Consider the following 121,896-nt stretch of genomic DNA (forward strand, 5'->3'; position numbering starts at 1 on the left):
CCTCTTTTGGAGCTTCAGGTGGCCTTGCATGCCCGTTGCTTTCAAGGCTGAAGCTGAAAATATCTTCCTTTGTGCTCTTGCACAGAGGATTGTTGCCCCCTGTAAACATTTACACAGTGCTTGCCTGAGGTTAACTTTAAATACACATTTCTCTGCCAGATGCTGATGAGACAAAGCAGAAACTGAGAGGGGTTGTTGAAGCAGATCTGCCAAATCACAGTAATGTTTTGCTCTTTCACTGAAAGCACTTTTGCTGGCCACTTGAAGTGCTGCTCATCCTCAGTAGCCTGCTCACTAGAGAAGCCCCCAGTCAACAAATTTTACTGCTTTATGCCTCTGAAAGTGCAAGTCAGGGAGCAGGAGACAAAAGCAAAGCTATCAGCTTTACTGGAAGAGATATCACAAGTATGGTAAAAAGAGAGTGAGGACACAATAATTCATTTTGGTCATGGTATAAAATTAATTTCTTTGATCCCAGTTAACTTTGAGTTCATCTTAAGCTAGGAAAAAAAAAAACAGTTTTCTATAATTTAATCAGTAGCTTGCTCTAAAAACCACAGTGCAGGTCACCACTTTTTCACTTTGCAATGAATTAATTTCTTAATCCAAACAGACAGTGAAAATTACCCTTTGAGCATATTTTACTGTGTCAGTGGTTTGCATTCACATGATCTCTTCCTTCAAATCCCTTTTGCTCATTTCAGAAGGAACTTCTGGACTTGTGAGCTAGAGCTGAAATCTTCCTTAGCACAGAAAGTGCAAGACATACAGACTTGGGAAATTTATTTTTTTTTTTTTACTATTTCTGACACTAATAGTATTTCCATTATTGTTCACATGATCCGTGAGTATGAGGCATTGCATATGGAAAATAAAAGTTTCCAGTCCAAGTTTAAGGCATGGCTCTGGTGCCTTTGAGCTGCCACTTTTCCAGCTGGCTTGGTGTGCCTCCCACCCTGAGGGGACCCCCTGAGAATGAGCCTGCAGTGGAATTGAGAGAGTTCTGGCCTTGTATGGAGCAGATTTTACCTGTGGCACCCATTGTGGAAGTGCTTGTAGAAGGTTGGGTAGGGACTGAAATCCCACCTGGAGCAATTCAATGATGAGCACAAGAACTGTTCTGTCAAAGGTGTTTGCAGCAAACCCTGCAAAATGCACACCAACTCTAAAACAGTTCTTTAAATGTCTTTTACTAAACATTGAAAGCTCACTTGATCAACTCTACATATGATATTTTTAATCAAGGGGATAACCCTCTACATTCTCCATTGTGATTTTATGTGGAAAGGATAATGTATATGCTATGAAAAACTTGCAGGTAATGAATAAGTTAAATATATTGTTTCTCCTATTATTAGCTGAAATGTTACCTTTTGACCTTCCTTTTGAGGTTTTTTGGAACATTTGATGCTTCTGATAATAGTTTAATATTACTTTCTTCACATTGATTAAATACACTTCATACATCACTGAACAATGAGTAACATTCAAATAAGGCTGTCCATTGAACTGCCTGCAAAAATGATAAAGTAAAAAATTAATCTCCAAAGTAAAGTCAAGCCTGAAATTGAAATCTTTGATGCATACATTTCATAATTAGTTCATTCTGCTATATCTAAAATGCAAATACAGTGCTCTTAAAATAATTCAGGTCTTCCTGCCTGGAGCATTAATGAATTGTTCTAGCTGCTTGCACCTCTGACTTGGAAGGATTCTTGAGTCATTTGGCTTTTTTGGCATTTTCTTTGTTAAGTTGCTGAATTTTCCTTTTTTATAAAGAGACTTAAAATAGCCCTCCTTGTCTCTTGTGTTCCTTTAATTCTTATTTCAGGCACAGGATCCACATTCACATCAAGGGAAAAAGAAGTTCCCAGAATGTGAGCAGGATCAAAGCTTAAGGACAGAGCTGAGGTCACTCCCCCATTGCTCTGCCATCACCAATTCCTGACCATTTTTTCACCGTCCAGCTGCTGTAGAATATTCTTTAAACTACAACAGTGACGTTTTCCTGTCGTGGGAGATTTGCTGGCTTGTGGATTTTTTGCCTGTGTGTGCATGGTTTTCATTTTGTTTTGTATTTACATATTTTAGGTTGGGTTTTTTTCCCTTCATGACCTCCTTGAGGACCTCGGCAGCATTAAGCCAGCAGAAGGAAGGGTTTGAGGATGGCCAAAAATGTTTTTGCCGCACCATGTCTGACCTGGAATCCTCTGTCAAGGAAAAACTCTGTTTCCTCCATGCAGCAACCATGGTGAGTGATAATGGAAAAACCAGATCATAATTGTTGTCTTTTGACTTTTCTAAGCTTAATTGCAATTTAAGTCCCTCAATCTGACTTAACCAAGTATCTGTATCATCCTCTGTGTGGCTGAGTTCCTCATTTTTGGTGATATTACTGACTGGTTACTGGACTAAAACCTTGCAAGATGTGAGAACTGAAAGGTTAAGTCATGAACAGCACTTGTATTGAATTAATAAGTCAATAGTAATATTCTTTGTGTCTCACTTCTAAGACAATAAATCATTGCATTCAAGGGTGAAAAAACTTTAAATAAATGATGCAACTTTGCTGATGAGTGAAGAAAGTTAAATCTTATACTTTGGCCCAAAGAACATGGCCTTCTTCACTGTAGAAAAATAAATCCTCTTATGTAAATGTTAAAATTCAGCTTATTAATAAGGAAAGTCATCATTTCATAACATCCAAGCAAGAAAAATAATTACAACAAGGAATTTTTAATGCTTATGAAACATCAGCACTCTCATATATTCTAAGAATACCTATTTATAATCTGATAAAAGCAGAAAGCAAAAATACTGACTCCTACTCAGCTATGGTACAAATTATAGAATCATAGAATGGCCTGGATTGGAAGGAATCTCAAAGATGGTCTAGTTCCAACTCCCTTGCCATGGGCAGGGGCTCATTCTGCTATCCCAGGCTGCTCAGAGCTCCATCCAACCTGGCTTTAGACACTTCCAGGGATGGGGCAGCCACAGCTTCTCTGGGCAGCCTGTGCCAGGGCCTCCCCACTCACACAGCAAGGAATCTCCCCCTAAATCTGATATAAAGCTGCTCTTTTTCATTGCAAAGCTCCCCCTTGTTCTGTCACTGCATGCCCTTGTAAAGCCCCTCTCCACTGCTCTGGCAGGCTCCTTGCAGGCGCTGGAGGGCCACAGCTGGGTGACCCCAAAGCCTTCTCCTCTCCAGCTGAGCAACCCCAATTCCCTCAGCCTGTCCTGCTGCGAGAGGTGCTCCATCCCTGTAATCCTGTGCTGTGCTCTGGGCTCCCTGCAGCAGCTCCCTGTCCTGCTGTGCTGGTGCAGAGCTCCAGCTGGGATACCCTGAGCAGAGCAGAGGGGCAGGATCCCCTCTAACCCTGGTGGGCTCCCTGCAGCAGCTCCCTGTCCTGCTGTGCTGGTGCAGAGCTCCAGCTGGGATACCCTGAGCAGAGCAGAGGGGCAGGATCCCCTCTAACCCTGGTGGGCTCCCTGCAGCAGCTCCCTGTCCTGCTGTGCTGGTGCAGAGCTCCAGCTGGGATACCCTGAGCAGAGCAGAGGGGCAGGATCCCCTCTAACCCTGGTGGGCTCCCTGCAGCAGCTCCCTGTCCTGCTGTGCTGGTGCAGAGCTCCAGCTGGGATACCCTGAGCAGAGCAGAGGGGCAGGATCCCCTCTAACCCTGGTGGGCGCCCTGCAGCAGCTCCCTGTCCTGCTGTGCTGGTGCAGAGCTCCAGCTGGGATACCCTGAGCAGAGCAGAGGGGCAGGATCCCCTCTAACCCTGGTGGGCTCCCTGCAGCAGCTCCCTGTCCTGCTGTGCTGGTGCAGAGCTCCAGCTGGGATACCCTGAGCAGAGCAGAGGGGCAGGATCCCCTCTAACCCTGGTGGGCTCCCTGCAGCAGCTCCCTGTCCTGCTGTGCTGGTGCAGAGCTCCAGCTGGGATACCCTGAGCAGAGCAGAGGGGCAGGATCCCCTCCCCAGCTGCTCTCAGGCTGCTCTGGGTGCAGCCCAGGCTGGCAGTGGCTTTCTGGGCTCCAGCTGCACACTGCTGGACCCTGTCCAGCCTCTCACCCACCTGCACCCCAAGTCCTTCTCCCCAGGGCTGCTCTGGATCTGCTCATCCCCAGCCTGGACTGATACCAGGGGCTGCCCTGGCCCAGGTGCAGCACCAGCCCTGGCCTTGTTAAACCACAGGAGATTTCCATGGGCCACCTCTGAGCTTGCCCAGGTCCCTCTGGATGGCAGCCTGTCCTTCAGGAGGGTCACCTGCACCACTCACCTCCTGCCACCAAGTATCTCTAGCCCTCTGTACAAGATGTAATACTTGTGGATGACTTTTATTTGTCAATCAAGAATGCTTGACCTGAGCAATTAGAAGTGTTCAAGATAATAGAAAGAAATTGGGAATAGAGCAAAAGCCTGTAGGCGCCGTAAATCTTGTTTGGAGTTGGAGAACTTTTGTTCTGTGTGGAATTTTTCACTTTAGTGGGCTTTTTGTTCAGTTTTTTTGGGCCATCACAAGATTAAATTGTAATCCTAGAGTATCTGTGTGAAGAAAAAGAAAAATCAAACTGTAAAAATATAAAAGTCAATGAGTTACTGTTACTATTTGTGTTGTAGTGTGTTGTGGTTTTTTTGGAGTTTTTTGGTAGGGGTAGAGGTTTTTTATCTACATTTATTTTGGAATGATTCTGATGTGTAAAGTGGGGGGTTTTTTGGTATTTTGGGTAATGATTTGATGGTTTTGTATTTTTTGTAGACTTTGGGTAATATTTTTAATGTGTTTACATTTTCTCCATTTGAAATATGGTTTTTTGGTGAGTTTTGTTGTTATTATTTTTGTGGAATTATTTCGTTGAGCAGTTACATGGAGAATTTTGGTTTTGTTTTGTTTTTTTCTAGTTTTTGATTTGTTGTTTTAAAAAGTTTTTTGATTTTTTTTTCCCCTAAGGTGTTTGGTTGGATTATTGTTATATGTTGAGGAGTGCTTGTCTTGTTGCAAGTTTTATTATTTGTGGTAAGGTTGGTTGTGGACTAAATAAGGTATTAAGTATGTGTGTGTATTCTGTGGGTTTAGATTCTGCCTTAGATTGTACACATTAGAAGCTTAGAGGGAGCACATGTTGGAACAAGACTGGAATAGGACTTTTTCCATGTTTTTCCTCTATTAAAAATTCTAAACAGTTTCCACAACACACACCTCAGGCCATGGCATCAAGGTAAGAGCCAAGGATTTCTAAGTAGCAGTGACAGCACTAAAAGCACTGTTGTTTCTCTCAGCACTAAATGCACTGTTATTTTTCTCAGCAGCCACCTCAAGACTGAACCTCTAAAAATGTAAGAAATCTCCCTATACTTAATGACATCATTCCCATTAATCTTTAACCAACCCAAGCACTGCAAAATAAGAGCATTATGCTTGTTTCAACATTTTACAAGGCAAGTTCATTGAAATTAAGTTTTCTAGTGTGAAACAGAAGTTGATGCCTTATGCAGGCTGCCCTAGAGCAGAGGCTGGGCAGAGCTACAGAATGAAGCAGGGATTGATTCAAAGCATCTCCTCCATGGATCCACCTTGGGCAGCACCAGAGCCAAGCCAGGGCTGCACCCAAGATGACCCAAAATGGCCCCAAAATGCACGAGCGCTGCCGGGCTCTCTCCCTGGGATCAGTTCTGCTCCATTTGCACCTTGCAGTTCATTGTCCCATTGCAGCTTTAGCCCAGGCACTCCCAGCCTGCTTGTTTTTCTCTCTGCAGCCCACGGGGTTTGTGCTCTGGGGCTGAGATTGGGATCATTTGTCCTTGGTGCCCAGCTGGAGCAGGAATTGTTTTGTCTCCCTGCTCTGTGCACAGAGCTCACCATCCCTGAATGTGGAGCCCAGACCCACACACTAAAGCAGCACAGAATGGGAAAAATAGAAAAGCTAAAACCTGAAGCACCAAAGTAGCCCAGCTTTTCTGAAAACAATTGAGTTGTAACAACAGAAGTATGCAGAGAGCAATGAAAATCAAGGAGGATCTGGAGGAAGGAGCTGCACTTCCTGCATGGAGCAAGAGATGGCAATATTTTCTTATGTGTTGGGAGAGTTAGATAGGGTATCTCACTCTAAAAAAGTTATAAATCATGCATTGACTCTTCTTGGAACCCAGCATAAAGATTGGTTCTCAGAAACTCAGTGCGGATATCACCTATGGATAAATGTTATTTTTAAGAGCAGACTGCCATGTGAAAACGCCTTTTTTACATATCCAGAACTTGAATACAAAAACATCCCAGAGTCTTCCCCTGCTCAGGTCACTCTTTGGGTTTAATTACAGCGTGGCCTTTCAGCCCAGAAGATGATATGATGTGAAAGAGTAGCAGGGCCAAGGCGCTCCCTGAGGATCGCTGTTAATAGAAGAGATTTTACCTGTTTAGAAAAGATGCAGTACACAGGTCTGCGAGAGGTGAAGAGGCTAATTTAGCTACTTGCTGAAAAAGACTCCATAAATTCCCTGTGCAGAGCTGCACATGTACTTGGCCTTTGCATGTGAGCATGAAGAGCAAAACGAAAGGGCTGCCAAGCCCTGGGAATGTGCAGAAAACACGCGGCAAGCCAGGAGACTGTGACTCCCTCCAGCATCCCCTGGGAGATGCCCAAGGGAGTTGCCACAATTTCTGCTGCCTTGTCCATAAAGCAGAGCAGCTGGGAGATCAATTCACAGCCAGTGTTCCTCTAGTATTTCAAATGAATAAAAAGTGAGCTTCTCCTGTCTCTGACATGGAGGGCAGTAAATCACACATGGGACTGCTCCACAGCCAGCTTCCAGCACATCAGAAAGTATCCTGGGCTCTGGGTCCTAAAAAATAATACTCTTGTTTTAACATAGTAATACTGGAGGAAAAAAATATATTTATTTATAAATTTATATAATTTGTAAATTATATATATATATATATATATATATATATATATATATATATATATAAATATAAATTAATTCTTAGATCAAGGACACCGAATGTGTTCACTGCAGAACATATTTTGCACAAAATACGGTTTCATCTTTTCTGTTTTATTTTCTCAAGCAACTCACACGCCAAATCAAAACATGAAGCGAATTCTTGCTTTTTAATGCACAAATACTCCTGGCAAGAAAACACTGGTGAAATTGATCATAGGATGGATTTCCAAAAGACAAGAATGAAGAATTGTTGGAGATTATGAACCGGTAAGAATCACAAGAGAGCACTGGCCTTATACTTTCTTTGAAATATTTTCCTGTGCACTTTCTCTTCCTTGGTTTTTCTGTTTTTCTTTTTAAATTCAAACTTCAAATTCTATCTCTCTGTCCACAAGATTGCATCAAACTTGCTCTTCTAACATAGTTTAAGAAAGTTTCACTAAAACCATAAACTATGAATACTAAAGTTTGTATAAAGCTATCAATATTTCAGGTTCACAGAATGTTTTATCAGCATGAAATTAAGCTGTTTATTCAGATCTCAAAGGTCTTTGTCTTTTTAAAAGTGCAACCCGGTGCTTTGGGTTCAGAGAACGGCACAACCCCTGCCTTCCCAGGCTTTGTTTTTGGGAGCAGGGAATTCTGCCCTGGGTGTTAGCACTGAGGTTCTGTCTTTGGTTGCAAGATGTGGCTGGGGGTGTGTGTTTTATTTCCATCTGTCAGGGGTGGGGCAGATTTCTTCTGTTCATGGGGCAGTTTTCTTTATCTCTCCCACAGCCAATCCTCCCTGCAGGAGATCTCTGCTGTTCATGGGCTATTCATTATTAATTATCTTCTGTCCATGGCCACTGAGTGTCCCTGCATGGCTGAGCCAATTCCACCATCCCATGGGGAGCTGCTCCGCCCAGGGGAGGAGCCAAGCATTTCTACCTGGATCCAATCTGAGGTTTGGGACATTCCTACCTGGATACAGTCTGAGGTTTGGGACATTCCTACCTGGATCCAATCTGAGGTTTGGGACATTCCTACCTGGATACAGTCTGAGGTTTGGGACATTCCTACCTGGATCCAATCTGAGGTTTGGGACATTCCTGCCTGGATCCAATCTGAGCTTTGGGACACCCCAGCAGCCTTTGCCCCCTGCATTGCCAGAGGAGCAGCTTTCTGCTGCCCTGCACGGCCAGAGGGAGCCCAGGCCCATCTCCAGCAGCCCTGGAGCTGCAGAGGAAAACTCCCCCGTTGTGCAGGATCCCTGCTGCAGCAGAGCCACAGCTGGCACTGCAGGAGGGCTGAGCCCCCATGGCATGGGGCTGGGACACCTCCCTGACACACAGGGGGCAGGGACTGCTCTCACTCTGGCACGGTTGTTTCATACTGCTGCATTTTTATTTTATTTTTATTTTTCCCGAATAAGAACTGTTATTCCTACTGCCATGTCTTTAGCTCAGAGTCCCTTAATTTCAAAATTATAATAATTCAGAGGGAGAGGGAGTTTACATTTTCCATTTCAAGGGAGGCTCCTGCCTTCCTTAGCAGACACCTGTCCTTTCAGACCCAGACAGGTCACAGCAGTGGCAGAATGTCCAGGCTGCAGCAGCCACACTTCTGTGCCAAGACAAGGACAATTCAAAGTGTTGCAGTGGCCCGTGTGTTAAAGCCCCACAAACTCTTCCCTATTTCTTAGAAAATTAATGCAACATTACAGGTGGTTGTCTGCCTGGCCTTTATTGTGTTTGGGAAAGAATTAGGTTTAATGCTTTAATAGGTCTCCAATATTCCCCTGTCATTTCCTTACTTTATTAGGCACTATTTCCTGCAAAGAGTCTCACAAATGAATTTGAGGAAAGCTAATGTGCTGCTCTAATGACAGATTGCTTTCAGGGCTGATCTCAAGGAACTTTTTTCCCATCTCACTAATGAATCACAGTCATTCAATAGTGGCCTGTTGGATAGATATGGGAAGTGCTCTCTGCTTTAAAGCTTTCCCAACGTGAGGAATGATCTTAGGGCCACACTATCATCAAACAAAAATAGGATATTGTCACAGAGGCTCCGATTAGTATTATTAAAATGAAGCCAGGCATTATGTCCTTCAAAAAACAGAGAGAAAACATCAGCATGTATGCACTATTTGCCTTTAATCAGAGACACACTGACAATGCTCCAAATGCCTATAGTTTTATAGATTGCTGTGCAGTTTAATACTTTTTTCTCTGCCTTTTTTTTCCCCTTAAGAGATGAAATCCACAGCAGCAGCATGACAGAAGAGATACTAAACCAGTCAGTGAGGCCATGAAGAGAAAAACTCTGTCTTTCAGCAGTAACAACAGAAATTTAAAGTAGGTTTCATGAACAGAGAAAAGTGTCTGATTCCAGCAGCAGCATTGTCTCTGCATCTCCTGTAATCAAAACTAATCCATAATATTGAGGATTTATATGCCCTGGACTATATTTTCAAGTTCTTCTACACATTGTTATACACAGTGCTATACACAAAGCTGATAAACCAATTTTTCATTATTAAGCTAAACCAAGTTTTTTAACAATTTTGCAAAAACTAGAATTAAAAGAAAACTCATCAGAGTTCACTTATTTAATACTTACTGATTAATTAAAATGCTTTTACTCTCCTAACCCCCTTTTGATTCTTATTCTCAAAATAAAAAAAACACATGCTCTTATAATTTTCTTCTGTAGGATTCAACATATTTTTTTAATGTCAAATCTTTTGTTTTCCAGAGACAACACTCTATGGCTGTTATTATTAAAAACACTTAATTTTGAGCTGGCCACAACAGTGTGTGTTGTATGAACTGTATCACTGCAGAATTGCTGCTGCAATTTTTGTGTGTTTAACCAGACAAGCTTCCACCGTGTTATAGGGTCATGGAATCATTTCTGTTGAAAAAGACCATCAGGTCCAGTCCTTATACTCACAATTATTCTGGTGGCCTCTTTTTGAGAAAATAACTATGTTCAGATTGCTCTTACAGGTAATGGAAACAAAAGGAAAGGTTGACAGAAATCCTGGAATATATGAATGGCATTAATAAAAATGTGAAAATGTTTTCTTGATCGCATCAGGCAGAAGCAGCTTTAATTGGTGTAAGGATAGAAAAACCAACTTAATAAAAAGCGTTTTCCTCATGTTAATTTGGGAAACAATGCCACCTTCTGCAGCTGCAGCTGACACGGGCTGGGCATGGGGAGAGATGGCTTTTGCATCATTTGATTTTGTGCTTTTTGGGGATTTTTTGGCACTTAGTAGCGTCTTTATCTCAGTTCATGAGGTTTTCCTCACTTTTGTCCGTGCTGTACTCTCCCCCACCCCTCTGGAGGGGTGTGAACTGCTGGCTGGGGTCAGCGTATTCCAACATGTTTCAGGTCTGGTACAGCACAGGAGTAAGAACCACTCCAACTTAAAATCCCTTCAGACTCACTGGATTTTCTTCTGAATTTGACCTAGTGATTTTTATTTTATTTTATTCTATTTTACTCTTTTAGTCCTAAAGCAGCAGGCTGTACTTTGCAAAGTCCTAAATTCTATGTGATTACCTGTCCATATTTCATATAACAAGCTGCCAGGCAAAATGAAGGTGGTGTTCAAATGACTTTTTTTCCCCCTGAGGGTCTGAAGTTATTTTGAAATGTGAACTATGTAATTCTGTATACCAGTATTTTCTTTAATTTCTGTCACTGTATGGCACCTAAAGGATAATTTCCATGGTGGAGGCAGACTCTTCTAGTGCAGTATAAAATATTGTGCTTTTAAAAATAACAACTGGGAATACCAAGGAAAAGTAGCAAGGGGCAGTGGCGTTTTTTTGCTGTAGTAATATGATATTTTTGCAGAGCAGGGTTCACATGTATCTAAATGATATAGGGAACAGAGTTAATGACAAATATTTCCTTCTCTCCTAGTCTGGAAGTATAGCCACTATGTGGTAATTGTGAAAATCCCAGACACTGAAAACCTGTGACCTCCTGGGGAAAACTCAAACAAGAAATTTCTTAGGACTGTCTTTTCAAGTTTGCTCATTCCATCAAAAAAAAGATATCTCCTTCCAGTTCTTTAACACACTGATATTTTTATATTTTTCTCTCATGAACAGAATTTTTTACTGTGGGAAATAGCAGGAATGGTTATTCATTTGAGGATGAACTGGGAAAATTCAGAGGTATTCCAGAGCTGCATTTGAGAAATTTCCTTGCCCACTGAAATAGGAAATAACCACTCCTATCATTGCACAGTTCTGAGTGAGATCAAAACCAGCAAATAATCATTTTACACCCCAAGAACAGACTTTTACCTACATTAATTTACCCTCTAAAGGACAGAAGAAAGGAGACTTTTTTGGGGGCCATCCCCTGTTGCTGAAGCACTCAAAGAGAATTCCACATTACCATTTATTTCTGCCCCTGAGATTGTCCTGCAGTGAGGATCAAAACCTGGGGACAGAGGATTCAGAAATGCAGAACCCAGAATGAGGTTTTTGCCTAAAAAAAATCAGCTGAACAAGTGGGATCTTCTTTAGCTGAGTTAGTGTCACTTTGTGCTGCACAAATTTGCTGTTGACCTCTTTGGTGTCACAGGCTGTGAAAGGACAACAGCCACATTCAGGACACAAGTGTGAAGGGAAAACTAAAATTGTGGTGCTGGTGAAGAAGTGACTGCAGTGACATTGCAGGTAAAAAAGAAAACCTCAAAGTTTCAGTTAACTCTACTTTTTGTCTGTGAAGTTGCATATGGATGGTTTTTCCTATCTATAGTGTTTTGTTATGGAGCCAAAAGAAGATTCTTTCCAAATAAGTGCTTAAAGCTATCTGTGGAAACCCCTTACCTTGATATCTTATTTTCTTAAAAAAAATTAAACTCTATTAGAAAAAAAGTAACTCTATTAGAAAATATGTTAACATTGGATAAACACGCTGTTTATTTTTTTATTTTAATAGGATCTCTTTGGACTAAGAATAAGTTTCACTATGTACAGATGATACTTGGAAATGTTTGTGAAAAGTTGAAGGGAATACACTTATAAGGGCAGAATTCCACATCATCCAGAGCAATGATGTGCCTAATTTGAAAGCATAATTAATGTCACTGTATGTACAAATTGTACTGGTTGCTGCCTAACTGGCCATTACTTTTACAAATTTTTAATCTACGTACACAACTGCAGTCATTGCACAGGTTAATTAAATGCTATTGAAAATCAGATTTGGTGTAAAGGTTAGTTGTATTAAATAAATATCAGGCTACTTAGGAATTATTAATTGATCAGTATTGAATGCAAGATGATATACATTTCAGAACAGGCTTCTGATGAATTTTTATGATGCTACTGTTAATCATTTTTATTGCATACTTGATAGAACTGGGAGTATGTAAAGATTGATTGCTCTTAATGCCTTTGAAATAATTGGAAGGAGAAGAAGGCTCCCCAGGCAAGGCTGAGCTCAGGAAAAACTTGGGCAATTCCTGGACTCCAACTCAGCATCTTCTGGGTTTCCATAAAAGGGTTCATGGATCCATTTTATATTCTGGTCGTTGGAATCTGAAATGCAGGGAACTCTCAGAACTTTGGGCTTGTAAGGCAAAGCTTAAAATTAAACCCAGGATTTGATCTGAGACCTTGGAAAAGGCTCCCAAACTCAGGTGCTGGAAGTGAGATTGTGGATTTATACTTTAAAGCAGAGACATGTTAAGATAAGTAAAGTTCAGAGTTTTAGAGTTTAAGATATAGAAAAAATTGAAATAGTTGCAGAGGTAAACAAAGAGTTTAGAATGCAGCACCGTAGGTTTGTGTGCCATAACATGATTGCTAAGAAAGCTTACACTGTAACATGGTCCCATAAGAAGAAATATTTAAGGATTGGGTCAAACCCATAAATATCCTTGTTGGCAGTGTTTTATTGGTCAATAACTCCTTAAAAGATCTTGTAACTGAGGGTCTTGTGGCCTTCTGAGCCATGCAGTGAAGGTGTGAGCTGAACTCACCCTTCCTGCCTATGCAGAAGAAAAATAAATTCCATCATAAAAAACAACTCAGAGATCTCATCTCTAACTCTTTCAAAACTCCTTCAAGAATCCCCATAGCTGGTCCATTGAAATGGAGTAATAAAATGGAAACAAATACCTGAGGATAGCTAAAAGATTAGCGACAAATACAAAAATATAAAGGAATTTGATGTTAAATTCACAGTTATGTTTTTAGATCATTAGTTGTTAGATGGGTGGCAGTCCAGGAAATTCAGATTATTTAATTACATTTACATTATGTTACATATTTAATTTTTAATGACAACCATCCCCAAATATCATAGCAGTTATTGAAAGTTTTAAAGTTGAAGTCAATGCCAGGACTTAGATACCGCAGAGGCGATTGCTCAGAAGTCAGCAGCTTGTTCCATACCGTACCACTGAATTAATTATTTTGGACAGACAATAATGGAGAGGAAAGACCAGAAACGAACTTTCTCTGTCTTTGTTAAATAGAATAATAGAGAATAATAGTTCTTTTAGTTTTTTTTCTCTCTGTCCTCATTTGTTTAAATGTATAATAACCCATTTCATGGAGTGAGGAGATTTCTGACCAGCCCTGCTGTATTTTGTACTTTAACAGGCTCCTGAGAGTGGGACAGCAGTAATCAGGCCCTGTGACTTCTTCTGAGACTGCTTTAGCCATTAAAGTCTGCCACAGAAACAGGGCATGGACAGCACCTGCCCTGTGTTAAACCAAGGACCTGAGGAGTCAGGTACTCTTCAGTGAACTGTGTAACACCTGGTTTTCAGTGCCTTCCATCTTCAATCCCTTTTTTTTATGCACCAAAACAAGTACCTTGCTATTTCTGTTGAAGTGCAGTGAGTGCTGCACTTCCTCCTGTACCTTTGAAAATCTCCACCGGAAGTTATATTTTAACCCTCCAAGCTATTTCTGCTTCACAGTGATTAGATCCACGCCTACTCAATTGATAATTGTTTTTTTCTTTTTCCTCATTTTTTCTTCCAGTTCCTAAGCAATGTTCACTCCTACTTTGCCCATCCCTAGGCTGCTGCTGCTGTGTTGAAGCTCTGAAAACCAACATTTACCTCGCTGGTAAAAATGATGAAGTTCAATAAGAGGTGATAATAAAAGGATGATTGTGAGGTAGTTATCACTCTGTAGGTATAACCAGTAACAGCAGGGATTCCTGCCATATCAGCCTTGCTTCAAAAACTGCCAATGTCACTTCTTTTTTTATGCTTTTCCCAGCAAAACTGAATCGATGGGCTAAGAATGTATACACTGACTTTAATGAGTGCCATGCTGCCTGGAGAATTAATAGATGGGGAAGAATTTAAACAAACACATCTTTTGCAAAGCTGTGATGTTGTGAAGGACTGTGATTTGGTGTATCAAAAATAATTTCCAAAGAGAGGGAAATCTGGAAAGAGAAAGCCAACCACCCCTACCTGCCCCCCCCCAAAAAAATAAAACCCAAAAAACCACAACCAACCAAAAAAAACCAAACCAAAAAGAACCAAAAACCACCAAGAGGAAAATAAACACTTTAAAAACCAGGGAGAAATATCTCTCTTTAATTTTACCATGTTGAAAATTTTGCCTGGCATTGATGCGCTATAGAATATGAATGCAAACCCTGTTTGGGACTACTCACTTCAAACAAAAACAATATTGCAATTTTCAAACTCCACATTTAATTTTTTGTGTGCAGGGAGTGGTGTTCTGTGTGTGGAGGGCAGACTGACACTGCAGATAACAAAATTACCTGTGCAGTGGATTATTTCACCCATTTGGTAGCAGAGAAGATGTTTTTTGCATTTTGGCAGATTTTTTCCCTCCCCCAAAAGAACTTTGGAGAGTTCTACTTAATACTGTGCAGTGTTCAATTTTGAATACTAGGTAATTCTAAAATAAATTAGACACAAATCCCTGTGCTGGTGTTGTTCTCAACTTCAGATTAAAGTCAGATTTTTGGCATTAACAGTGTGAGACTTGGCTACTTGAAAGACCCTCTGTTCTTTGTAAATCTTGTTACAACATAAGGAAGGAAAGTTTAAGATTATCTAGGCTTAGATTATTAGGCGTTATCATTGACTTACCTGGGACTTTCTCCTAAAACACATACCTAAGTTATGGTTTAAAAATACAAATTCCAGAATTGAGAAAATCTTGCAGTTTGTATGCTAAAAAAAAGATGCAAAGTTTTTAATTCTCCTGTATGTAATGCAAACTTGGATGATTATGGTGGTTACCTGTTTGAATTTACCAATTTGTGTAGCTAAATATTTTTTTATTTTTCTTTTTTGATAAGCATTATAGGAAAAAAAGCAGACTTAGGAAATTAATTCCTAATCCCTGCATTGTGTCTAAAATCTTCTTGTATGACATTATCAGTGTATGAATTTTAAAATTACTATGATTCAGTACAAACTACTGTCAAAGTACAGAGAAATTACATCTTTTAATCTGCTTTTGTGCTGGTTTTAAACTTTTATTAACATATTGAAATGTAAATATTGTTCATTTTGCATTTGACATATCATTCCGTGTCATACAGTTTTAGCCATGAATTAACTCAGAATTCTAGTGGCTAAAACATTTTTAGATTTAAAAGCTGTTATCTTTGTACTATAGATAAGTGACTGCTGTCACTGAAAGCGCTAGATAAGTAAATCTGAGTTTTCTAACCTCCCTGTTGTAAAAACCAAGGTTTTAAAACAATGATAACCTGGCACTGATATTTTTAGCAGAACATTTGATACTAGAATATCAAATGTGCTGCTAAAACAAAATAAGATCAGCTGGGAATTGCCACAGTTTATGTTCTTTAAGCCCTTCAGACATATGAAGACCAAAATGGCTTCAAAATGGAGAGTACAAAAGAAAAGGTAACTTTTTTCCTTTGTTAAAGATCCTCTCACCTGTCCCTTCCTCAGCAGTTTCCTGGGCAGGTTTAATAATTTCTGGGGTTTCCTAGTCCTTCTCACAGTAATTTCTGATTCGTCAAAGATCATCTTCATCTGAAAAACTAAGATTCATGACCTAAACAAAATCCCTTCTTGAGGCACCTCAGTTGTTTCAGAAAACATTACTGAAGGCATATATCAAAAGGCAGTTTCTGTTCTGGTCCTGATCTTTACTTTTTTTTCTTCCTACTATAAAGTTTTTTTCTATACAAAGAATTGCAGTAATTTTTTCTTTCCTGTAATTAACCCAAAAATTATAAAAATGTAGCAAGAAAATGAGGTTTTCACTATATTGGATACAAAAATCCATTTTTCTGGATCTGAGTTTACTATAAATGGGTTTCAGCAAAAACCTCACAAAGGGCTTTGGCCAGCGAGTTCACATTGAAAAAACTCAGGAAAGAGAATCATAAAGGGAGAGACACTCCCACGAATCTAACAGAGCTAAAGCTGGAATTGCACGAGTCTTTATCAATCCATTTGGGGTGCCTTCAGCTGCAGAGAGCAGGGCAATTACAGCTGTAGCAGCAAAGGGACATCTAAGCCCTTATAATTCACTCGTTCTCGAGTTTCAGTGCAAGATGACCCACAGAGGCATTTTGGTTGGTGATAACCACCACAGTGGCTTCTGGAATTCCAGGCACTTGTCAAGGGCTGAGCAAGGCATGAACTTGGTTTGTACAACTGTCAGAGAATGACTCCCTCAGTCACTGCCAGCTTGCAGCAGGCTCTAAGTGGTGACACATTGCTGTCACCAACCAAGCAGGCCATGCCCATGCTGTGATCACTCACTACTGGCACATTGTCCCAATAGTGAACCCTCTGGGAAAAGGAAAATTTTGCTTCTGGCTAACGTCTGTGAAGGAAGATAATGCTGATCCTGATTTTGAGGAATAATTCTTGAGCATAAAATGGTAAAAAAAAAAAAAAAGACCAAATAAAGGTTTGTCTTTGCAGTGCCGTGGCTGTGGTGCGGGCTCATCTGCCCACTTCACACACAAAACCTTGAAATCACAAACATGTGTGCGCATTCCAAAACCACTTTACATCTGCAACTCCTAAAGCATTTTATAAAGGCCTGGGAGAGTTAGAAAAAAAATTAACAAAATACTGACAGCTTATACAGAACTGAACAAGATTATTGAGAGAACAAGTCGAGTTACCAGTGAAAATTCAGGATTGTCTAATGAAGAGTGGATCCTGAAAACTGCCACCAGGAACCTGGCAAGGTGAGTTTTGTTTCCCAGGGAAATGGGCCGAGGTTGGTATTTGGGGGCAGGTGGCCGGGAGTGGCCAGCCCCTTCCATAAAATCCACAATACACAGGATGCTTCCCAGACCCAAGCTGGCACCAGTGGCAACTCAGGCTGGTTTCACAGTGCAAAGTGGCTCCTGCAATCTGCCATCAGGAGTCGTGGCTGGTGAGTTTTGTTTCCAGGGGAAAAGAGCTGAGGTTAGAGTTCGGAAGCCTGTGGGCCTGAGTGGCCAGCTGGCTTCTGAAATTCCGCAATATGCAGGATGCTGCCCAGACCCAAGTTGATGCCAGTGCCAAGTCGGGCTGGTTTGACAATGCCAAGTGTCTCCTGCAATCTGCCGTCAAGAACTGGGGCTGCTGAGTTTTGATTGCAAAGGAAAAGGGCCAGCGTTTCTGCTCAGGAGCCTTTGGACCGGAGTGGCTGGCTCCCTCCTGAAATTCCGCAATACACAGGATGCTTCCCAGCTGGGAGTGACCAGCTGGCTCCTGAAATTCCTCATTGTGCAAGATGCTTCCATGACCCGAAGTGGCCCCACTGGCAACTCGGGCTGGTTTGATAGTGCCAAGAGGCTCCTGCAATCTGTCATCCAGAACCGGCACACGTGAGTTTTTGTGCGAGGGAAAAGGGCCAAGGTTTGTGTTCAGGTGCCTGTGGCTGGGAGTGGCCGACTGGCTCCTGAAATTCCGCAGTATGTGGGATGGTTCCCAGACCCGAGTCGCCACCGGTGCCAAGTTGGGCTGGTTTGATAGTACCAAGTGGCTCCTGCAATCTGCCATCCAGAAGCGGGATGGGTGAGTTTTGTTTCCCAGGGAAAAGAGTTGGCAATCCAATTTGGTGGCCTGTGGCTGGGAGTGGCAAGCTGGCTCCTGAAATTTCACCATATGCAGAATGGTTCCCAGACCCAAGCTGACACCAGTGCCCAGTCGAGCTGGTTTAAGAGTTCCAAGTGGCTCCTGCAATCTGCCATCAAGAGCTGGGGTATGTGAGTTTTGTTTGCCAGGGAAAAGGGTCGAGGTTTGTGTTCGGGCGCCTGTGGCCAGGAGTGGCCAGCTGGCTCCTGAAATTCCGCATTGCGCAGGATGCTTCCCAGACCCAAGTTGCCACCACATGCAACTGGGGCTGGCTTGACAGTGCCAAGAGGCTCCTGCAATCTGCCATCCAGAACCGGTGCAGGTGAGTTTTTTGTGCAAGGGGAAAGGGTCGAGGTTTGTGTTTGGGGGCTTGTGGCCGGGATAGGCTGGCTGGCTCCTGAAATTCTGCAGTATGCGGGATGGTTCCCAGACCCAAGCTGGCACCAGTGCCAAGTTGGGCTGGAATGCCAGTGCCAAGTGGCTCCTGCAATCTGCCATCAGGAACCGAGTCTGGTGAGGTTTTTTTGCTAGGGAAAAGGGCAGACATTGCTGTTTAGGTGTTTCTGGCCCGGAGTGGCCAGTTGGCTCCTAAAACTCTGCGATACACAGGATGGTTCCCAGACCCAAGCTGGCACCACTTTCAACTTGGGCTGGTTTGACAGTGCCAAGTGTCTCCTGCATTCTGCCATATGGAACCGAGGCAGGTGAGTTTTATTTCCCAGGTAAAAGGGCTCAGGTTTGTGTTTGGGGTCCTGTGGCCGGGAGTGGCTGTCTGGCTCCTGAAATTCCACATTACGCAGGATGGTTCCCAGATCCAAGCTGGCACCCTTGCAACTCGGGCTGGTTTGACGGTGCCAAGTAGCTCCTGCAATCTGCCGTATGGAGCTGAGACTGCTGAGTTTTGTTTCCCAGGGAAAAGGATTGGCAATCCAATTTGGTGGCCTGTGGCTGGGAGTGGCAAGCTGTCTCCTTAAATTCTGCAATACGCAGAATGGTTCCCAGACCCAAGCTGGCACCAGTGCCTGGTCGAGCTGGTTTGAGAGTGCCAAGTGGCTCCTGCAATCTGCCATCAAGAACTGGGAAAGGTGAGTTTTGCTTGCTAGGGAAAAGGGCACAGGCTTTTGTTCGGGGGCCTGCTGCAGGGAGTGGCCTGCTCGCTCCTGATATTCCGCAATACACAGGACGGTTCCCAGACCCTAGGTGGCACCAGTGCCAAGTCAGGCTGGTTTGACAGTGGAATGTGGCTCCTGCAATCTGCCATAGATACCCAGGGTGGTGAGTTTTGTTTTCCAGGGAAATGGGCCGATGTTGGTGTTCCAACATCGGGAGTGGCTGACTAGCTCCTGAAATTCCGCAACATGCAGGATGCTTCCCATACCCAAGCTGGCACCAGTTCCAAGTTAGTCTGGTTTGACAGTGACAGGAAGCTCCTGCAATCTTCCATCAGGAACTGAGGCTGGTGAGTTTTGTTTGCCTGGGAAATGTGCCAAGGTTTGTGTTCAGGGGCCGGAGGCCGGGAGTAGCTGGCAGGCTCCTGAAATTCGGCATTATGCAGGATGGTTCCAAGACCCAAGCTGGCACCAGTGGCAAATTGGGCTGGTGTGATAGTGCCAAGTGTCTCCTGCAGTCTACCATCAGGAACCAGGACTGGTGAGTTTTGTTTCCCAGGAAAAAGGCTGATGTTGGTCTTTGGGGTCCTGTGGCCTGGAGTGGCCGGCTGGGGGCTGAAATTCTGCAATATGCAGGATGCCTCCCAGACCCAAGCTGGCACCAGTGGCAGCTCAGGCTGGTTTGACAGTGCCAAGTGGTTCCTGCAATCTGTAATCAGGAACTGGGGCTGCTGAGTTGTATTTGCCCGGGAAAAGTTTCACCATTGCTCTTCAGGGGCCTGTGGGCCTGAGTGGCCAGCTGGCTCCTGATGTTCCACATGACACAGGATGCTTCCCAGACCCAAGCTGGCACACCTGGGTAGTCAGTTTGGTTTGATTTTGCCAAGGGGCTCCTGTGCGCTGCCATCTGGAGCCTGAGATTTTGAGTTTTGTTTTCCAGTTTAAACTGCCTAAATATTCTCCTTTAACCCTATAAGATATCAGTGTGAGCCTCCCTTTTCTTCAAGGAAGATTGGTTCTGATTTTGCAATAACTCATCTGCAACTCAGTTTGAGTACAAAGATTTCTGTTTTAGATCATCCACGGAGAGACTGGCCTTTTACTAACCTCACTGTTTTTTCATCATGGGCCATTCATGATGTCATGTCAGGAATGTGACATACTACTCCTGTGATATTAATGGTGGGTGTGGTTATTATTTTTTCTAATAAATAATATTTATTAGGTTTACCTTCCTGGCCATCTTCTCCGTCTGTGACATAACTGTTTTATCTCAACCTTTAAATAATTTTTGATGTATTCATATTGAGTACCAGAACAACTGAATGAAACAGTGTTGGTTGCTTAAATTATACTTGTTGTAAATTACACTTGAATAATTTCTTTCTCCTTGCATGTTAGAATCTTTGACTTGTTTTCATTTTTAAGGGTAAGAGCTTTGAGCAGTGGGTGCATGTTAGAAAGGTGGGATAAAACCATCCTCAGTGCCTGATGGAACTGTGTAATACTGGAAAAGTAAATGTCAAAAAAGCATTTGAAATACATAGAATTTTTTTTTCACTTGGAAATATTTTTATTAATCCACCTGATTTCTGGAACTTCTTCAGGGCACTCAGTTATTTTTCACTCTCCTCTGTTTTCAGAGGTATTTTCCATTACAGCTCTGATTATATTGATTACTACAAATCCATATGGGATCTATTAATGGGACCATTATATGAACTATAGGTGTACTGTATGTACACCTATAATGTATTATTATGTATTATTATGTATTTATAATTATTTATAATGTATTATTATGTATTATTTTCTAAATAAGTGTTTTTGACAAATGTGGGGAAAAAAGGTGATGATACTTATTTAGAAAATAATAGATTTTTTTACTGACCTAGATGCCAAAAATCTCAGATGGAGAAAGCCACAAGTTGATGCCATAAAGCATCCTGCAAGGCACTGTTTTGAGTGTAATTAGGAGTTTTTCTTGGAAGGTTTTATGAGCTGTAAGTATTTTTGCCATTCCAGACTTGTTCACGCAATTTAGCACTTATATCTTTTGATCTAGAAAAGCCTTTTGTCTGTACAGATTTTTTGGCAAAAGGGATCTCTTATGGGGCATTGGAAAAATAGTATTGTCTGTTTTGAGAACAAAAACTATTAGATGCAGTTTCACAGAAGGGGTGGAATGTTCAGGTTTCCTAAAAACAAAAGAGTAGAATCCACTGTAGTTTTTAGAAATCCATAAACATCACTTAAGGCAAGTGGAAACAACTTAATATTATATTAAAGTATAGTAGATAAATCTCAGTGTGGAAAACACCATCAGTTTAAAAAATAGGGTTAAATGTAGCAGTGTTTATTGCTCAACATAAAGTAAATTTGGGTTATTTTCAAGCAATCCCTTATGCCAAAATATGTCTTTGAATAGTGGGAAAAGGCTTGTTAAACACAAGTTAAACACAATATGGAAAGAAAATGACACAGACTGTTTTTGCTTTAACATCTAATGAATTATTTGTACATATGAAGCCTTAGACTAATTCAAATACAAATCAGATTAACAGATCATTTGTTCCTTTGACTTGTTCTGAAGAGAACAGTACGTAGGCATTTGCTAGAGATCTGTGTTCCTGAATACTTATTTTTATTTTTGCCTCACTTTTTTCAGTATTTCAGGCTCAATAACTTGAGGTACATTATTTTTATCTTAGGGAGGTAAATATTAGCCTTTAAAGCAGCTACACTGGCTGAGACAAGGAGGCCTCTCCAGTGGTAGTGAAATCCCACAGCAGATGGACTAAAGAACTCAGGAATTATTCAAATTCAATGCAAATATACAGTATGCAGGGGTATTTCAACACACTTTATATCCTAGATTAACACAGTATTTTTCATTCATTTTCAAGAGCTTTATCAAAGACTGATTTTTAAGACCCCAGTGAGATCCTGATCAGATTAATTACACTCTATTAGGCCTTAACAAGATGCTTGAATATACACGTGATTTATGTGTAAATGTACTTTGACTGATTAGAAGACAAGAACTATGATCTTTGCAGAGACTAAAACAATAGTCATGTGGATATGTGCATGAAAATTTACATAAAGGACAGTAAAACTCGATTCAGTGCTAATAACTCCTTAGGGGGACTCTCAAAACAGCCAGGAGTGAAAAGCACGAGGAGTGAAAATACTGCTTGCTTTCAGAATTTAAAAGCTCCTTTTCATTCCTATGGATGAGCAGTCAATATTTCAGCACCTGGTCATGCAGAGGATAGGTGGTCAGATTTTAGGTTATGTGCTGTAGAACTGGAGAGGATCTTTTAATTTTGCCCTTGGAAACATTTTCCTCCAAGCTGTATTGAAATTGCATGGACTGTAAAACACAAAGCAGCAACTGGTGCAAGTAACCTAAATACTGTGTAGCTTGCTGATGCATGATGCAGTTTTTTGAGGGTGTTGGCATCATGAAATAAGGCCCAACAGAAGATAACAAGTAAAAAAATCAAAAAATTCAGAATCAGACTGGAGAGATTAACCAAGCATATGTTGTACAGTATAATCTTTGGGCAAAACACATTTCTATTCTGAACATGGAATGGACAGGGAAAAACTGCAATTTGAAAATCGAGCATTAGGGCAGAAATACCTGTTTTCTTCAGTATAAGGTGTGTAAAGATACAGCCATGAAATAGAAATGAAAACTGAACTATCTTACTTACAATTTAAGTAATATCTGGACCATCTGTTGGCCATAATCAACTCCAGAACCAAACTTCACTCAGGAAGACACTGTTGGCTAAGCCCAAGTACCTTGATTAAAAAAAAAAATAATCATTTTTTTAAAAAAATCTAGTACCTTGATTTTTTTTTAAGGACTCACTGAAGTATTTAAAAGGAATTGGTTGTTTTCTTGTTTTATTTACCTAACCTAAAATGCTGAGAGAAATTTGTAGTAATACCATTACCTGAATATTTTGCTGCACTGACATATTGCTCATTGTTACAACTCAAAAGGAATTTTTCATTCTTATTTAAATGTCTGCCATCACCCAAACAGATATTTGTTGGTATGATCAACCAGCTGCAAAAAAATTGTGCTTATCTGAATGCTTATAAACCCAAGAAGGGAACCGATGCCTCAGGAAAAATAATTGCAGAGGTAGAGGTGCTAAAAAAGAGATCTGACTTTCAAAAGATGTGCATTGTATGACTGAGAGGCAAAAACTCACTGCAAAAGACATGGAGATCCAAGCATTGATTTTTTTATTAGGATTGATTTCTTTATTAGATTATTTCCACAGATCCCTGAAGCACAATCAAGCTGTTGAGAATTTAACTACAGTTTCAAACTGAATTTTTTATAAAGAGCTACTCTATATAGGGTCTATAAAATATATTCATGTGTATATTTTTAAAAATCTATTTTATTGTACATGTGTTTATCATAAAATTAATGAAGAAATGGTCAAAAATTATTTTCTCTGATTCAGCTGATTGGTGTCTACTCTTCTTGGGTTCATCTGATATGTCTTTGATGTGTACAACCTATCACTGACCCAAAAAGAAAAAATATGTCATTACTAAAACATTGGAAAAAACAAAATCTCTTCAGTAGCACAGTGTGTTGTTGGGGACTGAAGTAGAATTCTTTTTCCCTTTGTATAGGGCTGTGTTTTGGATTTTTGGTGGAAATAGTGTTTGAGTAGGGGTGTTTTTGTTATTGCTGAGTGTGAGGATTTGAAGGAATTAGAGATGGGATCTCTGAGTTGTTTTTGATGGTGAGATTTATTTTTCTAATAGGCAGGAAGGGTGAGTTCATCTCACATCTTCACTGCATGGCTCAGAAGGCCACAAGACCCTCAGTAACAAGATATTTTAAGGAGTTATTGACCAATAAAACACTGCCAACAAGGATATTTATGGTTTTGACCCAATCCTTAAATATTTCATCTTATGGGCCCACGTTACAGTGTAAGCTTTCTTAGCAATCATGTTATGGCACACAAACCTACAGTGCTGCATTCTAAACTCCTTGTTTACCTCTGTAACTACTTTATTTTTTCTATATCTTAAAGTGTAAAACTCTGAACTTTACTTAGCTTAATGTGTCTTTGCTTTAAACTATAAATTCACATTCTAGTTTCTAGCACCTGGGTTTGGGAGCCTTTTCCAAGGCCTCAGATCAAATCCTGGGTTTAATTCCAAGCTTTGGGTTACAAACCCCAAGTTCTGGGAGTTCCCTGTGATCCCGCAGGTTTCAGCTTTTCTATTTTTCACCATTCTGTGCTGCTTTAGTGTGTGCGTCTGGGCTTCACATTCAGGGATGGTGAGCTCTGTGCACAGAGCAGGGAGACAAAACAATTCCTGCTCCAGCTGGGCACCAAGGACAAATGATGCCAATCTCAGCCCCAGAGCACAAACCCCGTGGGCTGCAGAGAGAAAAACAAGCAGGCTGGGAGTGCCTGGGCTAAAGCTGCAATGGGACAATGAACTGCAAGGTGCAAATGGAGCAGAACTGATCCCAGGGAGAGAGCCCGGCAGCGCTCGTGCATTTTGGGGCCATTTTGGGTCATCTTGGGTGCAGCCCTGGCTGGGCTCTGGTGCTGCCCAAGGTGGATCCATGGAGGAGATGCTTTGAATCAATCCCTGCTGTATTCTGTAGCTCTGTCCAGCCCCTGCTCTAGGGCAGCCTGCTCAAGGCATCATCTGCATTTTGGATTCTGGCAGCTGAGCAGCATTCACACAGAGCCAGGGCCTTTCCTGCCTCCCAGCCCAGCAGGGAGAGACTGGGAGAGGACCCAGCTGAGCCCAGCCAGCCCCAGGGGTGTCCCAGACCCTCTGGCTCATACTCAGTGCCTGGAGCTGGGGGAAGGAGGAGGAAAAGGGGATATTTGGAGTGGGGTGTTTGTCCTACCAAGTCCCTGCTCCTCTGGGGATAGAGCCCTGGGATGGAGTCCTGCTCCCCTGGGCATGGCTGAGCTCCATCAGGAAGGGGGAATGAATTCCTTGCTGTGCTTGTGTGAATTGCTTTGGCTTTGTCTGCTGAGTTGTCTTTATCTCAGTCCATGGCTCTCCTCACTTTTACCCTTCCAAGTCTCTCCCCCACCCCAGTGTGGTGGGAATGAGGGAGTGGAGGCCTCAGCGCTGCCAGCCGGGGTTAAACCTCCACACATGGAAAGACCTGGAGTGTTTGTGCTGCTCTTCAAACCCCTCCAGTTCATGTGGATTACCAACTTCCAGCACTCTGCTCTAAGTTTTAACTCAACCCAGGCATGTCCTGGCAGCTGCAAGAAGTAAAATCTGCTTCAACAACTGCACAGAAATGACTTTAAAAACTTTTGCTGGAGAGATTAACTATTCAATGCAGAAAGAGAATGAAGAGTAATGCACTCTATGTATGAAATGCCACGTATGTAGACGTTGCAATAAATCTATTTTTTTTCCCTAGATATGCAGTCCTGTTCCCTGGAATCCACACTACAGAGTCTGCACTACCCAGACTTTGAGGCACAATAGATTAGGAAGTCCGGTTTGGTTAAAGAATATTCCAAAACTCCCTCGCCAATGTACTTTTTCCAGGGTTGCTCTATTTGCATCACTGTGTCTAATACTACACTGCTGCTTTCTTGGTCTGTTTTACTTTCTGTTCTCCCTTATCCTTTCATTAAGATATCTCCACCAAGATTTCTCCCCATAGCTATAATTTTTCTATTTGCAAAGATATGATTTTTAGGACAATTTTCCTTCCTTAGGACATCTGATTGTACAAAGGATAATAATGTTTTTATATAAAATATAAATATATTTATATAAATATATATAGTATAAATACATTATAGAAATATATATATTAGTATGTAATATAAATATATGTAAATATAACATTTATATATTTAAATATACTAAATATGAGTGTATATATAATATATGAAATTATATAATATATATTTTCTCATTATATTTTATACATTTGTATATAATTTATATAAATATATAAGAAATATATTTATATAGTAGTTTATAATATATAAATACATATTTTATACATAAATATATATTTATATATAAGAAATATATTTATATATAAATATATTCAATATAAAAGTATTGTATACCAGGGCTTGTACCTTTCCATCCTGTTTCAGAGAGTTTTCAGTCAAACTGTAATAGTATATTCATATTTGTTCTTATTGTTTTAAAACACCATTTTTAACATATTTTCTGTATTAAAAGTTAAAGGAGACTCTTGAGTACCGAGATAATATTTTAAGTTGTCAGAAAATTTTAAAAAATTCTGATTTTTTTTATATTATAGGTTGGGTTCATCCACATGATGCATAAAACAAGGATGTGATCAATTGAAGCTGCTTGCTACAAGTAAATAAAATTAAAAAACCCCAGTTGAATTCTTCTTCCACCTGGCAGGTGAGATGCAGCTGCAGTTCTGCAGTGCTGGTGAGCTCCCACAGCTGTGGTAGAAAGGGAGCGCGCCTGGGCAGGCTGCGGCTGCAGGATGGGTCTGTGCAATCCAGATAAACAGACGCAGGTAAATCCGCGCCAGCAGATTGAGCCGTGCCCAATGAAGTGGAACAGGTGTTTGTAGCTCCAGCCTCCATTGTAAATCAAGGGAGTTCACAGATTTATCTTTTCTGGAATTTTGACAGCCTCTATCTTTCACGTGGCCTTATTGCTAAACTTAATCTACCTGGTTTTGGGTTGGTTTTTTTTTTTTTTTTTTTTTTTTTTTTTGAGAATTTTGAAGGAAAACCTCCCTCCCTCTTTGCGGCATTTGTGAGCTTTTCAAAATGTACCAAAAGTGCAGCTCAATAGTTTGTGTGAGCATCAGAATGAGGCAGCAGGTTTGATTTTGGATGAGTTATTAGTGCACTTAATGCACAGATCTGAATCCTGGGGCATGGGATCACTCAAGTGGTCAGGAGTCACAAGTAGCTGCTCTTGAAATCACTGCTCTGCTCCGTTCTACCACTATTCTATTTATTTATTTATTTAATTTATAGTATTTATATATCAAAGTTATAGTATTCTTTCAATTTATAGTATTTATTTCTAGTATTCTTTTAATTTATAGTATTTATTTAATGTATTCTTTTTAATTGATAATATTTATTTAAAGCATTCTATTTAATTTGTACTATTTTTATTTATACTATTATTAAATTTACTATAATAGTTTTATAGTAGAATTATATTATGTATTGTGTTATATATATTTTAAGTGAGAAATATATTTTATATTATACTAATATACTAATATAGTATTTATATTATAATATATTATATATATTATACTAATATTATTATACTCATAGTATTATTATACTAATAATATAGTATAATAATACCATTATACTATATAATTTATAGTAGTATTATAGTATAATAGTATTATTAGTAGTATAATTATCTCATTTTATTAATTTATAGTCTTTAATTTATAATATTTTAATTTATAGTATTATTAATTTCAGTATAATGGCAGTACAGTAGAATTGTTTTATGTTATATGTATTTTAAGTGATAAAATACATATATCGTTATATTACTATTTTACAAATAGTATTATTGTACTAATAGTATAGTATAATAATACTGTTACACTATATAATATATATTAGTTTTCTAGTATAATAGTATCATTATTAGTATAATTATGTAGTTTTATTAATTTATAGTATTTTATTTAATTTGTAGTGTTTTAATTTATGATATTATTAACTTTTATAACATAGAGATTTTTAGTTAAGGCCCTATTTTAAACTGCTGTGGCAGAACCCACAATGATGAACTTGCTAAGTTCTTTATTTTATCTGCTGCAGAAGTGCCCCTTTCATCCCAGGGTGCAGGAGCCTGCTGAGCTCACCAGGATGAACTTCCCAAGCCCTGGGACCAGCTCAGGTCCCTGGTAATTAATTGAAAGTTAATTAATCAGAAGTACTCCACACAAACAGGTTGCCAACCCTTGCCAGATGCCCCATGCCTGTTATTGAAGAAGAATGGTTGTAGCTGTATACTGAGGGTAAAATCCAAATTCTGAAGCCAAGACTTCAGCTAAATTTAAAATATCAGTAAGAATTTCATATAAAATTCTCTTCTTTTAACAAACTCAGTTTTAAATGATAATTTGTCTTATGTCAATGAACTCTCTGGATTTAATTTGAATTTTCGGTTCTTAATTTGAATTTTCTGTTCTCTTTTAAAGCTTATATCTGAGATTATTGACATTTGCATGATAAAATATCCTTACTGTAGGCAATTTATCCATTTGGTTGTTGGTTTCTGAACTCCTACATTTATGTTGTCTTCAACTGAATTGAGCATGATAGGACTGAGATTATAGATGAGGGAAGCTGCTTATTCTATGGCTCTTTAGCTTTTAAAAGCTAAAGCAATACCATCTTTCATCAATTTGGATATTCTTGAATTACATTGTAATTTGACTTAATGGAGAAATAATGAGAAAGTGAGTGGGAGCAGAGGATGCATGCTCACCCTCTGAAATAAAAAATAAACAGTGTAGGAATTAAATAGCAAGGGACACAAAAATTACAGCAGATTCCATTGATGTCTTTTCCTCTAATAAAATGAAATATATTCTGTTCAGCCAATATGCCTGTGGTAATTGGCATCACCAATCATATTTCAAAGGAGCACTATGAATGAGATTTGCCAGCAAAGAACAGTGAATTAAATGACTGCATGTGAGGAGCACAGACAGACTTTCCCCCTCATTTATTCAAGATTGAACGTAATAACCAAGGAAAACTGATATAACTAACCACTTCTGACTCCTGTAAATTGATATGGGATGGAGCTGTCAGCTTCTAATCAGATTAAGTCCTTTCTTAGGCCATTTTTAATCTGAGTTCCACCATGAGGTTTTGCTTTAGGGGAAAATAAACTGCTTGGTGTTCAGATAGGAAACATTATTGATTTAATAAGATGACCAAAAGATATTCCACTGGTAACCAAACCTTTTAGTTGTAGTGTGTTTACTCTGAGTGCCTTTTCACTTGTCCTTTACAGTATTTTGGATATTGTGAGAAAAATGGGAGTTGGTGTATTAGATTGCCTTAAAACTTTAAATTTAATATTATAGCATGTTTGTTCTCTTGAGTAACTGTGGTACAGGAAAGCATTTAATGTAGTCATTAACATAAAAAGTCATGCACATAGGCAGAAATGTAATTTTTATGAGGCACATTATAATGCCTCTGATTGCATACAAAACCAAAAGAATACCAGAAACACAGGCAAAACAGTAGCAACAAATAGAAACAGGTAAGGAAATAGACCAACCTTTACTGTAGCTAAAAGTTCCACATAGCTCCAAAATTAAAAATCAAAAAGGAAAAAAATTAGAAATTTTCAGACACCCAAAATGATCAGTGAGAGCTCTCAATTATCATTTCTGTTACAATGAAGTAATTTACATTCTGATGCATTACAGATGTCAGCATTTTTCTGGGTTTACTGCTCCATACTGCAGCTGGAGGCTTACAGTTTTCCATCTCCTTGGTTTCTCAACCTCTATAGCTTATGCTATTACAATCCCCCTTATGCTAACTTAAATCTACCTAATATCCCAATAATGCTTGAATTCTAAAACCTGATTATCCTTTCCACTTCTGCAAGGGATGAAATGATGATCCTCTTTTGAGAGGTGATGAAGGAGCAATACCAATAATCCTGGCTTTCTTTGGATTCCACTGGAGCTCTGTGCCATCAGAGGTCCCCAAGATTTTGGGGAAAAAAAAATTAGAATAAAATAAGTGAAAGGGATTTTATGCAGCCTCAAGTTTTTGAACAGCAAATGAAGCATTTTATTTTCTATGTGGATCTCCTTTTGTTACTGTTGTGCAGGAATGATTTAGGCTTTGGAATGGTGTGGGTGATGCTTTAGGAAAGAGAAGCTCCACTGAGTGGTTAGGGTGGGGCAAACACCACTGAATGCCTTCCCTCCTAAACTGGGGCTACTTTCTAAGGATATTTGGGAGCAAGAGCCATATTTCCTTTCCCTCCCTTTCCAGGAACCTTACATGTGAAAATACAACAACCTAGAAATTCCAAAAGCCAATCTAAACTGGTTTTGTAATCTTTTCTACTGTGATTTATTTCTCCTTACCTAATAGCTTCTTTCTGGTTGTGGGCAGCTGTCAAAAAATATAAAAATTTTTGATAGTAAATTGACCAACAGACACAGTATAACTCTGAGATTCTGATTTATTCCCTCTAGGTTCTACAGCAGATTTTAGTCTTCAATCTGTGGGTTAAAGCCAGATTGTGATAATATCTTGGTATTTTCCTTCATCTGGTTATACTTTTAATATTTGTTAATTATATTTATTTATTAGTTATTTTTATTTAGTTAGTTATTTGCCTAGTTTTCTGGATAGAATACAAACTAACTCCATATAATAAATGTAACTCTGTACATTTCTATTTATGTGCTAACTTTAATTGCTATTTAGCATCCAAAAGAAGCAAGATTCAGCTGCCACAGATACTGCTCTTTCTCCTCCAGAGAAATGTAAGAGTCAGGTTTTGATAGAGGTGTTTTGCATGCAATCTAGAAAAGGTATGTGGTTACTAATTTCTTTTATTCAATTAGAAATTACTAATTCCATCACAGTGTAGGTTTACAATGTTCTTTGCTATACCTTCTGACTTCAAAGAATTGATTCCTACATGAATTCAGAAGCAGGAATTTAACATATTTGAAATTCTCACTGAAGCAAACACATTCTCCTGATAATCAAAGATTTTTTATTTGACTTTATTAAAAATATGTTTTCCATTTCATAAGAGCCACAGATGTCTTAAAAATGGTAAATGCATGATAACATCCATTAATTCTTTCAACAGATAAAAGTTAATCTAAAAGAAATTTCTGTGACACTATTTTGGAATCAAATTAATTTTTCCATGCCTTAGGAAGCTTTGTCATCAAATTCATGGCTGTAGCTTCCAGGGGCTGTTGTCACTTGTAATATTTTCTTTTTAGTGTGGCATAGGCTGCTTTCTCTTCAGTAGAAAACAAGCAATAAACTGTCAAAACAAATAGAACACAAAACCCAAAGAAGTTCTTCAAGTAAGTGAGTTAAGAGGTCTGTTTCAGAAAGTTAAAATGCATGAGAAACTTGCTTTTACTGTTCCATTCCACTTTAAAAACATGCAAACAAGAAGTGATATTGAGTTTGGATTAATAATCAAAACCTGATTGTTACTAATTCATTACTCTTCCATCTCATCATTTTTCCATCTCATCTGCAAGCAGATTGCAGGCCTGATGAAAAGGGCTCATTTTGCCAGAACACTCACTTAAAATCTCACCTACTTTCCTTAGAGAAAATTTTCCATAATGCTATTTTCCAGTGTGGGTGAGCTAGCCTAACATTTTGAGTGGAAATGAGATCCCCAGATTCTCTCTTGTTCCCCACTGGCAATTCCTCCAGAATGGCATCTCTCATTTGTAAATCTCTCATTTCTAAAGGTACAAAAAGTCATCCAGCTATAGGAAATCTTCCTTTTGTCCTAGCATGGGGAGAAAGAAATCCCAGCTTGCAAGGAAATATCTATTAGTTCTCCTCACTGAGTTTCTCCAATTTGAGTTTCATTTAGTTTCCTATTTATACGTTGAAATGAACAAAAAAAAAAGAAGTACAAATCTTTGTTGTGTCCAGTTCTACAGTAACCCAATGGTTAAGGGAAAGGTAAGTGCCTAAACTTACAGTACATTATCAGTTACTCATAAAAACAAATGTTATCATAGTTCAGTATTTAACTAAAAAGGTGTTTTAAATTGTCTGAATAATGAGATTTCTGTAACAAAATAAACAAAGTTGAAGGCACTTTTGTCTTCAGTCTTAAGTGGAAATTTGTCAAGTAAATTACATATCTTTCCCTCAAAAATACTTCAACTTCTGAAGAAATATTCCCTATGGTTAAATCTTAAATAGATTGTTTGGTTAAGCCATGACTTGTGGATCTGGTTGCCACGTACCACAATTTTTAACAAACCCAGTCATTCCTGAAAGGCATTTATAAATTTACATCAGGTATTTGAAAGCCACAAATCAGAATGCAGTATGTTTTTAGATGAATGAGAAGCCATGCTGTTATTAAAGTGGGAAGATACAAAGAGCTCAGAGGCTGACAGCATCCCATGGAAGGTGCATTTCCTGCTGCTCCAGGATCAGGAGGGAGATCCAGAGGTAAATCAGCAGTGACAGGTCAGTGACCACAGTGCACACTCAGCAGCCTCAAGAGAACTCTGTTTGCCTGCACATCTCAGGCTTTTCTTGTCTAAAGGGCTTTCCTGTCCATAATTAACAGGAGGATTCCAGAGCCATCAAGCATTTACTTGCAAGGTGTTCTCAAGCAAAATAAGGAATAACTCACGCTGTGACTGAATAGCTCCCTTTCTGAGAGTGGGCTGTGGGTTTGGGCAGAGTGGCACATAAATTGAAGTCTCTGACACTTTAATGCTGCTACAGCAGCTTCAAATCAATTATAGAAGAAGCAGAGATATACACTGCAAGATTGCAAAATATGCAAATCCAGCTCGGGAGTTTGTTGTTTCTCTTATCTCTCTAGAATTTATATGCTTATGGTTTTGCTGACAGAATAACCTTAGATTTACACATATTATACATTATGGATAGCCTCATTCCATGGCCTTCTTTCTCTGGGTTGTTTTATGAACAAAATTTGATTTCTTATGTGTGGACAGAAGCTGTTCAGTTTCCTTAATAGACCATTAATGTTTTTCTAAAAATAAAATGTTAGCATTTAAATGTAGGCTGAAAGAAGTTTAGAAAACAATGTTGTTTCCAGACTGCTCACTTCTTAAACAATGACTAATTTAAGAACAATGAAAAAGTCAATATTATGATGCAGTTACGATTATTGTAATTTTCTTTCATGCCAAAAATCTTGGTTTACCCCTAAGCCTTACTAACAGTGCCCATCTCTGCTTGAAGAACAGACTGCTCAGCATGTCATTAGCCAAAAAATCAATTTTACTGTCACTTTACCCAGTTTAGGATCAGGTTGGAAGCTGTATTTCTGGGAGAAGTTTGGCCAGAAACAGAAATGCTGTGATTGTCACATATTTATCAGCTATGACACTGTCCACAGCAACATGAAAGATCCTCTATTCTCAAGGGCTTGGTTCTCAGAAAATTGTCAAAGAGGACTCTCTCTGTGCACAGGAAGCAAGTTCAAATTTGAGGAGAAGTTCCTCATGCTCAGTGCCTTATCTAGCAAAGTTATGTATGGGAAGTTCACCACAGGGAAGTCAAGCTCATACACTTGGCTAAGATGAAGCCTAAGCCCAAACCAGCATCTCAGCAAGGAGAAAAACACAGAAATATGCGTTGTAAACAAAGAATGGCAGAAAAAATGGCAACCATCATGGATCTTTTTACACCCAGGAAAAAGGGAAAATACTAAAATTTGTACTCTTAAGCAGCTGTAGAGAAAAAAGAGCTTTGTATACAGTTTACAGAACTGATCTTTGGAGAAATGCTGCTCTCCATATAAAATATCCCAGAACTGCCCATAATTCCACAGGACTTCCTCAGAAAATATTTTCCATTGAGGGGTGTGTAAGTCTTTAACTTTTTGGGGTTTTTTGTGTTGATGAGAAGGCACCTGTACACCAGCACAGGATCAAAATGTTGTTACAATGGAAGAAAAAGTGGCAAGCAGTGTGACTACCACAGAAATGCAGAATCTTCCACAATTTCTGTTTTCTAGATAAAACAATTTGCCATGCTCAGTGTCAGAGGGTGATGCAGCCATTTAGAGCAGCTGTATCTTTAGGCAAATTTAAATGCCAGCTGTCTTCACTGGGACTCTTTTCTGCTTAAAATTAAGGACATCTTCAAATCTTGGAGAATACAAAACTGACCTTAAGTGCTTCTTTTTCAGTACCACAATGGTTAAGCCAGTCGCAGTTGTTCATGTTGTTAGCATTTGCTCAAAGACAGATCACTGAGGCTTGATAATTCAGTTAGAAACTCACCTTATCAAATGAGATACTGCCTATCAGAGGTGGAGTTTTATATCACCAGCTCAGTCCCCACTGGAACATTACCTTGGCATTTCTGGACTCATGGAAAACTACATTTTGAGAATTTTATTCTTTTTCCAAGGCACATTGCTGTAGAAAATCAACAAACATATTACTAATATTCAAGCAGGCTTAGTTTGAGTGTCACATTTCATTGAAATTCCAAACCCTAGCAACATATTCTTTTGTAAAGGAAACACTGATTCCAAGGAACATTCTATTTCCACAAGTCAGGAAGGAAAAAAGAAAACTTGATGTTATTCCCTTTAAGGATTCATCTTGCTTTTATTCATTATTATTGGATCCTGAAAAAAAGTAAAAGGTACTACATTTAGGTGACTTTAGAGGACCTAAAATACGTCAGTAGTATTTTCTTCAAAGGTGAGATTGGAAAAGTTACCATGATGATACCCACAAGAAGAAATGCTTTAACACTAAGAAGTTACCAGTTAGAATTTTTACTTGTCTTTCTTCCTTTGATGTAAAAAAAAAAACAACCCACCTTTTGAAATATGAATGTAGACTTAAAACCAGCAAAACTGCTTAAAAAATATAGTGGAAGACTTAACCTTTTGACTTCTGGCAAATGTCCCCAAACTTACTGAACCTTTTCAAGGTGACTCAGTGAAATGAGTTCAAAGAAATTGTCTCATTGGCAGCTAAGAGTTGAAGCAGGCCTTTAATTTGAAAGGTTTTCTCTGCCTTTCCATCCTCCTCTTTCATCCTGTGATGTTCCCTTCTTTTTCCCAAACTTGGTTATTTCTCCCATCTTTGCCACCTTCCCATGGGGCAGTTCCTGTCAGGTCACTCCTTTCATTCCCAGCTGAGTCAACCCTTCCTCAGCTGAAAGTGCCAGCAGTGAGCAGGGAAATTCTGCCTGCAGAAATGCTGTGTCAGCAGAGCCTGAGCCTGCTGCTGGAACCTTGGAAATCATGAAAGGATACATGAAAAAGATGAAAGTAAATCACTGTCAACACCTCACACAAAAATTTTTATATCAATTTATATTTTTGTAAAAATACAACTTAAGAATATTTTTGTGTTTTTAAAATTCGTATCAATTTTATTGATACAAATAAATTTTATTTATTTATATCATTTTTGTATCTGTAAACTGTATACAAACCTTTTTCTCTACAGCTGCTTGAGAGTACAAATTTTAATATTTTTCCTTTTTCCTGGGTGGCTACTCATTTGCATATTCAATATTCAAACTGTGCAAAAATGAAACACTGAGAAATTCTTAGAAGATTTTGGAAGTGATTTTTGATCAAGAATCTGTCATTTGGGAAAAAAAAAGTAGGCAGCTCTACCAGACACTGGGCCTTACATTTGCTTAACAGTAATAAACTTATTTAGGCTATCACAGTCACAAGTGGTATCATAGAAATCTGTTCAAACCTTAAAAAATAATATAAAGGGAAATTTAACTGTCATCTGTGTCCATTCTAATAATTTAAGTATCACAGTAATTGAATGGAGAGTGTTTGGTGATGTTGTTTCACCTAAAATTGTACAGTAACTAACACTCCCTGGTGTTAGTTACTATATATCCCGGGTTTTCCGCTTGAAGAAGATAGAACAAAAAACCAAAAAACAAACCCAAACAAAAAAACCACTAGCCAAAGCAAAAAAAAAAAACAAAACAAAACAAAATAACCCCAAAAAAACTACAACAAAAAACACAACACATTTGTCCCACCACAGGGTATAAGAGCTTTTTACAGTGAATTCAGTAGCTGGAATATGCTAAGGAAATAGAGCCCAAAAGGCAATAGAGTACAGAATTTATGAATATTAGGTGAAGAAACCATTAAGATTAAAAAGGAGGTTATTTAACAATAATCAAACACTAATAGCAGGGTTGGTGATATTTCTTACCCTCTCAGCTACAAATGCGTTGAATCAGGTATCATAAGCTCTAAAATACATGAATATATCCAACTACAATTGCTCAAGTTACCATTACTACAGCTTTCATTTGGAGGTGCTTCAAGCTGGTCAGCTCCAGAAAAAAGTGTTCTGGTATAGGGGCCTGAGTAAATACAAATACATGTATTGCAGTAAAAGATCTTTGTATTGTATAGACAGCCGAGAGCTGTGGCAGCCTGAAAGCTGGGACTCTAGAAATATGATATACAACAATATGAATTACAACATCTGGTGACCCCAATGTGATGGAGATATGTAGCCTGAGAGCTGTGGAGGAATATGCAGCCTGGAGAGCTGAGGAAGAGCTGCAGCCATAAGAAAACACAGAGAAGGTATGAGACCCTAGAAGTATGAAATACAACAATATGAATTACAACATTCTGGCATATAACCAATCCCTCTGGCCTTTGCTGGCATGGGCACAAGAGACTTTAACTCTACCACCACCAGTAATGAAGGGCTGGGACTATTTTTGGGCCAAGAATGATTTATTGCTCAGATGAACATCAGTCCCAGAGGCTGGGAGGTTTTAGAGGAGCAAGAACTGGGCCATAGCTCAGAGCAGTCACAGGTTCTTTGTTACAAGGCAATACAGAACTTTCTAACCCAACAAACAGCTGCCACAGGGTTTATTTTGCTTTTCTAACATATCACCTTTAATTCTGCTGCACAGTCAATGCTTTTGTCCAATGGGCTTTTAACTCACATGCCCACGTGAGCTTCTATTAAAACTTCTAAACTCTGAGCTGCTCCATACAACTACACCCCTACATTATAAACCCTTCACCATCTTACCCATACAGTTTCTCACTTAAGGCATATTTTTTCTTACAACTATAGAAGCATAAGTTTATAATTTTTCTGCTTAATGTCTGTGTGTTGTATTTTTACATCAATCCAAGCTTCTTCCAACGCTGCAGACCAAACCTTTCAGTGTCTGTGGCAGTTTCTGTTTTTCTGATTCCCACAAACCCCACCAGCAAAATAATGAAATAATAAAAGATCTGAAGGAAAATATTTTAGAGGACACAGAATAAGGAAAATCAAAACTTCTGAAAGTAGAATGAACCGACTTTGTGGTTTAGGTGAGTCCAGACCTGTTCTGCATTTCCCCATCTGTGGAACATATCATGAAGGCCCTTCCAGAAATGCAGAGATGTGTAGAAATTCCAGAGATGTGTAGGAAACATCTGCAGAGAGCAGGGCATCCCTGGAAACACAGCCACAGTTCTCTGCTGTGCACTCACTGCAAAGAGTTCATCAAGGCAGTGCCAGCAGGCTTCTGGCTGGTTAAGCCTCCAATTTTAATTGAAGTGCCTTCAGCTGGTGATAAAATCTGTCTTTTTAAACAGGCAAACTGCACAGCTCCTGTAGCAAGTTAAATTCAAGTTGGAGTTGCATTCAGGATAATTACATGGAGTTGGATCTAATTGATTTAGTTGAAACGTGGATTTTATTCACCAAAGTGCTGCAAAATGTAATTATGTTTTTTTTTTCCATTTCCTATTTCTCTCCTCTTTTTTTTTTCCCCCATCATGTTGTTCCTTTCAGAATAATTAATTTCTAAGGAATAAGGCATGAGAAGAATTTTCTGGTTGAAAATTGAGGTTCTTCAGAGTTTCCATATATATATAAAATTAGTCTAAAGGCTAAACTTAATTCACATTATCAATTTTGTACTGCCAAAACCATTCAGGACTATGGGAAATTTTGAGAAATATATTACAGTAATTTATAAAACAGTAATACCAGTGATCATTAGAGTGATCACTGTGGAGAATCAAAGATTCTCCATCTTTGTATGCAATTAAAGAAGGAATGAGATGAAGTAGATTTTTCAAAGATATTCACCAACTGAAACATGGTTTTAAAACAAGAAAATCGTGACAAACTTTAGAAGTATGAAATAGTCTCATTACAATACACATAGCAGTCATGTATAAATAGAAATAAAGGACAATTTTTGTGGGAGAGTGAAAATAGACTCTAGGCATTCTATAAATCTCCTAATATGAAAGAAATCACAATTAATAAAGCAATAACATTCTTAATTAAAGAGGTAGAATGAGGATACCTTTTAACAGTTCCAGGCTGTTTTAAATACTTCCTTGGTGTGACTGGGACAATATGACAATATGGTGAGAAAGCAATTATTGATCTGCAGTTGCAAAAGTGATATTCAGGGTGAAAAAAGGAATTTGAGATGTTCAGCAACAAAAGCTAACAAATGCAGCAAAAAATTGTTCTTTGAAGTGCGCATGTTATTCCAAACAAGTATTCTCTAAGGTGTGTATGCTATTAAAAACATTTTAAAATCAAATTTTTCTACCCAAAATAAACATCAGTTGAAACATGACCAATGCTCCATCTTCCAGCAGTGTATCGTAAAACTTCTTCTCTTGACACTTAGTGACAAAGGAATGCAATATTATTACTTGGCCAGATAGCTCAGGTTTCTGTTCACTCTTAGTAAAAACCTTTTTTTTATAACATTTATAAAACTTTATTACAGAGTTATGAGAATAAAATTGGATTTCATAACTCACACAAGATCTTGAGGGACCGGCATCTATAAGCTTTTAAATCAGTATTAAACTTATTGCATTTATTCTACTAAAATGTGTTTTTCTTCCAATTTCTCTGAAAACTTTAACCATATTATTTCATTCCTTGGACAGGTTAGATTGTCTTTGGCAACCATTTAAAAAGTTATTTCATTTTTTAAAAATCCTATAATTAGTTGATAAGTTAATTGGAATTTACAGACATTTTTTTGTGCACAAATCAGATTTGCAAGTAGGTATCTAAATCTAGGTGGTACAAATATCTTCTCACAAGGAATTTCTGGAGAGTGTTCTTGCATATCCTGTCTCTAAATGAAGTTTAATTCACTAAAAGGCAGGCTTATTGTAGTTCTAGATTTGAAAAGTGGAAGCAAATTAGCATGAATGATGTAACTTACCTGAGACTAAAAAGCTTCACTGGTTAAACACAGCCTTGTTTGAAAAGTCAAGAAATGTTACAAGATCATCTGCATCATATCCAAAATTATTTTTATTTTCTTATTTTATATTATTTTTTATTTTATTAGGGATACTAGGCAAGTTCCTCACAGAGGTAAATTAGAAATGCTCCAATTAAGTCCATCTCACTGTGACTTTAAACCCTGTAATTGAAAACAAATCTGTTTCTTTTTGGGGCTGCTTTTTTCTGAAATGGGATTTCTGTATCATACAGATGCTAGGATCCAGTAACTGCATGATTCTGAAAATTCCTTCTCTTCAGTTCATCTCTGTTAAGTAAGGCTGCACAAAACTGGTTATCCAGAAGGGAATATCTAGATTTTATTTCTTGAATCCATACCTGAAATAACTTGCTCCCTTGTTTTAAGGAAAAATTTAAAATTCAGAGTCATGACTAGACCAGGCTCATCCATTTCAGGTTTCATGAAGAAAACACAGAAAGAGCAAAAAAATTCTGGGTAGAGATTATTCAGATAAAAAAAAAAATTAAGGAAGAAAAAATAGGTTTTAAAAAGACAAAATAAGGGATGACAAAGAATATTCTCTAACTCTTTTCCCTACTGTGTGAAAATATAGAGTGAAGGGGAATATATGCAAAAGCTTGACTGAACACAAGAATGTGTGTTTTTATCCTGTTATTGTTATCTTATTTCTAGAGTCCCATACCTTCTCGGTGATATTTCTTGGGGGCAGTTCTTCACAGCACAGACTTCTTCTGCTGCTTGTCGCTGCTTCTTAGGACTCCTTCCAGGCTCTCCCTAACTGGCCAAGCCCACCCCCTTTTATCCCAGTTATCTTCACTAGCTGCAGCTGCAGCCCATCAAGAACAACTGGGGTTTATCAGGGCAAGGCCTATATACAGATATTCAAATACAATACAGATATTCAAATACAATACAGATATTCAAATACAATACAGATATTCAAATACAATACAGATATTTTACTAGGACTCCTATTATATTTCCCCCTTCTCTTTTTCTTACAGGTTTTATATATTCTACTTACATCTGTAAAATACATATATTTTCCCAGCCCTCAACTGTACAATACAATACAACTAGGACTCCTACTATATTGTCCCCCTTTTTACAGAAACATATTTAGAGGGACACAATACACTACATATATTCTACCACAGCTCTTGGCTGCACAACACATATATTTACCATGACTCAAAGTCAATGTTTCCCCACAGCTCCTTGATTCAAAGGCCATAATCTAACACAGCTCCTTGATTCAATAGCCATACTTCTCCACAGCTCTAAGCAGTCCCACAGCTCTTGGCTGTCTTTTCTTCTGCAACTCTCAGGCTGCCTAATCTCTTCGACAGCTCTTGGCTGCCGCAGCTCTCAGCTGCCTATCTTCTATCACGTCAGGGTCACCACTTGTTCTTATCCTATTATCGCTATCTTATTTCTAGACTCCTGTGCCTTCTTGGGGGCAGTTCTTCACAGAACAGACTTCTTCTGCTTGTTGCTGCTTCTTAGTCAGGACTCCTTCCAGGCTCTTCCTAACTGGCCAAGCCCACCCCCTTTTATCCCAGTTATCTTCACTAGCTGCAGCTGCAGCCCATCAAGAACAACCGGGGCTTATCAGGGCAAGGCCTATATACAGATATTCAAATACAATACAGATATTCAAATACAATACAGATATTCAAATACAATACAGATATTTTACTAGGACTCCTACAAGAAATGTGGAACCCCAAGACACACGTTTCTTATGGCTGTGGATGTCTGGGTACACCTGCCTGGAGCTGGCTCCAGGTTAACAGCCCATTTCCCAGCTGCACTTCAGCAGGCTTCACTCATTTCATATTTTTAGCACAATTGCCTAGTCTTGTATTTCCTTCTTGCATTGAGAGTTTTGTCAAATTCATCCATTATCATGAGAAAACAATTTCCAACCCGTGACACGATACATCCTTACACTAAAGACTGAAGATCCAGGACATGCTCAGATGGCAGATTTCCCCACTGGGGATAACACACAGATATCCAAGCCATGACTGAAAATGGCAAGGTTACAGATGAAATGGTGCCATGCACATTAGGAAGAAAACTTTCATGTAGTTTAATGCAGTTTTTAACTTGATAAAGCTTTTCGAAATACTCAAAAGACCTGGCTGGAAGCTATGGTTCTCCAGCTTATATTGTTTAGTACGATTGAAGGAGGTATAACTCAATAGTCTAGACATGTATTTTAATTTAAATAGTTTTGATCTCATTATTTGAGATTCTGGTTAAAGTTTTTAGGGTATATTAGGAAGAAAAAATTATCAAAAAGGAACAAATAGGATGTTCTTAAAAGTCACTTTGATTCTATGTTAGATCTCATTATTAAAAGTATAAAAGAGAAATCATTTTCCACAGAAAAAAGCTAAATCTGATGCCCACAGTGTTCTATTACAGAGAAAGCAGCAAGTGTACAATGATAAGTCTCTGATCTTCATATTATTTTAAGATAATTGAAGTTGATGGGGTTATTCTAATGTAACTGAGAGTGAGGCCCAGGCTTTTGAAATATCTACTTAAAAATCATGAGAGTAGTTTTAAGAACAGGACCCTCTATAATGACACATAATTTTGATTATTCCAGAATTGCAACCCCCTGACAGCCAAGAGGTTTATTGACATTTGTGAGGAATTTTGTAGTAATTTGGGATGAGACCTCTGAATTGTTTTTGATGATGCAGTTTATTTTTCTTATGTTTTATAGAAGCGAGAAGAGTGAGTTCAGCTCACATCTTTAAAAAGTCACAAACACCCTTGTTACAAGACTTTTAAAGAATCTATTAATCAATAAAATACTGCTAACAAAGATATTTATATTTTTAACTTAATCCTTAAATATTTTGTCCTATGAACTTATACTACAGTGTAAACTTTCTTAGCTAATCATATTATGACACACAAACTTCCAGTAATACATTCTAAACTCCTGGTTAATGGCAAAGAACAATGAAACCTATCCTTTGTAGATGTTCTTCACAGATTTTACTTCTCTTTCTAGAAGTAGATATATTTAAATCAAGAGATGCACTAGTGCACCTTCTCCTATGAGCAAGGCTTTCAAGGATAAAACAATTAGTAATAGCAACATGCTTTTTGGATTTGGAAATAATTTATTACCTTGAAATATGCTATTTTTGTATGTTTACCATCTGACACCTAGAATTACTGCAGAATCTCTAAATAGTAAGTTCTTGTTTTTAAAAATGTTCAACAAGAAAGACTACATGTGGGTGGTGTCTTTGGCACCAAATTCAATTCTCTTAGTCTCTGTCTCTCATAATTTACATGATTATTAATTCCAGTAACAGTCTGGCATGGATGTAGCATGTATTTCTATACTATTGCTGGTTTGTGCATTCTTTACTATAAAAACTTCTTTGTTTGGCAGAATCTCCACTGGAGTTTTGTTTGGAGTTCTTGACTCCTTTGGATACACTGTGTTCCTCCCCCATCTCAAATGGGAAGAAACAACCCATGGCATAAGATGCCAAGGATTTTTCTCTCACTTAAATCATACAAATGATTCATTTACCAGGTTTAAGCAGAAATAGACCTTTTATTCATAGTTCCAGCTACTCTAATATAGTGTCTGATCCCATACACCTTTAGTATATTTAGTAAATCCATACATACCAGATTCTAAGTGTTCTTTGGTTCATGCAGCACCTTTTATTAAACTATATCTTTTTAACAGTTTCATTAAAGTAGAACAATTGCTTTAAAGTTAATATTAAAACTTGTTTCTGATAATAAATGTAGGAAGAAGGGAATGCTCTCAGTTCTAGGTGCCAACAAGAGGCAGGGGAATTGCAGCAATTCCTACTGAGATTTTTGTTACTTCTCTTATGGTAATGATGCACAAATAAACAGAGATCATTTCCTATCCCTTCCATTGCAATCTTCAGAGATTCTGTCAGGAATGGGCTCAGGAGGAAGAACCCAAGATATGAAAGGTTAATAAATTCTCTTTTTTTTTTTTTTTATAAAAAAGGACTGATACTATTGGTATTTTGAGGTTGAGATTGAAGGTACTCGAGACAGTAGTTTGTGTTTGGACTTGGGTGTTAATTATTTCTTATTAGTAAAACAATCTTACAACTATGAAGTTGGCAGCTTTTCATTACTAAGGCACAAAATGGCTAACTATTTCTTCTAAACTATTTCTTTCTTGTTACAAGGTCTTTTAAGACTAAACTATTTAATTAAGAAAAGACAGATCATTTTCCCTTTTAATTTAATAACTGATCTCTCAAAGCTTGCAAGGCAGACTTTTCTCTCTAATTACAAAACCTCGCCCAACTCATGAAGAAGAAGGTAAAGAAGGACAACTTGCCTTCACCTCAAAACCTCTGTCTTGCTTCATATTTATTTCTGTGTTCTAAGTGTTGTACCTTGTGATATTACACACTTCTAACCAACTTACACACATGTAATCTCAATACTATCAATTAATTTTAAGCCTGTTCCATGACCTCAATGTTATCTTGTGGGTCTGTGGCTTTAAGCACAGAAAGTTTCAAATTCTCAGCATCCAAGATTCCAACATGGTAGGATTCAAGTAGCTTTTATATTGATCATAACACTTGCAGGATTTGCTATAGTATATTAAAAGCTACAACTGTTATTGGGAAGACAGGAAATGCACTATTGCATTTCTGAAATACATATTGAAGGAAAGTACAACAGAATACAAGCATATGTTCATATTCTAAAATATAATTGTTGGGAAATAGTACGTGCTACTCTGATATCTCACCTCTCTAACAACATGCACAAAACACCAAGAATGCTTAGGGCCCCCAAGCCCAACAATATGACTTTTTTTGTTCAGTCCTTAAAATACAGAATAATGACCATTACAGATTTCTGCCTTATCCTGACATCTAAAACCCTCATGGAAAACACACCAAAGCAGCTAATAATGATAGCACAGAGCATGGACACTTTTAAAACCCAAAAAGAAGGCAGAATTAGGAGGCAACACATTATTGTTATATTTTTTTAATTGCCATGTGGTGAATAGGGAGGCTGCGCCACGTATTTCTGCATCCTCCGCAAGGTTGATGCAGGACTGAAAAACCCCTTCAGATTTAGTTATTAATTTTTTTTTTACTATTGCAGTGAGCGTGTTCCAGCTGGTATCACAGCCCAGGAGTGCTGGGACACACAAAGCACAACTCTGCGGAGCAGTTCTTCGGAGTGCAGAAGTTTTGTGGGTGCTGTGGGGCTGCTGAAGGAGGGGATCGCGTTAATTATGGTTTGTAACCCCTGTACTCGCGTTAATTATGGTTTGTAACCCCTGTACTGTCCCTGTCCTTGTCCCTGGTCCCTTCTCTCTCTCTCTGCCCCATTCCAGAGCTGCATCCTCTCGCACCCGCGGCTTTCCGCGGCTCCCGTGCTGCTGAGCCGGGCACTTCAGCCCTTTCTCCTCTTTAAATCGTGTTTTGATTGCCACACCTCTCGCTTTGCTGTCGGTCTATAAGCAGCCAGAGCGCTCGGGCGGATGCGGGGTCACTTCTAGCAAAGTGACAGTCTGTCATCCCCCGCCAAATCTGCTGGCGCACGGTGTTCTGTCGGACCGCCTGGCTACGGGATGACCCCATTAATTCAGAGCATGACTCAACAATCTCAGACCCCCTTCTGGCCTTTCCCCGTCCCTCGGGAAGGCCCGGACACGCTCTGCGGTGCTCGGGACCCCCATTTGTCGCCCGCTTTATCCATCGCTGTCACCGGGCACGGATCGCCCCAGCGCCGCCAGGTGGCGCGTGGGGGCCGGGCCCGTGCGCGCTGGGCGGGGCGACCCCGCGGGCCGGGTCTGACTGAGGGGTGGGGGACCGGGCCGAGGGACAGGGGATGGGGCTGAGGGTCGGGGGACAGGGCTGAGGAACAGTGCTGAGGGACAGTGCTGAGGGATGGCGGACAGGGCTGAGGGACGGGGGACAGGGCTGAGGAACAGTGCTGAGGGACAGTGCTGAGGGACAGGGGACAGGGCTGAGGGACGGGGGACAGGGCTGAGGAACAGTGCTGAGGAACAGTGCTGAGGGACAGTGCTGAGGGATGGCGGACAGGGCTGAGGGACAGGGGATCGGGCTGAGGGACGGGGGACAGGGCTGAGAGATCGGGCTGAGGGACGGGGGACAAGGCTGAGAGACAATGCTGAGGGACGGCGGACAGGGCTGAGAGACGGGGATCAGTGCTGAAGGGCAGTACTGAGGGACGGGGGACAGGGCTGAGGGACAGTGCTGAAGGACAAGGGACAGGGCTGAGAGACTGGGCTGAGGGATGGGAGACAGGGGACCTGGCTGAGGGACCGGACAACGCTGAGGGGCCGGGCTGAGGGACGTGGCTGTGGGATGGGACCGGGCTGAGGGGCCGGACAGGGCTGAGGGACTGGACAGGGCTGAGGGGCATCGCTACCCAACGGCGGGAAGTGAGCACTGCAGGCTTTTCTGGCAGAGTTTGTTTCCAGTTTATGTCCAGGGCCACTCACTTTACTTTTTCCAAACTCCTATGAGTTTCGATGGGTCGTGGTAAAGATGAACTAGGGGATGGGGATTTGCTGCATTTGTCTGTAGACAGGCTTTGCCTTTAGGTGCCGGTGAACATCTCCACAATCTTGTCCTTAATATGTTCCAGTCTCGAGTTCATATTTTTCAGTAGCCTCTTCCTGCCTTGTTAGTTGTGTTTTGAAGGTCTCCGCCAGACCTAGCTGAGTTGTTCCCAAGTGCACAAACACAGCTCGTCTCCTAGGTGGGCACGCATTTAAAATAATCTATATTCTTTGGCAGGAGCCGGCCCCGGTGAGCTGTTTCATTCCCTCGGGAGCTGAGGGAGCGCTTCCCTGGGCTGTGGAAGTGCAGGGAGCGCCATGGACACGGGCAGGCACGCAGCAGCTCTGCTGGCCGGGCAGTAAAGGTTTTATGGTTTAATGTCTCCTGCGTTGAAGTCTTCTTGGACAGAGAACAATATACTCGTATCTTAATATACGGCTGCACTAAAGCTTCAATGACTGGTTTATTTCAAATGTGAGTTCATTAGCCCGTTTGTATACAGTGAAATAGACAGCAACTGCGTTTGTTTCTCAGGCGTTGCTTTTGGGGGTAGCAAGGCTGCAGGGCACAGATGGGCTGAGACACTGGTTGTGGGCTGGAATATTTGTGCATCAAATATTACTGAAATACTACTGTTCAGAGGGAGAGGACTCCAAAGTGACTGTGCCTTTTGTGTGTGTGTGTGTGATTTTTTTTTTAATTTTTGTTTTTTCCCCAAACACCACCCCCTTCCCTCCCACACCCCTACATTTGATGTGAGCCTTTTCTTAAAATGATTTTTAGGGTAGGGTATGGCGCTGTCACAGTCAGCACATACAGCACGAGTTTATGCCTTTGGGGCTTAAAGACTGATTGCAAGATAGGTTGATCAGGCAGACATTGTCTATTTACGAGATACTCAAGGACTCCATTTTCTTAATGTGTTTTCTCTCTTCTCAGCCTGTTACAGGAAGCAGTCTGCAATTTGTGTCCTGTGAGTGCTCTCCATTGAGCCAGGCATGATCTGGGCTTTGACATAGAGTTTCTAGTGAACTGAACATATGTGAATATATATTTGGCTAAATTGTTTTGCCTTGCTGAAGGTGACAGTAGGTATTCTGAAATTGCTCCTTATTTGGTGTAATGAGACCTTTCTGGTCTCTCTTTGCCTCTCAGGCACACCAGAGTTATTAACCAGGGGGAAATTATATCACCACCATGTGATTTCTTTAAAAATCATCCAGCTAAGGAAGTCACTCTTCTTATGGTAACAAGAAATGAGTACATCATCTGATGTTCTTTTCCTAAGCCTAATTTAACTGCTTGAGGGGAGATAGGCTGCTTTGAAAACAACTACTTTAATTAGCATTAAATGGTTGGAATTTAAGTGTTTTGGGGGGAGAACTTTGTTGGTAATGAGGTAAATTTTAGATTGACCATATAAACACACCTTGCATGTGTTTAAGCTTTCTGTTTCTCATGTGTTTAGTCAGTTTTGACATACACAAACTCTGGGTCAGATGAGCTACTGAAGCAGAGCACAGCTGTGCTGACAAGAAAAGAGCTGTGCCCACGTGTGCCAGCTGAACACGTGTCCCCTCTGTGGTCACACTTCCATATGATTTATTTTGAAGTAGAGAATGGGGTGGCTTCTCAGTCAGATACAGGACTTATGTCAGAAATGAAAGTTTTTATTTCTGCCCTGGTCTTGGCTTCTTGTGCAACCCGGAGCAAGCACATAATTCCCTTACTCTTTGTCTATAAATGGAGTATTATTAAGTTTAAATCAGTGATGCACAGAATGGGATAAATACTTAGATTAGTTGGCCTGCAGTGTCAGTCAGAGTGTGAAAATAAATACCTTCTAAAGCTGTGAGCCAGCTCCTCAGCCAGGTTCAGCTGAAATGGTTTCCCTAAACCCCTGGAGGTATCAGGGTAGGTTCATATGATCTCAAGGCCTGATCCATGTGCCTCTTGGGGGGTCTTCTGGAGTTCAGCCCTTGCAAAAATACCAAGTTTTGCATATTGGAGATGCTGTAAAGGCTGGAAGGAATGTGTAAATGTTACTTACTAATGGTCTCTATTATTAGAAGGAAAAAGGCTCATGTTAAATTTTTCAAATTGGCAGTGCATTTAAAGCTGAAGCAAATTTGATTCTGCTGGCTGCACAGAAGTGAAATAGGTCACCATCACTACTATGGTGGGCTTTTTTCCTTCTTTGCTTTGACAACACTTTACAAAGCTTGAGGAGAAAAATTATACACAGCTGTAGTATACTTACTTTAATTAAAGAAAAAGCTATGTCTGTATAATCTAAGGGAAGGAAATAATAAAGCTGAGGAAACACAAAAATATCTGCAGGCTACTTGGCTTTGGTAAAATGACTTTGTATTGAAAATATATACTGTACTTTCTCAATAGAATGTAAAATATTATTTATTTACTCTGTGATGAGGGCTGACCCTCTTATTTCTGTCCCATATTAAAGGGTGAGGGGCATGAACACTATCTCCAGGTTAATATTTCACTGTTCTCCAAGTCTTTTTGTCCTTGTCAAATATTCCACAGCTTTTGTGTATGGCTGAGCTTTTCTTGCTAGATGTGGTTAGGAGAGAAAATTAGTTTTGGTCCACGCCATGTAGACCTCCAAAAGAAAAGGCCTGAGGGGGAGATTTTATTTAGTAACCCTTCACGCCCTGCACAGCAGCCAAGTGCCTCAGCAGAGCCCCAGATGCCTTTGTGCAGCTGTGGGAGGCGCCGTGTGCAGAGGGCAGCTCAGCTCCACGGTGCCCTCAGCAGCACATCCCTCCAGCCCTGGGCTGGCAGCACTTCTGTGGGGTTTGGGGTTTGGGAGGGTCCCCAGGACCAGGTGGGAGGTGAGAATCTGACTCCAAGTTCTCAGCAGGCTGATTGATTATTTTATTACATATATTATATTAAAGAATGCTATACTAAAACTATACTAAAAGAGAAAGGATACATTGGAAGGCTTGGCAAGAATGAGAATGAAAGCTCATGACTGACTCCACAGAGTCCAACACAGCTGATGGTGATTGGTCATTAATTAAAAACCATTCACATGGAGCCATTCCAAAGCACAGGAGAAGCAATCCGATAATCATTGTTTTCATTCCTCTCTGAGGCTTCCCAGCTTCCCAGGAGAAAATCCTGGGCAAAGAGGATTTTTCAGAAAATGCCACGGTGGCACTTCTGCTCTGGGGCTGTGCTCTAATCACACCCTGCAGTGTCTGCACAGCCCTCTGGGCTTTGGGTGTCCCCCCCGTGCCCAGCTCAGGGTAACCAGCTGCTGGTTTATAATCCATAAACAAATGGCTGGGGGTACAGTATGGATGCCAAGCCGCAGAGCACTCCATGCCCAGCTCCAAGCTCTGGATCTGCACAGAATATCTGTCTTCTACTTCCTAGGCTACTGACATCCTCTGCCAATTCTTTATATGGCATGGGTCCATTTCTTTTCAGTCCCTGTGACCAGCAAAGGGTGTCTGGGTGACAGAGTAGTGGAGTTCAGTTGTTTCACAGAAATGTGTTGCCTCTTACCAGCACAGGCTCCTGATGCTGTGACCACCAGGATGTTAAGGGTGAATAATAAAAGAGGATGGATGCACTCCATTTTCATGCAGACTGGTAGGTGGGCAGTCCTCAGCTTTAGGACATCAGTGTTGGGATACACATGGGAAGATGTTGTTCCCAGACATCTTGTGTCTAGGCAGATATCCACATTAAATAAGGAAAGACCAGGAGGGAGAATAAGCTGGGAACTGCAAGTCTGTGCCAGGCAATAAAAGCATGTAAACTATGCTATTTGACGCTTGGAGAGAATCCAATTTGGTTTTCCCCCCTTGTACTGAAGGTGATGAGAAATGCTGAGCCTGGTTCTGTTCCCTCACTGCAAAGTTTAAGATAAATATCTCCACGCAGCTCGACTCCAGGGGCAGGTTTTCTGTCCCTACTTTGTTCTCTATGTTTAGGCTATTTGCAACTCTCTGACATTTTGCTAGAACTTCTATGGCTTTTCTTTCATCAGTATATATTTTTAAATTACAGTGTTCTCCTTTTCCTCTTCTACATCCACCAGAGACATGAGCATTTGTGTTTTGCTAGAGCTTTTGCAATATGTCGGTTCCCTTCCGTCACAGGAGAATGTTGGGTGAAAAGAATACTACTGCTTTGTCCCTGTGCTTTCTCCTCTGTTGTGTCACTTTGTTCTGCTAGACAAACTATCTTTGATTTAGTGGGCTTGAAGTATGAGTGCGTAATGGATTATCTGTCACTGGACCAAATCCATCATGGTTAACAGTGTATTGACAGGGCATATGGCAACTATCCTTGACCTGAGGTTTAAAGTACCTGTTGTCAACATCATGAGGTTCTTGCTCCTGCTTGGCATGAAATTTGATGCAGAATATTCTTTATCAGCTCTTTTATTATAATATATGTACTAGTTTTGTCTCTGACCCTTTTTTTGTCTTTTTAACTAGTATAGGCCTCCCTTTTCATTTGTGTAGCAGAGAAGAACCCAGCCAGACAGCGCTCAGAGTTTTAGAAATAAAGAGAGAGAACTTCTTTTGATTTCAATAGAAGCCAGCCTTTGAACACTGAGATAACTCTGAGATGTTCATTGTAGTTAGGCTGCCATTTAATTTCCCAGGCCAGGATGTTTTACATATTTATCTGTGGTGCCTGTTTTTGGAAGGCAAGTATGGAATTATTTCTGTCTGTTATGGCAGTTCCTTTGCTCCTTTACTCACTTTAGGCTTTGTGCTTCAGCATTTGTTTCCCACAGCATCATTGGATGTCATAGCCAACGTTCCTGCTGTTTGCTGTGTAGCAGCAGAGCTGCAGTAGTTTCTGTGGGAGAAGGAGTCCTTTTCCTCCCCAGGGAGGGTGTTTTGGTGTCTGCCCCATGCTCCTGATGATGGGGCCTGACAGAATCACTCCTCTGGGCTGTGATGGACCGATGAGGTAGTGCTCTTGTTCCCAGTGCTAATGGTGCTTGTCTGAATTCAGAGATCCCAAGGCTGATTTAAGCATGTGAACATCCCTGCTGGACTTACTGGTACCTAAGTTCAGTATGTGTTTAAGTGCTGTGCTGAAGTAGGAGCTTATTTTGGGTCTCCATGCATCTTTACAAAGATGAAATAGTGATGTGGAGTAAGTAAAGTAATTACTGCCAAGTGAAAAGTAAAAGACTTGGAGGAATATTATTGATGTACTTTCAGGAGAAATGTATTTGGTCAGCTTCCAGGCAAGCAGTGTCTTTGCTGTAGCTTGGCTTGTGGTTTGTGGACAAATGAAAATAAATTTTACCTACAAACAGTGGTACTAAACCTTCATCTTACTTATTGGAACATCCATATATTCACACAAGAATGACCCAGCTTCTACCAGAATTGATTTTTCCTCATTGTTCCTTGTTTTGTGGAAATGGGGGGTGTTTAGCCTGGGGAAAAGGAGGCTGAGAGGACACCTTATCATTCTCTACGCCTCCCTGAAAGGATGTTGGGAGGATGTGGGTGTTGGTCTCTTCTCACAGGTAACAAGTGATATAATGAGAGGAGATGGCCTCAAGTTGTACCTGGGGAGGTTTAGATTGGGCATAGGAAAAATTTCTTCGCAGAAAGGGATGTAGAATATTGGAATATGCTTCCCAGGGAAGTGGAGGAGTCACTATCCCTGGAGGTGTTAAAAAATCATGTAGATATGGCACCCGAGGTCATGGTTTAATGGTGAACAGGGTGGTGGTACTGGGTTGATGGTTTCTCTTGATGATCTTAAAGGTCTTTTCCAACATGAGGGATTCTGTGATTCTATCCAAATGCTTTCTTGCATTGTCTCCTAATCCAGACACCTGAATGCCTTCTGCTTGCATAATTAATGATATGTTAATATCTTTTCTGCTCCTTATCTCCCAAAGAGGTATTTTGATGAGGAAGGAGAAATGTTTTCCTCTGTGGACCAGCCTGGAAATACATACTGTTGGCAAGGAGGAGGTGACAGTTTGCTTCCTGTTTGGGTCAGAAGTGAGGGGGTTTATGGTGAACCTTAGCTCCTGCTCTTCTGTACCTGTTCCTTTGTCCTGTTTGGTCCGTGTAAGAAGTTCATAGTGGGATCATGGTGCTCACTGCAAGCTGCCTGTGAGAAAACAAAATTGTGATCCTAAGTGGCTAATCAGCTTAATCCTTACAGCAGAGGCACAGGAGGGTTGATCTCCACCATTTCTGCTGCTCCTGTTGGCAGCCACGCTGCTGCTCCATGCCCTGGCAGAAGGTGACACCATGCCACTGTGCCCTGGGGGACACTGTCCTGGGGGTGGGGGAGTGCCTGGCCGTGAGTGACCACACCATGGTGTACATCTGGAGCCCCACAGGATGTTTGAGATGGCCGGGGCCCAGCCTCCTACTGCTGTGCAAACAGGTGGAAACTCTGAGCTTTTGTCACAGCTTGAAAACGTGGAGATGTGAAATACATTTTGTACCCACAGGTATTGCTGATTTACTGGTTTTTGTGGGAATTCTTGCAGGCATGCAAAAGGGTAATTATGTGAGTCATATTCCTAGAAAAGCTTCAGACATAATTCTTAGGGGAAACAATATCAGGCACTATCAGTTGATTTGTATGTAGACATCTAAGCAATAGATCATGCTTTAAGAGGATCATGTATTGCAAAACCACAGGGTTCCAGCAAATTTATTTCTTGGGACAAAGCTGTGGAATTAAGTAATTCTGTGTCCTCCTGTGTTTTTCATTATATAAGTGCTTAGCTTCTGCAGACAAAACTTTAAGGAACTTTGAGCATCATCATACAAAGACTTCAGACTACCCTTTTGCCAAAAACTCCTAGTGAATGAACAAATTCAAAAGAAAATATCATTCATCAAGATAACCTGTAGTCGAGCACAGAGGAGTTGAACTGAAAACACAGGCAGACAAACTGCATCTTACACACTTTATATTCTTCTCACGGTGAGAATTTGAAGATACCCATCTGTTTGATTCTTTTTTCCCCTTAGCTAGATTGTAATATCCATATATTCCTCATGTCCAGTCCAGCTGAACTGAAATATAGACCTGGCTCTGTGTGAGAGCTGTGATGGATTTTATAACTATGTTCCAAAGTTTCACATTTCTAAGTGCCAGACCAGGGAACTGCATCTCCATTTCAGAAAAAAAATGAGCTCACAGTGTGCCTGCTGTGTGATTTGTGTGCCAGTCACACCTCTCGTCGCTGTGTTCAGCACACAGGCAATGCACTCCTGTGGTTTGCTTGGCTCAAGCCTGTGGAAAGCCAGGTTATGAGAAAGTGTTTAAAGTTTTTATTAAGGCATTTATTGTGGTGCAGTGTTGGATTGTCACCTGCAGGAGCCCAAATGTGAAAGCAGTTTTGTGACATGCACGTAGTACAGCAACAGCATAGGGATGGAGCTCAAAAGGAGATCATTGTTTATAGTAAATATGAAACAAACAGCTATTGGAGGACAAATAAGTGATATTGTCAGGAATGGTACTGACCTTTGTTTTGTTTTGGACAAAATAATGAAGTCCTTATTTCGTTACATCTGTATAAAACAAAGACAGAATAGATATAAAATACACAGCTCTGACCTCACTACTTCTTTACAGTGACATAACCTGGTACTTTTTATCCTCTGTTCCTTTAGCTAAGGTGGGTATGGTACAAGTAAACTACTGTAAAAACAGATACTGATGCAGATGAAAACCTGTTAAAAGATTCCTTTTCTGTACCCAAGGAACTGTTCACAATAATCATTATTCTTCTTTGCATGATACCCGACTGTGTGAGGCATTACTGTTGTTACATGTTTATTACTGGTTTTTGTTGTTTATTATTAATATTATTAGATGTTTATCTACTATTAGACATTTACTGATAGATATTTACTGTTATCAGACATTTATCCAGATGTTTATTGACTATTAGATATTTATCAGTTCTTAGATGTTTATTATTAGATGTTTATATTGATAGTTTTTTACTATTGTTAGATACTTATCTGTTATTAAATACCTATAATTAGTAAATATTTAGAATAAAGACTCAACAAGGTAAAGCCTTGTCGAGCCTCTAAAGGGAGGAAAAGATGCCTCAGGTTTCAGCTTTTATATTTTTCCCATTCTGTGCTGCTTTAGTGTGAGGGTCTGGGCTTCACATTCAGGGATGGTGAGCTCTGTGCACAGAGCAGGGAGACAAAACAATTCCTGCTCCAGCTGGGCACCAAGGACAAATGATGCCAATCTCAGCCCCAGAGCACAAACCCCGTGGGCTGCAGAGAGAAAAACAAGCAGGCTGGGAGTGCCTGGGCTAAAGCTGCAATGGGACAATGAACTGCAAGGTGCAAATGGAGCAGAACTGATCCCAGGCAGAGAGCCCGGCAGCGCTCGTGCATTTTGGGGCCATTTTGGGTCATCTTGGGTGCAGCCCTGGCTGGGCTCTGGTGCTGCCCAAGGTGGATCCATGGAGGAGATGCTTTGAATCAATCCCTGCTTTATTCTGTAGCTCTGTCCAGCCCCTGCTCCAGGGCAGCCTTCACAAGGCATCAAGGTAGATACAGGATGTTTTAAATTTTCAGAGAAAATTTTTGTAATGTTACCTTTTAATGTAACAGTCAAACAGCTGCTTCTTCTCATTGCTATGAAGGTAAATGAGATCCTGGTCAAGGTTTCAAGAGAGAGAAATAAGTGGATGCTTTGTATAAGTAATGCCATTGGCTGGGGGGGAAGACAGAGAAAATAAAAAATAATCTTTTGCTCATGCCCTTCTGTAACTCTCTGTGGAAGTGCACACAGAGGGCATTGCAGAAGGGCATGAGCAAAAGACAAAAAGCAAGTGTTTCCAGAAATCACAATTTTTTGTTACAGGATTTTTTTTAGATGCTGTCAGAAGTTTTGGCACCAGTTGTTGTTGTAAAGAGGATGGTGTGTTAAGTCTCAGATTTAACCCATAATTCACCTATTTCTTTTAATACTGGAGATAAACAAGAACTGAAGTATAGGCTGTTTTTTTAAATTTATTTGCATTTCATCATTTCCTTGTCATGTGTCACTGATGACCTGTTCTACTGTTGGTTCCCTTGTTGTCCATTCACTAATAATCTCACAGGAGAGCTCAACCTCGTTTTCTAAGTGAATTCCTTGATTGCTGAACTTCATCTATGAATGAAATACTAATGCATCTCCTTCCCTTCACTCCAACCCCTTGGACATTTCCTCGTTCCTTCAATGACATTCATTGTCACACCGCCTCTTCCACCCACCAGCACAAGAATTCAGAGCACTCTCACCAGCTCCTGTCTCAGGACTTGGGTGTGACCATGTGCTCCTTTCCCAGTGGCTTCCCTGCAGGCTTGTGTTTCCATGCAGTCCCTTTTGGCCATTCCAGATCTTTGATAATGGTACCATTGCTGAAATAAAGCGTCCAGCAGCATCAGAGTTAGTTAAACTTTGCTCAATTGAAGTGCTTGTTGAGCACAAAAGAACTGACATTGCCAAAGACGTGAACAAATACTCATCCTTCTCAGATTTAGGGAACTACTGAAATGCTGCTCCTTTATCAGCCTTGGGGTTTGGGGGGAGAGGTTTGGATTGTTGGGGGATTTGGGGCTTTGCGGATATTATTGTATTTGCAGGGTGCCCCGTGACAGGAAGAAATGATGAATGTGACTCCATGTTCTCAGAAGGCTAATTTATTATTTTATGATACTATATTATATTAAAGAATACTAAACTGAAGAATATGCATAAGAAGAATACTGTATTACTAAAGAATACAGAAAGGATACTTAGAAAAGGCTAAAAAGATAATAATGAAAACTTGTGAATTTTTCCAGAACCCCGGCACAGCTTGGCACTGTTTGGCCAAAGAGTCAAAACAATTCACATGAAACCAATGAAACAATCACACTCCAAACACATTCCAAAGGAGCAAAACACAGGGAAGTAAATCAGATAATTATTGTTTTCCTTTTTCTCTGAGGCTTTTCAGCTTCCCAGGAGAAAAATCTTGGGCAAAGAAAATATGAATGTGACAGGGGTATGGTGATATTCTGCTAGTCCTGAAGGAGCAACCAGCTGATGTCCCCAGGTTTTCTTTCTGGTTTCTGACCCAGAAAGGCAACTCCTTTATTGAGCAGATGTGCATGGGACAGGGAGAACTGCAGTGAACGTGGTGAGCAGAAGGAACTGAACACTCTAAGTGAAGAGTCAGAGGAGCTGATCTGGGGGACCTCGCTGTACATCTGTGAGTGCATGGCCTCACTGGGAGGCCAGGAAAGCTCGTGGGACACCCTCAGTGCTCAGTTTGTCCCATTGTTTCAGGGACCTGTGGTGGGCTTGGGGGTTTTGGTTTGTGATACTTAATGCTGCTGTTCTTTGTAATTAATATTCTTTGTGATTAACACCTGCTCAAGTTTCCCCAGCGTAGTGGTTTTCCAAGCTGGTTACATAGAAGCAATCTGGGCTTCTGCACTTCCTGGCATAAGGTCTTCTAGTGGAGAGATGTGAGAAGATGAGAAAAGGCTTTGGGGTCTTTCCTTTTCCTCTGGTGGTTAAATGCCAGGGCTTTCAATAACTTCAGTTCCAGCTGGGTTGTTGGGATTCTGAACTATGTACTTCAGCATAGCTTATGGATTTTAAACTTGTCACATTGTACTTTTATTATAGATATGGTCTTGCACTTGCAAGCTGTTTTCTTGGTCTTTTGCCAGCAAGGCTTTTGTAGCAGTCCTTGGAAGATGCCCCGTAGCAGGTCCCTTTTATAATATCTATCATTAACACCTCTTTGGCATCTCGAAGCATTTCTTCTTTGCTGGAGATTGGAGCAGTTGATTAGGCAGCCTTTTGCTGTCCTCAGGCAATTTCTCAGTTTTCCACCTTGTTTCAAATCTACTTTTCTACCAGAGGTCCTGAAAAAAGGTTGTGGCAGGGCAACTGCAGCCCTTACCTTCATGGTAATAATAAACTGTTTGAAAAATTTCAATCAGGCCAAAGCAGAGAGACAGCTTTAATGAGGATTTGTAGTGACCTTCTGTTTCATAGTAGGTGGATTCTGGCACATTGTCAATTTTAATTCTTACTGATCTTCCTGTGGCTTTTGATAGCAGAGATCATAAGTTTCTCTTAAAATACCTGTAGAAGCTCCTGAGCCCTGTGGGCTCTGATCTGACATTGCTTCATTAGTATTTGCCTCAGTGGTGCCAGTTTGTCACTGTAAATATCTCATCTTCTGATATTGCCCCTGTGAACTGCCAGGTTCCCCAGGGCTATGAATTGGGCGGGTCCCTGGGATTCCTCTATGTATATGTGAGCTACAGCTTGCATTCTCAAAACTTGTACACATGATAATGACCTGCAGAGAGGGCTCACGTGTGTTTATTTCTTACAACTATTTCTGTGGATGTGACAACAGATCTTGCCTGCCAAAGTGCAGACTGTAATACGTTACAAAAGTAAATGCAAACAAAAATGAGCTTCTGGTTGTCTGTTATTTCATTTTGATTGAATCACATTGTTTTGGTTTTGATTGGTTTTCTAAAATTACAGTAGTAGGCTAGGGATGGGGATGAGGTTTAGTTTCTGGTTAGTCTTGTAGTGTTGGGGAGGTGTTTCTGGGTGCCAATAGGCAGCAGGGGCTGGCTGCTGTTACTGGTTTGGGTAATGATAAGACTTGCTGATGGAAAATCAGCAACTTACTACTAAATCACCACTTTTTCTTGTCTAGCAGAACTTTACTTAAGGACCATGTGTTAGAGGTGTCTGCCCAATCCTTTAGAAAAATTAAAAATTGAAGATGTGACACCTTTATTTCATGTATAGAGGGAACATTTTTTTATAGCTAATCTGATGTTCTTATTCTTTTTTTTTTTTTTCTTGACTCCTAGTTATTTTTCTAGTGACTTGAGGTAGAGTTAATCTCATATCAAATGTATCTCTAGATAAACAGCTACCACTGGGCTAGATATCTGGAGTTATATCAGTGGAGAGACAGAATATACCTGTGACATGATTAATTTTACCCTAAGAAGGCTTCTACAGATTTAACTATAATTTGGAGGGTGCAAGTCCACACAAGGTTATGGTCTAAAGAGACTTGGGAAGGAAAAGCACAAAAAAGCAAAATGTCAAGGGAGCCACAGCCTGTGTAGGCAATGCTCAGTGTCACAGACCTTTGAGCAGCACTGCTGGTGATCATCTTGTGCACCCAGAGAGTGTGGGCACAGAGTTTGTGGTGGTTGGGAGTGGGGCTGTGGCTGATCCCCAGTTGTCTCCAGCTGTGCAGGACAGGTGAATGGTGTTGAAGGTGAGGAGCCATGGGGTGCCCAGGGGTGCTGAGCAATCACACAGAGGGCACACAGGGGCAGGGCATCAATGGCAAGATTCCCCTGGAATTCCCTTTCCTGGAGCCAGGATCTCAAGGTCTGAAGGACTGGGGTGGATAGAGCAGTTCTGTCCTGTAGTTTGTGTAATCCTGCATGAAAACCGAGTCACTTCATCCCCTCTGGGCCAGGTTTTATTGCTCAGGAGTTCTTGGGATGGAAACTGTGGGCACAGAGTGTGTGGTGATTGGAGTGGGGCCCAGTGCAGGACAGGTGAATGCTGTTGAAGGTGAGGAGCCATGGGGTGCCCAGGGGTGCTGAGCAATCACACAGAGGGCACACAGGGGCAGGGCATCAAAAGCAGGGCATAAAAGGCTGGGCTGAGAGACAAGAGGAGTAGATGCTCACAGCCTTCTGATGGGATGTGGTGTTGTTCTGTATGGGTAGGTGCATGAAGCCTTCTGATGGGGTAAGGTGTTGCTGTGTTTGGTGGATGTTTAAAGCTTTCTGAAATTGTGTGGTGACACTCTGTATTTTGTATTGTGGCCATCTTGGCTGCCATGTATGCTGTGACATATGCTGCAACAAGAGAGTGTAGCGCTTCTGTGGGAGGCTCCTTTTGAGGTCTGGGTTGATAAAGTAGCTGGACTCACTTCCTTTGGGGTGATACTTTTGAGGGTGAGGGAAGAGGTATGGGGGAATTGGTTCCCTGAAGAGCTGCAGTGTCCAGAATGTGAGAGGAGCTCTGCAGTGATTTCTTTTTGCCTGCGCCACACGCGCAGTGCTTTCATAACAGGGTGTGTCTGAGCTCCTGGTTCATAGTATCTGTTCAACTAAAGCAACCCTTTTAGGAGCAGAGCTTGTTAGTAATTTACCTTCTGACTCAGTGCCTGTATCCTCAAACTGTGCTCTCTTGTTTGGATCATACCTCACTTTGAAATGATTTCTAAGTTCTCTTGTACACAACCACTGTGGGTTTAGCTGTGGGAGCTAAATCTGACAGGGATTATGCATTGGAGTCCATCACCACCACAGTTCACAGTCCAGGGTATTAAAGTGACCTGAAATCAATAGTGGTTTACATTATAATGTGCCTGCCTCTGAACTGGAAACTGAAGAATGGACACGTCACCTGCATGTGCCCCTGCAGCTTTCAGCAGAGGGTGAGACGGCAAAAAACTAGAAAGTTGAACTTGGCTTAATAGGGTTTGGAACATCTCACAGGGAAATGCTCTTTTTTAAGAGCTTGCATGATTGTTTTCTATTCTGTGTGCTTTGATTTATGTTTGATGCACATTAAGTTTGCCTGTATTTCTAATTTACGTAGTTTCTTCAAATTTTGTAATTTTGTGTGGTTTTGCCACTTATCTCAAATTGCTATCAGGTGTAATTATCACACTGTTTTCCTAAGTACAAATGAAAATGCAAGCTAAAACCAAGACAACAACCCTGCTATTCCACATGAGGCAATTTCTGTATTTAATACCCTGTTTCTAGTCAGTTATTATACAGCTCTTATCTGTGTAATTCACTGTTCTGTCTCCACAAGTGGTCAGAAAGTACAAGGCAGCAGCTTACTTAAATACACATCTAGAAATTGTTTAATGATTTTGAATTACTTTGTTTCTAGTTTTATCTAGCTGGCTGTTAATTCCTTATTACCTAAGTAAACCATAAGAAATGGTAGTAGTATCTGATGCTTTTGTTAAAAAAGTTATATTTGCCAGTAGAACATTATCAGATAAAAATAATGGATTAGTAATTTCATTAGATTTGGAATAGACTCTGTAAACCAGTGATGCTTTTTCAGAGTTCCCTTAAAGGGTGAATGTCGTAAATATTGTCCATAACATAAATTATTAGGAATGTGCCAGAGTTTCTACTTCTGCCAAACAACGCTGTGCATGTTTGGTTTGGGTTTTTTTTTAGTTTCTCAGCCTCCCCCAGCTGGCTGAGTTTCCAAAAGCCTGTGAGTGCTGTGACAGGTGGCAGGGAATTCCCTCTCAGCCCTGCGGTGTGGCTGCCTGAACCAACAGGTATGCTTTGTTTTCCAGGGCTGCCTTGCTGCTCCTTTCTGTCGTTGTTTTTGATGAATCTGAGGCTCTGTGACCATCAGATAGCATTGTTGAGCCGTAATGTTTAGGTCCTGTTTGTTTCCACGAAGCAGAACGACAGCGTCAAACCTTATCACCTAACTTACATATTCCCAGCACAGCTCCCCTCCCCCAGGGGCTGCGCTGCCTTTGTGTTAAATAGCATATTGATTACAAGATTACAGCATTTTGTACCTAGAAAGTGAACGGTCATGGGCTTTTACATTTCAATTGCCTGTTTATCTCTGTGGAAAATTGTACACGTTCGCAGAGGAGCTGCTTGGGGTGGTTCAGCACAGCGTGGGGGGAATGGCTGGGACAAAGAAGCAGATCCTTGCTCTTTGGGTCCTTGTACCTCCGTGTATGAACATCAGTAACTGAAAAGAGGTGTCAAGGCTTTGCCTGTGTTGTCACCCTTGCAAATCTTATTTCATATTTAACTATTAGTTAACCCAGAAAGATCTGATATTTATTTTGGTGTTTTAAATCCCCATCTTACACATTTCAAACATGTGGGGTTAGATTTGTAATGATACCATAATTATTTGATGCTTTTTATCAAGCACATTGTTTTGTGGCATTGTACAATTTATTTTCCTTTGTGGCATTGTAGCATTTTATTATCCTTTTTAACTGTTGTTGGGCTTTTTTTGCCCTCTGATCATATTGTTTTAGACTTACTCTGAATATGCACCCAAGCAGTGCATAGCACTGTTGAATCTGTTACGTTCTCCTGATTTCCTGCGTGTGTGGTGGGTGTCTGCTCAGGATCGCTGCAGAGCCCTCCAAACTGCAGTATCAAAGTAGGAAAGGGAAATTACTGCTCAGATGGTATCTGTTGTGTTAGTGACTTCAAAATGAAATTTAGGAGTCCAACTATGTGTGTAATTAGTCTGCGGAATTGATTTCTAGTGTTTGATATCCTGGTATCAACACCAGGGATTGTTAAAAAACAATTGCTGGTCTTTGATGCAGCTCTGGAGTTTTATTTGCATTATAGCAGCAGTAGCTCTCTAGAGAAAGGCAGCAAAGTCACTAGCTATTGACATACTAGAAAGAAAAGCTTCATTAAGGTATTTTGTGAGTGAGAGAAATTCAAAGAATGTCCCAATATCATCCATCTCACCATTGCTGCTTTGCCACAGCTAGATATCTGGAGAATGTAGAATTAATTGAGTCTGAGCTAGGACTTTGGGCAAAGTCAAAAAGAGAATTGGGCAAGTTAAAATCCTGATGCTGACCTTACTTAGGAACTCAACCTGCTCAGTTCACACTGCCTCGGCACTGAGAAGCTGAGCTTCTTGATTATGCAAAATTTGTTTTAATTCTCCTCAAATTTTGCATACACAGTGATTATATAGAGCAAAACAATAAGTGTATCTCCTAGATAATGCTCAAAATAAAAATTTCTATTTATAGTGTTTTGAAATACCTGAAATTCATAACAGTGCATCTCTTCAGACATCATCTGCTGATTTACAGAGCAATATTAGTAACAGAATATTTTTAAATATCTCAGATTACCAGTTCAAGTCAGACCAAATGTGAAGCAGGTACTTGACAATATTATATCAAGAATCAGCTGTGAAGTTATCAAAGAAGGAAACTTGAATTTCCTTGACAGATGCTGTACTATAATCTTGATTGGTTTTCATGCACATAATGCCCCCCAAAAAAGGGCTGGTTAAAAAAACAAAATAGCTGGAATTTATACCATTATTGGGGTTTTACATCCATAACCCATGCCATCAGGTAACTTGTGCAAAAATCAAGGCAGAGGCAAAGGAAGTTTTACAGAGCCATTAAGGGAAAGAGCTGTGCTCTGATTGCACTGAATTCCCTGGATGGCAGCAGGTAAGGACTTGGGGTGTTTTTAAATCCAGTGTGTTAAACCAGATGGAATCCTTTTTCTGCTGCAAGGCGGCTAAGGGTATTTTCTTTTGGATGGACTCCACAGAGTAATTATTACCCAGTTCTGTAACTGTTCTAGAATGTAGGAAACTCAGAGAAAATAATAATTAAAATTTTAAATGTGTGGGTTTTGGGAGGGTTATTTTTCTTCCCTCTGAGAAAATGCAGTTGTTCAAATGTTGCTAATTAGACTAGGGATGGTCTATATTAGATTACCTTCTCCCCCTTTCTGATGTATTTGGAGAGTATGTTTCAAATTATTTACAGTCTTGAATTGGTGAGATATTCCCAAATGTTTCTCTGACTTTTTTTTTCCTGCTGTTGCCTCAGATTTAATATAATTAGTTCTCTCATTTTCATTAGGTCACTCAGGCTGATGTATATACCCTGAATGAAATCTTATTTTATATTTAACTATTAGTTAACCCAGCAAGATCTGATATTTATTTTGGTGTTTTAAATCCTTATGCATTTCATACACGTGGGGTTAGATTTGTAATGATACCTTAATTATTTGGTGTTCTTTTTATCACATACATTGTTTTGTGGCATTGTGCAGCATTTTGTTCTCCTTTTTAGCTGTTGTTGGGCTTTTTTTGCCATCTGATCATATTGTTTTAGACTTACTCTGAGTATGCACCCAAGCAGTGCATAGCACTGTTGAATCTGTTCTGTTCTCCTGATTCTGGATTTGTGGGGTTTTTTTTCCCCTGAGGATTCCCTCTCCTCCTCTGTCCTTTGTCATTCTGGTCCCTCTCACACCTTATGGGGAGTAGGAAATAATCCTACCATTAAGATGAGGATATGCAATCTATTCTTTTTCCACCCATGATCACAGCAGTCTCCCTTAGTAACTAAATGTTTTGTCCTGTCAAGTCTTTTGCAGATCAGGTTATTAAGGAGTAGAATATTGATTATTTAGGATGAGATTTTTAAAGCTTGCCTAGAGGGTTGCGATGTCCAATTAGAAATTAATGACTTAGAGGCAGCTTTGAAAAATCCCACCTGTAGAGCTGCAGCTTTCAAATGAGTCTGAAGTTAAGGGCCATAATGAGTGCACAAATGGTGTGATATTTCCCTGTGACTGGAAGAAGTGTTAAACAGCAGCTCTCTCTCTTTGTGTCAAACAATTAGGGAAGTTAACAGAAGTAGACTTCTGATGAGTAAACTGCTCCTGTTTTCCTTGGAGCAGGCTAACAGGCTGTTATTTAAAAACACTAAGGCACAGTGCAGCCCTGGTAATGACAAGTTTTGTCTAGAAAGTCATGTTATATTTGTTTGCTAAAATGGTTAATCACAAACTTTGACATAAGCCTAGAGCAAGAATAGAAGCAGAGAACATAGATGTTGATGGAGAAAGCGAAAAAATAATTTTAAGTTATTTTTAGGATGTAAAAGTAATAGTACATCAGCCATAAGAATAGAACTAAAGGTTCTGTGTGCCAAAGACTTTTTTTTTCTTTTTTTAATGATTCTGAGGGTATGGCAGGTGAATCCATTTAGCTGGTCTAATGACTGGAAAGTGGAATGTTTTTCAAATAGCATGGATGAAACGATCTGTAGCCCATCAGCCTACAGCTGGAATGATGTCATACATGGTTATGCTTTAATTCTTCCTGCATTGCTGAAGGGGGAATGGGGTCTGTAATATCCCCTGACTGCCTTGTTGAATGCAAATCCTTGAGCTGGAAATGGAGAGTGTTCTCTTTCTCCACATGACTAATGTTAATTTCTTTAGCAGAAAAAAATTTAATATGTCTCTCTAATGGTAAATTACCATTTATTGTAAATGTGCCACATAAAGGAAGTAATAAGTCATTATTATTGACCTATTACTGGTATTTCTGTTTTACCCCTAATTAAATAAAAATGTGCACTTTGAGTTAATATGCTTTTTGTTTGAATATCCTTTTTTCAGTCCAGAACTGGTAATGATATTCCAGCACACTGTAGTAATCACAGCTTCCTCTTAGATTTTGCTTAAGCTGGGGATGAAGTTTTCTCCTTAGCTGCTCTTTAATTGCATCCCCTCCACCACATTTCTCTCTTTTGGAGACTTCTACTCCCAATATTTTATTGGACTCTTCTAATCAATTGTTGCTCCTCAAGCACAAATGTGAAGGAGATAATGCCCTACTGAGATTCCAACTTCAAACTGATAGCTTCAAGTGTGTTAGTGTTGGAAAGAATGGGTTAGAATGTAGCAAACTGAGAGGAATTCTGAAGGAAAGCCAGAAATGTGCAGGGTGTGAGTGAATGTTCTGGTGTGACAGCTGAATGATTGAGGTGGCGGAGCAGGGTGAGAAAGGAGCCTCAGTTCCCTGGGTTTGGCACACCTGCGCATGTACAGAGAACTGCCAGAAGGGTAGGAGTTATCCCAGAATAGGCTCAGGGGCTGACATCAACATCTGGGAAGCCAGAGGCAAAGTATTCTCAAGAAGTCATTAAAGCCAGCTATGATTCTTCCTCGTGTTTGGGTTGGTTTGGCTTTTTTCCCCTCTGAGGTCAGAATTTCTTTCTGCATGACAGGACAGGGCCAGCAGGAAGAATCACAGGAAGTGCTGTGTCATTTGATACACAGCCTGGGGGAAAGGAGCCAGAAAAACTGGACTCGAACCTTGTTAGGTGAGGGTAGCATTGAATGTGACCTCTTCCACCCTCAGCAAAGGTGTGAGAGCTGTGGTTGAAGGTGAGCAGTGCAATCACCACATCAGTCATGTTTAGCAAACCCTGTGTCAGACCACATTAGCCTGCCTGAGGAAGGAGGTGCAGAACTGTGTGCCAGAACTTGTCTGCAGCTCTGAGCAAATGTTTTCAGTCCAGCATTTAAGGTGCTCTCTCTGTGTGCTCAGGTTTTTCCCTGGACTTCAAGTGCATTACTTGTTTTGAATCCCACTGTGAAAAGTCCAGCTCCTCCATGCACTGCAGGCACCAGAACTCTGAATTCCCTCCTTGGGGTCAGAAGCCTAGGAGTTAAATGTCATTGCCTGTTCTTTCTAGAGCCCTGTGCCTTTCATTGGCCATCCCTGATCCCAAGTGAGCAGTCAGAGTGCAAAGGCAATGTGTTGCTCGTGTCTCCTCAGTGATCCTGCTGCAGTAATTGTCACTAGGGACGCTCCAGGGTCACCCTTGTTGAACCAAACAACACTGTCATGAAAGTGAGAGCAAATCTTTGCTTTGTAGCTCTGCTAACTGCAGTTTGAATATGCTGGTGTGAAATAGCTGTGCCAAATTTATTGTAGTATGTACCCACTGAAAATTGATCTTCAGCTGATTATAATGAATATGTTAATAGGCGTTGATACTTTTTAAGTAAAAATTTAAAAGTGAGGCCAGTCTTTGTTCTTCAATGGACATGACTAACTCCACTAAACTTGCCTCAGTAGTAGCTCTCTAGTTCATTGGACTTTTTTTAAGAATAGATATTAAGTTGAGGAAGTCAAAAACCACTGCTCTTCTTGAAAGAGCATTGCTAAAGGGTGTTGCTGCCCGAGGCCTGAAACTCCTCCCAGGCTGTTGTGATCCAGGCAGGGATGGCAGGCTGGGGATGTTGCTGAAGGAGTAACCAAACCTGTTGAGCCACCTGTCATTAGGGATTTCTCCTGGCATGCAGATATTCTTCTGAGCTAACAAGTGTCATGAAGTGCAGAACTCGTTTAAATTTTGTTTCCAGACACCTCTGACCTTGACCTCCTTTCCCAGAGTTCAGCTGCTTCTTTCCACCAGTCCTCTGGTGCCCTTTATTCTGTGCTTCTGTTCTTAGCTCCCTTCACTTTACCTGGACTTCATGTGAGGAACACAGCTAGCTGAGGCCAGATGGTCATGGAATAATGCAATTTAGCTAATTGCCTCTGTCCAAAAGGAAAAAAAAAAAAAAACAAACAAAAAAACCCTATCCATTCTGGCAGGAGTGGCATTGCCCCATAGTAGGAATTCTTAGAAGATAAGGAAAATTTCCTCGACTTCCTAAATGGCTGATCTATTTAGCTCAAACTTGTGGTGACTTTAGCTCAAATCCCTGGTGACTCTATTGCTAGTCTTCAACAATGGTCCGTAATAAGATGGAGGAAAAAATAGGAAGTCTAATTTGTCTTTTAATGCTCTCTGTAGAAGAGTTCTGATGTAGAAAATCAATACTTCTATTCAAAGGAAAGCTATTGAAACAAATAATATTACTGGTTGGCAGGCTCAGCAGGCTTTTTGCTTTGATTACATTCTTGCTGACAGTACTGCACTGGTGTTTAGAAAATCCAAAAACCACCCCAACTTTTAAGTTCTTTTGCTATGAAACAATTTAAGCAGTTTAGTGTTTGAGACAATTGCAATAAACTTCAAGAGCAAAGGAAAATACTTATTTGTGCTAAAAAATATTTGTATTAATGAGCAAATAGATTCTGTATGTCAACTCAAGGACAACTGCAGTCCCACATTTTGGGACCCCTTGTTTTAGTTGTTCATGTTTGGAATTTTTTTTGATGTTTGTACTTCACTGGATTCTTAAGATAAAAATGTAATACTTGGATTTTTTTAAAGTTACCTTTTAGCCCGTACTTAATCAGAGGCACTTTCCTTGTTATATCTGGAACACAGATTACTCAACAGTCTTTCTTTGTCTGTGCCAGCTCATATAATTCACATTTTTATTACCCTGATCAATTGAAACATTTTATTAAAGGTCAAAAGAAAAGAAAAATTGTAAAATTAGATATGGAAATGGATTTGATTAATGGTTGAAAGGAAATATGGGAGCAAATGATCCAATTTATTACCTTTTTCTATTTGATAAGCGTCTTTGATTCTAGCTCTGTGTTTTACTCCAGCTGCTTTGACTATACAACTATCTGTTCCTTTTTTCCCCAGCCTTGTAAAAACAAGGGAGGAACTCAAGCTGTGGGTGGGTAAAATGAGTGGTAACAGGGGCATATGTCACAGTATTAAACATGGGCAAGTAAACTCTGCCTGCAGGAGCTTTTTCCCTGAGACTCTGATTAAGGCCAGGAATTGGCCTTGATCATCCTGATGGGTCCCTTGTAACTCAGCATATCCTATGAGTATAGGAGAATATATATATATTTTCTCTCCTATGACAATATCCTATTATCTGAAGGCAAAAAAGTTATTCAGGTGATTTTTAGGATTTTTAGTTGAGGAGGTTGTGCACCTTCTAGATCAGCTTACCTACCAACATGTCCTTCATGTGATGCCCTCCTGGTCTCTTGCAAACAAAGCTTTTTTCCCAGCAGCCAGAGTGGGTGTTCCTTTAGCTAGAGCTCATTTCCCACCCCCAAAGGACTCCACCACATACAGTGAATGGGTGAGCAAGAGACATGTTTGTCACCATCATATTTTCTGAAAAATCCTCTTTGCCCAGGATTTCTCTCCTGGGAAGCTGAGAAAAAGGAAAACAGTATTATCTCATTTGCTTCTCCTGTGTTTTGGAATGTGGTTGGATATTGTTTATCCAATGTGTGAATTGTTTTGACTTAATGACCAATCAGTGCCGAGCTGTGTCAGGCTCTGAGGAGAGAGTCATGGGTTTTTCATTAGTATCTGGTTAACCCTTCTGTAAGTATCCTTTCAGTATTCTTTAGTATAGTATTCTTTAATATAATATCATAAAATAATGAATTAGCCTTCTAAGAGCATGGAGTCACATTCATCATTTCCTTCCTGCCACGGGGGACCCCCAGAAAATGCCACACTTGTTAAAACATCACTGCAGTCTGTTTTATACACATTGCATCGTTCCACGCAAGGGAGTGAACGGAATTGCATGGTCAGCCCTGGTTTGAGAAATCTCAGGTTTGGAATTGTGGATTTTTGCGAACTCCATTGTAACAGATTGGAACACAAGGAGGGGTTTTTTTTTTTGTGTGCAATTATACAATACTCCAAACATGTTAACATGCAGTGCTTGAGAAGATGGATGGATTCTAAATATATCAGCAGGGAATTATTGAGGGTGTCTCAAGGGGTAATTTTAAAGACAAACAAGACAGCTATTTTGAGCAACAGTCATATGTCCTTTACATGGACAACTCTTCAAGACATGTCTGATTCACTGATAATTAAAATTATAAATGACTCTTGTTTGGCCTGAGTGATTAAGTTCATGCTCCAGTGGCCATGGCCTCTAAGTACTAAGGCATAAAATTAGACCCTTCTTTGACCTTTCAGTATCATGTTGACCATATCTAGGCTCTAACAGATCCACAGCCCAGGAAGTTGTTCAGGGCCAGATGGTGTTTTCATGCAAAATTAGTGCAGGAGTTTGCTTCCAAGCTCCTTGCTCCATGCCCAGCAGAAGAATAGATGATTGAAGCAGGGGCTCTGGTGGGATATGATGAACTGTAACTGAGCTCACTGAGGGCAGGATCCTCCTGTGCATCATCCTCCTCCCTGTCCAGCATGCTCCATGCCATTCTAGGTGCTTTCACTTGGAATTTCTGTAGCATTTTCCACTCAGTTCAGCAGCAAGATGAAGGTAATCTGACACTAGGAATAATGAATATAATTTACCAGTAACAAATTTTATTGTATTTAGCTAAGTAAGACAACTCTGCTTATGACAATTTGCATGAAGCATCTATGTACTTCATACACAGAAAGCATTACCTTCCCAAACAACAAGAAGGACAGAAGTTTTTCATTCACATGCAATTGTATGGTGTGGGAGAGTTTCATATACAAAATCCAATTAATAATTCCTCTTCCTGAAATTTTAGTTTGACTGTTTCCACTTTAAGTGTTTTAAATGTTGATGATTTTTGTAGTATTAAGGGTCACACTAAGGGAAATGACAAAAGACAGATGACAAGAATTCTGTCGGAAACTGATGAGAATTTCGCCAAGTTTGAAGAAGTCAGTCAAGATAAACATTCCCTTGAAACATCCTGATGAGCCTGAACTTTCAGAAAGTCATAAATGTTCAGTGTATGAGCATAGCATTTCTTTCAGGTGTCCATGAATGCAAATACTCATTATGTGAATTACAATAATTATGTAAATTATATAATCATTATGGAAAAAAAATGAATAAATAGAATCTAGGGAAAAATTCCTATCAGCTCCACATTTTGACTGCAGCTGTTACTTAACCTTGCCTACTTAGTAATTAATCAAGAAATAATTAAAGAATCTCTAGTATTCCATGCAGTCTTTAAATCTGTGCGTAGGAAGGGATGAGACACAAAAGTTCTGTACATTCATTGATTCCATGCTAGCAAGTTGACAAGACACTGGGCCAAACTGTACCCTAGTGTACCTTTAGTACTGCTTTACAGAGAATTGCTATTGCCTGGGGCTTTCCCCAAAGTCAGCTGTGACGATTTCTCTGCATTTCCCTTTTAATGCACTCAGGCAGACTTTGGGAATGAAGTCCCGCAGTAACATTTTCTGACAGTGCCTCCATTTTCCACAGGTTGATTTAAATGATTTACATCATCTTCTGCCCTGAGCCCAGACAAAGTCTGCATTCTGCTGCTGCAGGTAACAGGCCCAAGATGTATTTGGAAGGAGGAGGAATTATTGAATTTACATACTTTGTGCATGAGGAATGCAAAAGTCATGTAAAATAATGAACTGATGTCAACAACATAAAGGAGTATAATACGTTCCTATTATTGATTTTTTTTTAACTAGTCTTTTGGTAAACATGTTTCCTTCTGAAGTTGCTGACTTTTAACTGTGAAAGGAATTGATGTGGATTTTAGTTTGGGCTTTTTGCCTTTCTAGTTGGTTTAAATTGGGCTGCTGCATATGATGTGGATTTTATTTGGGTTTTTTGTCTTTCTAGTTGGTTCAAACCAGACAGCTGCATATGATGTTACATGGTGGCAAATGAAAGGTTTTATCTGTCCTTTTTTTGTTGATTTTACATATAAGTGGGAGAAAGCCACTATATAGATTTGTAATAGCTTTGTGTGGTTTGCTTTGCTCTGCCAGAGAAGTACTTGGAGGCTAAGGAAGTGCATAGAAGGGCTGAATATACTGTAAATCTTAATTTCTGAGGTTTCAGGTACTGGAAAGTATGATCTGATTTAGAATCCTATTTTAATTACTAAGGAAGATTTCTCCCTGTTGTTTCCTAATGACACCTTTCATTCCAGGCCAATAACAGGTTGTGTCACCCACTGCTGAAATGAATTTAATGCTTGTGTTTAAACTGTGTTAGCAGCATGAAAAGGAAGTTGGTAGGAGAGTGTTAAGTCCTTTATTGACCTAGATATGGGGTAACTGAGAGTTGTTTTAAAAACTTTTATTCTGTTTTCAGTCTCATGAGAAGGGTGAGACAATACAGATGTTACAATTCACACCATCACAATCAGAAGCCAACTATTTCCTAATTACAAAACACTATAAGTGTTCCTTGGCCTATCAGCTTTAGCCACACCATGCTGTAAATGCCTTAAAGCCAATCATCTAAAATTACCCCTCATGGGTCCCATTACAATGCATCTTTCTTAGCTCTATTTCTCCAAAGTATCCAGTCTTATTTGTAAGGTCATCCTTTAAAACTTGTTCCTAGCTCCATTTCCCTCTCAGCCATGTCTGTCCTATTCCATGGCGTTTCTAAATCACCATCTCTTATCTCAGAGTTTACAGACAGATGCACACTGTGTGGACCTTCTGTCAAGCTTTGAGATTTCTCTACAAATGCATTTCCCACAGGAGAGCAGCAGAGAGTTGAACCTTTATGCACCTGGATCATTTTCTTTTGGGGATCAGCTTTCCTAGGAAAGATGTGATGGGGAAAGGATGGATGGAGTTTCAAAAACAAGAGTGTTCCTGAGGAGCTGTGGCATTCTGGGGAGCTTCTGGAGCTGCAGGTTCAGGGAGCAGAGTGTTAAAGATTTGGGCTTAGAGAGCACTGAGCCTGGCAGTGAGCACCTGGAGAGTTGTTCAGGGTTTGGGGTCTGACCCCATTCCTAAAGGATGGGTTTAATCCTCACGTGTGTCTGATTCCCTTTCTGTCACCTCTCATGACTCCAGTCAGCTTGCCTGGCTTTCACTTTGGAAGGGACAATTCCCATTTATTTTGCTGTTGCTCAGGGAAGAGATGTGGCTCAACATGCTAGCCCAAGAAATTTTCAAGCCACTCTGAGAAACAGAAGATCCAGTACAGGTTTCCTGTAAGAAACCTGAGTAGGACAACTTGAAATACCTTATTCTAAGATTTTTTTTTTTTTTTACCAATGAAGAACCTGCTTTAATTACCATATAGTTTCTGTTATACTATTTCATCCAGTTGTACTGTCATTCAGTTTTTCCAAGTATGAATATTGCCTTTCTGTTGCAAAAAGAGGATTATAACAAGATGCTGCACAAGTAGAGAGTGCGCACTTGCTGTGTTAAGTCCTTGCTGTCTTTGTGGTTACTTGGTTATGTTTTAACTATTAACTATGAAATCCTGATTTAAATATGAATAGATTTTTTTTTCTGAAGTTAAATTTTCTATTTGATTTTTCTGTTTTCTATTTGGTCGTTGCTTATGTATTCTCATTTTCTAAGGCAGCTGCTTAGGCTTATGCAATACCAGATAATGCTGACTGAATCTGCCATGTTTGTTTGCATTATGCTTTTGTTTCACTCTGCAGCTCCAAACCATAGGTTGCAGTAAGTGTTCAATTTCCTGATGAGGCTTAAAAGAACTTTGGCTCTCCATTGCCTCAGCACACGACTCCTGTTTTACCATGATAAGAAAGTATTTGCCTTTAGGGAAAAGGGAAATGATTGAATGCATGTGTTTTACATTACTTGAACCATGATCATTTTACTGAAACAGGCCAAGACATTAACAAGGGTTTGGCCATGAGGGAATTAAGAGTCAGTCGTGTATCTTACATCCTAGTCAGATGCACTTTATTTTAGCAAAATGAATTCAGAGAGGAAAATACCACTTTAGCATTTACATTGTGGTCAGAAGTAATGAAGAATGAGATGCAGTCATACCAAATTCAGTGCTATTATTCATATAGATTTGAATTTAAATCAAGGGCGTGTGAAATGTATATGTGAAACTCTGTTCTTTGTCATGTATTTATTGTGTTATAATTCCTGGGTGATTATTTTAGCCTCCATTTAGATCTGAGATCTTTTCAAACCTTAGATCACATCCCTTCAGTAGTCGTCAAAATTCTGAAATTTTGGGTTTTATTTCTGAGGTGTGCCCTGGGCTGTGTCTGCTGCTTATCAGTCTTTGAGAACCCACGTGTCACTCTGCTCCCTGAAAGGTTGGGAAGCCACTTGGCTGGCAGTTCAGATGTTACATCTTGATGTTGCAGCATGATCCTCTGTGCTGGATCAGATGGTCATGCATCCACTTCCCTTCAAACAGCGGCTGAAATGATGCCCTCCCTTACAACACGATGCCAGGGGCAGGTTCTGCACCCTTTGCTGATATTTTGTGAAAGGATGAGAATTGTTTGCAGCACTAGTTCGTAACCAAGCTGCTTCCATAGGCTAAACCATGCCCATGGAAAATTCGGAAGTCTTCCTACCAGAAAAAGAGAATGGCACAATTCACACTGGCCTTATTGTTTAAAACAATATAAAATAAAAATGAAATTATAAATGATAAAAATGAGTCTTCAGGACATGCAATTCAGTCCTTCTCCTGTAGCTGGTAGGGCACTAATGGTTTATCACAGAATCATTTAGGTTGAAAAAGACCTTTACGATGGAGTCCAATGATTAAGCCAGCACTGCCAAGTCTGCTGTTAATTGGAAATTGTTGCCTCATTGCTTTGAGAATGGGATCTTCAGCTGCTCAGAGTGACTCTGAGATGGGTTAGAAAGTCTCTGTTCCCAGCCCAGCAGTCAAAGAAGGAGTCAGAACTCTGCAGTTCTCTGTCTCAAGGTTGTTTATTGTTCCTTATCTATAAAATTCTTTCTCCTGGCCTGCTGAGATCCATTCAGCAGGTCAGACAGAGGCACACTGCCTGCCCTTGGGGTGGTGTTATCTTTTTATATTAAAAACTACATGTACAATATTTACAATAACTTCCCAATACCTGTCACCTATGTTAGACTGTGAGATTGTACTCCAAACCAATCCAAAAGTGCCAACATCACAGCAGAAGCTGGAGGCCAAGAAGAAGGAGAAAGGCTGGACATGCCCAGATTGCTCCATCTTACCCCCTGAACCCCCATTCTAAAAACCCCAAAAAAATCTATTTTTTCTATTTTTTTTGTGATAAATTCACTATCATTCTACTTAAAATTTCATGGCTTGTAATTCTTCATATAAGGTTGGTAATTGTTTTTTCCCAGGGCTAAATCAGAGGCACAGGGGTCCTGGGCTCTGTGCCAAGGTCTCTGAGCCCCCTGGGCAGGGGCTGGAGCCCTCCAGGGCAGCCAGAGGAATTTCCTGGGTTCCAACAGTCCTGCAGCCTCTTGGAGGCTGCCCTGGGAGTCTCCATGCAGAGTCCTGTGTTGCTTGACATCTCTTGGCTTAAGCCCTGGGCCAAGCCCTGTTTCAGCATGGATGCTGCCGAGACACAGGGAGAAAATGGTTTTTTTAAGAGCTGAAACATTTGCAGTCATGATGAGTGTGTTTACACTCATCACCTGCATGGAGCAGAGCCTTTGGCTGTTCATATCAGTCTGTGCTGGTCTTGAATCTCTGTATGGGTCTGTTGGAGGCTTTCATGATCATTTTGTATGGAAATTTTGTCTCTCTAATGAGAGACCCTATGGGACCCAGCTCTTGGGACGTTCCCTCATACGTGCCCACAGTTGCACACGTACCTAAAAGAGAGAAACTGTTTAAAACTCCGGCCAGGCTTTCTGGTGGTGGATTTTGGAAGTTTCCAAGGCCTGTCATTTTCCCTGTGGTGTCAGGATTTCCTGGCAGGGACACAGGAACTTTGGGCCTCACAGAACATGCAGCATTAACCTGTGAAATCAAGATTTTCACTGCAACATAAGCTGTCACCCAGGAAAACAGTCTACAATGCATTTGTGAAATGTATGAAAAGAAGTTCAGGAATTCAGTTAATTAACCACATCAGTTTCTTAACGTGATCAATTTTAATTAAACTGAATTTTAATAGAGATCTGTGTAGTCTGTAGAGAGCAATTGCTAATTCTACAAAGCATGTGCTGCTTTTCACTTCAGATTTGCTCCCATCTAATTAATATGGATAGGGCATTAAGCCTTTTTGGACTCTGGTGGTTTTCATTTCATGACTATTAATGATTTTAATGAACTAGACTAATTCAGTAGTTTTCATCCTAGTGTTTCAGAGCTTTGTTCATCACAAATTTCAGGTTTATAATTGGTTTCCAGGTCTTAACAGTGGTCATTGATCAGCTTCAGCAGTTTCTTTTACAACCCTCTAGGAACATAAGAAAAGGTTTTAACCCTTTGCTAGCACAAGGGCACATCAAGACTGTCTCAGTATCAGAGAAAGAAGATGGGATCTGGGAGTTCACTGAACATTTTGTGTCTGAGTGCAAGTTGTGCAGAAATGTTGCCATTTGAGGTGTGAAATGAATCTGAACACATCATTATGTCACACAGTTTACAAGCTAGAGGACCTGATTCTGGCTTTGTGGCAGGCATTGCACCAACACAGAACCCTCTCAGGGCACATCTGTTCTAACCCATGTGATATATGTGTGGCTGGGAAAAGCGTGCAGACTGCCTGTCCATTCAAAACTTCATCAAAAGACCTTTTTAGGTTGTTAGGTAACTTGTTTGTGTAGCTCAGAAACCTGTCAGAGGTTCACCTCTCTGACTGGCCCAAAGTGTCCTGCTCTCACTAAATGCCTTTGGTGTGCTGTGTGTTTTTTCTAATAACAAAACCTTCTTTTTGTAGGATTTAACTCTGCTGTTGACAGAAATAAAAATGCATATACGTTGTTTTTGCTTTGCAAAATAAAATTTTCAGAAGGGTTTGAGCAAAATACCTTGTACTTGTCAAACAGGTTTTATTGATTCCTACACAAAAGGTTTCTGCTGGCAGTTCTCATTCAACAAGCAAAGCCCCTGTTTTTATTCATTCTTTTGGCTACCTGCACTGCCTTTGTGGCCCCTGGGAGCTTTAGGACAACCAGTTCTGAGGAAGCAGTGGTATCAGGGCTCAGTTTTGAGGCAGCTGGTGGTCTTATACTTGGGAAATTGGTTGTTTTTTTAAAAAACTGCAGTTTTGTTTTAGATTAAACACTTCACCAGCTGCATGGAATGCTTTGCTCCTGCTGCAAACACTCTGCTGAGCCATGGAAATAAGCAGCAGCCACAGTGTGCTGGTGTCATGGTGATGGTATTGATGTTTTGTTTTTTGAACTTGCTGATCACTGCCCAAGAGTGAGTGTAGAAGGCAGGAGAATGTGGTGAGGCTGCTGCAGAGTGTGCTCAGCCATCCCCTGGCCATGTGTGTGGAGTTTCCCTCAAACGAACCAGGCAGAAATTGTGCTCTACAAGTCTCTTGTGCATTTCCATGGCAGCGTTTTAATTTCTCTTTCTCATGGGCCATGCACATTTGGAGCCAGTGCAGATGAAACATTTCACACCAGCAGTTTCCTAAGGTTTATACACAATTCTAGTCTTCAATAATATGATTTCTAAGTGTTAATGACAGCTTGGAACAACTGGCAGTGAGAAGAAAAAACAAAAAGGTGTGTATCTTTTCTAGAAGTAGATCAGACATTCCAAACATGAATCTGCAGTAAAGCCTCTGTCACAGCGGTCACAAGGGTTGCAGGATGAAGAGAGAGACGAGAATGTTGACCTCATGATCAGAAGGCTTGATTTATTATTTTATGGTATATATTACATTATGACTATACTACAAAGAATAGAAGGAAAGTTCTCAGAAGCTAGCTAAGCTAAGAATAGAAAAGGAATGAATAAACAAAGGGCTGTGTCTCAGCACAGAGCGAGAGCCAGCTCTGCCGTGAGTGGTCAGTAAATCCAAACACCCACCCGAGACCAATCACAGATGCACCTGTTGCATTGCTCAGCAGCACATAACCATTGTTTACATCTTGTTGCTGAGGCCACAGCTTCTCAGAAGGGGAAAAATCCTAAAGAAAGGATTTTTCACAAAAGATGTCTGTGACAAGCCTCCACCCAGCAGGCCATGAATTAAGGCTGATAAATAAAGTGTCCTGGGGATTTTTGCATCCTCATTTGAATTCACCAGCAGAAATAATGGCAATGTTGATGTAATACTAGAGGTATGTTTGGTGTGCTTAGTGCAGAATGGAGCTGGATTTGTGCTGCTTCATCACTCTGGGGTGGTGCCATTTGCCCATCACCAACCACTGCACACTGGATAATTGTGTTCAAGTTCTGAATGGATAAGAGCAAGTTACAGGAGAGAGAGGCTTATTATATTCAGAAGATTAAACAATGATCATAACTATTCCTACAGGCCCTGTAATCTCTGCAGGCATTAGCATAGGGTTCCCATCCCTTCAGAAAGTCACTTTGCTCTCTGGCAGAAGGATCTCCTTCCTGTTGCTGCCAGCTGTAATCTCTGTGCTTGTAGCTCAGATGAGAAGATTCTTATCCGAGTGCACAGTGGTGTGGAAATGTCTGTTCCAGCACTGATGTGTGAGACTCTATCAGCTGCACTAAAGATCAGTGGTGCTCTCCAGCTGCTAACCCTGCTCCAGTCTTTGACAGCATTTGGTTCTTAGCTGCCCTCAGACTGTGGCACTTTTTAAAAATATGACAAGAACATAATGTATGGATGTATAAGACCAAATTGTCGGATTGTTAAGCAATAACGGTGAAAAAAATGCTAGTGACTTCCATTATTCTCTTAAACAATGCTCTTTTTTACTTGTTTTATTCATTCACCCAGCACTTTTAGCATTTTTAACGTGTCTAAAACAGTGTTGTCACAATTAGAGCCAAGAAACTTGCAAGTACCAGGCTCTAGTGCGTAAGGTGGTGAAAGATGGTGGATGGCATTTGACATTTAATAGCTCAGTATTTTCACTGAAAAGTGAACAGAAACTCTCAGTTTATTTACTTGCTCTCGGTGAGGTTTGGGCTTATCTGTAGCCCAGCAATCTTCTCTTTCAAAATGCTCAGATGATTCCTGGAAGGTGAGGGGCAGTTTTGCCTACAGGCTTATTAAATTTCAAGGAACTGGAGTTATCCTTGGGTTCCCACTGAATGGGTTTGAAGACCACTGTAAAAATGCACAAGAAAATACTTGTGGACAGAATTGACCAAGCAGAATGCTTCCAGCTCTTGGTGCCTTTGCCTGTTTCTGTCTGTCTGTCTGTCTGCCCTCCAGGACAGGCTCCTGGGAGGTGAGGAGCATTCAGACTTTGTGGTGACCTGCAGCAAGGTTTGCATGAAACTATCTCTGTGTGTGTGTCTGTGCGCCTCAGGCAGGATTTATTCATTCCATGTGCTGCAGTGGTTCTGTAAAGTCAGGAATTCTTCTAAACTGGGAGGATTAGCAGCTGGAAGAAATACAGCCATGTAGCCATGGTTTATAATCTATTAATTCTCTTTCAGTGATGAGTGTAAATGTTAATGTGCTGGCATAAAGCACATTGACACTGAGGCACCACTCAAGATATATATATATATATATATATATATATATATATATGTATATATATATATATATATATGTATGTATATATATATATATATATAGGTTTTATATAGGTATATATATGTTATATATATATATGTTATATATATATATATAGGTGTTATATATGTATATATAAAATAAATTTTTTATATTATATTTTATATATGTATATTATAAGATAGGTAAATTTTCAGTCCTATGCTGTGCTCCACAAGAATTGACAGAAAGGTGTTTCAGGGAGACTGTAAATAAAGATATGAAATATTTTTATTAAAAATTGTTTTATCATTGGTTGGCTGTTGCCAAGTTTTTATTGTAAAAAAAAAAAAAACAGATTCCAATTTCTTTCAGTTAAGTCGAAAGTGCCTCTTTCAGCTTGCAGGCTCTCCCTTTGATATAATGGGAGTGCTGCTGAACACAGTAGAACAAAAGGGACAGCATGATGGGGACATATAGAAAATATTTTATAGTATGTTATAATAGCTTATAAATAATTTATAATAGTTTATATTTTTTAATTTTATTATTTTTATACTCTATTTTTAATTCAACAAACTACAGTCTGCTATATTTAAGAACTTGGCATTGGGATCAGAGGGGAGGGAAAATGTTAAAAATTATACCAGAAATGGACAGAACTATGTTAGAACTATGTTATATATAGATATAAAATATATGGTAAAATATAAAATATATATTTATAAATATATATTTATAGTATTAGGAAATATTTAGTAATATAGCTTTGTGTGTATATTATATAGATTAGCTATTTATATGTATAGCTAATACAGTTCTGAACACAGTGCTGCTGCAACAGAAAAAGCAGCTATGATTTAGAAAATGGTCACGTTTGAAATGTCTATATCCCAGTTTTCCTTTTTCTTTTATCATTGCAGTCAGCATAGTCACAAAAAATAGCTCTCATGATGTCATAAACTTTACTGAAGAAAGCAGTGTCTTTCTTGAATTATTTATTTTACATAAAACATTTATAAAGTGCTACTAGACAACATGGAAGAGCAGTATAGTAAAATCAATAAGCATTAAAATCAGAATGAATTTGGGCACCTCATACATTCTGTGGGATTATTCTTCAACTGTGCCTTATGTGTGATTACAAAACACCTTTGGCGCAACCCTTGATCCCGTGGCCGCTCTGGGGAGGCTCCCAGCACATGGATGATGCTGCTGGGCTGTCCTCAGCCACTGCCAAGGGGCATTTCCCACCTGGCAGCTGCAGGCTGTGGTTTGTGCTCCCCTCTGGCCCCCAGTGCCTTTCCATGCTGCTGAGCACTGGGTTTCCTGCAGAAGCTGGGAGTGTGGCACGGGGTGGGATGGCACTGTCCCCATGGCTGGGCATCCCCCAGCTTTAGGTCCCTAAACCCCCTTGGGGCAGCAGAGGAAAGATCCAGGAAATTATCCATTGCAATGAGCAGTGATTGCTGATGTCAGGTCTGGAAAGATGATAAAATTCTCAGTGTAAGAAATAAACAGCAGCTAAGGAGTTGAAATAATGTGGAAATGAGGTTATGTAGTTTTTGTTCTTACAGGGTAAATCAAATTGCTCTGCAGTTATCTGAAGTAATGGCATCACACAAATGTGGAATTCCTATCAAATAACAAGTGCTTGCAGATGACATCACTGTTGAAAAGCTGAGGATCTGTGTGTACAGGACAGAGGCACAGGATGTGAAATGCACAGTTTGGCAAGTGAAATGAGAGCTGGTGTTACACACAGAAAAATTCTGCAGTGTCCACTGTGGTGTCACTGATGCCTTGTGCAGGCTGCCCTGGAGCAGAGGCTGGACAGAGCTACAGAATAAAGCAGGGATTGATTCAAAGCATCTCCTCCATGGATCCACCTTGGGCAGCACCAGAGCCCAGCCAGGGCTGCACCCAAGATGACCCAAAATGGCCCCAAAATGCACGAGCGCTGCCGGGCTCTCTCCCTGGGATCAGTTCTGCTCCATTTGCACCTTGCAGTTCATTGTCCCATTGCAGCTTTAGCCCAGGCACTCCCAGCCTGCTTGTTTTTCTCTCTGCAGCCCACGGGGTTTGTGCTCTGGGGCTGAGATTGGGATCATTTGTCCTTGGTGCCCAGCTGGAGCAGGAATTGTTTTGTCTCCCTGCTCTGGGCACAGAGCTCACCATCCCTGAATGTGGAGCCCAGACCCACACACTAAAGCAGCACAGAATGGGAAAAACAGAAAAGCTGAACCTAAGGTATCATCTCCCCCCTGAAGCACCATCACAGTTCTGTCATTTTTGAAATTGCTGAGTGGTTGTTTTGCTACGAGGTGCTGCCAAATTCCTCTTGGAGAGTGCTCCTTGTCCCTTCACAGTTCTCAGGTGCTTCTCTTCACTTCCCCCTCTGCTGAGCTGCTTGCCCTGGCGATGTTTTTGTGTCACCATGGTGAGGTTTTTGTGTCACCAGCTCTTGCTGTGTGCAGCGTTCCCCCTCTGCTCTGCTTTATTTCAGGCTGATGTCCCTGGGGCTCCTCGTTCAGCCCAGCTCCCCAGAGGCACTGTTGGGAATGCTGTCAATAGGCTTCCCAACCATCACCTGGCCCAAATCCTCACCTTTCCCAGTGATGCCCTGACAGATGGGGTGTTCTCTGGAGGCATTTCTTGGCAGGTGATTTGTTGGTGGGGTATAATTCTTCCCTCCCAGTGTCTAGACCATCAGCCAGCAGATGGAACTCATACCTCTCCTTCTTGGTAATCCTGTTGGCTCCAGATTGCAATCACAATTAAGCATCTGAAAATAGCTTTTTTTATTAGGATCTTCAGGTCAGCTGCCAAGGGGGAAAAAATGCTAGTAAAGAACTTATTTTCATTTGGAGCAAATCTTAACTATTTATTGTCTCGTCTCAATGGAAAAGGAAATTTGAACGAATCCTATGAGCACAAAAAGGAGACTGCTGCTTCACTACTTTTCCCATACAAATTTGAGCTTGGATCGCTGAGAAAATTGACTGTAAGACTAGGCAATAGACTCATTTTCTCTCTGATGATGGAGGTTTTGTTTTGTTTTGGTTTTGTCTCACTAAATATTTCTATATTTTGTTCTAACTGAAGGAGCAGAAACTGAGAGCACACAGGCAGAGGCTGGGTGTGAGTTGGGTTTGTGGAGTGAGAAATGAAGGTTCAGCTTTCCCTAAGCAGAGAAATGTATTGAAATGTATTGGCCTTGCACTGCAGTTACTGGAAAATTCTGCTGATAACTGACAAGTAAAAATTTTCACCTTCAAAAAGGGTTTTTCCCTCTCTAAGGCTATTTTGTTGGTTTCTCACAAATTTCCTTTTAGATTTGTCCATGAAGTCTTGGATAACCCAGATTAAACCTCGTGGTAAATTTGATAATTATTTTAATTTTGCATGTGTGCCCTTGCTTGGGCTTTGCTGGTATGATGTTTGTTTTCAAAGAGCATTCTCTGCAGGACAGTCCTTTCCAGCAACAGGCAAAAATGTGGAATTTAAGTGATGTTTTGCCAGATTTTGCAGTTTGTGAGTGAATTGAAGTCTCAACAGATGAAAATTTTTAATTGTGGAGGAGGTGTTTGCTTTTGGAATTGCAAGGGTTTTTCTCCCTTCTTGAAGAGTCATGGAATTGTGTCAAACATTCTGGGATCCAAAACTGGTTTGTGAAATTTGTGAAGATAAAAAAAAAAAAGACAAAAAAGAAATCCAGCTCTCCAAAAACCAAACCAAAAAAACTAACCCAAACCCCAGATTTCATCATTTAAAAAAAAAAAAAAAAACAAAACTCTTTTCTTTTAGAGTTTGTCTTGTGTTCTGATTGCTGTGATATTTCTGGACGCATTAGCTGGTTGTGTGAGGGTGAAAATTGGTATTAACTTTTAGAGCAAAATGAACAGTTTGTTGTTATTTTAGAATATTTGCTCTAAATAATGTCTTGCTATTTTTAGAATTTGTTCTTTCCCAGGTTCTCTGGTTTAGTTATAGCCTGCTGTCTGGTTGCAAGGCAAATACTTGGAAATTTACTGAAATGATAACTAGAATAAGAAAACCAATTTGTGGACTCCGCAGAGTTTATTGTCTGAGTTTGGTTTGAGTTTTGTTGATTTTTGTTATTTTTATTTTTAAACTAAGCATGCCTGTTCTCTGAAATGAATGCACAGTATAGCTTTATTATCCAATTAAAAGAATAATTCTGGCTAAATGTTAAATATGCATATGTAAGCAAATATATATATAAGCAAATATTTATGTAAGATTTGCTTTTGGGAGCAGAATAAAGGTGATGCTTTGTGCCTGAAAATACACAGAAGCTGTGGATTCTGTCTTGGAAAGTGTTTTATGCTTATTCTCAAGGTGGCAAAATCTGTTTTTGCATGTGCTGTGTGGAGCCAACCACATGATGATAGTTTAGATTTAAATTTAGTGACTGGGGGGAATGTGGAGGTGATAACTTGGAAAAGAGTGATCACAAGTGATTCAGTTTAAATGGTGTGGAAGAAGGTGCATGAAGATCAAAGTGAGGTCAGAAGGGAAAAATTCAGAAATGTATCATTTAAGGGTGGATCAATGAAATGAACTGCTCTGAAGAGTTGAGGGAATTGAGTTCATGGAATTGAACAGTGCTGTGGAATTCAGTTTAAGGAAATTCCAGTGAAATGTGCAGTCAATCGCAGAGCATTGGCCGGAGTTACAACACAGATTGTTTAGGGCCAAAATCAAGGGATGCAGCCCATAAACAATCAAATTCACTGCCTACCCCAAAACAATAATTAGGCTAATGGAGATCTGGCGGGAGAACAAATGGGCATAATTTTGCGTTGAATAAATTCAGGTTGAAAACTACTTACTGAGCATGTGGCACAGCTCTCAAGGAGAAGCACCAGGAGAGAGAACTCTTGAGTGGAGCCAAAAGTTCTTTTCAAAATTCTTACCCGAAAAGAGGGTGCAAGCTGAGGCTGTACACCAGATATGGACTAAGTGCTGCCTCTGGTATTTTTCTGCACAGTTCTGCATGGCGCAGTGTATCTAAAATATGAAACATGAAGGTGGGCTGGAGCCTTTCAAGGTGTGCCTCAAAAAGTGTTTGCTTCAAACCTGCTGTACTTTGCCAGGCTTTGAATTCTGTCCCAAAGCAGCAAGTGGGCCTTATTTTTCATGGCTGAAGGTCTTCCTTATTTTCCATTTCTGGCATGGTAAAGCTTAAGAGGAAGCCAAGTCCGATTACCAATATTTTTACAAGAAATAAAATAAATGTTTTTACAAAAAATCTTTATTTTAGCTGAAGCTGGGACCACAATGTGTAAACCAGTCCCAAACTGGACAGCTCAGCCCTAGCTGGGGCTGTGTGTGGGGGGGGACTGGGAAAGGAATTTACATGAAATTACTAATAATTTAAAAATGTGCCCATTATTTTATGTGAAAATAAGCCAAGTCTAGAAGTGCATAGTTCTATGTTGGGCTACTTTTATTTAAAACCTGCTTCATCCTAAAAAAAATCCATTACAATAAGCAGGAAGAGTCATTGATTTAAATTAAATAATTTGTTTAGTTGATGCATAGAAATGCAAAGTACCCAGGAAATCAACGTAATAGATCCAGCATGCCTTCATGTTTTATATTTTGGGAACCCAAGGGTTGTATATTTTTTAAACATATTTGAAATCAATAGTAGCAAAGCTACTATAGAGCATATAACACATAAAAAAGAAAATATTGTCGACTGTAGTACCCAAAATATTTTAGCATGCTATGTGAGAACTTTGAAATCCACTTTAAGGGCTGTGTGGTTAAACACTTCTTAAATGTGCTGCTTAATTTTTCCTTACATTGTAATTCATTGTTGGCCTTTTCTGCAGTGAATTGTTGGGATTAACCAATAAATCAGCAGAAAAGACATGCCAATTTCCTCAACAGTTGACAAATTACAGTGTGGGGAAAGTACTGTATGTATTATTTATTTTTTAGAAATTTATTTCATGAGGAAGGCTAACATTCAGATGCCCCAAACCCATGCTTGTTTTATTTGTTAATATTGCATCTAATTATGTTCCACTTTTTCTCAGGTAGCATTTGCAACTATTTTGCTAATAGTCATTATCAATATTAAAGTGATACAAGTAATACATTTGTGGATATTTACTTAAAAATAGTATTATTTGGGAATAGAAGACTTGTAATTACAAGATTCTTCTTCCTAGAACTTAATTTTAATAGAAGACCTTTGAATTTGGTGTATTTTTTCAGAATACATAAAGCAAAATTTTGGATTTGAATACTGTAGTTCTGAATTATTTAAATACTGGCATTCTGGTTTCCACACATTTATTATTTCCTAGTGCTCTGGGATTGTAGTCCTGCAGTCAAACTAAGCAGGGTATCTGCTGTGCACAAATCCTGTATCTGTATTTACAAATAGCTATTTAGCAGGGCATTCGTAAGTAGCACTTGATATGTGCGAGAAATAGTGACAAATAATCATGCAAATCAGCCCCTTAATTGTGCATTACCTTGGATTTCTCGATTCTTAACTCTCATTGCCTGCAAAGGTTAAAACAATAAACACAATCCCTCAGGATTGTGGGCTGTTTGGTCTTTATCATAACAAACCTATTGTTTAAGGCAAGCTTTTGTGAAGTGCTCAGAAAGTGTGAGTGCAGAGAAAATGTCCCTGACCTTGGCCATGTAGTACAGCTCCTGGAATTGTGTTAGCTTTTATACTGCATGATGTATGAGCGGCCTTCCGAGGAGGCTGGAGGCTGAAAAATAACCATTCCTGCCACCCCTTCCATGGCTGTGCCTTGGGAATTCTGCCCTAGAGCAGAGCTGCAGAATAAAGCAGGGATTGATTCAAAGCATCTCCTCCATGGATCCACCTTGGGCAGCACCAGAGCCCAGCCAGGGCTGCACCCAAGATGACCCAAAATGGCCCCAAAATGCACGAGCGCTGCCGGGCTCTCTCCCTGGGATCAGTTCTGCTCCATTTGCACCTTGCAGTTCATTGTCCCATTGCAGCTTTAGCCCAGGCACTCCCAGCCTGCTTGTTTTTCTCTCTGCAGCCCACGGGGTTTGTGCTCTGGGGCTGAGATTGGCATCATTTGTCCTTGGTGCCCAGCTGGAGCAGGAATTGTTTTGTCTCCCTGCTCTGGGCACAGAGCTCACCATCCCGGAATGTGAAGCCCAGACCCACACACTGAAGCAGCACAGAATGTGAAAATGGAAAAGCTGAAACCTGAGGCATCACAGGGAACTCCCAGAACTTGGGGTTTGTAAGCCAAAGCTTAGAATTAAACACAGGATTTGATCTGAGACCTTGGAAAACGCTTCCAAACCCAGGTGCTACAAACCAGAACGTGAATTTATAGTTTAAAGCAGAAAATGTAAACCTGAAAATATAAAAGCTGAAACCTGAGGCATCATAGGCACATCATAAAGGTGGCAATGCTGGAGCCTATTGCTGCATTTGGGGATTTCTCACAGCTCCAAAGCTGCAGGCTCTGCCTGGGGGGCTCCTCTGGGGCCAGGGACGTTCCCGCACAGCAGCTGCCCTGTAGGTGCTGCTATAGATTTGTATTACAATATTGGCTTTCTGCAAATAACTAAGTGGATGCTATATGTATAACGTTAAAGTAACTTTGCTGTAGCTTTTTGCTGGATTAAGCCCTTTTCTGACCCAGAGGTGTTTTAAAAGCTTTTATTCCATTTTCAGTCTCACAATACAGATGATATAATTCACACCATCACAATCAGAAGCCAACTATTTCTTAATTACAATACACTGTGTTTCTTGGTCTATCAGCTTTTGCCACACCATGCTGTAAAGCCTTAATTACCTAAAACTCCACCTCCTGGGTCCTACTACAATGCATCTTTCATAGTTCTATTTCTCCAGAGTATCTAGTTTTATTTGTAAGGCCATCCTTTGAAACTTGTTTGTATTTCCATTTCTCTCTCAGCAATGTCTGTCCTATTCCATGGCATTTTTAAATCACCATTTCTTGTTTTAAAGTTTGCATACAGATGCACAGTATAACTATGGAAGCTTTTTGTCAGGCTTTGAGAGTTCCCTACAAATCCATTTCCCATATTTCCCCCTCCCTCTTGGACAGAAAAAACTTTTTGATGATTTTGTGTATTGTTTGTGGTGTGCAGTTGAAGTACATCAGGTATTATTACTAACATTGTTACCATAACAATCAATGCATGTAAACTTATTTTGTCAAGTTTATTCTGTCAACTAAATAGACATAGACATTCATTAGACATAGTAATGAAATAGCTGACATAAGTATTCTTGTGTTAAACTCCCTGCTTGGTTGGGATAACCTTCCATGAACATAGGATGAGGTCCCTGATATTGATATGCCAATTATCAGCACTCACTGTTGGTAGAAAGTATGGACCAAAGCCCAAAAACTGGAGGTGATGAGCATGGGCTAAAACCACAGCCAAGAAAAAGGGCATGCTCTAAAAAGGTGGAATCGAGGAGGAGCCATGCTATACAGCTCTTGGAACACGTCAACTAGTTTGGGGGAAAAGTTTAAAAATGCATCATTTTGTATGAATATTCAACAGGCTGATGCCATAGAAATGATATCTCAAGGAAATTATATTTCCAAAATGGAAATATTGGAAATGATATTTCCAAAGTGGAAATATTGGAAATTATATTTCCAAAATTGCAGGTGTGCTCTTGGTGGAATGAAGAAGCCCCCTGGCTGTAAATCTTTATTGTCTTTGTCTCCTGTTGTCCTTTATTCAACTTTTAAATTTTCCCATGAGAGTGAACCTTGTTTTTTATGATGCCATGGAGATTCTCCTTCCCTGAGCAGTGGGAGGGGGCTCAGGTGAGCTGAGCTCTGTAGGAATGAGGCCAAGCAGAGAAAACGCCCCAGAGCCACAGTCCTGCCACCCTGCCATCAGGGCAGCCCCATGTCCCCGTCACTCACTGCCTTAGCTCACCTGGGCAGGGATGGGGCTCTGGGAACACTGTGCCCTCTTTTGATGCCTCTTGCTAAAAATTGTTTGAACTTCAAATTTGATTTCAGTCCAAATACCCAAATTTCTCTGTGGTGGTGTGTTCAAGCCTTACCCTTCTTCTGGACAGGGAAAGTTCTGGGAAGGGCTCCCTGTAGGAGCCAAAATGGAGATGGAGCCATGGGGAAATACTTAGGGCTGCCAAAACCAATTTTTCCCCTCTTTTCCTGTTTTCTGTTTACTCATTTAAAGTCCTTTAGAGAGTGTGGTTAGGTAGGTATTACTTTGAATCTTGATGTTTATTTAGCTGTGACAGATATGCTCTGGATTTAAAACCAAACTGCACTTCCTCCTACATGGAGGGGTATTTTTACTTGGTGCCTAAAAAAGCTGGCTCCGAGTAAAAATACCCCCCTAGGTGGGAGGAAGAGGAGCTAATGAAAGCTTTGTTGGCTGTGGGAAGGTGGCTGGTTTGCTGTTGAAGCTGCAAGATCTTTGTGGACACACTCATGTGGATGGCAAGCAAATCCTTGGGGGATGAATTCAGCTGCCATGCTGGCATTAATTATAGCTGTGGGTAGGACAGTGTGAATTACCAGCCCTTGGGCTTTACATCCCAACTGCAAATGATCAGCTCAGCTCTGCTGAGGGGAGCTGCAGCTGCATTTGTGTCAATATCAGGGTGTTTGGAACTTGGCTGGATGTGTCTGTGACACCTTTTAAAAGATAGCTTGCACACATAGTCTGAAAAGCAGGGCCAGAACCAGGCCAACTTTTTCTAAAAAAATTAAATATTCAATTATTTTAAAATTTGTACATTCAATTATTTTAAAAATTATATACCCAATTATTTTAAAATTTAGATTTTCAATTATTTTTAAAGTTTAGATTTGCAATTATTTTTAAAATTTAGACATTGCATTGTTTTTAAATTTAGAGTTTCAATTATTTTTAAATGCAGGTTTCCCATTATTTTAAAATTTAGACATTCCATTATTTTAAAATTTATACAATTATTTTAAAATTTATACAATTATTTTAAAATTTATAAAATTATTTTTAAATTTATACAATTTTTTTAAATTTATACAATTATTTTAAAATGTATACATTATATTATTTTAAAATTTAGACATTCAATTTATAAAAATCTTTTATTTGTTTAATATGACAGTATTTCAGCTAACAGTTCCTGTTTGTTTTCCCCCAAAGTTTCAAAATCAAGCTTCAGAAACTGTTAGGGAAAAGGAAGTTTTCTTTCTCTGTGTTTCTGTAGGCACTCTGCTTCCTTCATAACAGAAGCATTATTTACCTATCTTAAAGAGATTTTAAAGGAGAGCTTGACAAATCAGTATTTAAATATATATTGCAAAAAAAAATGCTTCTTTAACTTTAGTTTTGGTGGCAATTTACAGAAATTTCCAATACTCAAATATTTCTGAATACAGATATTGTATACAATTACAAATATTGTATACAATTACAAATATGCAATACAAATATTTCTGAAATCACTATTTTGGCAACACTTCTTTCTTCAGTAAACAAAAAAAAAAGCATCACCCCAAGAAAATATAAGAATATGCATTTTCTCTAATACAGGATGGGGAATGCAGTTTGTATAAACAGTCACAGATGGAGCTTCAGTTTTGCTATTAGGATCACTCATAAAGCACTAATTACTTGGCTTAAAGGAAAGCACTAGGGGAAAAAATGGGCTTTGTGGATCAGAAAGCTGGAATCTGATTTGAAGTTTCTGTTTCATAATTACCTGCACCTTTATTTTGGTCTGGGTCATGCCATGACCCAAAAGCCTCTGAAAATAAAGGGTTCCATTTACAGACTTCAAAAGCTGTATCTGACTTTATCTGACTTTATCTAAACTTACAGGAGGGAATAATTTGAATAACCTGCAAATTTCAAGGCAGCATTAGAATGTTTTTCTTACTGTGAATATTGCTGTCAGGAAAGAGATGATTTTCTTGCCCCTTGTTTCCCATCAGGCACATGTCAGAAATGAGCTCCTGGCCAAAATAGAACACAGGGCTGTCTCCTCAAAAGTGTGCATGATGGGTGAGCTCAAAGATGCAGCTGCATTTATTGTGCTTTTGCAAGTCAGCAGCCTTTTAAGAATATGGGTAATTTAGCACTAAGGTGACAAAACTTTAGTCTCCGATTGTGGAAGTTTTTTTTCTCTAATAAATTTCTCCACTGATGGTACCAGCAGTCTTTTCAGTGTCTGAGAAAGGACACACAAAGCCTGCAAGTCAGTGCTGTGATTAAATCATCTTACAGAGTGGGTCACCCTAAAACACCTCGAGCATTTTGCATTTCAGTTTTCAAGCTGGGCATCCTTAGTTGCAGGTGGCAGGAGCAAGTTTCAGACGTATTTCAGGGCTCCACTGGGTTTTCTCTGCCTGCTGAAGTTTGGATACCAAGCCTTAGAGTCCCAAAAATTCAACCTGCCTCTGGGATTTGCCCTTCTGTGCTTTCAATTCCCAATTGTGTGACGCTCTCCATTAGAATGATTTCATACGTGTGTGTGCTAATAATTTATTATTAGCGATTAATAATTGCTATGGAGGTTCATCTAGGAATAATGATGATTGGAAAAAACATTAATTAAAGTCAGGTTGAGAGCACTGGCTTAGCAGCATTAGATTTCCAGGCCTTTGATTTCATGTGCTTTGGTTCTGTGGGTCTGCATTTTTCTGCATCTGTCTCTAATCAGATTTTCCCTAATTTTTAACCCTCTGGTTTTAAAATTCTATGGTCTTGTTCAGTGTATTAAATAAAGGTTGCTTTCCATTTACAAATGGATACTGAAGAAAATTTAATATAGTGCTTAGAATTGAGTGAATGGTGCAATTTTAGGGTATTAAATTAATACTAGAGCACTTGAAACAATATTCTGAATTGAATGGGGTTTGCTGATGAGTTAGTTTATTTTTTTTTTTATTATATCATTCTTCTCCTAAGGGGAAAAAGGCTTTTTGTTCTTGGACCAACATTTATCTGAAGAATAAGAGTAATGAGCATCTGAGAGTAGAATGTGGGTGAAATAATGTGACATACGAATGACATTTTCATTTAAAAATATTTTAATGAGAACAGGAAACAAAAGAGAGAGGAAAAAGCCTGTGGGCTCTGATGCATTGTTCGTTACCAGAAAGTACAAATATTTACTTTGGATTGTGGCTCCATCTAATCTATTTAATACATCAATCTACCTAATCTATCTAGTATATCTATGTGTCTTTCTGTTTTCCCAAAACAATCTTTAAAAAGGTGCATAATTTTATTTTTTAATGGGATATAAGCAGCACAGAACATAAAGTAAGCCTTTGACTTAAGTGAGGTGAGCTGCTCCTATTCTTTGTTCTGCTGCAGACTCTCAATAGTGGCAGTTTTTAGCCATTTTGACAGTTTGTTGAAATACTGTGCCATTGAAAGGTGCTGAAAATGTAATGTGCTGCATTTCAATATGCATTTGTATCACCTGTTTGTTTACAGCAGCAAAAGCTGTGTCATTAGAAGGAAAATAAAAAGACATAAAATTAGTCAGGAAGGAGCAGGCATGGGTTGATCTATACTGTTGGCTGGAGTTTCTGCACTTTGAATTTTGGTTTGACATCAATCAAAATGATCTGTAAGCTTCTGCAAAGTCATCTTAGCTAATAAGAGCCTGAGAGGGTCATTCAAACCAGGGAATATTTGTTGTACATCTCAGAGCACTTACACACAATTAATCATTCCCTGGAAAGTGTTTTGAAATTTTGCCAGTGCTTATATTGGTGCAGAGCCAGTGTAGAAATAATCTAAGTAAAAATTGGAGTGTGTAATAGAATTTGGGAATCAGAGAAAGGTCTGGGTTTGCAGTCAAGTGATATCATCCCAAAGCCAGATAAGAAGGGAGGGCAGGCTGGAACAAGGCTGGAAACAATCTCTCCTCCCTCTTTCTCTTTCCAGCTGTCACCACCATGGCCAAAACCTTTCTCTTCCTTCACACTGTAACTGAAATCTGAAACCATTCATGTTCCAGTCTGTGAATGCAGCAAAGGATGAGATGTGGAAGTGCCTTTTGTGGGGCTGTGTTAAACCAAAATAGCACGTGATCTTTGGCTTGCACTCTGATAGTCCAGATGGGTGAGGACACCTTCCTTCACTGATTCCACTCTGAGTGAACCTCAGCGTTCTTGAGGTTCTAGCAAATATCAAAAACCCCTCTGGAATCTGTCCCTGACAGGAACAAACAATTTAAAATAAGCAAGACCTTCATAAATCACTTGAAGCAGCACCCACCAAGGCGAGTTTCAGACACCTCTCTGTGTGCTGCCTCAGTTTCCTCTGCCACCTCAGTCTTGGTGTCCTTTTGCTGTAGAGTCCCCTTAAATGGAGCCCCACATCACCACACCAAAATACGTTAGGCAAAAAAAAAAAAAAAAAAAGGGGCATGGAGAATTTCAGCCCAGAATAATTTTGATTTCTGGTTTTGGGTGACTGTATAAGAATAAAATTATTTTAGAAGAATTACAGAAGAATATACAGAGTTATTACAGAAGAATAATCTTATAAAATCCTGACTGAGCAATATATTGCTTGCTTATTTTGAAAGAAAGCCCAAATTATATTTTATCTACAGAGAGAGGCAGAAGGGAATAGAAAGGTGTGCCTGGGTTTTAATGTCCTTAGTCCAGAGTTTAGAGTTCTGTTGGTTTTAATAGCTTTTTAACTCAGAAGTATATTTAAATGAAAATCCATTAGCTAGACCAATTTTCCTAACATAAATAATGACAAGTTTTCTTCTGTGTCTGACCACACAAGTTGTGCCACAGGGACAATTTGCCTTTTTAAATTCACCAAGTATTTCTGTGCAGTGAGCTAGCTGTTCATAAGGGCTGAAGGTCATAAAACATAATTGTAGTGGAAGAGTAAAAAGCAACTTATTTTATCTTCTTGGCAAGTAAACATCAAACTTTATTAAACATACGTGGTGCAGGGACAATGCTCCACATATGGAGGAAATGACATTTATCCCGCAGATGCAGAAGATGCATCCTGCACCCTCCTCAAGCTCTGAAGTTCACTGCTTAGCAACTAAAACTGTAAAACCAGAAACTGTAGGACAAAATACCATGGCGTTAATCAAAAGAGAGGGGAAAAGACAAAAAAAGAGTAAAAATAGAAGAGTTACTCTATGTGTGTAGAGGGCAAGAGAAAAAATAAAAAAAAAAAAAACAAAAGCAAACTAAATTTACTATATAGGGGTTCGTATATTATGTGGTGTTAGGGAAAGGTTCACAGTACGAAAGAATTGGAGTTTCTTGATCCTTAAGTCTTGGACATGTCAGGACAATCACTTTGTTCCCACCTTGACATTTGGGTTGGCTGAAATCTTCACTATCCAAAGGCCAAATTTCAGGTTTATGTTGCTTCAGCTCAAAGAAGCAACATATGGTTGAACTTGGGGTGAATTTCTGCTTTGTGGTTGAGTTTGGGGCGAATTTCTGCTTTGCTGTTGCTTCTTTTGCATGGAGTCAATATTTTCTCCAGAGGTCATTCCAAAAAGTTCTTACAGTTGAGGGAGGGGAGCTCTGTTTGTTAGCTTGTTATGGCTGATAGCAGTTTTTGCACCATGGCTGATCAAATTAGGGTATTTTAGAATTAATTCTTCTGGAATCAGGATATTTTACTGACGTTTCCCAGTTACACATATCAGTTGAGTTTTGGTTTGCAATATAGATATTTGATATTGCAGTATTGACAGTGCTGCAGTGATGATCTTCTAGCAGACAAGCAGATCACTCCAGAGGAAACCAAATAACCTTGGAGCTTGCAGGTCTGGGCACCAAAAGTGTCCCTGGGCTGTCCAGGAGATGAGATTGCAGCTGTGCCAGGCAGGTGATGCTTTCCAGCAGAAGGCTTTAATGGCTTTATCAAAGGCTTCAAAGGTGCAAGATGACAGAAATGAGAAGATGAGATGAAAAAAAAAAAAATGCTTTGGTGCTGCAGTCTGGCTGTCATGTGAGAGCTGCAGCAGTGTGCTGCTCTGGATGGAGGTCAGAGAGTGACTGGAGACTGTCTGATTACAGCCTGGACACCTGGTTTAACTACCTGGGTCTGAAACCCATTCAGACCTATAAACCACATCAGCCTAAATTGATTTAAGCTTCTCTTAAACTGATTTAAGGTAGACAGCACCATAGAGTGGCACAGACTTAACTAAATCTGTTTCTAAACCACTTGAGTTAACTCAGCGCTCACACTGATATAAATCAACCTTTGAATGCAGAAGTTAAAAGGTCCATATTTTATGGTTGTTCACTTGGTTCATTTGACTCATCCAGGTACAAATGTCCACTGTACACAACTATTTCATTAACAGTGAGCAGAATGGAACAGGAGCCATCATTTTCTTTTCTTTAAATGGAGCTAATATTTGAAAAAGGAGATATTGGAGATGCACATGACAGTGCTTTCTGCTGAAAGCCTGAGAAGGCTGAAAAGACACTGGATGATAATGAAATTGTATTTGGAGCTTTTTTCCGTAAAATGAAGTAGTCATTCTAGTGCGCGAAGTGCTATAATTATAAAGCAATTTGCCACCCTTAATGGGAGGACTTTTATTTCATAAAATATTAACAAAATATAATATCAGTGCAATAGGTTAGGAACAGTCTTATTTTCCTCCATAAAAAGTCAATTTGTAACCACTGCAGACTGTCTTTCTCTGAATGACTATATTAGGGTAACTAATCCTTTTATAGGAGTATTGAAAGATAAGCATTAAAATAATCACAACAGCCATCTCATTTACCTTTCTACTTTGTAATCAAATCTTTTGCACTGTCTGCCTCCCTAATTTAGAGGCTGCTGTTGTTTCTGCAGATGATTAGCCAAGGGAAGCAGCATTTAAACAGTGCCTAAGAAAGGTAAAAACATTTGAGGCAAAACTACATTTTAGGAAGGGTTGTCAGCCAGACAACATGGCCCCATTTCCTGGCTTGCTTGAAAAAGGATTTGTATTCAGCAATCAAGTAAGGAAAAATTAACCTTCTTTTTCCACAGCGAGGGGAGAGGAAAGAAAGTCAGGGAGCTTTCTGTAATTATGGAATAATCAGGATTTCAGCTCTGATCTAGGCAGCTGCAAAGCATATCTATCATGTGAAGAAGAAAGGACTGGAGATGGCAGAATTAACCAAGCCTTAATGGATTCACTTTCATTTCCTCTCTTTGTTACTATTTTTAATTAAGCGGAAGATTTAATTTTTTTCTTTCTTTTTACTTTTTTTATTTTTTCCTTTGCTGCTGTTACTTGCACCATTCCAGCGTCTACTCCAGCAGCACATGATCAACTCCTAGGGAAGTTGTTAATTGTCTTAATTTTGATGATGCTTCAAGAAATGGAACTCTCTAAACAGTTGAGACAAATCTCACTTGAGGAGGAAATGACTTGAGCTGAATAAGCAACAAAATTTTCTCCCAAAATAAAAGTCACTTTAATGTGTTTTAATGCGTTAGGTAGGGAAATGTCCCAGGAGAAACAGAACAGGTTGGCAGAGGAGGATCAGAAGTTAAATGTGAGCCACCTTTGCAGTGTTTTATTCTGGAAATAATGGCTATAAATTAGTTGTTCTCTCAAGTCAGTGACTATATATTAGTAGTTTCCCTCTGTATTTAACATCCAGTCAGAAAAAACCATAGGCTATCACCGGCAGGAGCTGTAGAGTTGTGTCCATGAGAGAACATTCACCCAACTCTGTTTTCAAAGTGCAGCCCCAAATCTGTTTGACAAAACATATTTGTGAACTTTACTAAGTGGAGTACATCTCTGTTTTAGTGATGATTGTTGTGTGTGTTTCCATTTTAAAGCTAAAGCCAAAACAAAAAAAGGGACAGAATCACAACAACCATGTGTTTTTTCTAACTGAAAATGTTTTCTTTCTAACCGAATTTGGAGAGTTAATTTTCTGAATAGCACAAAAATAACTTAAGGGAATTGCATTTTTCTGTTTGAGGATCCAATATAGATAAATAAAATACTGAAATACCAATAAAGGATCATTGGTATTTCAGTCATGCCAAGGCTGTCAGGTCCTGTTTTAGTGTCCTTTATGCAGCAGAGCTTCCACTGGTGCCACGTGGGCTCACCTGGTGCATCAGCTGGGGTTCAAACCAGAGGATGGGATCCCAGCAGGGCCCTTAGCAAACATGTGTGGCCCCTCAGAATTCAGTGTACAGCGTGATTATCAGCTAAAATCACTGGGAGCTGGGTGTTGAGTCGGAGCTGGTTGGAAAATCTGCATCCAGAGGAGCTGCTCACACTGGAAACCCGCGGTGCATCTGTTGTGGGCAGGAAGGGTGGGAGAATCTTGCAGTGTATGTTCACAGCTGTCTGGCAGCCAGGGGTGGTGCAAACACACAAGAAGCATTGCCTAAACCAGTTGCTTGTGGGTTGCAAATGCAGGGTGTTGCTATTTATCCCTGTCAGCAGCAGGCCCTATTAACTATTTTTAATGAATCACCGCTGCTTTTACTTTTGCCATCAGCCATGACCTTCACCATTTAGAAACACATGGTCTCTCATAAATGATAGTCCGTGGCATATAAACTTGAGAAGGATTCTATCAGGGCTCAAACTACAATATCTATCATTAAAACAAACTGCTTATTCCAGCTGAAGAGACACTCATATATATCATGGAACCAGCGTTCCATATTTTGAAATTTACTGCCCTGCATTGGTGCTTCTTTTTCTTGGCTTTTTTTCTTTTTTCTCTCTCTTTTTTTTTCTTTTTTTTTTTTTTTAAAGGAGGCCATGCAACCTTGCTCACTTAATACTTTTGATAAACTTCTGCTGACAAGGAACTTGATTAATGATGGTTAAAGGAATTGAATCAAGAGTAGGAAAGACAGGGCCAAAAAAGCAGACTGCTGGCCTGATGGAAAGGAACGTCTCTACAGAAATATATGATGGACCCTCCTTTTTGCCATGCCAAGTAATTACTTGCACAGGCCTGTTGTAATAATTCCTATTACAGCCAAAACGGAAAAGTCAGTAACTCACAGCCTTGGGACAAGGTGAAGGCAAGGCCAGAGTAGTGTGGATCAATATTTCATTTACTCACTTAGGTTAGCTTCTATCCCTGTATCAAATTCTTTTACAGAAAGCCATGAAAGAAATGAGGTTTGCTGAAAAACACCAACACGGGGCCCTCATTTCCTTGGGGGTGCTCGTAGAGAACACGGAGCAACAAAACCTCTCAGCAAAACAATATGCACTCAAGGTCACTCATTACTTGCTACTGTTGGAAAATAAAGTGCCATTAGCCTGATATGAGTAATGTACATCAATCAACTGCAGACCAGCAAAAGTATGTTTTCAGCATGGTATTGCAGATGAAAATGAATGAACCGTGTTAACACTTTCCGAGCACTTGACAACAGTGAGGAATTTTTCCTTTGGCATTATCATTTATTTCAGAGTTTCACTGCAGCTCATCCTCGTGAAATCCAGCCAGGGCACCTCAGTTATTTGCTGCGCTTTGCTACAATTGAGTTAATTCTCAGGAAGTAAACATCCCAGTTTTGAGGGGGGACAGTTGGATGCTGTCCAGAAAGGTTCTGTGAGTGCCTGGCAGGACCCTCAACCTAAGGGTGGAAACCCAGATGTAACAAGAAATAATCTGTTGGGTTAGTAAAATGATTTAAACAATACTTGTGAGCCACCTCTGCACTATTTTATTCTGGAAGTAATGACTATAAATTAGCTGTTCCCTAAAGTCAGTGACTATGTATTACTAGTTTCCCTCTGTATTTAACAACCAGTCAGGAAAAACCATAGGCTATCATTGGTAGAAGCTGTAGAGATGTGTCCATGAGTTATTTGTTGCACTTTACTACAATTGAGTTAATTCTCACAAAGTGAACATCCCAGTTTTGAGGGGGTACAGTTGGATGCTGTCCAGAAAGGTTCTGTGAGTGCCTGGCAGGACCCTGAGCCTAAGGGTGGAAACCCAGATGTAACAAGAAATAATCTTACTAAATCATTTTAATAACAATAATCTTACTTAATCATTTTACTAAATTGGGTTAGTAAAATGATTTAAATACTTGCTTAGAACACAAGATGACATCAAAGTACACATACTTCTACTCGGCTGCATCCCCAATGTTTTCCATCCATACAGAAGTTTTGAGGAATGATTCATTCATGGCTTGCACAGTGTTGATCTGAAGGGCAAATGTAATATGTGCTTCTGCCATGGCTGATGTACACTGTGGTGTATTTTTTCTTTCTGTTTCCTCTCATGGGGTTCTGGAAAAACAGTGTTTGGTGGGTTTTGTTTGTGAATGCTCTTATAGTTGACAAAGTTTTAGATCTTTCCAAAGCTTCTTGATTGCCATCTTGGCAGAAAGTTATGTTTTCTGCTAGCAGAATTCAGATTTTCTGATCTTAGCTGCATCATTGAAATATTTATATAATGGTCATGAAGCAGTACCTTCCAAAAAACTTCCATGTTATCCTGTTCAAAAATAAAAGCATTATGTAGGCATAAAATAAACTGACACAGAGTAGGGAGAACTACTGTGGGAAAAGCACACTTCTTTTTCCTACTAAAATGTTCTCTGCCTCTTTTTTCTTTAGTAGTATTCTCCTTGTTTTTCTTGAGCATTTTGAAATCACTTACTAAATAATAATAGTAAGTCTTTGTTCCAGAATAATACCCTGAAGACTGACTGAGCCATGCAAAAACAGTCAAAGTGTTTAGGATTTTTCACTCTTGCTGTGCTTGGTAGTGGTGAAAGTGAGTTATTTTCTCTTCCAGCCCCATCTCCCGAGATCAAGCTTCCAACCATTGTGAGTGTTGAGATCCTTGTAGCACTGAGCTCTTTTAACCAGTATTACTTCCATGCAACTGTAAAGTGGAAGTAAACACAGCCCAGAAATTCTGGGCCAGAAGGAACATGACAGTGACAGGTGAAAGGGCATGTGCTAAGTCAGATGTGCCTGTGGCCTCTCATGTTTGACGCTTTGAAAATTCATGTTAAATTTGCTGCTGTTCAGTAAAGGCTGGCGACGCTGACTGAATTAATTTCACGCTGTTAACAACTTGGATAATGCTCTTCAGTTTTCTGCACCTGTGGTATTTTTTATTTTCATTTACAAATCTCAAGTATTGGCAAGTGAGCAGCTCTAGTGTTAATTCCATGCAGGCCATGCTGGTTCCAGTCAAGAAAATCAGCTGAAACCCTGATAAATAGGAGCTTGATTATATTTTGGATTGTTTGGGTTGATTTTTTTCCTATGGATTTCCTTATTTAAAGCTGAATTTTAGAGTAACTACAGTACTGCAGAATACTTCCTGTTGCTCTTCCTGTGTGCTGTTGCTTTCTAATGATTTAATGGAAAATGATGTCCAGGGTATGAATCCTGAGAGTGCTGCTTCCTTCATGTCTGCAAGCAGGGAAGAAGGATGAGCATTTAGAGCTGCCCATCCAACTAAACAGATCAGTTTGAGGAGACTCTGTCTTGCTGGTCACGTAGAGAGGCTCTCCTGGATTAAAAGGGTCCACTCCATTTGATTTGTTCTGTGCTTTAGATGTGCAGTCAACTTTGTAAAGAGGGTGCAATTCAGTCATATAAAGTCAAATAATTCCTTAAAGAGATTCTTTGAAAGGCACAGAGCAGAATTAGAGAACCTATCTCCTCTATTCCTTAGAATCACAATTTCCTTTTTGTTTTTTTTTTTCTTCATTCCCAAATCCTTGTTCTTGTGAATAAATTACTTTTCAAAATCTCATTCACTGCAGGTAGTCAGGCTGCTGTGATTGAAGACTGAGTCCCAAGTACTAAAAATTGTTTAGGTGACCATGTATAATTTGGAGTGACTGAGTGATGTTAGTAGTTTATTCCCATTAACCATCTTTGAAGCAGAGAGATTGTATTACAATCATGTCCTTGGGAGGAAGAGGGGCGGTGAGGCAGAAAACAGTGTCAAGGCATTTTGGTGCCCAGTTAAACCAGCAGAAAATGAGAACCCAAGTGCCTGTGGGAGGTCCAGGTGTCACTGACTGCAGGGGGAACCTGCACACAGGTGTTGGAAATCTCTGAAGGTTTCCTCTGCTTCTGGTTGCAATGAAAAAATCTTTCAAGAGTGCCTCCAGCAGGGCAGGAGGTTCTTGTGATGGGATGGTGAACAGCTCTGTCTCTTCTAAGACAAGATCAAATCACTCCTTTTCCCTTAATTTTCTCTGGTATAAAGGAATCAAAGGTTATTTTTTCTGTTTGCAAACTAGAACTCTGACTTTTGGGTTTGTTTTTTTTCCCTATTTTGCATGAAAATACCCTGATAGTTCTCGGTGTAGTTCTCTGAGAACTTGGAGTCATTACCTTGTGTGTGGTTGAGTGTTCTGGTGTAGCTTTCATCCCAAAGAAAGCTGCATGCAGCAGGATTACTCTTTGAACCAGAGTGATAACTGAGAGATTTGGGTCACATCCCTCACCCAGTCTGCTTGCACTTAGAATCAAGAACAAATGTTTGGTCTGGAGGTCAGGATTTTTGGATTCATTGTGCACTTAGTTGGATCAAGGTCTCATCTAGGGTTAAAATCAATATTGCAAATTGCAGCTTAAATGGCAAAGAATATGTTTCCATCAATGTAATATTTTAGGTACAGTAGTCTTAATGTATAACTAGGTCAGCTCCATTAAGATGTAATTTCATTAAGGGACCATAACTGCAACTGGAATTTGGCCACTGGATGATTTTTTTTGTCTAATACAACTGTTCAGACACGCATCACTCAGGGATGCTGCTCACTTGGGCAGTTCTGCTTTAGCACCACAGCCCAGTGATCAGGCAGTGCACTCTGCCAGCAGGTTTGAAGGAAATCAGTGAAAAAATATTTGTCTGCAGGGAATGCTTCTGGTTTTCAGCTGTCACAAGAATGAATACCTGTCAGAGCAGTGCAGCAAAGCACTTGAACATTTAACTTGGAGGCCTTCAGTTTAATGCACTTGTACAGGTACATATGCAAGTGGCATGTTCAGCAGCAGAGCCTTCAGGCTCTCTTTCAAACAGGATATGAGAAAAAGCATCTGACTTTGAGGAGCTCTGCTTCACTTTAAACGTGGCAAATCTAAGCAGAGTTGACCATAAAAGACTTTTTAAAAGTCTTGGAATACGGAGATGAAAGCATTGTTCAGAAGAAGGCACTTTTTCTGCATTCCTGCTGCCGAAGGAACACGTCTGTCCCCAAGCATGGTGCACACAGGCAGGCGAGGGGGAAAGGGAAAGTAATCTCAAAATCTTGAAAAAGGAGGAAGGCTGTGAGATGGCTTTTATGTAATCCTCTGTGAGGATTAATTTCTTGTGCACAACGGCCACACTGAGCTTTGGTGCTGTTCACACAGTGTTACTGTGGCTTCAGTGCTCTGACTCTGCTCACTGCAGAGCCGCAAGGGGCTCTGCACAAACTGGGAGTTTATTTTGTCTTTGATCCCCGAGGGCATCACCCAGCACTGCACAATCTGCTTTTCTCCACTTGCAGCACAGAGCTGGAGGCAAGCAAAGAGCTCCAGCCCTCTCTTGGCTGTGGGGGCCTTAAAAAGCCCCAGCTGGCCAACAAGGATCTGCTCCGTGTTTGTGGAGGAAGTCTGGGGAGAGAGGAGATCATAACTGGGCAGCAGCTGCTCTGGATGACTTGCTTCCCTGGAAACCTGGCGGCTCTCCAAGTGCAAATGTGAATAGGAGTTAAACTGCTGGGAGCACTCATTCCTTCCCCTTGCAGCCACCAGCCTGCTCTTTGCCTCCCTGCTCCCAGCAGAGTGAGGGATCCTCTGCCCAGGCAGCTCTGGAGGGCTCCTGTTGCTGGCCAGGGGTCTGTGTACAAATCACCAACAGGACAGCACTGCTGTGAACGTGCCTTGAGCTGTTTATTTTCCAGCATCACTCTCATTCCATGGTTATGACAATGGGAAGATGCCAGCAGCTCACATCCCAGGCAACAGAGCAGGAACTTAATGCTACAACTCACTTTAGAAGTTTTTTGACCAATCACACAAAGCAAAAGCACATTGACAGCAGCTCTATCCAACCACTATAAGCACACGTGCCTTTGGTTAAACAATGCTTGCTTATTTCAAATATGATACCTGCTTGTAAGCTTTAAAACAGGTATTGGATTTGACTTGTCCTTGACTATTTACAATGCACAGAGCTCCATTATTAAGCTTAGAACTTCCTAATATCCCACTAGATAAACTTTTCTGCATCTTGGGAGTTACTCTCGACAAGCTTTAACACACAGACCATTGTTGTAGTTGTTTTTCCTTCCTACATCTTACATAATTTTTCTGCTGAGCAATCTCATGGCTGCTGCTCAGCTCCAACACCAGTTCTGCTGTCTCTGAGGCCTGCCTTTTGCAGCTTTCCCAAACCCCTCTGGTTTTAAGGATTCCCACACGGGTTCCTGCAGGCAGCAGAGGCAGGGCACACCCCCAGCACCGCGGGTTTGTCCCCAGCACCTGCTGCTGGTGGCAGCAAACGGGGACCAGGATTTTGGGAGCAGCTGTCCCATCTCCTGTGTGCCCTGCCACTGCACACAGGCAGGAGCTTAGCACTGCTTTTAGAGCTTTTCTGGTGGCTGTATTGATATTTGGGGATTCCTGTTTACATGGAAGGCTTTCCTGTGAATTTCCAGCCTTGTGTAAGCATCCTAGGGCAGCCTTCTGCTGCCTCTGGGTGGCTTGGATATCCTCCCCTCCCTCTCCCCCTGGTTTTCCACAATTTTCTTGGCAGTTTTTCAGGACTCCCCAGCTCATTACTGGGTCCTCTGGAAGTTGGAAAAAATCACTTTTATGTCCCTTGAATATTTATACACAGAATGTTTTAAATCTTCCTGTTTTAAACATGATTTAATCTGGGATTTTTTTTTTAAAGTTCCTTTTAAATTGTCCTGTTTACTTCTTGCTGATTTTTGTAACATTTTTGTTTTCACTTAATGTACATCACTACTGATACATTCCAAAATATGGCAAAGAGGAAAAAAACCTAAAATTTCTACCTGTTGGCAAGTGAAGAGGGTTAACCTGGATGTGAGTCAATATCTGCTGAAGAGATGCTGATGTTTATTTTGTCAAGATGCATAAAAAAGCAGTCTACAATGAAACAAGAGTGAATCACAGAGCTGCTCTGCGCTTACAAATTTTCTGCCTATGGAGGCAGCCACAACAGCAACCCAGACTGGTTTTTGAGGGTTTTCCTTCTCTTCTCTGCTCTCTCTCTATTTTTGATTATCTCCCAAAGCTTATGAATAGTGCCAAATCAAACAGGGCAGCATCTCCATCAGTCTGCTCTTGGAAGCCAAGGAATCCAGCAGTGCCAGATATGAAAGGAGCAATTACAGTGGGCTTCCAGGAGTTTGGGTTTCATAACTTTAGCATTTGTGTAATGTATATTTTGAGGTTTTTTTTCAGAACTGTGCTTCTGCTTTAGGTATGCCTTGTCCACAAAATTTTAATCTATATGATCTTGCAAAAAACATGGGTTTTTTACTTGTTCTCTCCCTTTTATTGTTATTTTTCTTTTTGTGTTTGTTTGTTTGTTTGGGGCTTGCATGTTTGCTTTTGGTGTATTTGTTTTTTGTTTGGTTTGGGGTTTTTGTATCTTTTTTTGTGGTTCCCAAGTGCCACACAAAGTTGGAATCCTCTTTCTGTGCACACAGGCTCTGGTAGCTGAAGCTCGGTGTTGGGTGGTGAGGGGGAACCTCTGCAGAAGGAACCACAGCAGCGATTTTGAGTACAGAACACCAACTTTGCAAATATTTCTCATCCTTCTCAAGCGTTCAGTCCTTCTTAGTCAGCAACAACCAAATAAATATGTGATGTTAAACCCTAGAGGTCCTCATGCTTTAGACAACGAAATAAATAGCTGGGTTAATGGCATTGCTTAGAATGAAAGTAAGAAAACTCGAATTTCTCTCATTAATTGCACAATTTGCAGTAAAATTCATCTTGCAGTGATCAGCCATGGAGATTCTGCTCTCTGTTTAATGTTCAGGGGCACAAAAAGGAGCTTTGCCCAAAATGAAGCTATTTTTAGGTACCCATTAGTGAGCAGCCACACTGTCCCAGGGCCTGGAAAGCCAGAGTCCATTTGCGGTGGTTAAAAATGCTCACTGCCTGAATTCCAGGGGAGGGGGGCAGGGAAAATCTAACTTGAAACTCAATTACAGCATGCCAAGATTAGGGAAATAAATGAGCAAAATTGATTTTGCATTTACTGATCTTCCTTGTAAAGTTTGCCCTTTTAACGTTTTTAATTTTTCTCATTATTCTTAATTTTATTATTGTTTATTCTTTATTTTATTTCTTGTTATTACTATTTATTTTTTATTTACTGTTTACTATTTGCTATTTATTTTTATTTATTTACTATTTATTTTTAATTTTTTATTTCTTTTATATTTACTATTGCTTTTATTGCTATTTCTTTTTATTTACAGTTTATTTACTATTTACTATTTATTTTTATTTACTGTTAATTTTTTCATTATCTTTTTATTTACTATTATTTTTATTACTATTTATTTTTATTTGCTGTTTTCTAATTAGTATTTACTATTTATTTGCTATTTATTTTTAAATTTTTTATTTCTTTTTTATTTACGATCGGTTTTGTTACTATTTATTTTTATTTACAGTTTCTTTATTTACTATTTACTAATTGTTTTTTTACTATTTATTTTTATTTACCATTTATTTTTTATTTATTTATTTTTAAATTATTTTTCTTATTTACTATTGCTTTTTATTACTATTTATTTTTATTTATTTACTATTGGGTTTTTTATTTACCATTGGTTTGTTACTATTTCTTTTTATTTACTATTTATTTTTATGTACTATTTCTTTTTATTTATGATTTATTTTTATTTTTCTTTTTTTTTATTTACTATTTCTTTCTATTACTATTGCTTTCTATTACTATTGCTTTCTATTACTATTGCTTTCTATTACTATTGCTTTCTATTACTATTTCTTTTTTATTCTTTTCTTCTTATTTTAAATTTTTCTATTCTACTTTTATTTTCTTTAAATTCTAATTCTTTTTGAATATTTTCTTATTTCTTATTATTTATTCTTGATAAAGGAGCTATGGTTTATTGATGCCCACATGACCCAGACCTGTGCCTGTTGGTTGCATTCACACCACTGTGTGCAGGAGGGGAAATCTTTTCTTTGAGTAGGTTTAATAAGATAAAACTTTTGTTTTCTCTGTTGTTTCTCGTAAAGAAACAACATTTTGTACCTTGTGCCTTGGAATTTTGTACGTTTGTACCTTGCAGTACTTGACTGTCACGACAAATGCAAAAATGGTTGAAGATTTCCACTTTTATGTGAAATTTACTGAAGTAGCTTTTGATGGAAGCGAGCTGTAAGAACCACTAATCCAAACCAAAAAAATCCTTTTTTTAAATGGCACAGGGATTTTTTTTCCCCTTGTTATTTCCCTGTGTAGGCTCAAGTGTTCACCAGAATAGATCAATAAAGAACTTGTTTGCATTAACAGGGCTAACATCACACTTGATGTAGGTGCCTGCCTGTATACAGAGGTCACTTGCACTGGAAATTCATGAAAGAAATCAAATATTTCACTGGCTTTGGTTGAATCTAGGGACAGCTTCAAGATGTAAAAAAGTCCTCCTTTTTCCCTCCAGGGACTCAGTTCTTTATTGTAGCTACAGCTCTGTTTTTTATAATTCCTGTGAGATTTGGGAGGAGGAGGAGGAGGAATAATAATAATAATAATAATAATAATAATAATAATAATAATAATAATAATAATAATAATAATAATAATAATAATAATAATAATAATTTTTAGGGTAGAATGAATTTTTAACGTTTCATTTTGCAAGGATCACTTGAACATGTAAAAGATAGTAATCTGAGGAATCTTTATAGTTCTGTGAAAACCCAGTGTATTTTTTACTCAAGTGCCTTTAACAGGTGGGAGAGGTTTTTTTTCCACTTAATAAATTTATGTTTTAGCTTGGAGAGGTTTTGCTAAAAAATAAAATCTACCCACATGCACACATGGGCTGTGAACCAGGTGATATTTTCTAGTCTTTTCCAGACATTTTTCTCTCTGTCCCTGGAGAACTAGGATATATTGAAAAGAGAAGTAGAAGTAAAATAATTCCACTTTGCTTTGGAAAGCAACCTTTTGTAATGTGTAATCCTGTGTCACCACTTCCTTGGGGAAAAAAAAAAAAAAAAGCTTTCTTTTACCGAAAATAAACTTTCTGAAATAACTCTCACCATTTGGGAAGCTTTCAACACATTGTGGGACAGAGTTTTTCTTTTTCTCTTCCAATAATGCTTTGCACCACGCTGTGACTTGAACTTTATTTTCGCATGTTGTGGGATCTGAAATCCCTTGCCAATCCACCTTTCTCTCCAAATCCTTGGAAAAAAAATTGGCAGAAAAGCAGGATATCCATAAAAGTGTCTGTCCTGGTGTCCAGCTGGGCTTAGACCCATAGCAGTGGGTTAAAAAATATTTATATAATAATTTTATGTTTATACAATAATTTTATGTTTATATAAAATTTTTATTGCAAACTGGGTAGGAACTCATGGGCTTAGACCCATGGGAGTGTGTTAAAATGCGTTTATACAGTGATTAGGGTACAACAATGGTAGATGGCAAGAGAAGATAGGTTGCGAATGCAGTTTTTTAATATAATTTCCATGACACAAATTCTGATTTTTTTTACATAAGGTTTACAAGAAACTGGTGGAAGTTCTGGTGCTGAAGGCACAGATCAATTACATTTTATGGTATAAAATATATTTTGTGGTTTTTTGATTGCAAACTGGGTAGGAACTCATGGGCTTAGACCCATGGGAGTGTGTTAAAATACATTTCTACAGTAATTAGGGTATAACAGTGGTAGATAGCAAGAGAGGACAGGCTGCAAATGGAGCTTTTTGATATGATTTCCATGACAGAAATGCTGATTTTTTTTTTTTTTTTTTTTAAATCAGGTTTACAAGAAAATGGTGGAAGTTCTGGTGGTGGAGGGACAAATCAATTACATTTTATGGCATAAATTATTTTGTTGGGTTTGGGTTTTTTTGACTGCAAACTGGGGAGGAACTAATCTAGGGGGAAATGCTTAGGAATGGAAGGAGAATGCAGAATCCAGGCATAACTATAAGCTGTGTGTGGTGGGGATGTTCGATCCACACTCTAGGAGTGGAAAAATCTGTTGGGTTTAATCTGATTTGTGATAAATGCCAATGGGTTCTCCACGTTGTGCAGTTGTTGTGGCTGAAGCAGTTTAGGTCTAAATGTGCAAAATCCTGAGCCCAGTGTTTGTGAATTCAGCAGTTCATGTGAGTAATCCAAAATAAGCTTACTCAATGGAAATGTTGTTATGGATTTTTTTTTTTTCCTGAAATTTGAGTTCATATTAACCCTCATTATGTTCAAAGAGGGATAAAAAATAAATAAAAGCCTGATCCTACAGTTCCAATTTCTTTGAATCAAGAACTTCATGGTTTGGTCTTGCTATAGCAACAGTTAATGTTATAGGTTCTTGCATTCACCTTGAGCAATTATATGGTTTAATGTTTATGCAGTAAATTATTGGGTTTGGCAGTGACTCAGTCGTCAAGATTAGTTTTACACCAAATTGCTTGCAGATACCAAATGACAGGTTTTGTAATGAAAGGTTGCAATTATTTCTAATTTCCTCAATAGTAGTCACAAATCACTGATGCTGATTCTGCTGTTTGTACGTGGCCTTCCAGAATAAGATCCTGGTGTGTCTGCCTTACCAGTCTTCTGTTCTCTTTACAAAATTGAATAAATCAGGTGGAGTTATGAGTGTGCAGGAGCAAATTTCAGAGAAATTATTACAGCTTGATCAGGGTGGGTGTTTTGGGGTTGGTTCTTTGCAGCTTATTTAGTTCTTATTATCTATTTTCCCTTGCTCGTTGATGATGTTTGATATTCCATATGAACCCCCCTCTTCTGAATGATTAGAATAATTCAGAAAATTAATTGAAATGAATAATTAGCCATGGGGCAGTGTTGCCCTGGTGTGAGCATCCTGCCCTTGGTTCTGCAGGTATCTGGCTCAGGGCTCTGTGCATTCTGTGCTCCCCAGTGCAGCAAAAGCCCTTCCAGTCTTCCCAAGCTGCTGAAATTATTCAATCCACAGAGGCTTATCACTTTGCCAAGCTCATATAATCTCCTTATCACAGTCAGTCTCACACAAGTAACACCATGACTTATCCTTATGCTCTCCTGGCCAATATTCATGCATTCTTTCCAAAGAAAACAGTTTCTAATTGCCTAAGCTGTGTGTGAGCTGTTGAGCACTAGGTACCAGTGCTCTTGCAAGTATTTAATGCCTTTCTAATACCCATGAGTATGGAAAAAGGAAAAAAAAGCCACAGAAAACGCCCTTTGGTTTATTTTGGGTTTGAACAGTTTACTGCACCAGCACTATCTGCAGCAGCGCTAACTGGGATTGTAATGCAACTTTCTGATCATTGCTTTTGTTTATGGTGCATGTCCAACTGCATTTTCCCAGGGACAAAACTGCTGCCAGAGAAAACACCTAAACTCACACAATCTGCTCTTTTCATTAAATACTTGTTTTGTGTTATCTCAAGGTTCTGCTCAGAGCTGTGGTAGCTGCTTGCACCTGTGCAGGTGGATGGTGATGGACTGTAGGAACATGTGATAAATCTTCAGTGTGATCCGCCCAGAGCAGGGCACAAAGATGCTGAGAGGGCTGGAGCGCCTCCAGAGTTGGGGTTGTTCAGCCTGGAGAGGAGAAGGCTCTGGGAGGAACCTTCCAGCAGCTTTCCAGTGCTTGGAGGGGTTACAGGAGAGCTGGAGAGGGACTGGGACAAGGGCATGGAGTGACAGCACAAGGGGCAGTGGCTGCACACTGACAGAGGGCAGGGTTAGGTTAGATTTTGGGAAGTCTTCCCTGTGAGGGTGAGGATGCCCTGGCACAGGCTGCCCAGAGAAGCTGTGGCTGCCCCTGAACCCTGGAAATGTTCCAGGCTGGATGGCTGGGGCTCTGAGGAACCCGGTGCTGTGCGAGGTGACCCTGGCCATGGCAGGGGAATTGGGACTGCGTGATCTTTAGGGTCCTTTATGGGGCTGTTCCTCCTTGCCCAGCAGGGCAGGGAGTCAGGGGATGGGGGCCATGGTCAGCTCATCACACATTGCTCCTCCCTCTGCTCAGAAGAGATTCCTTCCCTTGCTGCAGCCGGGGGTCCCTCCCGTGGCAGACAGAACTTCTCCAGTGTGAGTGCGCCCTGTGGGCTCTGCCGAAATTGCTGCAGTGTGGGTCGCTCTCCCACGGGCTGCATCCCTTCAGGAACAGCCTGCTCCCACAGAAATCCCCCAAGAGGCCCCAAATCCTGCCAGGAAATCTGCTCCAGCATGGCCAACCCAAAACACTGTGATTGATCTCGAGTTCTTTCATGTTTTGGTTCCCTGCAGGGAGTTGTGATGGCGTTCACAGGGGTCTCAGGTTGAGGGAAGGGATGAGGATCTGACTCCATGTTTCAGAAGGCTTGATTTATTATTTTATGATATATATTACATTAAAACTATACCAAAAGAATAGAAGAAAGGATTTCATCAGAAGGCTGGCTAAGAATAGAATAAGAAGGAATGAATAACAAAGGCTCTGTCTTGGACTCTCTGTCCGAGCCAGCTGACTGTGATTGGCCATTCATTGGAAACAACCAACATGAACCAATCACAGACCCGCCTGTTGCAGCAGATAATCAATGTTTACATTTTGTTCCTGAGGCTTCTCCTCTTCTCACGAGGAAAAATCCTAAGGAAAGGATCTTTCATAAAAGATGTCTGTGACAGGGAGTAGCATAACTAATGACACTTGGTACAATATTGAGGAGTTAAAGCAAAATCTCATGGGGAAAGCAGACTCAGGGAGCCTCCATGCATGTTTTGAATGGAATTTCCTCTTTTCTCACCTCAGAGTTTTGGGATGTTTCTCCCACTGCCCCCAGAGATGGAATGTTTGCACTGCATTTGTCTGCACAGGACAGGTATTCTTCTAAATGAAAAGTAGAAATTAAGACTGCTGCAAATGTCTTCTAAGTCCTGCTCTATCATTCTTGCAATATGTATCAACATGTAAAAAGTTTTGTCTTTTCCTCAAAAATTTGTTAGTGAAAAATGACACCACTATTATCCCAGTATAAATCATAGTAATTCTCTTGGGGTCAAGCTTCTTTAACTTTCAAACAATTCTCAGATGAAGATTAATAGAAAACAAGGTGACAACAGTAAATGTTCAATAAAAAAGCTGACTGTCCTCAGTCAGTTTGGGTTTCTTTTTGGTCAGCTTTTATATTTGCAAATATGGCCTATGTTGATATTATTTGCTTGAAATCATTTGAGAAGGCTTTTATTTCAAGGAGTGCTTTTTTGTTTATTTTTCACATGTGCACTGAGTATTTCCTCAGACATTCATAGTTTTTCTGCTGAGAGGGAAAATGCTTATATCCCTAAGCAAAGGGGCCGTAGAGTATAGAAACTGAAAATACATGTGACATTTTTCTGGGATGTATTTTTCTCTCAGATTTGGGATTCTCAGAGGGGAAAGTGAGACAGCCAATTCCTTCCCACCTGTGACCATCACTTATTAGCAAGAATAAACTTATCAACTTTGGTATCTGCAGTCCAATGCTGCTACACTGGAGTAGCATGGTCAGAAAAATCAGTTGGTACCCTGGAAGTGAGAGTGGTAGGCACTGATGACCAGACTACAGCAATTAGTTATTATCCATTATCTATTACCTGATATTATTATTATTATTGTTATTGTTATTGTTATTGTTATTGTTATTGTTATTGTTATTGTTATTGTTATTGTTATTGTTATTATTTAGAATAATTATTATAATAATAATCTATTCTGAGATATAACAAAGCCAGCAGTATGTGCTAAACATGGTAGTGTAAGCAATCTGGCTCTTTAGCACAAAAGGATGAATTTTAGGAATGTATTACAGAACCTGCCTCTTCCTGATGGAAAAAAAATCCCTTATTTCTCCCTGGGAAGGGAGAGAACAGCAAAGCATTTAACAGAATAATTTTGGGAAGCAGCAACTTTATTTCTTCAGCATATTTTATTTATTTACCCCAGGCTTGCAGTGGTAGCTTCACTCCAAGGCACCTTGGTGCTGTGCAGCTGATGTGAGACAAGACATTAAACATAAAATAGGTATAAATATATATACAAAATAAACATAAAATAGGCAGGAGGGCTTGCAGGTGGGCTACATCTCCATGTAGGACCATGCTGAGTCAGTATTACCAGGCTTTTACAAGCATTTCAGACCCTTTGGTGTTTTAATTTTTCTTTTCCACTGTTGCCAGCTGGTTTCTGCTCCTGCCTGCATTTCCATGTACAGTGCTCTAGCAGACAGCCTCTGCTGAGGGTCAGGATTTGCATGTATTTATCATTGTACTGCAATGGGGGCAGTCTTACTCTCAGGTTTTTGCAATGTGGATGAGGTATAAAGCTGTCCAGTGCTATATTCTCTCTGTATTACTGTAATTTCATTTTTGGGCAAGTACTTTCCCACTTCTCTCTGCAGTTGTTTATAAAACAATTGTTGTTTCAGTCAGTTGTTTATAAAACAATTTCACTTCTAAGTTAATATCACCATTGGGTGAGATGACATCTGGATGATTTTGAAAGGGTATATAGTAACCACCAGATATTTAATTATCCTGAATTTAATTCTCATTTTAATTGCTTCTCAAATGCTATCTTAATTTTGCCAGCTTTTTTTTGATATCTGCTTGGGTCAGGCAGAAATAGAGATGTGTCAGAAGGGAGCAAAGCAGGATGCTGACTTTGTCCTTCCCACCACTTTGCTGTGTGCAGGTTTTGTTGCTGAGGATGAACACCTGTCACACAGCAGAGCTGTAAATGCTGCAGAATTTTCTCTCTTAAAGCTGCATGGATTCAATTCTATTATTTTGTTTGAGATGTTCAGTGGGAAGAGGGCTCTGTCTTTCTAATGAGACTTCCTTTTAACAACTTTGCTCATCTCCAGAAGCACTAATCCCAAACTATCAGACTTGTCTTAATCCAGAGATAAAACAGCTTTCTGAAAGGCGCACACAGCCTACAATTAATTTATTTCTTTACTTTAATATTTTTGTGGAAGAATCAAACTTTCTAACATACTCTTGACGGCCTGAGTCATTTGATGGGGTCCTTCAAGGTAAAAGGGTCATGAAACATCACAGAAAAAGACTTCTTCAAAACCCCTAAACCTTAACCTTTGTAGAACTATACTTCTATTACTTCACAAGAAGAAACACGTGCTTCAGAATGAAATGTTTCTATCATGTTGTAATAAACTATTGTCAAATAGGGAACAGGTGTAAATTGCTCAACAATTGTGTTCTTTTTTAAAGTCTGCATTGGGGAAGGTCCATAACAAAAATGTTTTTTGTTTGTTTGTTTTTATCTATACTCTATTCTTTGATCCAGTTTGTTCCCAAATCTCTCCTCTATAAGAAATACTACTCAGGGCTTCTGTTTAAGTAGTAAATTATCAAGAGAATTTGTAAAGGTGGCCTTAATTATGCAATTATCAGGGTCCACCAGCTGACAATTAAACTCACACTAATGTGTTTGATTTCAAACACCAAACCTGGCAGCAGATCCCAAAGCTTCACTGCAGCTCTGGCAGGAAGTAAATCTTGATCCCATTGCTGTGAGTGGGGATTGGCTGCATTGATGTCACTGCTCGGGCTCTGAGCTAATCATTATCAGCCACAGCATCTGCTGCCTTTTCAAGCAGATGAAGAGTGACAATTACAGAAGTTCTTTTAATAAAAAGGGAAATTATGTGAAGAAAATCTCTATGACAACTGTGGCAGCTCACCTGAGTGTGCTAATATACATATCAAGAACTATTGATGACTGTGTGAAATAATATTGCCCTTAAATGGAAGCTAAGGAGATGAGAAGTGTACTAATCTATCATTAAAGGCAAATGAAACTTCAGAAGAATTTATAACAGCTCCCCTAGCTCAGTGTAGCCTTGTGGCACTTGTTAGGAGCATTAATCAGGAGAGGCATGGGGAGGTGGCAACAACGACCAGGTGTGGGGCAAGGTCATTGAGAAAAATGTCTAATTCAATCAGCGAGCTAGCAGGTGACACGAGGAGCTTGAGAAGGGTTTATGGACACAGCTGGCATGGACTGGCACCAGGCAGGGTGGGCAAGGCAGCTCTGGAACCCTCTAGAAGGGTGTGAGCTGTAGGAAATGTTGAAATTAAGGTGAGAGGGGACTCTCTGTGCTCATCAGCCTGTGAAGTGACACAAAGTGACAGAGTGGCTAAAACAAGGGGTTTGGGACTCAAATGCCTCACTGTTAGTTCAGCAATGAAGGAGAAGTGTGCTTGGAGGTTTTTTGTCACCTCACCAGGATGGGACTGCTGGGGTACAATCCTTGAGCTTCATTGCAGCCTCATCACAAGGCTGAGACAACAGAAAGATGGCAAAGCTCACGTACAGCCAGCAGCAGCCAAAGATTTCTCTGCTACAGAGCATTTTAAAAACTTTCTAGCCAGCAGCACATTGCTAGAGCTTACAGACAGTTGCTCTAGCCAGTCACTAAAAGCACAGGTGCACCTGCTGCACACAGTGCTGGCTTGTCTGCCTTCTATTAACAGTACAATATACCATTCTTATGGCCATTACCATTATTCTATTCTTATTACCATTATTCTATTCTTATTACCATTACCATTATTCTACTACCATTACCATTATTCTAATTATTATTACCATTACCATTATTCTATTAGTATTACCATTATTCTATTAGTATTACCATTATTCTATTAGTATTACCATTACCATTATTCTACTACCACTACCATTATTCTATTGTTATTACCATTATTCTATTACTATTCTGCACAATAGTCCATTATTAAGCTTAAAACCTTCTACTGTCTTGCTAAGAACATTTTCCTGTAGTCTCGAGGTCTAAGCCAAGCCTAAAACTCAAGCTGTTGTTTCATGTCCTTGCTTGCTGTGCCATTGTGACTTGTTCTGCTTTCAGACTTTGCAGCTGGCTCTCTGCTCTTTCTGGTCTCTAAAGCCTGCTTTCCCAGCTTTCTAAAAATCATCTTATTTTTACTATTTCGCCCCGAAGAGTATCAGCAGTGAGCTGTGTGCCACCAGGCTGAGAGCTGGTTGGCAGGAAATAAACCTGTGGCGTGGTCTGACAGAGCACCGTGAGAATTGGGTGGTGGTGCAGAGATTTCATGTTCCACAGAAAAATGGGTGAAAAATGGAGAAATTGGTGGCAGGGCCCAATTTTAATTCAGTGTGAGAGTGCTGGTTTCCTTTAGCAAGTTGCAACAGAAGGAATAAAAGGCAATCCTCTGCTCTGGTAAGCTGTGAGTACATAATAAGGAGCTGCTCACAGAGGAAACTCTTCCTTGGTTCATCCTTTGATTAATTTCAAATTAAAGAGAAATATATCTCAGACTGGTTTTGAAGAAATTATTTAAAGACATCAAAGTAAAGAGCTATTCATTGGAGTCACTTGGACTGTAAAACTCAGAAACCTCTCTGCTTTTGGTCTAAAAAATGTTGGAAATTTGCATCTTGAGCCAGAGGGTATAAACTTGTACGGGAGGTTTTGAGGCCCAGTTTTGTGGTGTTAATCTGGGCAATGACCTGAAGGATTATGAAGGATAAAAAGCCACTAGAATTTAGGAAAGAAGCCAATGAACAGAGGAAGAGGTCTGGTGTGGGTAGGAAAATTGTCTGGTGAGTGTGATGTGACAAGTGCCAAAGTCAAGAGAGAAAAAATCAGTGTCAATCAATGGTAAATAGTTCCTTTTCTTATATATTTAAAGAAAAGGAGTTGCTTGAAAGAAATGGGACTTTTGTTTAATTTAAATGACATAGAGATCAAGGATAATCTAGTTTTGGCCAAACCAGTTGGAGTTGGGTGATTGGTGGTGGGGGGTGTCAAGGAAGCAAGACATTTCTAAATGAGAATAGAAAGTATGAAAATACAATCTGAGTAAAGCTAAAATGAAATGAAAAGTTGGAAAGTACGATACGAAAAGCTGGCAGGGAGAAAGAAGGAAAAAGAAAAAACCTGAATAAGTCTTTTAAAAAGGGGCATGTGAAACTGTGGTTCCTGTAGTTTTCTTTTATTTTTACAGTAAAATTGTATATGGTGCCAAAAGCCAAAAAGTAAAAGTTTTGTGTAAGTAGTGCAATGCATGGAGGTCAGGATTTGCCTGGGGAAATGTTTCTTTTTCAAGATTTAGTAATCAGGAGGTAAGGAAGATATTTAGAATGAACAAAAACTTCTGGAAATTTAAAATTGGATAGCACACACTGAATTTACCAAAAATAAATTATGCCACATCTCTCTGATGAATTAGATTATTCATGTAAATTATTATTATTTATACCTAGCTTCAGTGAAGGAAGGAATAGAGGCAAGTAAGAGAAATCATGTAAAGTAGCTGAAGAATTCTATGATGTTCTAAAAGTAGAAACTTTGATTAGAAATTTCCTTTAAGGCCACCCATGAGTCACTGTTATAATAACACTGGGGGGAAAAAAGCAGATACAGCACAATTAAATTATGAAGTCATTGTTATTAAGAGATTGACTTCATAAAGAACAAACTTGATTGAGGATAATGGAAATGGGAAGTCATTTAATGCCACAAAGCATGATGCTATGCTTTTAAAACTAGTCATAAGGATTTCTTTTGCAAGATCTGAGCTGATCAGTTGAACCAAACAAAAAGAAGGATCCCAGGACGAGGGGGAGCTCCCACTGTGATGTGGCTGCTGGAGAAAAGCAGGAGTTGGGCGCAGCTGCAGAATTACTTCCAAAAGAAGCTGTAGGAGAGCAGGTGAGCTCTTTAGCAGTTAAAGAAGTGAACACCAGGCAAAACAAAACCCCTTTCCTGCTTAAGAGAAGGGGAAATATTGGCACAGGGGCAGGTTGTGTATCACCTGGTCTCAGATGCAGAGATTGGGGCTGGAAATCTCTGAGGAGATCTCTATCCTTGGAGGAGGGAGATGCCAGAAATGCTGCTTGAAGATAGAAAAGGGAGAAAGATGCCAAGGTGCTATTAAAATGAAATATGATTAATTTATAAGCCAGATTGGATGATGATGTGGCTTGTGATAGCAGGCAATTAATTTTGATTTAGGAGGTTCCTTCCTGCCCTGTGTTTGGGATTCATTAGATGGGCTCTCCCCCTGTCTCGGGCTGCATTTTGAGCATGCTGGCATGGCACTGAGGGAACAACAACAATGACATTTTCAACTGTGCCACAAAGCCAGGGGACACACCAGCTGAGATTTTTAAAGATCCTGTGGCTGTTTTCTTGAACTCTTCCTTACTGGTTATGAATTTTCTGGTCCGTTCTGGCCTCCTGCCCCTTGCAGTTTTGCTGGTGTGGGTCAGAGTGTGTGGCCAGCCTTCCTCAGAGCCCTGAGGGGCAGGTCTGGGTTCCCTCCTCCTCCTCAGGGGATGGGCTGGCAACCTGCAAACTTCCTGACACCTCTGGCACTGCAGGAGAGGATGTGGGATGTGCAGGGCAAGGAATGAAGGGCTCTTGAGCTTCAGCCTCCCTTTGGGACCACAGCTGGGCAGATGTGGCTCCTCCCGAGCCAGGCTGAGACTCAAATCTGGCTTAAAACTGGTCTCAGGGTGTGTTCCTGATTCATTTCTGCAGCTTTCTGCTGGGAAGGCTTCAGTTTTCCTGCAGTCACTGGGCAAGCACTAATTCACCCTGCTGCTGTGCATTAGCAAGCAGGGGCTGCATCCCTGTGCTGAAATGTGTTTTAGTGCTGTTATGTGGTTAGGAATGAGGGTGCATTTATACATAAACTGAAAAAAAAACTAGAAGTGAATATGTATTACAAAACTGAAAGCTAATATTTTTTTACTGCATTTAATAAATTAAAATTGTGTGTGTTGGTGGTAGGGAATTAACACGTGCTTCAGCCTCAAGGGAAAAAAACCAAACCAAAAAAAAAAAAACCATGCAGAAATGAGCTATGAGGAATAACCTGGGGTGTTTTGGGGTTATGTTTTTAGGAATATTTATCATGAGAATTGGATCTTCAGTGGAATTTGTGAGTGGGGTAAGAGTTAGGAATTGCCAGCGAAGCCCCATGCAGCTGGATTGTTTGTCAGTGTATCTTTGTAAGAAATCTTTAAAACAAGGAACCCATCTACCAGAAAGTCTTTTCATGTTTCTTTGCAAGGAATTGTCACGAAGCTTTGACTCTAGATAAGGGAATTATAATGAAATAAAGGAAACATTGTTTAGATGTCAAAACGGATTTGAAGTGTGACACACGTGGGAAGAAAGAAACCACAGAAAATTGGATATTGGCTCCTTGAAATTTACCTATGTAATGTGATGACTGTGGATTGTCTAAGAGAATCTATCCCTTTATGGCTGCTGCAATCAACTGTTTTATTGACCTTTCTGGTTTTCTGTTTTAAAGAGTATTAATATTAATGGCACATAAACAAACACTGCAAAAAGAAAAAGCTTAGGAGGTGTTTATTTGTAATTAAGTTGATATTCACTCTTTTTGCTTTTTATTATCATTCTTGCTCAAATTTCCTATTAAGTGTAAGAGTAGATATGAAAATATTTCAGAGCACCCATGAAATAAAATATTTTTTACATTATTAACAAAATATCTAGTTTACTTAGATGATTAAGATTTGCTTTTATACAAATAAGAACTTGTCCCATACTGTGTCTGTGAATCAATAATGAAATATTTTGGTGTGACAACATTTAATGATATTTCTCCTAATTACTGGCCCATAAAACAGAAATATATCCTCTGTCTCTTACACACAGATTTGTGTATGAAAAGAGTTAAAATATGAATGAGCATGTTTTAAAATACAGGTACAAATTTAAGGCATTGTGCTTATCTTCTAATATAGGCAAGCATTTGCATAATCAGGATCTTATCAGCTTCACAAGCAATTAATCAGAATGGTATCAACTTCAGAGGGAATGTATGGAATCCTGATGTCAGCTTTGACAGCTGCAGAACTGGCTCAATCTTTTGGGTTTGATGTGCCTTTGTGGAGGATTCCAGAGTGTGATAATGACAGTGAAAATCAGCTCCTGTAACTCGACTTGTTCTCTCAATAATCTTGTTCAGTTCTGTATAAGCTATCAGTAATTTTTAAAGTTTTTTTTTCTGACTCTCCAAAGCCTTTATAAAATGGTTTAGGAGTATGTATAAAGTGGTTTAGGAGTGTGCACAGATGTTTGTGCTGACAAGGCTGAGGACCTCAAGTGGAGCAGATGAGGGTCTGTGTTACCACAGCCATGGCACTGCAAAGCCAAACCTTTATTTGGTCTTTTGGGTTTTTTTACCATTTTATGCTCAAGAATTATTCCTCAAAATCAGGATCAGCATTATCTTCCTTCACAGACCTTAGCCAGAAGCAAAATTTTCCTTTTCCCAGAGGGTTCACTATTGGGACAATGTGCCAGTAGTGAGTGATCACAGCATGGGCATGGCCTGCTTGGTTGGTGACAGCAATGTGTCACCACTTAGAGCCTGCTGCAAGCTGGCAGTGACTGAGGGAGTCATTCTCTGACAGTTGTACAAACCAAGTTCATGCCTTGCTCAGCCCTTGACAAGTGCCTGGAATTCCAGAAGCCACTGTGGTGGTTATCACCAACCAAAATGCCTCTGTGGGTCATCTTGCACTGAAACTCGAGAACGAGTGAATTATAAGGGCTTAGATGTCCCTTTGCTGCTACAGCTGTAATTGCCCTGCTCTCTGCAGCTGAAGGCACCCCAAATGGATTGATAAAGACTCGTGCAATTCCAGCTTTAGCTCTGTTAGACTCGTGGGAGTGTCTCTCCCTTTATGATTCTCTTTCCTGAGTTTTTTTCAATGTGAGCTCGCTGGCCAAAGGGAGACCCTCCTGAGGCTCCATGGTGATGCAGGAGCAGACCCTGAGTGAGCTGTGGGTCAGGATGGGAGAAGGATCTGCCTCCAGGCATGGTCTGAGAGAGAAAAATATTTCCCTCTGCTGTGCTTGCTTGTGAGAGGAAATAATCCTCCTCAGCAGAGGACCCACCACACACACACACTCTTCCTACATTATGAGGTGACTGAAATGTTAAAGAAAATCTTAAATTCATTTCTTTCCCTCAGCCCTGGGCCTTATCTGCGTGAGGAAATGTGAAAGGGCATCTCTAATCCCCTCTCTCCAGGTGTGCTTTGCCATGGAATGAAATGATGCCGTGCAATTCTGCGGGGACACCCAGGGACCCCCGCCCACAAAAACCCCAGGGCCCTTGTGGGAATGGCACAGAGCTCACACCAGCAGTGTGGGAAACGCTCCGGCAGCAGCAGCATTTGTGCTTTAACTGCAATGTTTGTATTTAAAGAGCAGTTTACAAAGTCAGCTCCACAAGTCAGAACTCAGAAAGGAAGGGCTCAGTAAACACGTGGGTTTTGATCACATGAATAATAATTTGAGGTGGTTGTAAATAATTTGGAGCAGAATATGCTGCCAGTGAGCAAAGCCTGCTCAGGATGCACTTTGATGGTGATTCCCCACAAACCCTGTGTCCTGGATTTAGGGCAAATTTGGGAGAAATGCTGTCACCCCCAGGACCCCCTGTCACGCAGCCCAGCTCTTTTTGCCCTCCCTGTGCCTGGCTGTGGCAGGGATTCAGCCCAGGCTGTGGGGCCCTGCCTCTGCCCTCCCTAAGAGCTAAAGTAGCTCCGTGTGCTTTAATGGTGTCAATCCTGATTTACTGTGTCACAGCTGAGCTTGTAATCTGCCTCTGAAATAATAACTTGATGCAGACTTGAGTGAAAAAAAAAGGTCTTGTGTAAAATCAGGGACATGCTTTTGGTAAAGAAGAACTGTGAGAATTTTTTTTAGTTTTTATTTTGGTTTTTTTTTTTTAATCTCTGGTTAAAAAAAACCGGGGGTTTCATTTGTCAGACGGGTTTGTCACATCAGAGTAAAGTGAAAAGAAAATACAGCAAATAATACTTTGGGCATTGTGGAGCTAAATGTAAACAGCGTATTGTTTGTACCAGTGAAATGTGTGTCTTTTTCAGCATCAGGCCACTTCTGATACACTTGTGTTGGCATCATTATCCTGGGGTAGTCATTTATTTATTCCCTTTTGGCATCCATGGGATTTAGAGATGAGCCATTGCCCTTCTGGATACCTAATCCAATTCTGCAGCTTTTGGTTTTTCCAGTAAAACATCAATAATTTTATATGCTTCTATTGTCTAAAGCAGTTTTGTCTTGATGAAAGACATTTTAAGTGGGCAGCGTTTCAGAGCGAGACCTCTCTTATGTAGCTTGTCATTACGTGTACAATACGTAAGTAAATCTTATCTATTAAATTAATGAGAATGTGGGGAGGAGGAAATATTTTTGATCAGCGGTAGCCAAACTCCGAGAACGGCGAGGAAAAAAAAGATGTGCAAAGAGCTTCAAAATACAGCACGGCATTGTTTGCAAAAAGCCTGCTGTTTCCTTTATGTCTGACTGATCCGTGCCAGAAGCCCTCTTGAATTTCTACAAGAATAGAGCTTCAGATCATCTGCATTCAGTGCCAGAGTCATGGCCCTGGAACCGATAATTGCCTCTGACAGGATTTAATTACCTTCTGCAGGACCTTTTCTCTGTTTGATTGGAGACCACCCCCCGCTCCGATCAAACCAGACAGTAATAACACGCCGTGGCGCCGGAGCCAATCCCGCGAGCGGCCGCCGCCGTGACCTTGGCGAGCCCGCGGCGAGGGGCGGCCACCGGGGCCACCGGAACGGGAACGGGGCTGCCACCACCGGAACGGGGCTGGGGATGCCACCGGAACGGGGCTGCCACCACCGGAACGGGGCTGGGATGGCCGCCGGGGCCACCGGAACGGGGCTGGGGATGTCACCGAAACGGGGATGGGGATGTCACCGAAACGGGGCTGCCACCACCGGAACGGGGATGGGGATGTCACCGTCAGCAAAACGGGGCTGCCACTACCGAAACGGGGATGGGAATGCCACCGAAACGGGGCTGGGATGGCCGCCGGGGCCACCGGAACGGGGATGGGGATGTCACCGAAACGGGGCTGCCACCACCGGAACGGGGCTGGGGATGTCACCGGAACGGGGCTGGGATGGCCGCCGGGGCCACCGGAACGGGGATGGGGATGTCACCGAAACGGGGCTGCCACCACCGGAACGGGGATGGGAATGCCACCGGAACGGGGCTGCCACCCCCGGAACGGGGATGGGAATGCCACCGAAACGGGGCTGGGATGGACACCGGGGCCACCGGAACGGGGCTGGGGATGTCACCGGAACGGGGCTGCCACCGAAACGGGGCTGTCACCGCCGGAACGGGGATGGGGATGTCGCCAAAATGGGGCTGGGATGGCCACCGGAACGGGGATGGGGCTGCCACCACCGGAACGGGGATGGGGCTGCCACCACCGGAACGGGGATGGGGCTGCCACCACCGGAACGGGGATGGGGCTGCCACCGGAACAGGGATGTCACCAAAACGGGGCTGGGGCTGCCACCACCGGAACGGGGCTGCCACCGAAACGGGGCTGTCACCGTCATCAAAACGGGGCTGCCACTTCCGAAACGGGGATGGGAATGCCACCGAAACGGGGATGGGGCTGTCACCGGAACGGGATTGGGGCTGTCAACGAAACGGGGCTGCCACCACCAAAACGGGGCTGTCACCACCGGCATGGGGATGGGGATGTCACAAAAACGGGGCTGCCAGAGAAATGGGGATGGGGATGTCACCGGACCGGGATTGGGGCAGTCACCAAAACGGGGCTGTCGCCACCAAAACGGGGCTGGGGCTGTCGCCGGAGCGCGCTGCCACCGCGGCCAGGGGGCTGTCATCACCGAAACGGGGATGGTGCTGCCACCACTGGAACGGGGCTGTCACCGAAATGGGGCTGGAGCTGTCACCGAAACGGGGCTGCCACCGCCGGAACGGGGCTGGGGCTGCCACCACCGAAACGGGGCTGTCACCGAAACGGAGATGGGGCTGTCCCCTAAACGGGGCTGTAACCACCAAAACAGGGATGGAGATGTCACCGAAACGGGGCTGCCGCCACCGGACCAGGGCTGTCACCGAAACGGGGCTGCCACCGGAGCAGGGCCGGGGCTGGGGCTGCCAACGGAACGGGGCTGCCACCGAGGCCAGTGGGATTGTCACCGGAATGGGGCTGCCACTGCAGGTCAGGGGTTGTCACCGAGCCGGGGCTGCCAGCACCAAACCCAGGGCGTGCAGCCCCGTGTCCCCTGGTGTCCCTCCGGGGTGGCACGGCGGGCTCAGGGACCCTCTGGAGCTGCCCCTCTGGAGCCCACCCGGGTTGTGAGAGCTTGGGAGACAGCCTGGCTGCTTGGTCTGCATCGAGCTGGCCCTGTTTGGAATATTAACTTAATGTCCGCAGTCTCTAGATTATTTAGATTTAATATAGAGTCTAAATGTATGCTTTTATATGATTTAGATTTAATATAGAGCCTAAATGTACACTTCTATGTTATTTAGGTTTAATATAGAGCCTAAATGTACTCTTCTATATTATTTAGATTTACTGTCTTCATTTTGCTGCTTACCCCATTCTACCCTTTTCCTAAGTTGCCATATAACTGATATTCCTAGATGTTTCCATATGTTCTCAACAGGAATTATGGTGATGTGAGGCTTTCCTTATCTCCAGGCTAATAAACTTCCATAGGAAGGCACTGTTTGGTGAAAATAAGTAAATAAGTGTTTTTACAAAGCAGCACGTGTGTGGGACTGTTGTAACCAAAGTCCAGTTTAACTGAGAGTGGTTTCAGCTTTCTGTGGATGGTCTGGCAACAGAGCAGCCTCTGAGATGAAGAGACATTAGAAAGAGAAATGGGAATGTGTGATTTTTAAAAATTTTCTTCCAAATCCCTGCTAGCATCTAGCAAAGCGTGCAGGCTGCTTGCACAGCCTGAGACTGCAGAAATGCTCCCAGCTGCAGTGCCAAAGCTCTTCCCTGTTCCCAAAGCAAAGCTCTGAGAGGATCAAACAGACAATGACCTGAGCACAGGTCCCCGCAGAAACACCCTCTAACCCCATCTCTGGAAAATTTTTAATTTCCAGAATGGACAAAAATAGTAAAA

The 121,896-nt window shown here is 40.3% G+C and overlaps 1 protein-coding gene across 1 annotated transcript; it reads left to right on the plus strand.

Moving 5' to 3' along the window:
- Positions 1-44,795: 44,795 nt before the first annotated feature.
- On the plus strand, positions 44,796-121,445 carry LOC131558730 (putative per-hexamer repeat protein 5). Its single transcript, XM_058806720.1, has 3 exons — positions 44,796-44,967; positions 119,397-120,977; positions 121,429-121,445. Exons 1-3 carry the CDS (start codon positions 44,796-44,798, stop codon positions 121,443-121,445), a joined length of 1,770 nt encoding a protein of 589 aa, XP_058662703.1.
- Positions 121,446-121,896: the final 451 nt, after the last annotated feature.

The sequence above is a fragment of the Ammospiza caudacuta genome, chromosome 6 (assembly GCF_027887145.1).
Source record: "Ammospiza caudacuta isolate bAmmCau1 chromosome 6, bAmmCau1.pri, whole genome shotgun sequence".
Classification (NCBI taxonomy): Eukaryota; Metazoa; Chordata; class Aves; order Passeriformes; family Passerellidae; genus Ammospiza; species Ammospiza caudacuta.

Excerpts from the sequence above, each read along its gene's own strand:
- LOC131558730 (XM_058806720.1), top strand. The coding sequence starts at position 44,796 with ATGACCCCATTAATTCAGAGCATGACTCAACAATCTCAGACCCCCTTC. Across the intron at positions 44,968-119,396 it reads CCAGCGCCGCCAGGTGGCGC|GACCTTTTCTCTGTTTGATT; the intron begins GTGGGGGCCGGG and ends TACCTTCTGCAG.